Below are 144,179 nucleotides of genomic sequence, written 5' to 3' on the forward strand. Positions count from 1 at the left end.
GCATACCAACTGAGGATGCAGTGAAGTATGTCTGAGGATACTAGACAAATCTGAGTAACAGTGATCGCTTATACAGGGCTCACTGTATTTTAATGGTCTATAGCAGGGGAAGGCAAACTTTTTGGGCCACATCTGGGTATGAAAATTGTATGGCGGGCCATGAATGCTCATGAAATTGGGGGTTGGGGTGCAGGGGGGGTGAGGGCTCTGGGGTGGGGCTGGGCATGAGGGGTTGGAGTGCAGGAGGGTGCTCCAGGTTGGGACCAAGGGGTTCGGAGGGCAGGAGGGGGATCAGGACTTGAGCAGGTGTTTGGGGCACAGGAGGGGGTCTGGGATGCAGGCTCTGGGGGGTGCTTACCTCAAGCAGCTCTCAGAAGCAGTGGCATGTCCCCACTCTGGCTCCTACATGGAGCCACAGTCTCCTACGGCCAGACCCTGACCCTGCTCCCCAGCAGGAGCTTGAGGGCTGGATTTAAAAAGCTGGAGGGCTGGATGTGGCCCCTGGGCTGTAGTTTGCCCACCCTTGGTCTATAGCATGTACTGAACCAACTGATTCTTTGAAGCATTGCATTTGATTCCTGAATCATAATTATAAACTTTAATAAAAAACCTTGCTCCTTTTAAAACAGGTGATAAAACTAGATTTTACAACCTCCTGCAGCAATGAATTCCACTGGCTGAATAAAGCCATATGAAATGGTAGCATAAATCCTCTTACTGGTTTTAAAAACACACCTACCTTTTAGGTCCCAGTTCTATTCCTATTTAAATAAACGGCAAAAATTCCATGGGACTTCAGTGAGGGTCAGGCCAATAGAACATTAAATTAAATATTCTTGTTTCTTTGTTATAGGACTGTGTGTGTGTGTGTGTGTTTGTTTTTAATCCTAAATATCTCAATTAAATTCTCTCTCATCTGGTTCCTTTCAAGACAAAACAATCCAAGGCCAAGATTTTCAGAAGTGAGTGTCTCAAGTTAGCATCCTAAATCCATATTTAGGTGCCTTACTAAGGCTTTAAAATCTTAATTTTAGGGATCTAATATCTTGAACTTTTTGTTTTGGTTTTTTTACACACCTTTTATACATAAGCCCTTCTCTAACTTTAACCAAGTGTTGTTCTGAGGGCGGTTCTGAGCGAGCACACATTTTAGGGAAGGTCTTAAAGGTTAATGATGCATGCATTCCTCAGTCACATTTTGCATGTGTTCCTTACTCTCTGCTTTTGTACACCTACTTACTAGAGGCATGTCTGCAAATTGGAGAAGCAGCCATGGGTGCGTGTTTTCAACTCAGTTACATATACCTTACCTGCATGTGGACTTTTGGGTGCATGTGCTTGTCTGCTATTGTTCAGGTATGTGTGGATCTCCAAATTTTTTTTAAGTAAATTGGCCCCTATTATTTACCTGTATGTTCTTAACTGTCCTTTTGATGAAATTCACAAAGGCAAGTTATACGTGCACATCAAGGCAAAAGATATCTAAGTTTTTCTATTGTCTTTCACTGAACTTAACTCCCTCAAAGTTTTATTTTAGCCCATAGAAAGAGTCAATTTCTTTAATGCAAGCTCCTAAAAATGCAGTTTCCAGTTTGCCAGTATAAATTCTGGTTTGAGTATGCATGCTTGCCTGTATTTAGAATTCTGAACTTCTATGCCCTGGGATTTTTGTATCAAAAATGCTACTAAGTTTAAACAATATGAAGAGAGTTAAAATTTACTCTGATGTGCATGTGTGCTTTTTCTGAGAGACAAAATTCTGCAAAGGAGGCATAATAATAAAGAGCATGTAACCAAGTATATTTGTATTTACTGCAACAAAAAAGCAGCTACTACTGCAAGGATAGAGAGCAACCTGACAAAAGTCATACCTCTCATAATGGAGTTTTTTGTGACTGCTGCAGTCTATACTCTGAGTTCCAAAGACCTTAACTTGCCATCCAAAGCAGAATAAGATTGTGTGTTTAGCAGAAACAGAGCCATCTATTGGCAAACCAAAAGGAACAGCAAAGGTAGTTAACTGTTAATCAGGGATGTCTGCTGCTGTTGTGACAAAAGGTTCCAAATTCAGTAGGTTCCAAATTCAGTAGATTACACACACTTCACACTTGCTCTCCAGTATCAGGGTACAACGCTTTGGTTCCTCTCTCCACAGAGTAAGGCTGTTTCATATATTACCACCTTTCTCAAGGCCTCCACAATAGAAACAAAACTCTGTTTACTTAGTTTTTGCAATTTGGACACTCCCATCATGTTTTTATACTTTATCAGACCAAACCAACATAGATCTTTGACTAAGAATCAATTTGAAACATGTTTCTTGAGTCAAATTACTGTCCTTCAACAGGACCTCTGGTGTGCAACACCAGCTGGCAAGTTCTAGCATTCCTGAATGACGGTTCCTTTGAGATCACATTATTTCCATTCTTCTAGTCCCGCACAACTTGTTATCCTTTATTTGGACATTCACTCAATATGCTATTCTCGTAGCTAGTAATATTTCTTTTCATAGGAAACATCCACATGGATACACACACAGGTGCTATTTGGCTACCTGCAGGAAAAGGGAAGGGATTGGAATGGGAGAAAAAAGAGGAGCTGCAGAAAAAACAGTGAGTGGAACACAAGAAGAATAAGTAGCTGAAGAGACGAGAAAAGGCAAAGACAAACTGAAGACTCGAGATAGTGAGGCTATAGAAAAGATAGGCCCTGAAGCATTACATGATCTATGCAGTGGAATATTTAAACAGTTTTACTATTTACACAGCAAAAATGACCACCATGAAACCTGGAACAGCCCACTGATGTTTTTATCTACATAAATTTCACCTTTCCATTTCAAGCTAGGTAGGTATAAACTTTCAGGGCATCCAAAGCTACCAAGTGTCCCCCCAGGGGTGAATAAAGACCAAGCAGCCATAAGGTTGTGCTTGGGCCTAGTAACCCACCATGTAAAAAACTTACTCCAGAAATGAATATCAGGAGTCCTATCAGTATGCAGAAGCCTCAAACAAAAGAACAACTTCAAGTGAAGATTACTATGGACATCAGTCAAATCCATAAGGAAGCCCATGTTCTGAAAAGTCCCTTGCACAAGGTCAGTAATGAAAAATCAGATTTTGAACATGAGAACAATGTATTAAATGACTTAAGCAGCTCAAGAAAAAATGATAGATACCATCTTGATGTCTTTGGAATCAGTGAGTGTACATGGACAAATTTCAACAAGCTACCCTTTAGAGAAACAAAGCCACCATCTATTCTGGAAATACAGCTGGTACACATGAAGCCAGCACAGCAATCCTAATATAGAATGATGCAAAGCAGGCACTGAGTGGGAGCTCACTTTCAGACTAGATTCTTTGAAGTAATGCAATGATATGCACCAACCAACAAAAAAGAAGATGAGGAAGATATTTTATGATTTGTTACAGGATGTGTTCAGAGGTCCCAAAACATGATTTCATTGTTACTTCCAACCTTTGCATTAAAAATCACTCATAGTAACAATGATGGGTTGGATAAAATTATAGGAAAGTGTGGCATGGGTTTGAATATGTAACGATACGGTGAATGATTAGTAGAGATGTGCAATGTGCACAAATTAGTGACAGGTGGAACAATATTTACTCATAAAAAAGTCCACAAAGCAACATGGAATTCCCCAGATGGTATTTTTTAAGAAAAAACAAAAACAGATCACTTCTCCATTTTAAGCATGTTTCGCAACTCATTGGCAGATGTACATGCATACAGAGGAGAAGGTGTGGCCAATGACCATAACTTGTGTATCACTAAACTGATGATCAAGTTAAAGAGAATAAAGAGGTTAAAAGCCCATGCATCAACAGCACAAAACTGAAAGACCCAAACACAAAAAGTGAACCTGTCCTTGTGTTCAAGCTGAAAACTAACATTTGACTGGAGTCAATTGAAGAAAACCAAGAAATTGATACTCTGTGGAAAAATGGAGGTACTATCTAGAAAGTACAATGCAGTTCTAATAAAAAAAAATCTAAAAGGGAACAATGGATTAGTGATGCTACTTGAGCGGCAGTGGAAAAGAGAAGTGTAAAGCAAACAACTCATGAATGCTAAGACATGAAGAGGCAAGCAAGTGGCAAGAAGAATACAGAGCTCTAGATAGAGAGAAGCAGGAGTGTTAAAAAGAGATAAAGGGCATATATTCATGGAAAAATCTCAAGAGGCTGAAGGTGATAGTCAAACAAGTAACCTTACAACCTTGAGTAAGACAACCAAACAGCTAACAGGAAGAGTTAGCAGTACTGGAGGCCGTATTAGAAAAGCAGCAAAACAAAAGAAAAGATGTGCAGAATATTGGCAGGCTGTCTTAAATAGACCAAGCCCAACCAAATGGCTAGAAATATGTGAGGATGAACAACAAGAGCTTGATATTGATTTAAAGATATTACAATGGAAGAAGTTAGAAAAACCCAGCAGTAAACTCAAAAATGGGAAAGCAGCTGGAAAGGATATTACTGGAGAGATGCTTAAAGCAAGTGATGAAACAGCCCTTAAGACTTCACTTATGTTTTTGGATAGAATATGTAATGAACAAAAGAACCCAGCCCAGTGGAAGAGAGGTTTTATAGTAAAATTGCCAAAGAAGGGTGACCTTGCCGACTGCAATAAGATTTCATAGATTCCTTGACCAGAAGGGATTGTAGCGATCATCTAGTCTGACTTCTGTCTAACATAGGCCAGGAACTTCCCCCCAAAATAATTCTTTTAAATCAAGATTGAATGTTTTTCTAAAATGGTTAGTGATGGAGAATCTGCCACATCTGAAAATTTTCCCAATGATTGATTACCCACTGTCCAAAATTTACCTCATTTCCAGTCTGAATTTGTCTGGCTTCAACTTCCAGTCATCGATTCATGTTATAGCTTTCTCAGCTAGACGAAAGAGCCCAGCATTAAATACCTATTCAACATGTAGGGACTTACAGCCTGTACTCAAGTCACCATGTAACATTATCTTAGTTAAGCTCAATAGATTCAAGAAGCTCGATCCCTATAAGGCACATTTTCTAATCCCTTAATCATTCTCATGGCACTTCTCTGGACCCTCTCCAATTTATCAACATCCTTCTTGAATTATAGACACCAGGACTGCACACACTAGTCCAGCAGCGGTCACACCAGTCCCAAATATAAATAACTTCTCTATTCCTACTCAAAAGTCCCCTGTTTGTGCATCCCAGGACCACATTAGTCCTTTAGGCCACAACATTCCACTGGGAACTCATGTTCAACTGATTATCCACCATGGCCCCGAAATCATTTTCAGGGTCATTGCTTCCCAGCATAGGTTCCCCCATCTTGTAAATATGGCCTATATTCTTTGTTCCTAGATGAATACATTTATATTTACCCATATTGAAATACATAGTTTGCTTTCTCCCAGCTTACTAAGTCATCCAAATTGCTCTGTATCAATGACTTTTCATTATTTACCACTCTAATTTGTGTCATTTGCACACTTAATCAGTGATGAAGTTATGTTTTCATAAATTAATGTCATTAATAAAAATATTAATTAGCATAGGGCCAAGAATAATCCCCAATATCCCCACTAGGAAAAAAAACCAACTCCATAATGATGCCCCATTTACAATTACATTTTGAGACCTATCAGTTAGCCAGGGTTTACTCCATTTAAATGTGCCATAGTAATTTTATATCTTTAGTGTTTTAATCAAAGTGTCATACAGTACCAAGTCAAATACCCTACAAATGTCTTATTGATGTACTAATCATATTTTGTACTTTTGTTATTACAGTTCCCATTAACTTCGGCCCAGAAAGTTAGGTCCAGTAGTTTCATTTGTAGTCCAAACGGGCATTTCACTAGAAGCTATACGGAGCACATATAGGTGGTGTAATTAATGCAGCACACTCCATTCATAGTGCCTGGGCTTGTATTACATCTACTTTTGTAAGTTATGATTTTGATGTTGACTCAAAAGCTTGGCAGTCATAGTCAACAGCTGGTCTGATTAAGGCTCTGTATAGCATTTGGCAATCTCTCTTCCCCCACCCAATTAGTCCAGAAAGACTTTTAAGCAGGTGAATCTTTCCTGTACATTTATTTTTAACATAGTTCATATGATCTTTCCAAAGTAATTTAGTATCAAATATTACCCTTGGGAAATTAGCCTTTTACCTGTATGTAGTTGTTCTCCATATGGATACAGTTTACCTTCCTTTGTAAGTTTCCTTTTTGTAAATATCAATCCTTTGTTTTTAGCAATGGAGAACTTGAAACCCCATGCATTTCCCCAGTCAGAGATCTCTTGTAATGCTTTATTGATTCTCTTTTCTGCCACCCCAATAGTCCTGCACCTAACCCACAGAGTACAATCACACGTGAATAGAATGACAACCAATGCTGGTGCTTATTTGTTTTGGGAGACTGTTTAATATTAAATAAGGCTGGGCTGATAAAAAAGCGTATACCACAAGGAAGTTTTAATATTGTATATAGTAGCATAACTTTCCCAACTCTGACCTGCATGGTCCTTTACTCAAAAATTCCCTAATCCAATCAGACAGTCTTCCCCTTATCCCTAGTGCACCTGCTTTGTACAACAAGCCTTCCCTTGATAGCATGTCTTACACCTTTTCAATATCTAGAAAGCCAGCTGTCATGAAACGCTTGTGCCTCATACTTCTTTGTATTTGTTTCTAATTTAACAATGTGACCAATGGTGCAACTTCCTCTCAGAGAACCACTCTGCACCTTATCTATAATGTCATTATTTTCCAAGGAGGCAACCAATCTTTCATTTACCATTCTCTCCATAATTTTACCCAGACAGGACGTCTATTGGTTTATAGGCTTCCACTTTCGTGAATAATTTGCCTGGTTTTCATATTGGAATTACTACTTCAGTTTCTATTGTACTGGTATTGCTCCTCCTCCCCCGTGTTACATAATTCCAAGAGAATCCTCAAACTACTTTGAGAGATATTTAAATATTGTTACATATATTCTCTTTACCTTGGAAAGTATTTGCGTTGATATCAATAGCATCTTCATGTTTACCCCAACTACATAATAGATCATGACTCTCTTCAACGAATTGTCTTTTAATCTGGTGGAAAACTGCATTTTGATTTTCATCATTCACCCTTCAAAAGCTTCTGCTAAAACTTCTGCTTTCTTGTTATCAGAACTTCTAACCATGTTGCCAGTCCTAATAAGACCTAGAATGTGGCCACTCTTAGTCTGAATTTCATTCGTTTGTTTAATGTGCCTGTATATTTCTGATCTTTGTATCTTTATTTACCCCTGACAGTACTTCCTCCAACTTTGATTTTTAAAAAAATTTGTGCTATTGTCTTTCTTCTTTTATACTTCATTAGATCTTCACTATTCACTGTATTTTTTGCTCTTTTATAGGCTTGGTTCTTTTCTTTAACTGCCACTTTTCACTCCTCATTCCACCATGGAAGTGAGTTTTTAGTTTTGAAGTACTTCAGTAACCTTAGGATACAACTACAGTAGCTGCTGCTATTAATACCTTTATCACATTATCATTGACATTCTCTGTCATCACTCACACAATGAGTATTCACAAATACATTTTCTTGTAAATAACTCCCACTTAGGTTTCTTAACATTCCAGGTGGGCGTAGCAGGCTTCGCTCAGGGGCAGGCAGACCCATAGCCAAACACTCTCCTCAAACCCTGAGGTGGCTCTTTGAGCAGCCCAGGGGCCTGGAAGGCAAGCCACAGTTCATCCCCCCCGTTAGGCTCTCAGGAGGCTGGAGAAGAGGGAATGGATAGTGAGACCTCGGCTCTCACTCTCCACCAGCTCGTGCCCCAGGGCCCAAGGGGAGAAAAGTGAGAGGTAGTTCATTCACTACTGGATACCACTTCAGATCAGACTCCCCTGGGCCACTTCCTATCTTCCCTGTTTCCCCTTCAGTTTGGGACATGGTCCCAGCCCTCTGTTTACATGGTCTCAATAGTTCAGGGCTTCAGCTAAGGGTGTGGGGAGGTTTCCCAACTCACCTCAGAGTTTACCTGTCCCTCTTTAGTCGGAGGGCTTCCAGCCAGGCCTTATTCATAGTCCTAGTCTTTTCCCTGTAGATTGCTCTGCCTCCACAGCTGAAGCCTGTCTGCTTTCTTGCAGCCAGTCTGTCCTGCCAGAGCTTACTTTTAAGTAGGTGCTCCATGGGGAGCATGTCCAGTAGCTGCTAAGGGGTGGTGGTCTTCTTGTCCCAATAGTGTTTCTCTACTTCTTTTACCTTACTGTGGAGTCTGTAAACCCCATCACAGTAAGCAATTTTCCATTGCCTTAAAATAAGTTGCTAGCTCCAAAAGGATTTGACTGAACTGAAGGGCTTAATATATGGAGTGGTCTTAGAATTGACCCATGATGAGATAACCCAAAGCATAGGAGAAGCTAAAGTGTTAGCACATAGCGATTAATCAGCAGTGCTGTTGATTAATCGCTTTCTCTCCTCATTTACTAATTAAAGTTAAGGGAGGGACTCGACCTGAGAATGTAACACTAGGGTTTCAGATATTCAAAACCAAGCCATATATCCTCCTCCCCTAAGGTGTAAAGTGCCAACACTATGGGCACATAACAACTGGCTTTTTTTCTGTTTGATTTTTTTTTTGGCAAATAATTAAAATGTAAGAATTTCCCCCCATGCTGTAGATATTGCAACCATTTAAAAGTCCTGATGGTGGTGCCCTATCCCACAAATTGAACAGGAGACTTTACAAATACTTCCAAATTTATTTCTCAGTTTTTTTGTCCCTTCAAGTGTAACTTTGGATGCCAAACGAACACCATAAAAATGGAACATACTATTGTGGACACCAGCTGGATATTTTTTTAAATATTAAGTAATTTCAACAGGTACCAAGCTGCATTTTTGCAATAGACTAAGTTCTATCTATTGTACAAAACAGTTTAGATTGGCTTTTGCAAGACTGAAAGGGTTTTTTTAAGTGATAAGGAGCCATAACAGGTAAAATCTCCACTGATTTTAATGAGATTTTTCTTGAGCTAAGAGTGCAGAATGGTATGCTGTGAAGTACAAATTTATTTTCTGCTTTAGGGAAAGGAAGAACATTCTTTGTCCAAGACAGTGCTTACTTCACCAGAAAATACTATATGCCTCAAGAACTATTTCAAATGGTCTGTGCAGAATTTTAAGGTATCAGTTTGGAGAAATTATAGCCACAGATTTTTTTAAGCAAATTTTGGACAATTTTTGAGAGCCCCTAAAAACATATCTACAGATAGTATAGATTTTTATTTCATTAAGCAATCTTATGTCAAGAACCCATATATCAAAAATTACGGGCCTTTGAAGTTCCAGATACCAAAAGAAGTAGTTGTGTTTGGCAGATTTCACCTTTCTCGGGGATCAAAGCAGTTTAACAAAAAGCACGATACATCAAGCAGCTTTTACAAGCCACACAAGTGTGTCAATTGTCATATGGTATGATTAGGGAGTTCTGGCTGTACCACTTCTAAATTGTGGATGATTTGATGAAATTGAATAATGAAATTACTGTCATGGAAAGCATATATGTATGTAGATCCACCATGCATTTGCAGGTTTGTGTCACATTTCTGCCAGGCCATTGACAAGGGTGAGTGAACAGTACTTGTCAATCCTCTCTCCATTCAAAGTAAAACACCTGAGGACAATGGGTTCACTCTAGATGGGAGAAGACACTTCCTCCTCTTGTCTGAAGGAGATGGGAGGAGTAATGCGAAGTTACCTAGAGCAGAAGAAAAGAAGCAGGTGACCACAGCAGACTCTATAAAGAGACTCATAGGGAGGAACTGGGGAAGAGTGCCCTTTGCACCAGATTATGGTGAGGGTAGTAGCAGGGTAGGAAAGGGGGTGGAGGACTTTACTTGCCTGGCTGATGGAACACAGAGGGTTCCCACAAGGACTCACAAGTGAAGGGTGAGCTAATGAGGAACTTTATGCTTAGGATGTTTTGTATAGATTTGTGTGATCTGTAATTTCCTGTGCTTTACATAATTAAAACAACAGAGCATTAAGATGTTAGATGGGAAAAGTGCATGGGTGTTGATTGCTTCAGAACTACTGCATGCCTCAGAGAGCTAAACTGTAAACCAGAAGCCTCACACTTCTGGGATAGTGTTCTGGGAGAGGGATGTGTTTGTAGGGAATCCTGAAGGGAGTGCTGAAGGTTCAGCACTGCGCCAAGTGGGGCTATGCAGTTTGACAGCAAGCTCCAACACTCAGAGGGTGGGGATGCCAGAAAAAAGGTCTGTGCCATGAGTGTGTGCCGAGGGTCCCTGAGATTAGGAGCTTGAAATACCCTGGGGTCCAGAGCACAGAGGTTTGTGTTCCCTTCATAACAATCCTAGTGGGTTACCAGGAGGGGATGCTTACTAAGATCTGTGACATGTTAAAAAATGAAATTTCATGTTACATTTATCTAAAATGTTTGCTCGGTGACTTGTAGCACCGATAGCAAGAGTTAGGGTATTCCAAAGAGTTTACAATCTACATTTAGATACAACAAATGGGGAAAGGGCAGATGGGAGTTACAGCAAGACATAAAAGAATGAATCAGCTCAAACAATGGATCATCCTTGCGACTTGAGTCGCAGACCAATGCCTTAACCACAAGCACATCCCTGCCTCTCCCTTTTCTGCTCAGAATTAGTTTTGCTCCTTCACACACTATGTGCAAGGGAACATAGGGACCATATGGGATCACACTGATAATTATGCAAATCAAAAAGTTATGTAAACATTATTCTGTGGGCAAGTATTAGACCAAAAACACTCTCATCCCCCGCCAACAAAGACATTGGATGCTTGTGGCTAATAAATCGGGTGGAAGGTATCTTCTCCACATCCTGGTTGACAGGTTTCAGAGTGTAGCCGTGTTAGTCTGTATCAGCAAAAACGATGAGGAGTCCTTGTGGCACCTTAGAGACTAACAAATTTATTTGGGCATAAGCTTTCGTGGGCTAGAACCTACTTCATCAGATGTATGGAGTGGAAAATACAGGAGCACGTATAAGTACATGAAAAGGTGTGAGGTCAGTCTAACGAGACAATTCAATTGACAGCAGGATACCAAGGGAGGAAAAATAATATTTGAAGTGGTAATGAGAATGGCCCATTTCAGACAGTTGACAAGAAGGTCTGAGTAACAGTAGGGGGAAATTAGTATTGGAGAAATTAGGTTTAGGTTTTGTAATGACCCAACCACTCCCAGTCTTTGTTCAGACCTAATCTGATGGTGTCCAGTTTGCAAATTAATTCCAGTTCTGCAGTTTCACACTGGAGTCTGTTTTTGAAGTTTTTTTCTTGAAGAATTGCCACTTTTAGGTCTGTTATTGAGTGACCAGAGAGATTGAAGTGTTCTCCTACTGGTTTTTGAATGTTATGATTCCTGTCAGATTTGTGTCCATTTATTCTTTCGCATAGAGACTGTCCCATTTGGTCAATGTACATGGCAGAGGGGCATTGCTGGCACATGATGGCATATATCACATTCCTGGTTGCTGTGTTTATGTTAACAGAATAGTCCAACAAAAAACAGAGGGTCTCATGGTGGATCTTCTATCTTAGATTCCAGATTCCATTTCTGTGTCTTTAAGAGTTAGTCCAAAGCAAAGAATTACACTTTCCAGCTCTCTGAGCTACAGTCCTTAGTTGTGGATGCCTGGCTAGTCCCAGGTTACATGGTTACTCAGTGGCAGGTTAATAGGATCCATCTGCCAAACAAACCCTCTTATTTACCAACTAGTAGTGGTCTTTGATAAAGGCCTATAAGAAAGGGTAAGTGGGTTTCTTTCCCCAGGATCCAGCGCAGGGTGGCAGGGGCTGTTGACACAAAAGTGTTCCTCCTCTGAATCCCAAAGGGTCAGTGTACCCATCATAGTACCAAGACACAAAGTACACAAACGCACACAGTTTAGGTAGAAGGAGGAGATGTAATTCATTATTGGTACTTCAAAGTTAAGCAGCAGCTTTGAAGCCAGCAAATAACGTCTCATATGCATTTAAAAAAAAAGCAGCATTATATACCAGATTTAAAAATAGATTTATTTCACAGCAGTTAAACAATATTTAAATAGAATAGATTTGCATGTAATAAAATGTTTAACACTAAAAAATTGTTGTTTACTAAGACATGTACACCTTATTTTAAGTTTTCTACAGATACACATCCTATTATTTTAAAGGTTTATTCAAGGTTGCAAGGCCTCAGCTGGATGTACTTTTTTCTATCAATGTGTTTGCATAGTCTTTTGTTGTGCATTTGTATTCAACAAAAATAATTAAATCCCTTTTTTGGAAAATAATTAGTGCAGAAGCACTTAGGAGTAACCTCAAAATAATGAGCTAGCACACATCTAACAAGTAAAACATTTTAAGAAAACAGATTTCATTTTCAAAATTTCCAGAGTGTATATTATAAGAAATGAATCTTTCTAAAAAAAAATATAACAAGAATATTTTTACATCATCCTTTTGGATATAGTCTGCATTCAAATACTAAGGCACCCAGTTGAACAAATGTTTATTAATTACAAGTTTGTTAGTTTTCCTATAATGAAAACTATTCTTAAATATATTTGTAGGAAAAAAGATTACAAAAAGTTATCACGATTTAAACTTTTAACCTAACTTGTACAAAATAGATTTAGAAAACAGAAGTGCCTGTTTTTTTTTCTATTTCTTCCTACTCAACAAACTACAGTATAAATAAATTTACATCAATCAAATCTCAAATGTTGTTTAGTAGCCGAAAACATTGGCGCATATTATTCCTACCATTTTAAAGTAAACATTGACAGCTCCCTTTAATACACCCATTTACTATTTTGTTGTCCTAAAGTCTGTCTTCTTAGGATGTACCGTTGCCTTTATAGGCAGTAACAATTATTCATGTTTTTTTGATATTCCAGTTCAGCTTTTATGTCATCTTTCTTGTGTTCTACTGATAATATTGCAATTTGCCTAACTCAATGAATTGTAAGACATTTCCTCTATTTACTATTTACTCCTACTATTTACAGTAGTTTTGATTGGGATACATTGTTGAAATATAAAATTTCCTCAGTTTGAATTAATGTTACACAAAATATCCACCAATATTTAAAATCATTTAAAGCTGTTTAAGATCTAAATCAAGTTCAGATAATGCTGCACTTGCAAATGAAGCTCTCGGACAGCTTATCTTTCAGTAGCTGTGTATATTCTTGGTTTCTTTTAAAGTTCCTGGTTTTCTCATAACAGTTTTACATGTGCACAGCAGACACCATTTCAGCATCCTTTTGCAAAGTCGCAGAACTGTCCGGTGGCGGTTTATATAAGCAGAATGCAATGACAGTAAAAAGGATAGTGATGACTTTACAAGCTGCACCTTTATGTGAAGAAAAGTGAAATTGTTTATTGTTGAAGATCAATTTTTAATAAATGTAGTTAATGTTATTTGACAGCGCTTGTGAAAGCCTTACATTCAACTTGATGGCATCTCTGTCTCTTATGCCATAACTTTTGAACATCCCATTTGATCAATTTCAAAATTATCTAGATATCAATGACTACAAAACTATTGATTTGGGGGAAAATCAGACAACCAAAAGGGGGGGACATCTGGAGACCCTGTCATCTGTTGAGCACAGCCCGAGCTTCAAGCACCTCTGCAACTGTCTACAGATCAAAGACCTGGCCCACAGCACCCATTAATTCCTATAACGATACCTGTCTCATCACTGTTCATCCTCCCAATAGAATTTAATATGTTGAGACTTGAATGACTTATCTCCCAAACAAATAATAATGGGCGGTGAGGGGGCATACAGAGCCTCAGACACAGAGGAATGTAAGGGGAAATGCAGGGATGTAATGATCTCCTGATGAGTGCAATGAATTTGACCTACGGAAGCTATAAATATGAACTATGGAGTCACACAAGAGTGCCACAAAGGTATAAAGCAAAGAACTAAAAATATTTACTTCTAAGTTAAGTCTTACTGTAAACTTGGCTCCATACTATGGTACCCATTGATGGCAGAAAGTATGCTAACCCACATAGCTAATCGAAGTACCCCTAAAAACAGCAGGAGTCTTTCCATTGACTTCCAGGAGCTTTGGATCAGGTCCCTCATCTGCCCTCTGGTCCTCGCTTGCTGTGAGAACTTTAATACTCATTGGAATTCTGTTCTCCTCCTCCACTCCAGATTGTTCAAGACAATAAAATCTTCCCTTCTTGCTTTACTACAGTGCCCCAGATTATGTCCATTCATTGGTTTCCTGTCACCTGTTGCACTGTACTGAAACTCATTATCATTTAAGATGTTCTGAATAATCTTCCTGAATACACATCCTTCTCTCAAGTACACTCTTCACAGTTCTTTTGACTTCCTGCTCACCATGTTTTCCAATTCTTAGCTTCATGTCCTCATTCATCAAGTGTCCTCTATTTCCTCCCTCAGTTCCCTCCTTAAAGGTGATGTGCAAAGGGAAAACTATTGCGTCTATGCTCTTTTTCTTTCCTCACTCCTCTTGATGTACAATGTAATCCAGATCGCAATCCAAATCATGAAGCAGAGAGCTTCAAATATTAGAACAATGGGGCACACAAAGTTGGCCAGCTATTCAGGAGAGAAAGTTGTCTAACTTATTTAGAGATCAAAACTAACTTTAACTTGCCCACTCTCCCATGGTACCAGTACTGTCAAGTCAGGCTTTGTTTCTCAGCTTTATGTATAAAACAGGTTTTCTAAAAAGTGAACTTTAGAAGCAATGGCATCTGGTAAATTAGGAAAAAAATAAAATTAATTTATATTAATCTTTGCAGACAATTTTTCTAAGAAAAAAAGTCCATATTTGACACATTGGAGGGGAAAAAAAGCACCTGAACAGGGAAATTATCCCAGAGGAATGAGGTTTGATCTGGAAGAGGACCAGCAACCTCAGTCTGTAGCAAAATAAAAGAAAATTTCTTGAAGATACTGTTTCAATGGCACCTCACACCACTCAGGTTAAAAAATATAGATAGACTGAATAGGGATAAATGTCGAAGAAATTGTGGCGAAAGAGGAGATTTTATGCATCTATGGTGGGCATGTCCATTCATTAGAGAGTCCTGGGATATAATCCGTAATCAAATATTAAATGTTGGATATTTATTACCAAATGATCTGTTAGTACTCCTCCTGCGGCTTTCTAGTGGGAATGGTCACACTAGAAGAAATGAAAAATTATTCTGTCATCTGTTGGTAGCTGGTTGGCTATTAGTACCATCTCATTGGAAAAGAAAAAAGGCCAAACCATAGAGGAATGGTTTTTAAAAATGGGAGGTGGAAGTCACGGAGACACACAGATTAACACACTAATCATATTCCCAGCAAAATAGACAGAGAACCGATAGATACTTAGATATTTGGTTACTTTTTATTCAATACTCAAAATTTATTCACCTGCCAAAAAAAACCACATACCTTTTTTTTTTTTACTTAACATTTGATAGATATGCCTGATCTAAATGTCATAAAGATGGTAATACCTTGTTAAATAGGAAGATCTGATGTTTAAAGAGACATTGTATAGACAAGACTTAGTTGATGTAATGATGGTTTTGTTTCTGTCATTTATAGGGCAAGGATTTGTAAACTTGATAAAACTTCCTAAATAAAATCAATAGCTTAAAAAGAAAATGCTTGAAAGGTATTTGTTAAGGTTTGTGGGGAGGGTTTGGTTTTTTGTTTTTGTTTCTTTAATTTTCAAATATTGGTAGTTAAACTTAAACACCTAAATAGGTAGCCTCATTGCCAAAGGGGATGGTCACCTGCAGCTATCATTGAAGTCAAAAGGTACCCGAGTACCTTTAAAAAAATCAGATGAAAAGCTTTTAATTGAGAGGGGAAATGACTTTTAGTCAGAATCTTCAAAGGTCTATTTTTGTTCTTCTTTGGAACTCTCATTCAACTGCAATGCCAAACTAACACTGGGGAGAAAATATATGTATTTGTTAAAAGTTTAATTATAACTACAGGGTGAGAAAATGCCAATATTTATCTGATGCCTCTAAAAATCTTCCAGCTAAACTAGGGAAGTCAGCAAGAGGAAACCCCCTCCTGCCCCCCAAAAACGGGGGAAGGTGGAGGGCAACCACACAAATCCTACTATATTTCAGGCTCTTGTTCATCCATAAGGAAGCTATAAAGGGCACAAACCACCTAAGAAAAAAATTCTATTTCAGGTTACCTTTAAAAACCTAACTCTTCAAACAATCCCTCCTCATTTATTTCAATTGTCAAGAATCCCCACAAACTTCCTACCAAACCGTGGTCCTGTGTCTTGCCTGGTTTTTGACTGTCGTGTCTTATGTAAATAGTAGTTCCTTCAGAAGATGAAACTTGTCTTATCTATTTGCAAAGTGCTGAGTACTATGTAAACTTATTACATAGTCTTATTAGACTATTTTCTTACTCAGTTGTCACCTGGCAATGAAATTCAAAATAGCTATGCCTTTTGCTATTAAAGATTTTAACACTCATTTGTGTAATGTACATATCAAATATGCAGTCACTTACTTATACCAATCAGCATGTAGGCCATTTTTGAGTTGTCGTAGACCCAGCAGGCTCCTTTAATGTCACATTTATTAACATCCCACAGAGTACAACTACTGTCTATTGCCACACCAAACAAAATTGGTCCAGGAATAGTGCCTAGAAGAGATACAAGTGTACAAAGATAATTGAAAGAGTCTTAACTGAATCAACAGAATTCATAGAGTAAGATGGTGGGTCAAGTTGATGATTGAAGCATCAAGTGTGGTGTAGCTAAATTATAGAACCAGACATTCAAATCTCATCAGCTTGTTTTAGCCCTTTGGTCTTCTGAGACAGAGAGAGGACCATGCAACTTGCTGTACATTCTTGCAAAGAACACCTTAAAAACTAAGGTGCCATCTGCTCCGTGTGACTGCTAAAGATACTACAGTACTTTTTATAAGAACTGGAGTTTGTCCTAATGTCCTTGATCAATATTTACTCTTTCCCATTGCAATATTGTGTGCTCATTTGTTGTCCCCTCCCACCCAAGAGGCGGCTATACGTTAGGGATCCAATATGTACAGATTTTAAGCCCTTTGAGGTATTTCATTCATTATGTAAACTAGTATTTTAATTAAACAATCAATCCTGACAGTGCTCATGTAGAAACATAAGCTATCCCCTTACACATGATAGACGTGGACAGGGGTTTTGGAAACAGATTTTCCTAAGTGACAACAAACAGTACAATATATAACTGAACACTGTATCACACATGTACTCTCAATCACTCCAGTTCCAAACGATCTGGTGTATTGATCTTAAGAAATGCAGCTTAGTAAACAGTTACCTGGTGGGGGGGGAACCCCAATTCCTTGATGCTATTTTTACCAGCCATCTCCAGTCTATCACATCTTTTCACTCTCCTATTCTCTGAGAAGCACAGGTTTTGTGTTTTTGTTTTGTTTTGTTTTGTTTTTGGGGGGGGGGGGGGGGAATTCCTTGGCAACAGTCTATTAGAAGTTATTAAAGATAATAATAACTGTTGGGGGCGGGGAGAAAAGTTAGCTGAGCTTGGCTGGAGCAGTTGTTGTCTGTTAAATTCTTATTTCGTCTTATTCTAGGTAGCATTTCACATTTAGCTAGAGCTGGTAGCAGTAGCAATGTTATTTGGGAGGTGTTTTGGGAGGGGCTGGGCTGGTCAGGACATCTTTTGGGATCAGAATGATGAAGGACCTGGATCCTAGGAGACATTGGGGGTGGCAGCCAGATGATGAAGCTTGCTCGAGTAGCCAATTTTTCTCCCCACAATTTTTTTTTTTTTTAGGACTCAAAAAGGAGTTGTGGATGGAACAGCCTATTCCCTCATTATTTTATCCATCAATTAGAACTAGTTTCCAACACACCAGTTTTGGTTCATTAATTCCCACTCCCACATTGTCTTGTTTACCAGGCATGATTTTAACACAGTCCTTGAATTATATTAGTAGGTCTTTTTGTTTGCACTAATTTAGTTTTTTCATCTCCCTTTTGCAACTTTTCCCATCAACATTAATTTGAAAGGCTGTGACACTTTATGAACTTTCACTTACTTTTTACAGCTGAGTTTATAATTGAAGTAAATTTGTAGGCTCAGTTATTACAACAGGCCCTGAGTACAACATCACATGGAAAGAGGCTATGCCTCCATGTCTCATGCAGGGTAGAGCGCCCCTCATCTTATCTCTCCTACCTCCAGTGTTGATGAGGTAAATGGGTTGGGACATTGGCTTCCTGCCAGGGTCCTCATGCAAGCCTGGAGTATAGGGGAGCAATGCACACATACCCACCCTCAGGTTTGTAGAACTTGCTAGTACTTGGAGAGGTTCTTTGCTATGTAATACTTTGTAAAAGTTGTGTCTTCCACATTTAACCATACTCTGGCATGTCTCACTGTTTCTGCATCCACATTAATTACCCCCAAAAAATAATTTAATAAAGAAAATAGAAAGTCAGCAAAGACTATTTAAAAGGGGTTTGTAAATGAATGACTAAATTATGCAGATTATCTATCTGCCAGACTTCTAAAATGTACATACATGCCCTTTAGAAATAAGGACACAAAACACTGCAGCAGGTTTCATATATTCTTTACCATTTTACTTGTAACTTCTAAGGTGCTGTCATTTTCATCAGTGTTAAATTATGTAACAAAAACATGGCTAAAGGAACTCAATATCATCAAGTTAAGTGTTACAGAGTCACCGAATTTTTGATTGGTGGAGTCTTAAAATCCCTGAAAATTTTCAAAGAATGGAGTTGCATTTTTTTGGGGAGGAGTGGGGTTGCTTTTGTTAACAGGATGCAAGTGTAAATATTATTCTTCTGCAGTTGGGATTCATTTCCTTTGGCATACCCGTTTAGCCTCTTTGCACAACTATTTATAGACAAGACAGCATTAATGCTAAAAATGAGTAAAGTACCACATTTGAATTCCTATGATGAATTCTAAGCTATTTTGAGATTGAGTTTGGCCTGATCTTTCAGACAGAGAGACTGCAACAAATTCATTCATACATATTTTCTTTAAAATTAGTCGATCTGGGTATTTGAAAAGGAAGTCTCCCAATTAGACATTTTATGCTGGGACAGGTATTTAAGCAACAGATAATAAATGTCATACCTACTAATCGTAGAAACACTGACTGCACTCCCAGAGCAAATGAACGCTGTTTATCTGGCACACACCTGCAAACAAAATTGCAGTTTAAGGGCTTTATTAAACATAAATTTAACTTAAACTGATGTTTTTCATCTTGGGGTTTGTTTGTTTTTTTGATAAGTTACACTTGGACTTTTGAAAAAGTCAGTCATTGACATTATCTATTAATACTTTGGTCTGTATCTGGAGTCTAAACAACCTAAAAACTTTAAATAGAATTTACTTGACAGAAGAGACAAAAATCAACTTCCATAATATATCATTATGCATTATATACTATACTAGTTTTCTGCAATAAAGTACAGAGAGCTTTGGCAGGAGAAATCATCATAGTCCTTTTCCCAATGTGTTTACACAAGATAATCAAAGCAAGGGGTTCAGCTCAAGATCACACACATTACTTATGTCCTGGTTAATCATTATGAAGTGGAGATGCCGCAGGGGACTATGCTTAAGTACATAGTATAGGGCAGTGTTTCCCAAACTTGGGATGCCGCTTGTTCAGCGAAAGCCACTGGCTCGCTGGGCCGGTTTGTTTACCTGCCATGTCCACAGGTTCAGCCAACTGTGGCTCCCACTGGCTGCGGTTTGCTGCTCCAGGCCAATGGGGGCTGCGGGAATCGGCAGCCAGTACATCCCTTGGCCCGCACTGCTTCCCGCAGCCCCCATTGACTTGGAGCGGCAAACCGCGGCCAGTGGGAGCCACAATTGGCTGAACCTGCAGATGCGGCAGGTAAACAAACTGGCCCAGCCCGCCAGGGGCTTTCCCTGAACAAGCGGCATCCCAAGTTTGGGAAACACTGGTATAGGGGGTTTTTTAATGCTTAAATGTATAATCAGTAGATATTGCACTTATTTGTAGATTTTTGTCTTGCATCAGCATATTGCATTACATAAGGTAACACAAAAAGCAGCAGCAAGCATAATAAATAAACCATTTTAATTGAACCTTACTGCTAACAGTCCAGCATCCCAGTAAAATCTATATCACTGACGATTGAAAGGGACAGGCTTTGAGCAATCTCAAGTAATTTTTGAGAAGTATGATGCTACAAACACCAAATATTGCTTTCCCCTTATTTTCCCCAATCCAAACACAGCTGCCCTTTCTCTGCCTCCAGACTAAAACAATCAAATTGTCAATGCAACTTCCATGTGGACTCACACTGGAGCACCAAGAACAGATGGTTAATGCAATGAAGCATGATAATACAGTGCAGTGCAGTGTGTTAAACCACTATCTCAGCTTTACAATAGTACTTTTTCTGGTATAAAAAGTTATTCTATAAGTAGGTGTGCTTTTAAAGTAACTTGTGAGCTTTAAATAGTAAAAATGTGAATGCACTGTTTCTAAATTTGGGCATGAGGCTTTAAAAGTTGTATAACAGGGATGCAATTATCATGCTCTGAATGTTATGACTTTTAGTAACATCCATATTGTAGCTCTGCATGGGTGAACAGCTGCTTTAATGAGGTATTAATGAAGTCTCATTTCAATGGGAAGGTAAGCCCCACACATTTATAGGTCTACATATTAATTTGGAATCTAGTGGGTCTCTAGCACAGCGTGTTCAGGATCAAAGACCATCTGAGTTTCAGAGACTGGCAAGACAACCAAGTTGTGGTTAACATGCACGTACCTATCTTAGAATTTTATACTGCCACTCATCATCACAGAATTAGAGCACCTTCCACATAAAAATCAATAGCAACACGAAGTCCTCAGAGGATTTCTAGGAGTCTTTAGCATATCTCCCTTTATGGGATCAGGAGTCTGCTTGGAGTAGGGGAGGCAGACTGCGTGTATGGCAGGGATTTGGGAACAAGAGGGATGTTCAAATTGTGAGTGTCACTTATGGTGGAAGACTTTCTCAAAAGAGGAAGTCTTTGAAACGTGGGCCTAGTTTAGTTCAGAATCATACACTCCATCACCTTGTAGCTGGTGCTCAAGAGGGAAATTGGCCTATAACTAGAAGGGTCATCTGCAGATTTTCCAGGCTTTAGGAGTGTTTCTCTCCACAAGCAGCAAATTTTACCAGTCTCCAGGATGTTGGTGAAATGTTGCATCAGTCAATTCCATGCCACTGAACCCAGCTTACATAGGAACTTGTGGTAGATGTTATCTTTTCCCACTGCTTTTCCCAGTTGCATGGCTGCAACGGCTGGATCAATCTCCTTCTTGTGAATAATCCAGACCATTGGGACAATGAAGCACATGTGAACACCTGCTAGAGTTGATGCCGGACTTGTCTGTGATACTGTTTATCCACTGGCTGTTTTGATGTCCACAAAAGTTTAGCAGCAATGGCATTGACTTTCAACTGTGACCTAGTGGCATGTGTGGGATTTGCAGCCCCCAGATGTCTCAACAGATTCCAGGCATGTTTGTTTGAGCCACAGTTTCCGTCTTGCTACATCCAGTGATACCAGGAGAGATTTTACAATTTCTGGGTCCCTACACTCGTCATATTTTCAGAAGAGACCTTGGATCTCTGCAGTCCAGCAAGGAGTGTACAAAAGTGATTCTCAACCTTTTTGATACCAGGGACAAGCTTGCTGCCTTCCTAAACTATATCAGGGTGATCTCAGGGACCAGCACCAGTCCATGGACCAGTTGCTGAGAAACACCGGTGTACAATGAGTTGTCCATGAGAGTTGTTCTTCTTTGCAGCGGTGATTAGGTGCACAGTAAAATGGTCAAAAGTCTTCAGCATTGTGGGAATGTATCCTCTTTAGAGATGAACATCAGGTCAGGGCAGTATCCTCTGCCCCATCTTGCAGAGTGGAAAGTGACATACCGTTTCGCATCAAAAAGGTGGAGCATATCATTTGCCAATGCCCAGTGTGTCAGTTCTTCGTCTGCAACATTTGCTGCATAGATCCTATGCAGTTGGCAGAGCTGATGTATATATGTTAAGAACAGCAAGCTTGTCAATGTACACAGAGATTCCAGTTGTTTCATTGTACTCTGTAGGAGGTAGGACCAAATATTAATTGATCTCTTGCTTTATGTAGATTGCCAGCCCATATTTTGGGTGGTAATTGCTGGCTATAAGTTTATAGCTCTTGATGTTATAGCAATGGTCTTTTTCTTCATTTGCAACATGGGTCTCCTGGAGGGAGAGGATGTTGGTGTTGCTCGTCTTCAGCACTTTCTCCAGGAAGCCGCACATAGACCGTGAAAGGCCTTCAACATTCAACGGGCAGATCTCTACCCTAGAGCAATCTGCCTAGTACATTGCCCTGAACCAGTAGGTGTATTTTGTTGGTCTTTTGATGGGGAAGTTGACAATCAACGTTTGGTCACCAGTTTGATGACATTAGTCATGGTTTCCTACTTAACAGGGTGGACAGCATGAATATCATCATCTTCCACTCCATCTTATCAATGAAGTATGTTGGCAGCTCTTCAAAGTGGTTGATGCTTGGGTCTGGTATTTGAGTTATGCAATCTGGGTTGATTAGCTGGTTCAATGAGAAATATGTGAGAACTATGAGAAATAGTTCTGCTGGCTACAATTCTGCCATGCTGATTGAAGAGAATGAGGCTCATTTTGCTTCCTTTACTTCAGTGGTGAAGTTCGGTACAGTTTGTGTGCTAGCAGAGGGACTCAGTGTCTTTTGTACTACTAAAAGAAAAGGAGTACTTGTGGCACCTTAGAGACTAACCAATTTATTTGAGCATAAGCTTTCGTGAGCTACAGCTCACTTCAACGGATGATGCATCTGTTGAAGTGAGCTGTAGCTCACGAAAGCTTATGCTCAAATAAATTGGTTAGTCTCTAAGGTGCCACAAGTACTCCTTTTCTTTTTGCGAATACAGACTAACACGGCTGTTACTCTGAAACCTGTCTTTTTGTACTACTGGTACTCTAACTTCACTGGCAGTAGTTCGCCTGTGAAGCATACTATTTTTCTTGGTCAGTTTGGGAAGGAGGAGGAGAGGCCAAAGCATTGATGGTAAAGGACAACAGGTGATTGTACTGTTGTACCAACTCATCAGCACCTTGGCCTTGTATTTGGGTTACTTGTTCTAAGGAGATTTGAAAACTTAGGGAGTTCAGAAGTCTTTGGGGGAAAATCAATTTTGATTGCTCTCTATCCTGATAGGAAAAAAGGAAAGCAGGCAGGCTTTGATCTCTGCCTGGAAGAGGTGGTGATCAGCTCAGGAGAGAGGTATGCTGGTGATATCTCCAATATGCAGTCCTAGCTGGAAGATAGGATTCAACATACATACCATATATGGTTACATATATAGGTCAGAGACTACCTGAAAGAATCTGATGGGTTCTGTATAGGTCATGAGATCAAAGTACTACTATATCATTGAGATTGTCCATGTGAACATTGAGATAATTGAAGACAAGTAATCTGGGGATTCCAATACCATACTGGGCCGCATATCTGAGAGTTCATCCAGGAAGTTGATGAGGTTTTCACCTGGAGGTCTGTAAACCAATATAATTCCTAAATTCCTTTTGTCCTTTCGCATCCTCACAGACCACATGAATGCACTTTTTGTTTCTGGTATGAAATGTCTTCACTATCAGAGGCTGGAGGGGAACAGGATTTACTCCACTTTCTCTTATCTGGTGCATTCTGGATACTGTCTTGGCTTGTAACGTACAGATGGGAAGATTAGCTGTGTTCAGATAGGGTTGGACGTGGCATTGAACCATGTCTCAGTGATGCAGGAAAAGCCAGGTGCTTCATCAAAAATGAGATTATGGATCATGTAAGGATAAACAGACTTTAGCTTTCCTCTCATATTGATGGAGTGTGATCTGCCCTTTAAAAAGGAACCTTGTGCTACCAAGTGCCACCAAGTAGTGCCACCAAGTGGAAAGGAAGCTATTTCTATTTTTATAAGAGAAAAGGTGTTGTGAAAAAGTAGAGAATCTACAGATGACAGTAATCTCTTCATCTAATGTTCAAAGGGCTTAACCTGCTTAAAACTGGTTATACACTACACGGTGATTATTAGAGTCTAGGGAGCAGCAGACAGGGGTGCAAAGCACTCCTTACATATTTTGATTACAGAGCTGATCCTGTATAAAAAGAATAAAAACGACTTAATCTTTATTTTGCAAGTTGTCAGAATAGTTACATTCCTTGCCACTGGGAGCGACAATGTAGGTGACAGGTTTCAGAGTAAGAGCCGTGTTAGTCTGTATTTGCAGAAAGAAAAGGAGTACTTGTGGCACCTTAGAGACTAACCAATTTATTTGAGCACAAGCTTTCGTGAGCTACAGCTCACTTCATTGGATGCATGTAGGTGAGATATCTTTTACTGGATCAACTTCTGTTGGTAGAAGGTACAATCTTTTGAGCTACACATAGCTCTTCTTCAGGTCTGGAGAGGAAAGCATGCCATGCTATGTTTATACTCTGCTGTGGAGCCAGGAATATGTTATTGGAAAGTATGAAAACCAAATACCTGAGGATGGCCACAGTAGTTGGAGTAACAGCCATAAAAGTGAAAACAACAGCAAAAAAGAAAAAGCCCAGGAATAGAGGCAAGAACGTGCATCGTGTTCGGCATTTCCCAGCCAGAGCCTCAAAAGGGACCTCTTCTGCGTCAAGTAATCTTTTTGGCATCCCAATACAGGAACAGTTTTGGTAAATCTACAAATAATGCACACAGCAAACAGTGTTATTTCAAAATATGTAAAATTGTAAATTATCGTAATTGATAGAGATTAAGTTGTGATCAGACATCCACACATTAACACATATTACTTATTTCAAGGACAGTGCATGACCTAGTGAACCCTTAATTTATTTTGTGATATTTTCAGCCACACTATCCTGGTTATTCCACCTACTTTTGAAATAACTATGCTCACTTACATTCCTCCAACTGTAAAGACTAACTCTCTCCTCCACTTATTACTTTGCTTTCCTCCTGGGCTGGCAAGCTACCAAAAGAGGTCTCCTATTACCCGAACAGGAGTTACCCCTGAACTCTGTTTGGGATATTTTGTATTTAGACATTAAACCTTTTTTGCCAGACTAATTATTAGATTAGATTAATTTAAATTTAAATTTCCCCTTTTCTTATTAATTAGGCATTACTTCATTTTGCACTAAATATAAGCTCAAGGAGAGACTAAGTAAACTGAAAACACTTGATTTATACACAAACTCCAGTTTAAAAAAAAAACATGAAAAGTTGAATATTCTGCTGGTGTCCCTCAATTAATCAGTGGATAGTTTCAAGCACTTTATAGAAAAAAGTAAAGCTGAGAATAAACAACCCAAAATGGGAGAGTCCTGTACTCCCATAAATATACCTTCTTGTTACAAGTTATTCAAAATTCTGAAAGTATGAATGCTTTTTTGTCTGGACACCTTTCATGTGCTAGTCCTAATTTCTAAATAACCCTAACAGTTGCCTTAACAAACCCTTATTCCTAAATTACAATTGTCTGGCTATAACCTGGAAGGTTTCCCACATATACACACTTTATCCAGCAAGATTCTCAAAGAGCCACTTGTTCTGTCAGCACTGGCTGATTTAGTATTAATATTTTCAATAAAATTCCTGATCAAACCTCTCCTCTTCTACTAATTAATTATATCAATATAATTCCCAAAGGTACATTAGAGAAGAAGGATGGCCTTTTATGGTTAAGGCACTGCACTGGGACTCAGAATATCTGGGTTCACTTCCCAGCTCTGCCAAAAACTTCCCCCGATTTGTATTTTCTATTTGGACTGTAAGTCAAAAACTGTCTCTTATCTGCTTATATAGTGGCTGCTAGTGCAATGGGGTACTAATCTCAGTTGGCATCTCCAGGCCATATTTTAAAGATAATGATAGTATCTCATATGGCACTTGAAGGATAGCATTATTGCAGTAAAAAGAACAAGGAGTACTTGTGGCACCTTAGAGACTAACAAATTTATTTGAGCATAAGCTTTCGTGGGCTAAAACCCACTTCATCGGATACATGCAGTGGAAAATACAGTAGGAAGAGATATATATCACAGAGAACATGAAAAAATGGGTGTTGCCATACACACTATAACGAGAGTGATCAATTAAGGTGAACTATTATCAGCAGGAGAAAAAAACCTTTCGTAGTGATAAGCAGTGGTTACCTTCTTCTCCAGTGTTGTGCCTGTTCAGCTTTTGTCCTGTTTCAACCTAATCTAAATATCTTGTCCTTGTTCAAGTACAATACTCACTGGATTACTTTCATATTTCTCAGTCTCGACTTCCATATTCTCCACTCATTAGCAACAGAAGGGACTAGAAACTGTAGAATGCTCTTTCTAATTCTTCAGAAGAATGTTGGTAAATTCCAGTGCGGTCAGCTATGAATTATACCTTATTTATATAGCACTATTATTGGGCATAGTGCATGACTTAAATGAAGGAAGGCAAAGCCTCTGAAAAACTTGCAATCTAAATACAGAAAGAGAGTTTGTGTAGGGGAGGGGTGAATAGTGAGGGAAAGGTAGGATACAGAAGCAAAGGTACTGGGCATGTGTGTTTGGCACACACTATTTTAAGACATTTTCCCCCACTTCCTTTTCATACTTTGTGGGGAGAGGAGGGTCGGTGAATGGTGTTTGTTTAAAATATGTTTATGTTACAAATACAAGCTAAACTGAAGGATCTGAGGGAAGCAGGTGAATTAGTGATGCCCTTGGCATAGAAATGGGTGGAGCTATTAGGAGATACAGATATGGCTTCTTGGCTCACAAGCTGCATTTGCTCCAGCATAAGTTACAGCAGCCTACAGATGGAAGAAGTAGTTGACAGAATGTGAAAATTATAATAAAACACACTGTGCTAACTGCATAACTCTAAAACACAGAAAACATGTAATGTAAAAAGAATTGTACACTCTACTTTTGGAACAAAATGGAGAACAGATATAGAAAAGAAAAGAGAATTTGTACTTTATGAAGACGAGATGAGATCCAGCCTTGTCATCACCATGGTCTTCCATTCTCAAGGCCTGTCACTTACTCTGGCCCAAAGAGCAGTTTGAATTAACCTTTCCAGCCAGACATGTCCAACAAGTGCTTCATCTGTCATATAAACTTTAATCGAAACATGACATTCTTTTCCCTCATGACAGTTCTTGTCTACTTGCTTTATACAAGAGTAAAAAATAACTTGAATGTATGCCCTCCAGTAAAAACACTCACACAGCTTTCCAATATTAGCTAGAACGAGTATATGACTACTACAATATCAAATGAAAAGCTGGAAGGCTTTCCTACTACAAAAGTTATCACTATATTAGCCAATCTTTTCACTACCACTAGAGCAGCTTCATCATTGTTAGACCTAGTGTACATATGGTACTGGTGAGTAGGGCTAAATGACTGGCAGTATCACAATAGCATCCTTTGCCTATGCTAGCACACACCATTTGCAGGAAGAGGTACAAGATTTCAACCTTCCTTCCCACCCCTTTGCAAAAAACAAAACAATAAAAACAGATGAAGGAAATGTGTCCCAGCACTGCCTACATAAGAAGAATTAGATATATCCCACACTGCTACTTTGGTGATACTATGACCAACTGTTTTGTTCATGTCTGACGGCACTCCAACTCAGGCATAAACCCCTGAAAAGAGAGTCAAATAACCTTGAACTGGTATCAAAGAGGTAATATGATTAACTTTCATGTGGACTCAATTAACTCACTCACTTTGAAGTCAGCTAACTATCCACATCAACCTTCCTGCTTTGGTAAGCACATTCTAATGTTTAATGAAGCAATGGGAGAATGAAATGTAATTAACAGTAAACTATCAGAGGCTTTTATAATCAAGTGAACAAATGGAGTGATTTTTAGTTGTATTTTATTTTAATAGAGCCTCCAGATTTTTTTCAAAATCTTTCTTAACAAAAAAAAAAGATTAACATTCCTTCAACAAGGAATAGTCATAACCTCACACAGATCCCTGTGTATAATGAGGTTATATGGCTAGGCAAATTCCTCTCTAATTTACCTTTTTACCCAGATTCTACATGGTCTCTCTGGGGTAGGTAAATCCATGAAAGAGGCTGTCATAAATATAAAGGGAAGGGTAAACACCTTTAAAATCCCTCCTGGTCAGAGGAAAAACCCTTTCACCTGTAAAGGGTTAAGAAGCTAGGATAACCTCGCTGGCACCTGACCAAAATGACCAATAAGGAGACAAGATACTTTCAAAGCTGGAGGTGGGGAGAAACAAAGGCTCTGTCTGTGTGATGCTTTTACCGGGAACAGAACAGGAATGGAGTCTTAGAATTTAGTAAGTAATCTAGCTAGCTATGCGTTAGATTCTGTTTTGTTTAAATGGCTGATAAAATAGCTGTGCTGAATGGAATGTACATTCCTGTTTTTGTGTCTTTTTGTAGCTTAAGGTTTTGCCTAGAAGGATTCTCTGTTTTGAATCTGATTACCCTGTAAGGTATTTACCATTCTGATTTTACAGAGGTGATTCTTTTACTTTTTTCTTCTATTAAAATTCTTCTTTTAAGAACCTGATTGCTTTTTCCTTGTTTTTAAGATCCAAGGGTTTGGGTCTGTGTTCACCTATGCAAATTGGTGAGGATTTTTATCAAGCCTTCCCCAGGAAAGGGGGTGTAGGGTTTGGGGAGGATATTGGGGGGAAAGATGTTTCCAAGCGGGCTCTTTCCCGGTTATATATCTGTTAGACGCTTGGTGGTGGCAGCAATAAAGTCCACGGGAAAAAGGAAAATAGTTTGTACCTTGGGGAAGTTTTAACCTAAGCTGGTAAAAATAAGTTTAGGAGGTTTTCATGCAGGTCCCCACATCTGTACCCTAGAGTTCAGAGTGGGGAAGGAACCTTGACAGAGGCCATTTTCTTGCCATCTTCTAGCTTACCTTGACTGGCTGCTATTCTGCCTGCCTTCTCCCACTGTGCACTTTTCAGCATTTTCCACAGCAAGGGAATCTAAGAGTTTACTGTGCTGAGGGGACATGGCAAGGTGATGATACTTCTCAATTCAGGACAGCATGGACAAGAATGACCTGGTTCAGATTTAGGGGCAGAAGGGCCTGAAGCACTGTTTTGGGGAGATCAGGAGGAAGCAACTACCACCCAGAGTTGATAAACCAAACATGACCAGGTTTCCATATGTATTGGTCTTAAAAGTTCCACACAACAGCTTCCTTCCTTCTCTTGCGGTGCAGTTCTTATACTTCTACATGGCTAAGTGTAGCTGCCATCTCCTGCAGGCATCCTTTTGGTACAGAAGGAACTGAAGCACTGTATTCTCCCCATTCCCCAAGCTGCATGAATTTAGTGAAAGAAATTCAGCAAAGCAGGACTTAACTTTCAAAACCAGAACTGCTTTGGAGCTAGAGCAGCATGCCCCAGCACAACTCTCTCCTCTAAAATTCACCTTCTCTGGCTGTAACCATAGCATTAACATTGACTCTGAATTCTTCTCTACTTGCATGTCTATAAACCTGCTCAGAACCACTTCTGCAACACTGCCTATTAAAGGAAACAACTTCAATGCCACCTCTGCTGAAATCCCAAGTCCCTTCCTCTCATCTCATTGGAGTTGGTATGGCAACCCCCATTTTTTCATGTTCTGTGTGTGTGTGTGTGTATGTGTGTGTATATATATATATATACATATATATATACATATATATATATCTCTCTTCCTACTGTATTTTCTACTGCATGCATCTGATGAAATGGGTCTTAGTCCATGAAAGCTTATGCCCAAATAAACTTGTTAGTCTCTAAGGTGCCACAAGTACTCCTTAGTCTGTATCAGCAAAAAAAGAACAACATGGCTACCCCTCTGAAACCTGTCATCTCACCTTGACATTTGATTCATTCTCTAGGGGGTACCAAAATAATCACTCTTAAGACTCCACCACAAGCAAAATGTTTTTGCCCCCACCTTCCCAGACTGCGCTGGCACCCTTGCACAGAAAGCCAGCAGCTTTTGGAATTATTTTGATCCTAACAAATCTGCATGAACTGATGATGCATTTGGGGCCTTATTGTATAAAAATGGATAAGGATCCATTCATCAATTTAACACTGACTGAAGTGCTGCTTTTTTAGCCCACCATTTGAGTCCTATCATCATCTGAGCCCCAAATAAAGGAGTTTAGATAATTTTAGATAGATTAATCCACCCTGTTCAAAGTTCAAAAATTTATTTTATTGGAATATATTACAGGGATGAAGTTTGTTAAAACAGCAGTAATTTATATTAAGGTATATGAGTCAATATCATGTAATCCTGTGCCGGAATTCATCTCTCAGTGATAGGTTTCAGAGTAGCAGCCATGTTATCTGTATTCGCAAAAAGAAAAGGAGGACTTGTGGCACCTTAGAGACTAACAAATTTATTTCTCTCAGTGATGGCATTTAGAGCCTGTTTCAGAGACAAAAAAAATTATCTGACAAAATGTCAGCAAAGAAAATTCAAAATAAATTCTAGATACATAAGTAAATCGCAAAATCCAGGTGTGCATTTAAAGCCACTGGCTGTTTTGGACAATAAAAATTAACAGTAGTAGCATCTTCTGTTTAGTCCACTTATCGTTTTACAGAATGAGTACAATGCTAGAATTGTCACAGAGAACTACATTTGCAACAAAACACTGCAGACATGTAACAACTACGAGACACTAGACCCTTCATTCCACTGACATTAATATTCACTTATAGGTTCAAAGAGGGGTTTTTGTTTGGGTTTTCTTTTCTTTTCTTTTTTTTTAGTTCACAATTATATATTATAAAGCTAATGCTGATTCACTGTTTTGTTGTAATGGAAACAATTCTCTTACATTTTAATAATAATAGCAAAATTTGTATGCCATTTTCAAAGAAACCAAGATACAGGATAAACTGTGCATTTATTTCCTGTTAAAGACATCGCATAAAAAATACCTTTTTCCTTTTTTGAACAGTAAAAGATGTACATCCTGCAAAACAGGGAGAAAAATACTGGACTTCATCTCTGCCACAAACTGGGTAATAAAAGGAGCGTAAGCAGTTGCAGTTAGCATTACATGGTGCAGTCAAGTTCCTTAACTTGCCTGTTCTGTAAGGTAAAGATTAAACAGGCAATGAGTAAACAATAGATTTCATTAACTCGGTTTAAGAATAATTTACAATAGGGAATAGAGAAACATGAGTCAGTAATGGAATGCTCATATGTTCACTAATCTACAGTTCTACACAAACATACATTACTACCATAATAAAGTTCAAACTAATAACAAATGTAAAGATCACACTTCTTTTTGAAAATTTTATAGTTATTGTAATACCTAAAATTGCTGTGCTGAAATATTATGGGGAAAATTCTAGTTTGTATCCTCAGTGCATCTGACAGCACTTTGTCTAGTGATTTTTATTACATACTCTGTATATTCAGTTTCCCTAGGTGTTTTTGTGGATCATTAACACAGCTACAGATAAGAGAAAAAATACATTTTAAAGATAAGTGGAAATGATATTGTAAAATATGAGCCATTTTAACTACTTTTATTGATCAAGTATTGATTTTATTCCTTTAACTCTATCTGACTCATGAGCCATCTCTCAGATATTTGCTGTTTTATTAGTCCCTTAGCCAGATGACAGCTGGCTTGTTCAAACATCAAGAAGGCTACATGTGCTAACTACATAGTGACAAGATAACACCTAAGTCATGTCCCAGAGTAGCTTTGCAGCTCTGGGAATTGGTAACATAGATAACGGAGTTCTTTAACTCCTGTGTACTACAGCTGCATATTCTAGGTTTAGTCCTCTCACTTCCAGAGTGGCAAAGGTACTATAGATCTATAGCTGAAGTAACCATGCACAGCCTTATAACATTAAAATGTTAAGTTATATGAGAAGTAAATTAAAGACTTTCCCACAATGCACAAGGATGGAACAGGATGACAATGATTTTGAATTTCCTGATGGTAACAGCGCATTACACAACTTTTGCATTATAAGTTGTTTCAAAGCTAGTTCTACTGAAACTAGGGAATGCTGCAATATCAGCAGTTTAAAAATCAAGCTATATTGTAAAATGAGTGGTAGTATGTTAGTGTCCAAACTCTCACTTAAACAGCCTCCAATTTCAATTTATTCAGTTTATAAACTTCTATTTTTATTATGTGCTCCTTTAAAGATATAAATTAATATCTTTAAAAGGGCAATTCACTTCTGCCAGTGACAGTTCAGTTAGCTGTAAAATGAAATTATTATGCACAACATTCAAAGTGCATGTGGAATGCTACATCAAAGTTATAAATCTAGAAGCATTCAGTCATTTTACTGAGTGGTAACATGCCTTTATTCTTTATTCATAGATTCATAGACACTAAGGTCAGAAGGGACCATTATGATCATCTAGTCTGACCTTCTGTACAACACAGGCCACAGAATCTCATCCACCCACTCCTGTGAAAAACCTCACCTAAGTCTGATCTATTGAAGTCCTCAAATCGTGGTTTAAAGACTTCAAGGAGCAGAGAATCCTCCAGCAAGTGACCTGTGCCCCATGCTACAGAGGAAGGTGAAAAACCTCCAGGGCCTCTTCCAATCTGCCCTGGAGGAAAATTCCTTCCTGACCCCAAATATGGCAATCAGCTAAACACTGAGCATATGGGCAAGATTCACCAGCCAGATACTACAGAAAATTCTTTCCTGGGTAACTCAGATCTCAGAATCTTCTGCAGACATCTTACATTTTTCAAAAATATACCGAAAACTGAGTTTGCAATGCTTCTATCAAAGAGCAAATCCAGAAACATAGGGAAAAGACTATTGTGTTTACTTGGTGCACATGGACTGTAATGCAACTGAAGCAAGTGGGGGAAGCTTTCACAGCTGCTCCACGACTTTTCCAGGGAAGCTTGACTGGTGGAACCAGCTGATTGACCCTAACAATCCTCATAGGGAATATGACAGGTTTCAGAGTAACAGCCGTGTTAGTCTGTATTCGCAAAAAGAAAAGGAGGATTTGTGGCACCTTAGAGAGTAACCAATTTATTTGAGCATAAGCTTTCGTGAGCTACAGCTCACTTCATCGGATGAAGTGAGCTGTAGCTCACGAAAGCTTATGCTCAAATAAATTGGTTACTCTCTAAAGGTGCCACAAGTCCTCCTTTTCTTTTTTCATAGGGAATATGTAGTTTTTTGCAAAACAGAGACTGGCATTCAGCGTGCCAGCAGAACGACAGTGATTTCACTGCATTCCTGCTCTTCAACCGCTCAAGGAGGTGAAGGGAATGTTGGTGGGAGAGGTTTTGCGCCTTAGATATTATCATAATAGATTCAAGAATGCACAGTGTATTACTTCCATCCATGTTCTCAAGTGAACCATTCTGACATTTCAACTGTACAAAATCACCACTATTGCTAATTAAGTTTTCTTGGTGAGAATCAGAGCACAAAATGATATCAGCACCATGTCAAGGATTGTTTCTGTGTGTCTGAACTCAAAAGTTTTACAATAAATGATTTTCAACATTAATAGGTGTAGAAAGGTTGGTACTATGCTGATACAAAGGAAAAGAGCATAAAGGTATCTTTATCTTCTACAAAGATGTAGTGTTCGTCATGATGGCTGCCTTCAAAATTTCCAAACAAAACAATAAACACCCACCTACTTCCCAACTTCATGGGACTATATTCAATTTCAACTCAAGCATCAGTCAAACCACTCTTGTAAAGAGAGATTCTCAAAGAAATGAGTCATCAGTTCAGTACATAGGAATTTAGCCACACCACATTCAAAGTGGGAGTCAGTCATGTGATTAAATTCCCACAAGCTCATAGAATCTCTACCAGTTACCATGTCTACAGATTTAGCTGTGCATTGTTCTAAAGTTTCCTGAAGAACCTATGGAGAAGTGCTATTTTATTAAATCCCCTTTTCTTTCCCAGTCATTTTGTATGTCAAGCCCTCTGACAGGTAACACGATGGACAAGATAAAAATGAACTGTTGCCAATGGATGCCAGAAATGAGTGCAGTTGAAATGGTGCTGATAAGTTTAGCTGTGAGGGTTGAGACAGACAAGAAGTCTTCGACATCATTGCAACAACTATGTGGGATTCAACCATGGTTGCAGAAATTATGCTGAAGAGAGCATGGATTTTTATAGACCTACTGCTAACCATTATCACCAATGGTTCAGCTGCACCTGTTGGTTCCAACTGTTCACTATCTTAGTGAAAAGATACTGCAGAGTTATGGATACAAAAGATTTTGCAGTACAGTTCTGTTTCACATGTTCACAGTTTTCAACAAAATTCTCTTTTCCTTTTGGGATAGAGTTTTGCATGTATAATCTCTTCCCATAGTTAAGTGTGCACTTTCCAACTCCAGGTTTCTTATGTTCGATGTTCAAAATTTTAAAACTTCTGTACAAATTTTCCTTGAAGTTGGCTTCACTTTAGATCTTAGCAAAACCAGCAAAATGCCTTGTTTGAAGAAAAAGTTTAAAGTTAGCTCACTGGAGCAATTTTCTTTACTTTAAATCTATGTGAATATAAAAAGATTTAATAATGAATATTCAAAAGAACTATTAACTTCAAATCTACTGTAAATTGATGAAGCATTAAGATTATATAATTAGGAATCGAAAGCTCAGAAAATGAGTTAGAATTTTTAAAACAGCCTTGCAGTGGACAGGACACTAGTCTGGGGCTTAGGAGAGCTAGCTTCAATTTCCTGCTCCTTCACAGACTTCCTGTGTGATCTTGGACAAGTCTCTCTCTGCCTCAGTTTCCCATCTGTAAAATGGGGATAGTAGTACTTCCCTACCTAACAGGGTGCTGAGGAGTAAAGATTGTGGGGCACTCACACACTATGGTGATATGTGCAAGGAAGCAGGTTTTGTGAAATTTAAGGTTGTTTAACCTTAAACCCTAAAAGTCACTTCATGACTTTTAAGCCAGTGATTTTCAATGCAGTAAGATGGACTTAGGTGTCCAACTCTTTTGAATTTCAGTAGCAAGTGGGCAACTAACTCCCTTCAGCTCCTTTGAAAATCCTAGCCCATGGCCTTACATGTGTAACTTTAAATTTGCATTATTGTGTTTTTGCATTTAACCATGTATGACATACAAATGTTTTGCTCTTATTCTCACATTTTTCTTTAGTAGTTTGTGGGCAGTCACCATTTCATGGTGTGTGTGTGTGTCTTTTATGTTTTAATTGATTTTTAAAAAGTAAGAATATTTCACTAGACTGCTGTATCCTGAAAGTATCTGATTTATTCAGTTATTAATCTAGTTATTGTTTCTACCTTGAAACAGCCTACATGTCAAACTCCACGTTTTGTGTCATTTTCCTATTATATGTGTGAGAGAAAGAGTTTTGACTTTAATTTATGAATACTAATACAGATAGATTCATAGATGCCAAGGCCAGAAGGGACCATTGCAATCATCAGGTCTGACCTCATGTATACCACAGGCCAAAGAACTGCCCCAAAATAATTCATATAAAATGAACTCCATCTGATAATTCACATAAAGTGAATGAGGCATATCTGTCCTAGGTTAATGTATCTCAATTTCTCGGTTTCCAGCTTATGCTACAATTTCTGATGTTCTTCACTGTCCACTTTTTGCAGTTGCATGACATTGTTACTGGGCAGTCCTCAGCACATAAGAGGCGGCTAAATCTGATATTTAAGATCCCTGCTCTCCTAGACCATTTAGGACACAAATACCTCTTTCATGCACATTGTAGGGAGCGCATGGGTTCACTTGTGTGTACTTGGTTTAGAGCCACTTGGGGCCACAAAAGAGTTCTATTTATGGCAGCAAGAGCAAAAGACTGAAAAGTTAGAACAGCACTTTCTAATCAAAATAAAGGTCCTATTTTTGTCACCATATTGTTCTGACAACATATTAAGCCCTTTTCTAAAATTAAAGAATGAGGACTGGGGGTGGAATATTGAGAAGTCATTTACCCAGTTGCACTGCATATCACTCATGTTTATGCTTATCTTTAAATGGAAGCTAGAATCCCTAGGTACCAGAGCAATTTATTTTCCACAACACCATCTGGCTCTTTGGCAGACCCTCAAACAATTGGAGTTGCCTCTAGCTCTGTCACTGCATGATAGAATAACTGGTTGCTGTTGAGTTGTCTGAGTTTCAGGATAGCTGATATTTTCTTTTTTCATTCTGCTCGATTCACAGCAATGTGTGTCCTTTTATCTGTTTATGAAACAGGAGTAATTTAAATCTCTTCAGAGAGACTCTGTGACAGAAATGAGTGTTTTTACTACCACTTGAGCTTTCTGTGAAAGCCTGCAAATTTAAAAGGTCCCTTTGCTGGTATTGTCTTTAATCAAATAGGATTTTTTTGGCTAATCAGCAGTACAATATGCAGATTGCCACAAACATTTGTATAAGCTGTTTCTTCCTACAGCAGGTCCTCAACTTCTCTCTTAAAACATGTATCAATTCCAAATATTTTAAAAACTAGAAAAAAAAATTGTAAAGAGTATTTATGTTCAAAGAAGCATTTCAAACCAAAAAAATGTTTATCGTAATTAAACTGTAGCATCAAACATTGAATATCTGAATGTTGACAAGTGCAAAATAATGCACACTGGAAAACATAATCCCAACAGTACATACAAAATGATGAGTTATAAATTAGCTGTTACTCAAGAAAGAGATCTTGGAGTCATCATGGATGGTTTCTCTGAAATCATCTGCTCAATGTGCAGTGGCAGTCAAAAAAACTAATGGAATGTTAGGAATCATTAGGAAAGGGATAGATAATAAGATAGTAAATATCATACTGCCACTATACAAATCCACGATACATCCACATCTGCAATACTGTGTGAAGTTCTGGTCATCCCATCCCAAAAAAGATAATTTAGAATTGGGAGAAGGACAGAGATGGCCAACAAAAATGATGAGGGGTATGGAACAGCTTCCAGCTGAGGCGAGATTTAAAATACTGGCACTGTTCAACTTAGAAAAGAGATAACTAAGGTGGGGGAGATATGATAGAGGTCTATAAATTCCTCTATCATATGGATGGTGTGGTGAAAGTGAATAAGGAAGTGTTATTTACTCCTTCACATAAGAACGAGGGGTCACCCAATGAAATTAATAGGCAACAATTTTAAAACAAAGTATTTATTTGCACAATATACACGCAACATGGGGAACTCATTGCTAGGGGATGTTGTGAAGGCCAAAATTATAACTGGGTTCACAAAATAAAATGGATAAGTTCATGGAGGACAGATCCATCAACGGCTATTAGCCAATATGGTCAAGGATATAACCAGTGCTCTGAATGTAGCTAAATCTCAATGCCAGAAGATGGGACAGGACAACAGGAGATGGATCACTCAATAATTGCCCTGTTCTGTTCACTCCATCTGAAGCATTTGGCACCAGCCACTACCAGAAGACAGGATACTGGGCAAGATGGACCATTGGTCTGACGCAGTATGGCCATTCTCATGTTCTCATCTCCTATTTGTGCCTTTGAAAATCTCTCATTAAATAGATAGCATTTTAAAAAACTGCATTTTAAAAAGGGCTTTCTGAATAGAAAATAATACTAAAACTATTCTTTTAAAGCATCATACATTATACGTTTGTAAAGACCAACAGAGTTAGAATATAAAGTTAGAAGGCTATTGAAACACCAAGTAATTTTCAAGTATAACAATGTAAGCTGTAACTTTTGTCTCCCTTATCCTAGGTTAGAATTTATTAAACTTGTTCACATTCATATGTATCAATGACAAGATGGATAAAGTAGATATCACCAACGATGATCATTTTGAGGTGTTTTGCTTTGCACCAAAGTAGTTCGGCACACTAGGACACACCACTTGCTTTCTCTTCACTGCGTGCAGCCACCTGCACATACTAATGTGTGTGTGCGTGTGTGTGTGTGTGTATATATATAGACACACACACACACGCGAGCGCGTGTTCTGGAATGAAACAAAATTTCTTATACATTAAGGGCAAGCTGATTATCCTTATAGAAGGGCCGCATGCAGACTGGATGTCAAATGGAAATGCTGAAGTTGCTCAAGAAGTCAAAATCCATTAGCAGAAAGAGACCAGAATCCTTATAGATACAAGCATAGAATCAGACTAATTGGAAGTTTCAAAGACAGCTAGTGTAGTCCAGTAGATAGAACACTTGAGTTGGACTCTACTTAGACAAGTGACTCCACCTCTGTTCCACCCTCCCCTGACATTCAGAGTCAGTCTGATCTACTCAGTATGAAAGTTTTTTGGGTCAGGAGCTGTCACTTCCTATTGTGTTTGTAGCATAATGGGGCCCCATCCAAGCTGCAGTATCTAAGCACTACTGTGATAATAAGGAACAAAAATTCTTTACCTATTTGTGAACACACTCCCCAACCACAATTAAAAAGTGTACTAAAATACTGCTATCACTATCTACCTGTGTAGATTTACTTACCCACTGGAATTTAAAACAACTCCTATAAGTACACTCTCTGGAACCCGTTGTTCTGAAAGTAAGGTTAAAATATAACTTTATGTATTTTTTAGTGTTTAACACTGTTCTGACTGATCCTTTTTCCTCCATATATTTTTTTCAGAAGAAGCCACATTAAGACTAGAATTCTATCCCATGTAGGTCAGATTTTTGTCTAATTTGGATAGAAAAAAGGTAGCTCTCATTTGATTTGAATACAATTTAGCATTGTAGTACCTGGATTTTTTATTGACCATATTACAGGACAGTATCCATTAGAGGATATGCAAGAATAAAAGAGGGGAAGAATAATTCAAGAGGAGCATCTGACCCAAGAGACCATGTTTCACTGATGCACCCATCCCAAACTAAAGAAAAACAGTTGATAAAATTAGAAGCAAAATGTTAAGCTGCACAGGAAGTATGGACACTTCAGAAAAATGAAAGAATTCCTAAATCAGGGCCAGGAAGGCTGAATCAAGCTCTGTCTCCAGAAAGCAGTTCAGACAACTAAGGGAGCTATACAGAAGGAGTGACACCATCTACACAGCCCCTATGAGCAAGACTCCCTGCCAGGGTTAACAGAGTTGGGCTAGTAGGGCTTGTGCTAGCACTCTAAAAATAGCTGTGAAGACAGCACTTTTAAGTTGGTTCAGGCTGATGCTCAGGCTCTGAAACTAAGGAAGGGGGGATGGACTTTGGAGCCCAAGCTCCAGCCCAAACCACAAGTTCAAAGTGCTGTCTACACACATATTTTTAGAGCACTAACATGAGCCATGTTACCCCAAGTCTGTAAACCCAGGTTGGAAGGCTTGCTCCTGTGGCTGTGTAGATATACCCCAAGTAAGCAAAAACACCCTTGTCTAGATTTCAGCAACTAGGGTTATCCTGCTGCCTGGCCAAAAAGGAAAGACCGATGCAGCTCATGTTCTTTGTCCAGGAAGGCCAGAAACCTGGCCCTTTGCATGACTGGCATATATGATTGACATGATGGTACCTGGTCTCAAATGAAGCCTACCTCACACCACCTAAAGCAAGATCAATTTACCAGTTAAGTTGCTGGGCTCAAAATGCCTTTCAGCTAAGAAGCAGGTATGCATGGAAAGATAAAACTACAGGGCTAAGTTTCTCTCTACTCTGAGAGCTGAAGCCTCCCAGTCTTTTAAGAAAGAATGGTACACAACAGAACTGGAGGCCCACTGGTTGCAGACCATTTGCTGCCAAAGCAGCAAAGCTAGGACTTCAACCTCCGTGCCATCCTTCAATGTGCTTCAATAAAAGAGCAGGGGATAGGACTCTCTTATCAAGAAAGAAACCTGCATAAATTAATCAACCTCTAACAGAAATTGAAGAGGGTTAAGGGAAAACATTCTCCAAAGAAACACAGACATCTAACGTAAGCAACCACACCAGCTGCCCACATCTGCAAGAGACAGAGAAATAATAGTTGAGCATAGTCAGCCTGCCAGACCCTTTTACAGGACATACAACAACACAAGAACTTTCCTGTTTTCATCTGCTGCTAGCAGGACTTAACTATGAAGAGAATTCTCAACTTTCTCGAAGTATGTTTTTCATACATTAAAGAAAATTAAACAAGACAATTTGAAAAGTGTATTTATGCACTGTTAAACAGTTTACTCATTTTGAACATTGTTACCAAGCCCAAGAGTACATTAAAATATATTTACCTGTTATATGTTTCAGAGACACCTGCGAATGGTTCATTCCCACATTTAGAAAACACAAACACCGTGTTTAATATTAGAGCCACTGAGCAAGTGCCTAATATGAACTTGATTATGTTTTTGCAATCCAGTTTGTACTTGGAAACCAAGATGCCACTTATGATTTGACCTAGTGCTGCTCCTGGAATTAATACAAGCCCTAGAGGAAAATGAGACACCATCAATTACACAAAAATGCAAGACATAATCAAAATTTAGGGTGTATCCTGATTTTTTGTCATTTTCAAACTATATTACTGGAATTTCAAAAGGCATGAATGAACTTTTATAACAGTTCTCACAAAAATAAAGTAAATGATTCTCTTTAGATTTAGATGCATGCATCTGTGACCTCACATTATTTAGCTGTTGTTTCAAACTTCTTATTGCCAAAGGCACAACCCAATCTTAGATTGTGTGGTAGACACATTAGATTAATATAGCACTCCTTTTAGGGCACCCTTCAGTCAGCTGGGAACCTTCCTCCACACAGTCTACTGCTACTTTAAGCACAAGATTTTCCATAATGAGTTCCAACGATGTGCAGATATTGGGCTTTTTTGGTCCTCCAAACCCCTTGTCAGACAATCTCCCTACCTCATTTTCTGAGCAATTTCTGGGGTTAAAAATAAACCCGGAAGAAATAAAAGGATGAGACCTTCCAGGAAGGCAAAGAAGCATTAGAAGTAAGTACCTGCAGCAGTCACAGCTAAATTGGGATAAGTGGAATCACAGCAACAACTGAAATAGCAACTCCTGCAGGGAATTCCTTCACTGTCGTCAAAGAAGCAATAGATTGAAAGGTTCCAAGGGCAGTAATTGTGGTGTGGGGTAGCTCACTGATAACCAAGAGGGTCCAACTCCCCTTTGCTCAGCCCATGATGCCAGCCACCATCACATGCTTGTTAAATTTTCAAACAAGCACCTTTGTTCTTTCTCCCATTCTGCCCCTCATGTTTTATAAGAGCTTCGCATCAACATCTGCAAAACTCTCTTATTAACCGCCTTAAAACTCTGCTTTCCCAGAATACCCACAAAATCTTAACAATTAGGCAGTGGACTCAGCACACCAGAAGCCTAATGGTCTTTTTCAACCACACTGCTTTTCAGATTGCTCCATGCAATTGAATATCTGATTTCAATTAATTTATTGCATGGTATTTTAACTTTTATTTTTCTCAACATGTTCATTCATTGTTATTTTCCATCCCTTTCTAATCTGTATACCAAAGTTCTTCTATATTGTTTCAGTCCTCCCACTTTGATATCATCATTTCATTAAGATGCTGTTTACTCCCTTTTCTAGGCCATTAATAAACATACTGGTATTAAAGACCAAATTTAACACAGATCATTGTGGTGGCATAAAATAAGCCCAACACCAATTCCACTTCTCTTTTCTATCACAAAAAAATTCTACATCCCACAACTGCTGGGAGCACAGAAGATGAGAGTCCCATGGAAGGAGAGAGCCAATAACAGGAGTCAGGGACCAGCCAGGCCAGGGGTCAAGGGCAGTTGGATCGGGAACAAAGTGGTAGTCATTGCAAACAAAATTCCCAATTGCCTTTTCTTCCCCTCTACCCTAAAATAACTTTGAAGTTAAGCAGACTTCAAGTGACATTCAGACAATATCTAATTTCCTATGGATTAACACTTTAGCTGAGTCTATCCTAAGAAAGCCATAAACGGTATTCACCAGAGGTAGCAAAGGTGGAAACTGTCATTTCAACAGTTGGCATTTTGTAATAAAAAGACCAATTTTTGCTAAAAATATTTATGTATTAAAGATTACAGAAACTCTACAATTGCAAGTACATACCAATCCCAAATTAATTTCTCTCCTCTACCAGCTAATTAACATAGGCAGTACAATATATATATAGCACAAGATATTTTTATTTAAAGAGTTTAAAAAATTGAAATGCCCTTTACCTCCTAGTGTAGCTGAATAACTGGATGACTGTCCAAACTGATTTTCTATAAATTTTGGCAGAAATGTGGCAAAGCCAGTGGCAACTAAAGCTTCTGTAGAAGCAGCTACTATTAAACACATCAACACAGGATTCTTCAGCAGTATCTAGGAGGGAAAAGCTTATTTAGTATTCTGTACATTACTTCATTATAATATTACTTTTACTGAATTTAATACAAATAGAAACTACAGTGTGTTTTAAAATAACGTTTTAAATGTGTGCTGATACCCAAGACTTTTAAACCAAAGTATTGCAAGCCCTGAAATTCTGAATATGATTTTCTACTCTTCCACAACTGAAATAGATTTATCAGAAATTAGTCTCAAAGGATTATTTTTCTCCAGTGCACATGTATTGTCCATTCTAGTTTTAGATGTTTGAGTGATACATTTTCCATCTATTAGACTGTGCTAAAGCCTCAAAGAAAGAGATCATATTGTCAGGAGAGCTAAATAACAAGAGAAAGCAAAGACAAACACGCACAAAAAGGGAGAGAACAAAATATTTTGCATCCTCTTATTTCTAACTATATTCTCTTGTGGGGGGAGGGAGGAAGTTTGGGGCCAAAAGTTAATGAGGGATAAGAGAGAAGCAAGGAGACAGGCTATGTCTACACTGCACTTTTGTTATTAAAACTTTTGTCGGTCAGGGTGTGAAAAAACAAACACCCCTAACCGACAAAAGTTTTAACAACAAAAAGCATCAGTGTGAACAGCGCTTTGTTGGTGGGAGACATTCTCCCACCAACAAAGCTACCACCGCAATTGCGGGTGGTTTTATTTTGTTGGCAAGAGAACTCTGGCATATAGAGGATGCCATCCAGGAAGAAATTCTCTGGCTGGAAACTGATTGTCCTCCTATTTTGTCTGCCACTGCTATGAACAGCTGGGAGTATTTACAGAAGTGCCTGGGTCTGTTGAGGTAGAACAGTATAGTTCTTCTGACATCCAAGGTATGCAAGTGTTCTTCCTCCCTGCTTATATGAAGCTTCAGATGGAATATGGGCAAATAAATTGGGTGGTTTATATGGTAAGATTAAACCACCTTTAGGACGAACTTTGGATGAAGACGCAGGTAAATCTTTTCCTTAAAAAAGATTGTATATGGAGGCCCCAGCATTAAGGCATGCAGGTCCCCTACTCTTTGGCCAAGGTAATGACCACCAAAAATGCCACCTTCATTGACAGGTGCAGTAGAGAGCAGGTAGCCAACAGTTCAAATGGGGAATTCATAGTCTCGACAACAGAGTGAAGAGTGGAGCATCAGTGTTGACAGGACTATGCTGGGGCTATAAGTATGATTCTGGCCTAGTCCTTTCTCATCTTTAGTAATAACCTGTGAATGAGCAGGATTGATGACAAACTGTACATGAGTCTGCCTGACCACAGCCATTAAAAAGGCAATTGTCACAGAACCCGGGCTGTGACCCCATAGATAGCAGAATTGCTGACAGTTTCTGTTGGGCTTTTTCATAAATATGTCTACTTGGGGAAACCGCCATAACTGGAAGATGTATCTGGCCACATCTGGTTGAACAGACCACACTTGGTGACTCATAAACAATCAGCTCAGGGGGTCTGCTAGGTTGTTTTGTACATCCAGCCGATAAAATGCTTCTAGATCTACTGAGCTGGCAATACAGAGCTCCCAACATTGCCTCTTGACAGAGTGAAGAAGAGTGGGCTACCCCTGCTTGCTGAGTTATAACACTGCTGCCATGTTGTGTGTAAGGACTAATAGACTGCTTCCCCTGATCTGCAATAGAAATACTTGGCACGCCACTCTGGCAGCTTTCAGTTCTCTGACACTAATGTGTAAAGCTAAGTCTTTTGAGGTCAGTACAGAAATCATATTTGTTTTTATTTTTTGAAATCTCTCTGATGGAGGAATGCTCTTGCTGCTACTGAGTCCAGGAGAACTCTGACAAACTCTGTAGATTGAGATGGAATCAGAGTTGACTTTTTAAAATTGATCCTCAAACCCAGGGATGAAACTAAATGAATCATTTTCTTTGCTGTGACTACGCTTGTGTTCATGAATTCCCCTGCACATCTATGTAAGGGTAAATGTAGAATCCTTGGCTGAGTAGATGGGCTGGTACTACTGATAGACACTTTGTGAATATCCTCAGTGCCAAGAAAATTCCAGCACTCTCAATTGGTAATGACTCTCCAGAACCAGAAAATGTACATGCTTTCTGTGGTGGGGGGTATATTGACACATCAAATTAAGCATCCTGTAAGTTGAGGGTAATGAATCAATCCATGGGATCTACAGCAGGAATAACAAGAAACAAAAGTTACCATATGGAATTTGGCACATTGAATGTATTAACTGAGATTCCTGAGATCTACTCAGGCCTAATATTTGGGGCAGAGGTCGAAGCCAGAGGTAAGGTCCGGACTAGGCCAAGGGTAGCACTGGAATCAAGATCTGGGGACAGGCCAAGGTCAGAACAAACATCAGAGTCTGTAGACAAGCCAGAATCAGTACTATAGCTGGAGTCAAGGTGTAAGCCAGGGATCAAAGCTGGATAGTCAGAATCCAGGGACAAACCAAGTCAGTTCTGTAGACATGGTCCAGATACAAGGAGGGTCGAAGCCAAGGTCCAGGTCAAAGCCAGGCTCCAGGGAAGGTCAGAAAGCAGAGGCAAGGCTAAAGAGAGTCAGTAACAGCTCTTCAGCAAGGTCAGAGTAGGGCATGGACTAGACTGGAACAGGGCTCAGGCAAGGCTGGGGCAGGAACAGGATCAAGAGCAGGCTGGGAATCTCGAGAGTCTGATACAGTGCAAGGCAGCAGGAGGATTCCTGGCCAGGTAGTGCTGTTGCATAGATTGATCTGCAGCTCCAGTAGGGTTGGGGATATACCTGAGCCTGGGGGTCATCTGACCCCGTCTCGGCTTAGGGATAGGTTGCTGCCTCATGCCTGAGGGCTAAGTCACTGCAGGCTCTGTTGGAAGGGTAAGTCAGTGAAACTGAATTGTTCCTGCATGCCTGAGTGCCTGAGTGGTTACTCACCTCAGGTCTGTTGGAGGGGCAGCTGAGCGAGCAGCCCTGGTTTGGCTGCAGGTTTGCCTCACAGCAGGGGTAGCCCAAAGATCTTTTGATGGCTGCAACATCCCTTCATTAATAGGTAGTTCAACCCTGCTTTGGGATGTTGGTTTTAGGATATCAAGCAATTTATTCACTTTCTCCTGAATGGTCTCCAAAGGAACTTTTGGTGTTTTTGCAATATGCTTCAATAATTCCTGACAGGGTTTAAATCATCAGCTGAAAATTGCGTATCATGAAATAGTTTAATCAAGCAAGGGAGAAAGACCAAGTGATAAATTGGGAAGACTCTCTTGATGAGCAGATATTTCACGATTGCTTACAATTTGTTGTTCCTTCATTTCTTAAACATGACAAGGAGAATGATAAAACCATGAGAATTTGCCACAGGTGACTTACGTATAGATCCCGTATAGTGTGGGACAACATTTCATGAAAACTGTGATCCATGAAGGCCAATAAGACCATAGTTGCAGACCATTTGGGAAAGGGACATTTGGCCAATATGGAGGAAACCAAAGAGCATTGTGAGAATTAGCATCCTCAGTTCTATTAAGAGGTCCTTCCCCATATGCCTCCTTAGATTATTTTCTTTCCATCAATAGGATTTGGGGGTTTTTTTGCGGAGAACTCCTACCAGTCTGAAGTCAAAGTTTTTGGATGAAAACGTTTCTAACACCAAAGACACAACAGAAAATTGAAGGACCTGCATGGGACTCATATCCTTAATTGTATTTGTATGTTGGTTCAAAGAAATTTGCATTACAAGTATCCTTGCATCTTTTCATGGAGGGAATCCATCTGGCACCAAAATTGAGGAAACCTTCAGGAAAGATGACTCAGGTTCTGGAGTGATGCTGATGTCTGGTGAAGCCACAAAAGAACCTTTTGGAGCTCAAATTCAATTGTAAAAGTTCCCATCGCTGAGGATGCTGTAGTTATGCTTTGAAGATTGTCCTGTGGTTGAAACTGTCAGTGCAGGCTTTGATAAAAGCCATTGGTACCAACAAAGGAGTCACTGATGAAGACCATCCTGAGTGCTCCAGTACTGAGAGGAACAGCTTTTCTAAAGCTGGTTCTAAAAATAAATAAAGTAGATGATCTTCCCTAAAGATCTCCTTGCCGAAGACATAGAGACGGTGTCTGAACTGGCCTTCTGTTATAGTGTGGCACCACCTGCCCAGGTCCTGCTTTTTTCTCTCACTGGCTGCAAGCGTTCCTCAGAAGAGCTCCTCTGCACTCTTGAGTCCTGGTCCCAGAGATAGGGCTCAGAAGCAGGAAAAGGACAGAGTCAGAGCCACAAGCTTTCAGGTGTTACTCACCAACAGAAGGTAATTCAGAAGGTAATTCAACAGAAGGTAACTCACCAGTAAAACGTATTACCTCACCCACCCTGTCTCTCTAATATCCTGGGACCAACAAAGCTACAACAACTCTGCATAAAGTCAGAGCCACTCAGTCCTCAGGCAGCAAGGATCCGTGACTGCTTTGGTGGATTCTTCTGAGTTCCTTTTGTCTTCTTAACTGCTCCTGAATCAGATGTCACATCTCTGGTCATAGGAGTGCTGGCAGAATGAGTTATGAAAAAAGAAGCCTCTGTTATCAGGTCTGTGACCTGAGTCCAACATAGCCCTCATGGACCTTTCTATAAGAAAAAGAATCAGTTCAGGCTGCTTCTTCAAGGACTTTCAAATCGCTCACTTAGCAATGATATATTCCTCACCCAGGCAGTAATGTTATGGCTGTTAGTCAGAAGAAAAATCCCCCTAGAAGAGGGACATGGCTTGAAACCCAGAACTATATGTTCTGATATAAACTGTGCTCTTTTCTCTTTCTATTTTTAATCTACTGCCTACAAGCTAAATAAAATAGTAATCAAAACACTAACTCCTATTTATAAAAAAAAAGAATTACCAACGATCAGTTTAATTACTAAGTAGCAAGGTTCCTACAGACTAACACTATGTTGTTCCAACTCACTGCCTATGGCAGTTCAAAGGAACTGAGTGGCGACTGGGTCACTGTGCCCTTTATGACCTCAAATGGGGGAGAAGTGGGGGGACATGTGACAGAAGCATAAGCATGCGCAATCCCTACTAGATGCTGCTAAAGTCAACATTCCAAACCGCTGTGCTGGGCACAATGGACACAATTAGTGGGAGCCACATGTGCAGTAACGCAAAGAACTCAAGTTCTTTCACTAAACGAATTTATTAAATGAACTTTTTAAGTGAAATGATAGCCCTTCTAAGGCATACCTTTTTTGTTAAAGAAAACACATCACTAAAGGCAACTAGACAACAGCATTTTCTATGGTATTTTTTTAAAAACCCAGCATTTCATCAAATAATGCAATATTGAGAGATGCTCTATGAAATTGTCTTTAAAAATTCATTTTTTAATTATAGAAGAAAAGGTGTCTAACTAGTTCCATTTCTTATTTAACTTCTTGGAACTCATTAACATGTTTCCTCTCCCAGGCTGCATTTCAATCAAGAATGAGATTGTAAAACATAGGTATTAGTATCAGGAAGGAGAAATTACATATCTGTTGTTGTCTAATGATTTATTACATGTCTAATATTGTTGTCTAATCTGCAAGAGAATTACAGATTTGGGATTATGCTTGGCTCAAGGGCAGTGAGAACTCAGATAACATTATATTTTACAAGATTATTTAAATCTCACTCTTACCACACACTATCATTGCTCTAGTCCATCAGTTCCTATTCTGAGCAAAAGGGGGAAAGCATTAAAAAAATTGTAAAGCTGTATCCACACCTCTGCACTGAAAGTGGATGGGAGAGTGTAAATCCATTACACTATTCATCCTCAGAGAACAAGTTATTAATAGTTGTATGTTTCCAAAAACAGACTAGTTGCAGTCTTCACTCTTGAGGACAAAAGATTCAGGTATGAGTCTCTAATGTGGTCAAGAATTAGCCAAAGGTCAGTTAAATGCAAAGATTCCTCATGGTGCAGTAGTAACAGGAGTGAACAGTAAAATGCTCTTTTGGCAACTCCAAAGCATAGTACATCCAAAATATGTATGTTGTATCTAGAGAGAGATCCCATAATTTAAGGTACATAGGTTGCTGTACATCTGTAACAGAAAGGTCAAACCTGGATTCATGCCCAATGTATGATGGAAGAGTAATGCTTTGAAAAAGTATAGTCAGTCTAACTTTAGAAGTCACATCACGTTAAAATTAGTCTCCTGAAGTAACCAGAGATATACAGGGATGGTTCATATAAGCCTGACTACTGACAGAAAAAAAAAAACTATTTCAGCTCTTTTAACCCACTTTAGATAAAAAAGCCTACAAAAGCAGTTTGCTATCTGTATGTGTTGTGAAAGTCTTTCCATGATTTATCACCAGACATCCGAATCTCCCATGAGAAGGAGGAATGTCATAGTTCATTCAAGCTTTGTTGTAGCGAACATCTGAAGTTTGATTTTCTTTTCAACTGTTGACTGCCTCTCCTTCCCGACAAATTATTTTGACTGGAAGAAAGTTTTCAGAGTGAGGTTTTCTAAACATGACTCGAAGATTCCAGTCTTCTCCCAGAGTAAACCAGATACTTTGATTACATGGCTCAGTGACAGACTCGGAAGCTTATTCAAGACTCCATGTTTTGAAGGAGTGGAAGTGCCCTGAACACCACTTGACTGTGGTTAAAATTATACTCTATGTACAAATAGAAGATCACTATGTAACATGTATACTTTTGCCACTATCTAGTATCTATTCCTATAGTCTTGTCCCAAAACAGTACTGGAATTATTTCCCATGCAAGCCTCTGTGTAAAAGGAAGTGAGTTTTCTACATTTCTATGAAGCTGTTAGCTCATTTGTGAGTAGGTCAAAGTATCTCAAAATTATGTAAACTAACATGCAAAGAACAGCTAAAAATCTTGCATTGACTTTATTGTTTACCTTACCAAAAGAGCCACTGGAAAATCTTTAAAATTTTTCCCAATATTCCTGTCTTCAACAAATGCCTCACTTCCATCATGATGAGTTTCAGAAATTTTTTCAGATTGTACTTTTGCTGTACCTACAGAAGAATAAGTTTATTTTACACAATGAAAATAATGCGTAACTTAGTGCTTGTAACAAATTTATCTTTAATTAAAGTGCAGTATTACAACAAATGCTCCATTTCCCAAAAGAGGAGACATCATGCAGGCTTTGCTAAACACTGCAATAATGCAGAGTGAAAAAGCAGATCAATAATGCATTCCTATGGAAAGTAGAGCTCTGCTGAGAGCAAAAACACAGCAAAAATCACAGCAAAAACGTCAACAGCAAGCATGAGAGTTGTTGGTGTTATCAGGCCCAGCAAAAGAAATTTCAGACTCACTGAACCCCGTCCTGGCCATTTTACCCCATCTATATCACCTTTCTGCCCCCATACTTATAACTCGCCTCTTCCTTCTCTCCTTTTTTCTGTCATTCCCCACACAGACAGAATGTTTTTTTAAAAATATTTTGGGAAGAGCCTATCCTCTTTGTAATACTAGCTGTACTAACAGAAAAGGTTTTATAAGGTCTATAAGCCTGTCCTAGGATACTTAGATCCATGCCTCACTGCTCCACCCATAGAGCAAGGCAGGAGGTTGAATCTGAATCAAAGGCTACAATGCAAGACTGACTCAGTAGGAGTTGTTGGGTGCTCAGCACTCAAAGTCAGCTCATTTATTTAAACACCTAACTATGGACTAACTATGGACTTGGGAGCCTAATGTGAGGCACATTTTCTTATAAAAACTTTAGCCATCACTTCTCTTATTTCCCCTGCCCTCAGCCTATTTCAACGAGACCCTCAATCCTCCCCCCAGTCCTATTTCCCATTAAACCTTTCAAAAATCCTCCCACGGTCAATTGTCTTCCTCCTACCCAACAAGCCCTCTAGGATTTCACTGCTTACCTGTTACACAAGGCTTAATTAATACCCTAACTATAAGGCATTATGCCTGTTTTACAAATGGTACACTGAAAGTACAGAACAATTAAATTATTTGCTCAATGTCACTATGACAGGGCAGAGCGGCCCTGCACTGGTATCCCAGGAGTTAACCCTTCCTTCCTAGCAGAGAAAGCCACACCCCTGAGGCTCTGCTGGGCATGCTCCACCTGGAGAACAGGTATAAAAGCCTGCAGAGCTACTCAGTTGGGGCTGACCACCAGAGGGGAAGGAGGCATGCTGCCAGCTCCTGAGGTGGGACTGCCTGTGCTCTAGGATCCAGAGGCCAGCCAAGCTGGGATGCACCTTGGTGCCCAGATGGAGTACGTCACAGGAGGTGAACTGACCAGAGGACCCACCCTGAATTGGAGAACCTGGAGGTTATGGTAGGAAGTGACCCAGGGGAACTTTAGAGGAAAATGGTGTTTGAGCTGCACGGAGGCTTGCTGTGTTTTGGGCAGATCCCCACCAAGATGGTGGCAAGGAGAACTTGCCACTATCAGGGACCTGGGTTGGGACCCTGTGAAGAGGGTGGGCCTGGGTCCCCCTACTACCTCCCCTAAACACACCATTGGAATCATAAGGATTCTGGCCATGCTACACTATCTGAAAGGGGTGATTATATGGATGTTGGCCATTGGGCCACACTTCCCTGACACTTGGGGCAAGTTACATGGACTCCAGCTGCACTATCCCACTTGTGAGGGGGGAGTTGTATGGACCCTGGCCATTGGGCTGCACTGCTCCAATGCTGGGAGAAATTTATATGGACCCTGGCCATTGGGCCTCACTGCCCTGACACTTAGGGCAAGTTACATGGACTCTGGTGGCTAGGCCACACTACCCTGCCTGTGGAGAAGCTGGGGGAGTTATATGTACTCTGGCCATTGGGCCACACTGCTCCAATGCTGGGAGTGAGTTATATGGACTCGAGCTGTTAGGGCACACTACCCTGACCAAGGGGTGATTGCGTGGAGGGGGGCCATGAGGCTGCATCGGGCCACCCACAGAGAGGCAAGCATGTGCATTTGGTCATGGCAAGGTTCTGACACTCCATCCCACCCCTGCCACAAAGGGGCGGTGCAGTGCCAGGTCTGCCGCTGTCACACAGTAAGCCAAGTGAGTGGAACAGAACCTCAGAGTGCCCATTCCCACTCCACTGATGTAGCCACAAGCCCATCTCCCTCCTAATAGTTGGTTGATAATTAACACTTACCTGGTAAGTGCTTTGGAAAACACGAAAAAGGTACTATCAGAAGCCATGTTGCAAAACAGCACAAGAGAAATGCTATCCACCAAGCTCCAAGCCACCGTGGGTCATCTGAATCAATCTCTGTGCTAGAAAAGATATTTGGAAAATGCAGATTTAATAATGACATAAACATCTTACTAGTCACACAGAATATTGCCCCAAATTATTGTGGCTTTAAAAGCTATGCACTCAGTTTCTCCCATGGCATTAGGAGAGAGCCTCCAAATACTAGGTGTTTCCTCATTCTTTTCTAGACCTATTAAATTCAATTTTACTTTTTTTGTATAACAAAGCACTCAGCACATTATAAATATAATCAAGTCAAAATGGAGACCCTTGAACCAGAATGTACTGGACTGACTAACAAGGGAGCAATGAAAAAATCAGGTCTTTGTAAAGTGCAATGTCACCACCACATCACTGATCACTAAATATATGTTAATACTAGTCAAAACAATTATGAATATCTTTAGCATCAGTGGATTTTTACACAAGGCAAATGTGAATTAGATACTAGTCCCATCACATTGAAGTTGCAGAACTGAAGTCACAAAGTCAGAAAATGCAAAAGCAAACAGCAACTATAACTCAGCCAAATCAGGATTGTAGGAATTGCTATATTGGATCAGTTCAATGATCTAGTCCTGTATCCTACTGCATTTCAGTAACAGATTCTTCAAAGAAATCCCCCCTGTAATGGAAAATTATGCAATGACATGCCCGTGGGAGAGGTTTCTTCCTAATCCCAAGAAGTTAGTAGTTTATGTCCTAAATCATTGAGAAATGATAACCCATACAGATTTTTTTACTGTATCTAATGTTACTGTAGAAATCCTGCAACATAACCCCTGAAATGAAAGAAGATCCCATTCTTCCTATTACCACTAAAGGAAGTCTCTGGACAGAAACTGTTCATGTGCTGAGAAGGCAGGTTTGGGCTTATTTTAAGGTTGATAAACAAAAGAAGTAGTAACCACCATCTCCAAAAGCTGGAACTAAACTCATGCTCCTGATTATGAAGGAGTAACTTTTCCTTGCAGAAAAGGTTAGAGTTTAGGTCTCTTTTCTTGGAAGTTCTCAGGGAAGACTAGATTATTGCCTAACAGGTCAGAGGGTTTCTCAAAAAAGTCCACAAAAACAACAACCTTTATGTTCTCTGAAAGAAAGAGCTATTATATGGAGTGGAGCTGAGCTATTTCCCTCCTCATGGCAAAATCCATAACCCTCAACAAAGCCATAGGAAGTACCCAAATATTTTAGTAGATTACCATTAGCAACAAGGGATCAATAAAAATAGCACTCTGTTGGTTGAACAGAAGAAAACAAGAACACTGTCTTGCCTTGTTTGAAGAGGGACATCAATATAGATATTAAGCAGCTGCCCTCCCAATACATAGCCAAGGGCAGGACCCAGCAATGACATTGCATAGCCAATTCCTAAAGGGAAATAAAAAAGAATTTTTCATTTCATGTCTCAGCAGAACATACAGTTCTAAAATGTAAGGTTAAAGAAAAAATTAAGCCTGTTTCAGATAACAGTAAAGGTTCATATACACAATAAAATACAAAAAAGACTCCATGGCATTTGCAGGGGAAGGAAAAATTGCATTTATACTTTCAGTGTAATGATTTATGCAAGATTTTTAGAAACCAAAATATACATTTGTTAATTATATTATTAATATATTTAACATGATCTCTTACAGCTATTAGTCACAAGACAAGGTGGGTGAAGTAATAGTTTTTATTGGATCAACTTCTGGGTATTTGAGTGGCCCATTCCATGATGCAATCTACTTCTCTATAGTGTCCTTGTCTGGTGAAGGTGGTTTTAAGTGTGTTAAGGTGTATATCCCAGACTTTCTCCTCAGAGCATATTCTGTGCTTGGGTGTAGATAAATATTTTTGTGTTTGGGGTGGTTATTAGATCAATGAAGGTAGGTGTGGTGACCTGTGGGATAATTGTATATGATGGTCAGTAGGGTTCACTGTTGAAGCTGATTTTAGTGTCCAGGAAGCTGATGCTAGTGTGGGAGTATTCTAGAGAGTTTGTTGAATGGATGGTGGTGGTTGAAGTTGGTGGAAATCTATGGGAGATTTTAAACCGTCTGTCCAGAGGATAAAAAGATCATTGATATATCTCAGGTACATGACTGGTTTCATGGTGCACTTATCCAGAAACTCTTCTTGAAGTTCGTCCTTGAAGTTGGCATATTGGGGAGCCATCCTGCACCCATGGCTATTCCCATGGTTTGGGTAAAGTGTTTGTTAGTGAATGTAAAACTGTTAGGGGTGAGGATGAAATGTATGAGTTTGGTAATGTGTTTGAGGTAGATATCTGAGGGTTGTCCATTGTCTTGTAAATATTTGAGCCAGGCAGCTATGCCATCATTGTGAGACATGCTGGTGTAAAGGGAAGTGGCATCCATGCTGGTGAGGATAGTGTTCTGAGGGAGGCTGTTAATATTGCAGTTTGGGGAGGAAGACAGTTGTGTCCTGGAGGAAACTGGCCCTTGTGTGATGAGTAGTTTGAGGATGGTTTCTATGAGTCCCAATATTCCTTTAGTAAGAGTGCTGTGGCCAGATAGGATGGGTCTGCCTGGGTTCCCTTGTTTTTGCATGCTGGGAAGCATATAGAAGGTCCCTGGGTTGGGTCGTGGGAGATGAGTTTGTATAGTTTCTCTTCAAGTTGTTTGGGGAAGGAGTTGATATCCTTAAATTCCTGGGTAAATTGTGATGTTGGAGTCATCTTTACTCTTCCATACCACCAACTGTAAAGAACAGAGTCTTTTGGCCTCATTAATGTAGTCGTCATGATTGAGGACTACAATGAGACCCCCCCCACTGTAACTTAGGGCTTGGTTACACTTGCACGTTATACCGCAATAAAGCCGCCCAGAGCGCTCTACCTCACTCCCAGTCCACACTGGCAAGGCACGTAGAGCACTTTGACTCCCTGGCTAGAGCGCTGCTGGTACTCCACCTCTCCGAGGGATAACATTTGCTGTGTATTGGGTGAGACACTGCAGCGTCAGTGTGAATGAGGAGTTACATTATAGCGCTCTGACCTCCGGAAACTTCCCATAATCCCCTTAAATCAAGTGGCCTCTCTTCTCATTGCTGTGAAATCGGCAGGAATGAGGAAGTGCCCTTCCAAAGGTCTGTTTCAGACCAGCGGGCTGCTTATCTGGTCCCAGAAAAAAGTTACTGTTTGCTTTGAGTGAGAGAGTCAGGGGGGAGGAAGGGGTCTGAACTTACAAGACAGCACGCTGACACTCAGCACCCCAAAAATCCACTCTCCCCCCACATACACACAACACACTCCACCCCACCCACTCCCCATTTGAAAAGCAGGCTGCAGCCACTTGAACGCTGGGATAGCTGCCCATAATGCACCGCTCCCAATGCAGCTGCAAGTGCTGCAAATGTGGCCACGCCACTGCGCAGTCGGCTGTCAGTGTGGACAGATTGCAGCGCTGTACAAAGGCTGGTTTAACCCAAAGTGCTCTACGTCTGTAAGCATAGTCATACCCTTACTAACTTTCTCTTTCAGTTCTATGACTGCAGGGGTGTTAATGGGCCATTCTACCTTGAATTGTCCCTTACAATATGTGCTAGCTATCTATGCTAAACAATCTATTATACCTTGCATTTTGCTGTGATGCTCAAAGTACCTTTTCCAGACCTGAAGAAGAGCTCTGTGCCTCGAAAGTTTCTCTCGCCAACAGAAGCTGATCCAGTAAAAGATATTTCTTCATCCACCTTGTCTCTCTAAAATCCTGGGACTGATACAGCTACAACTACACTGCATGCACCTATTATTTAAGGCTTTCTTCTTCCTCAAAAGAGTTTCAAATCTGTAAAAGTAGGTTTGCCTTTACACAATACCAGATTTATATTACCGCATGCATTTTTGCCTACAAAGAGATGTTATATAGAATAGAAAGCTTGCATTCCAACTGTGTGAAAGAATTGCACAGCAAATAGCTAAGTGTTTGAATTATATGGCCACTTCTCTCTGTGTTTCAAAGCACTTGAACCTTGCCATGCTAGGTAGCATGTCTACTATTTTTAGTCTTAAAGATAAATGTGTAAAGTAAAAAATACCAATCTGAGTGCTTAAATTATTAAGAGAACATGTAGCCTGGAAATTCTAAATAAAAGCATTATAGAAGTAAAACAAAAGTACTTTACTTTTTAAAACTACCATGACCAGAAGTCAGGTGTCTGTGTTAGCAGCTCTGTTAGCAGTAATATCCCAAACATTTGAAGCAGAGTAAAGACTACAGCTCCCTGTTTCCTTTCAATCTGATTCAAGAGCAATGGCACTGTATGTTTTCAACACATCTTGCGAAGTCATTGGCGGGGGAGGAGGCAGGGGCAACTAGTCTCACTGAAGACAGCTCTTTTGTCCACCCAGAGAAGCAATACAGATGGTTCTTTCCCTGCAAAGCTAGAGAGGAGAAGAACAGGCTTTCTTGATTTTGCCTTAGGGCATGTCTATACTGTAAAGAGATGCTTTCTTAACTCAGGTTAGCTAACCCATGTTGGTCAACTTGATTAAAATAGCAGTGAAGACATGACAACTCTTCTTTTAACTTGTGTCAGCAGCTTGAGTTCATCCCTATATACTTTAACTTGAGCTGTTATTATGTCTCCAAGTTACTATGTCTTCACTGGTTTCAGAGTAACAGCTGTGTTAGTCTGTATTCGCAAAAAGAAAAGGAGTACTTATGGCACAAGTACTCCTTTTCTTTGTCTTCACTGCTATTTTACCCAAGTTAGCTCACCTGAGTTAACACACTTTTTTCCTCTACTCAGTATAAGTATACCCTTAGTTTTTTTAGGCCTAATAGCCACAATATCAGAGTATCATAGGCACAGGAGTACAGAGACAGACACTAACTTTCAACCAGATATTCATGACTGATTACGCAGAAAGGACTGTTGCTAAAATCTGTAACTTTTTCCATTTTGCTGCATCAGTGATCTGGCCCAGCTGTGCAACTTCCCTGTAGGCTGAAATTTCTGGATTGAATTTGTTAGGGATAGGATTGGGTTTCTTAACTATTCAACACTATCTGAGTATCCCCTTAGATTCCAAGGGTGAAATATTGGCCCTACTGAAGTCAGCTGCAAAACTTCCATTGACTTCAGTTGGGCCAGGATTTCTCCCCAATTTGGTAGGACCCTTAGGTCCAGGAGACTTAGGATAAAATTTTAAGGACCAATGATCATGAATGGGAACTCTCTAAACTCTGAGCATGTGGGGTGGGGAGTTTTATTTGCCTAATAACTGCTGGACTACATCCTAAAATGTCAGCGGAAATCAAGTTACTTTCCTTTTCATACCAGATTGAACTTTGGTTTTGCTGGTTTGGTATGCACTTAAAATGTGCAAATGGAAAGGAAGAATGTAACTTAACTCTTAAAATAAATTTGGTAAATACCTAAAAAATCATGCTTGAGTGCCCTGCATTTTTTGTGCCAAACAAAAGTTTAACTAAAAACAGGTGCCTTAATTCAAAAACAAAATGTAAAACATACTCTAAATCTGTCAAGAATAGCAAAAATATCCTGCAGGCATCCTGTAATAAATTAATGCATCCGTGTGTAGAGTAATAAATTATCAGCTCAAACGTGGAAGGATTAACCTAGTTACTAAGCCATTTGTTACATTTCCCTTCTAGTTTTGTTGTGCTAAAATAGGCTGCTTTTTAAGATGACGCTACTTTTTTTCTTCTACAAGTCCAGATGTTAATCTGAAGTCTTCTAGACCCATGTCACCAACTCTTCACACACTGGCACTTTAGATTTGGTTTTAGAGCTAGCGATGAGATTTAACGAGCAGGTACATCTTGTTTTGATTTCAAAATAAACTACTCTGGAATATTTTTGCAACACTTTCCTGCCCTACAGAGATTTGTTAAATATTCAAGTGTGGGTCACATTCTTCCCCCTTAATCACATGAGCAGCCCAATAGACTTTAACAGGTCTGACAAAAAATAGACAGGATTAGAGTACTCAGAATCGCTCTATTGATTATGTAATCATCAACAATTCTTAACAACTTTCACTTTAAAGTTCAAGGTACAGTACAAGTTTAATTGACTGATTCGTTTTGAGGAAATCAAGTAATTTTCAAAGGCTTGCCTAGAGCCAGTGGAATAAGGGTTACAGATTTAAGTATTCTGGATGGAAGTTTGGAGACAGAACTGAAACCTTAATTAAATCTAATTACAGAGTTAGTTACATGAACTGTCCTGTAGCAGATTAAGAGAACCTTGGGCAATTTTTCAACACAATATACTGCTTTTTAACCTGAGGGGAAAAAATGATTGCTGAATGCACAGGTAAAATATGGTGAATGAAGGAATTCTTTGGGCAAGTGTGGAGGAAGGCTTGAGCCAGTGTGAAGTAGAGAGAAAATGTGAGTTGCCTTGTCATAAAGTACAGTCTGGAGCAGAGGTAGTCTCTTGATTACACTAAGCTGCTGAGGGGACACCAACACCCACAGAATCACCCCTCTGTTGGCACCACAACCCTAATCCCAGCATGATGCAGAGGGAAAATGTGTCTGGAGAGTGAGCCTACCCTGCATTCACCCTGAAGCAGCAGCTCCTGTTCCACAGGGCTGGTCCCAGATCCCTGCTCTGGGCATTGCAACCCTGTATATGGGGTAATAGCGCCATTCAGGTTTGGTCCAACCCACCCCTCCAGCATGATGAAATGGTGGCTGGGCCAAATTGAGCAAGTGGCATTACGGCCTTGTGTACAGGTCGTAGCACCACACAGGTTCCACCTGGCCATTCCTCATTCATAACAGGGGGAAGTGGGCTAATCCTGAGTGGTGCTACAATTCAGTGCACCAGGTCGCAACACCCAGAGCAGGGAGCTGGGCCCAGCCCTGGGGGACAGGAGCCACTGCAGCATGAGTGCAGAGCAGTCTCGCTCTCCAGTCTCCTTCCCTACCCAAGGCTTCAATTCCATACTGGGCTGAGAAAAGTGTATGCTTGCTACCTTGGTTTCCCATAGGTGCAGCTGAAATCACAAACCCATGCTAAAGCTGCCCTTGATCTGGAGAGAGACTAAAACCAGTAGCTGCATAAGAAATGCTATACAGAACACTAGACATGAGAGAGTTAAAAGGGAGGATGGTGAATACTGAAAGTCTGCATAAACAATCTTTGTTCTATGCCTGAAGTAAAGGCCTGCTCTGCCGTAATCCCCATATAGAACCTTCACCTGAATAAACAATTGTAGAATGTTATGTTCAGGTGAAGCAATCCTTCCCACACTGACCAAATACTCACAGGGGAACATAATTCAGCAGCCACTTCTTACTGTATTGTTTAATGGCTGTATTAACAGTTTTAGCTCCTGACTTTTATTTGAGAGCAGATGCCAACTTAGATAGTTTAAACTTAAGCAGTTTAATACAATGTTAAAACCTCAGTTTCTCATCTCATCAAGTTGGTTACATATGAAAATAAAAGGAGTACTTGTGGCACCTTAGACTAACCAATTTATTTGAGCATAAGCTTTTGCGAGCTACAGCTCACTTCATCAGATGCATACTATGGAAAATACAGAAGATGTTTTTATACACACAAGCCATGAAGAAAAGGGTGTTTATCACTACAAAAGGTTTTCTCTCCCCCCCACCCTACTCTCCTGCTGTTAATAGCCCAGCAGAAGCAGCTGTCCTATCTCAGGGCCTCTCCTTCTGCCCCTCCACCCCACGAACATGATATAGTTCTGTGGTGACCTAGAATCCTCTTTTCAACATCTCCAACTCAAGGAATATTTCCAACACACCTCTGAACAACATACTAATCCACAGACCTCCCTACCAACGCTACAAAAAGGATTCTGGGCGGACTCCTCCTGAAGGTCAAAACAACAGACTGGACTTCTACATAGAGTGCTTCCGCCGACGTGCACGGGCTGAAACTGTGGAAAAAGCAGCATCACTTGCCCCACAACCTCAGCCATGCAGAACACAATGCCATCCACAGCCTCAGAAACAACTGACATCATAATCAAAAGGGCTGACAAAGGAGGTGCTGTTGTTCATATTCCAACCTATTCATGATGACAAGAGGCTGCTCTGCAGCTCTCCAACACCACTTTCTACAAGCCATTACCCTCTGATCCCACTGAGAGTTACCAAAAGAAACTACAGCATTTGCTCAAGAAACTCCCTGAAAAAGCACAAGAACAAATCCGCACAGACACCCCTGGAACCCCAACCTGGGATATTCTATCTGCTACCCAAGATCCATAAACCTGGGAATCCTGGGCACCCCATCATCTCAGGCATTGGCACCCTGACAGCAGGATTGTCTGGCTATGTAGACTCCCTCCTCAGGCCCTACGCTACCAGCACTCCCAGCTATCTTCAAGATACCACTGACTTCCTGAGGAAACTACAATCCATCGGTGATCTTCCTGATGACTATGAATGTAGAAGCCCTCTACACCAATATTCCACACAAAGATGGACTACAAGCCATCAAGAACACTATCCCCAATAATGTCACGGCTAACCTGGTGGCTGAACTTTGACTTTGTCCTTACTCATAACTATTTTACATTTGGGGACAATGTATACCTTCAAATCAGCAGCACTGCTATAGGTACCCGCATGGCCCCACAGTATGCCAACATTTCTATGGCTGACTTAGAACAATGTTTCCTCAGCTCTCGTCCCCTAACGCCCCTACTGTACTTACGCTAATTTGATGACATCTTCATCTGGACCCATGGAAAAGAAGCCCTTGAGGAATTCCACCATGATTTCAACAATTTCCATCCCACCATCAACCTCAGCCTGGTCCAGTCCACACAAGAGATCCACTTCCTGGACACTACAGTGCTAATAAGCGATGGTCACATAAACACCACCCTATACCGGAAACCTACTGACCGCTATTCCTACCTACATGCCTCCAGCTTTCACCCTGACCACACCACACGATCCATCGTCTACAGCCAAGCTCTGCGATACAACTGCATTTGCTCCAACCCCTCAGACAGACAAACACCTACAAGATCTCTATCCAGCATTCTTACAACTACAATACCCACCTGCGGAAGTGAAGACACAGATTGATAGAGCCAGAAGAGTTCCCAGAAGTCACCTACTACAGGACAGGCCCAACAAAGAAAATAACAGAACGCCACTAGCCATCACCTTCAGCCCCCAACTAAAACCCCTCCAATGCATTATCAGGGATCTACAACCTATCCTGAAGGATGACCCAACACTCTCTCAAATCTTGGGAGACAGGCCAGTCCTTGCCTACAGACAGCCCCCTAACCTGAAGCAAATACTCACCAGCAACCACACACCACACAACAGAACCACTAACCCAGGAACCTATCCTTGCAACAAAGCCCATTGCCAACTATGTCCACATCTATTCAGGGGACACCATCACAGGGCCTAATATCAGCCACACTATCAGAGGCTCGTTCACCTGCACATCATCCACCAATGTGATATATGCCATGTGCCAGCAATGCCCCTCTGCCATGTACATTGGGCAAACTGGACAGTCTCTACATAAAAGAATAAATGGATGCAAATCAGATGTCAAGAATTATAACATTCATAAACCAGTCAGAACACTTCATTCTCTCTGGTCACTCGATTTCTGATCTCAAAGTGACTGTCCTTCAACAAAAAAACTTCAAAAACAGACTCCAAGAGACTGCTGAATTGGAATTAATTTGCAAATTGGATACAGTTAACTTAGGCTTGAATAGAGACTGGGAATGGTTGAGTTATTATAAAATAACGTATTTCCCCTTGTTTATTCCTTCCCCCTTCCCACCCCCCACTGTTCCTCAAATGTTCTTGTTAAACCCTGGATTTCTGCTGGAAATGGCCCACCTTGATTATCATACACATAGTAAGGAGAGTGATCACTTTAGATAAGCTATTACCAGCAGGAGAGTAGGGTGGGGGGAGAGAACCTTTCGTAGTGATAAACACCCATTTTTTCATGGCTTGTGTGTATAAAAACATCTTCTGTATTTTCCACAGTATGCATCCGATGAAGTGAGCTGTAGCTCACGAAAGCTTATGCTCACATAAATTGGTTAGTCTCTAAGGTGCCACAAGTACTCCCTTTTTCTTTTTGCGAATACAGACTAACACAGCTGTTACTCTGAAATATGAAAATAAGAGGTTGGGTGAAGTGTTCAAGATACTGTGGGGTTCGTCCTGACCCACCCTATTAAACACATAAAATAGCTATTCAGCAAATTTCCATCCTGCTGAAACAATAAGCATAGCCTTGTCTGTTTCCAAAACATCTACATGCCAACCATTACAGCAACCACTGCAGAAACGACTGCTATATAAAGTCATCAGCAAGCAAATCTGTTACTTCAGCTCCTTAATGAGAAGTGTTGTGTTTACAACATTTATGATCACTTTCTACTAGCAGATTTTTTAAATTACAATATTTATAAAGACAGGTTTCAGAGTAGCAGCCGTGTTAGTCTGTATTCGCAAAAAGAAAATGAGTACTTGTGGCACTTCAGACTAACAAATTTATGTATTAGTCTCTAAGGTGCCAAATACTCATTTTCTTTATAAATATCAAAGTATTCATTCAATCTTTTGCTACCAATTTAAATTTTAAAACAATATTACCTATGTAGAGAGAAGATTTGTGTTTTGGGACACTATCATCAATGAAGGCGGTGCCCAAGGTGTACAGGGGAGTTCCTCCAACTCCCAGTAGCAGCTGTGCCAGGATGAAGACATAGAGGTAGTTGGAGAGTGAAGACTCTTTGGTATTGCAACTGAAGTTAGCAATGTTAGTTCCTGATAATTGACAGGTATCTAAAAAACACATAGAGACCATTAATAAAGTACAGTTGACTGACTCATCATATAGCTTGTGTTTATAAAGGTGAGGAAGCACCATGTATATAATACATTCTGTAGTTAATAGCACAGGATTACTCTGCTCCTAGTCTTCTAATTCCAGCTCTTTTAGAGTTTTCCTGTGAGACATCAGACATATCACTGAGCATCTCTGTGCCACAATATTCCCATATGAAAAATGAGGATATTCCCCTACCAGACAAGGGAAAGTGGGAAAATGGCTCATAAAAGTGGGCGGCTTTTTAATTTTTGATTGCCCAAATACCCTGAATTAAAACTCTTGTTTAGAGGATGAGTTCTGCATGCAACAAGATATCAAACAGAATTCTCTGATACCATTGTAACTTGCAATGCTCAAAGTTAAAGAACAAAATATAGAGAAATGTGTAATTTAAAACCGAGGTTATTGTTTAATCAGTGCTCCAACTGATATGGAGCAATACTGATAGGCACTAAAATGCCCTCCACTGCTTAACTAAGTCTTAGAAGATTGAGGAAAGGGGATAGAAGAAAAATCTTTTTAAAAGATTCAACCACCTTCCTCTCCTGAAAAGAGGGGAGAAAAAAATTAGGTTTGTAAGAAAGTGTTCCTATTTAATCGGTTACACCCTAGCAATCTCCCCATGACAACAAATGTCATTGATTTAATTCCTAGAATGAGGAAACTACATTACTGGAATTTCTCTTTTTTACACACACACAGCAGAAGAAGGAATTGTGTTAATGCACAACTTTTTTCAGATACAAAAGTTAGTTAGCTTTTCCTTGCTTACATGCATTCTCCCCTTTTCATCCCCTCTGGGGTATTACTGCTTTTCCACAGACATCAAACAGCCTTAATCTTATTTGACAGAATAGAACAAGAGTATGTGCAGCGTTCTTTGCAAATGTCTGTATATACACGTGCAATCCTGAAGAGGAAAAATCCCACTCATTTGACAGAATGGCTGTACTGGGTAATTCTTAGCTATTGTAAAAAAATGTTTTAGAACTCTTACAGTAAAGAGTGATATAAGTAGGTTATGTTTATCCACAGAATACAGAACAAACATTCAGAATCATCCCTCCAGGAGCATGACTAAATACCAGTTTCTACGGTGCTGTTTTATAAATTAAGCCAAAGGGTGCTTTTTGACCCTACCAGTGCTAGCAAAGGAGCAATGTAGCTGGCACAGTATTTCATTAACAAGCAAGCCATAAATTCAGCATCAGAAGAGAATAGAAATTATCTAGTGATCATTCAGAACCAAACATGAATTCTTGAAGACTTGGCAGAAAAAGCTACTATGATGAAGGCTGTCATCCTTTTCCATTATAAACACCTTTCTTTAAAGAAAAAAAAAGTTTAAGGTGCCATATAAATTCACTTCAGATTGAAACTTCATACACTAGTCTGGTCAATGAGCAGTATTTTCCTACTACACTTTCCATTAAGTCAGGTGAGGCAATTTTTCAGTTTTTAGAGAATTTGTTACTAACAAACCTACACACACATTGTACCCAATGCTCCTTTCAATTTACACTGTAGGAGAGGGGCAGCTCCTCTTGGGGCATAGCAGGTTTCCGAGCAGAAACCCATGCAGAAATTAACATTAATAAAAATGGCATGGGTATTACCATCCCTCTCTCCTTAGGGTAGAAGGTAGAGCGTGCAGCCATGGTGGAAGGATGTAGAGTACTCAATGGCAGTAAAGCTCTTAAGGAAGCTGCTGTAGGGGGAAGCTGCTGTAGAAAGTAAGGCAACCTCAGGGGCAGCTGGGAATAATTGGTTCTTCCCTCTTTGAAAGGACACATCCTTGCGGTTGGAGGGAAGAACTCAGCACCAATTCCTCTACACTCACTGGGGGACCGACACATGGCGATCAATGCATTAGCAATTGATTTAGCGGGTCTAGTGAAGACCCGCTAAATTGACCGCAGGTCACTCTCCCATCAACTCCTGTACTCCACCTGAATGAGAAGCACCAGGGGAGTCAACAGGAGAGCATCTCCCGTCAACGTAGCATAGTGTGGACTCTGCAGTAAATAGATCTAAATACATCAACTTCAGCTACATTATTCACGAAGCTGAAGTTGTGTAATTTTAGATTGATCTCCCCCCATAGTGTAGACCAGGCCTCAGTGAGCCTCCGTATTTTAAGTTATTGTAGTATTTTTGAACAGGAGCAGAGCATTAGAAACCTTTTTAGCCCTTTTAATTAACCCAAAATAACCCAGGTTTTTAGCAATAGATCTTGTGTTCTTTACCATGAAAAAAGATCTTTTGGCCATTCTAAAAGATATTAGAAACAGCACATGAATACAATTCAATACTTTTCAAAGCCTTTTTTATGAAAGTGTATGTAGTTTTTCTAAAGTCCAACTGACTTCAGGCTAACTTTGTACATATTCATTTTGTCTAATGTGTCAAACTTTATTCTATAGTACATGAAGCGTTTTTATGGTGGGATACATTGTAAAGATTTTACTTTTACAGTATGCATTAACAGCTCGTAAGTACTGCAATATCTCCTCATATGTGATGACCCAGAAAACATTTGTAGTTGTACATTAATGCTAGATAAACACAGCAAATAGGTAAAGTTTATCCGAGTTCTAGCGAATTGAAAGATAATCTCACTGTTCCCTTTAAGGTGTGTGTGTGGGCACACAGATCCTAAACCCTGCACACATGTTGAAATACCACGTGCACAAAAATTTGCACAGAAGAAATTTTGGGGGCACACAGCCTGTCAAAAATTAGAGGGAACACTGATCTCAGTAGTATGCAAATTGAATTATTTTTTATATATGAACAGCAGATCGTGTCTGGCATTATTCAAGACCAATAATCAAGAGTCCTTGACTAAGAGCAAGCTAATAATCTAAGACAGACTTAAGAGACACAAGATATCCTCTGAGATCCAAAAAAACTACCTAAGATACTTACATTAAAAAAAAATCCTCCTTTCCCCACCTCCACCATCCATGTGTGAATGTCATGGAGAAGTAGGTTTTTATGGAAGACTAATGAAAAAAATGGGGCCTGAGACAAACTAGATCATTCCACACACAGAGGCAAGATAGGAGAAAACCAAATAGACAGGAGTGGGCAAAGGACACAAAGGGATGTTGGAAACCGGCATCATTGTATATAGTTAACATCAAAAAAGTAAATTAAACACAAAAGAGGGTACTAAAATCATTAAATTTAGATTTTTTTGAAGGCACATTAAAGTGCACAATACATATAGCTGTGCACAAGAGATAAATGAGACACTAGATCATATGCAGTTTGCCATTACGTGTACATAAATTTTGGCCAAAAAAGTTAAACAGAGCTTTTATTACACCATGAACTAGCGTTAGGAAACAAGTTCTCCCCTTTCAAAGATTCACATGCCTAAAGTTCCTAGCACCAGAATAGTTCTATGTGAACAGGGCAAAGGAATGTACACCAGTCTGTTCTTTGCCTTGTTTACTTTTGGGAGAACTGTCTATGTAGTCAGTTCAGCCAAAACCCAGCCAAACAGGGATATCTAAATGTAATTTTCTGTCTTAAGTACATTGTTCTGTTTATCCATTACAGATGCTGTTTTGTAGTCAATTCTTTAAAGAACATCATCATAAGCTGTAAGAACAATTTCCATTTGAATACCCAGGATTCCAATAGCTTAAGCAATATATACATTTCACTACTTGGTAATGCACAATCTTTGCCTTTAAATATATCCAATTAACTATTGCAATCAAAATATTTAATCTATCAATAAAACCTACACTGATATTTATTAAAACATTTACAAAAGGGGAGCCAAGGTCCTGGGGTTTTTTAGGAAAATATTTTGATTACTCTGCTTATATAAAAAACTGCATTTTTATTTGCAACCATCTGCCATACAATGACACACTCTTTATTTATGGGATTCTGCTAAAAAAAAAATTTAGTTTTGTGCCTAGCAGGTCCTGAAAATTCACCCAAATGAACATCAAGATGTTCACTGTAGTTGTTTGGTTTTAAATAAATTTACCCTCAAGTCACTTTTTTTAATGGAACTATTTTTACAGAATTTGCAGCTTTTTAATATCTTAAGGCACATTAATCATTTATTTCACACAATTAGGCTTTCATAATATTTAGCCATTTGACACTAAATCTAATTACATTTTCACTAACATTTGATTTTGTTTTCTTCCTTTTTGTAAAAAAACATGATTGTCAACATTGAGAGACCTAGAGAATGAAGCCCTCCCTTTCACACACAGCTTTGAGTAGGCAAAGCTAGTGCAAGCTCCTCCACAATGCTCAACAAATAGGATTCATCCCTTTTCTAGAAAGGCAATCATGAAGCTAAGAGGGAGTTCATTCTCCTGCTTCTATGAATTTGTGGCTTTTCTAATGACACTACTGAGAAGTAGAGAGGAGGCAGAAAGCAAGGGAAGGGGTTTAAATCCATGTGGTAGTAGTTTTGTTTATAATTTTAAAATCTTACCAAACTGATTTCACATAGGCCACTGAACAATCCAAAAATGAATTTTCATCCAGATCAGATTGGGAGGGACCATCAGGGGAGTTTACCTTCCTCTGAAGCATGGGACATGACATAAATGGGCCACTTGCTGGTTTCGACTAGAGTAAATGGTGGATGCTCTGTAAATTTTGTCCCAAGTAAATCTGTTCCCTTATAATATGAAAGAGCTATACAATATTTAAGGCTATGGATAGATGTTCAACCAAGTACTATTCTAGGATTTGCATCCTTTTCACTATACTTTTTTTCTAGTGCTTAGGAGTAAAGCTCACATCTTTAAACCCATGGCCTTCAGCTTCAAATGATTCCTTAGCAGGAAGCTGATGAAGCACAGTAGGACACAAAGTCCATCAGCTGAGAGGATGAGTAGAGATCAGGAGATATTCAAACAGTGTGGGTGGCTTGAAGGTACTTAATGTAAACAAAATCAATAAGTATTTTGCCACTATATGACAAGGATGTAAGTTTCTTTTTCCATCTCCACCCTTGATAAGTAAAAATGCTGCAGACATATGGTCTGTCATTGATTGTGAACTCAGTAGGAACATATCTCCTTCGCAGTCAGTTGGCTCTTCTGAACTTGCATGCTCCCAGGATGCTTTATCTTGACTAAAAACAGGAGTACTTTTGGCACCTTAGAGGCTAACCAATTTATTTGAGCATAAGCTTTCATGGGCTACAGCCCACTTCATCGGATGCATAGAATGGAACATATAGTAAGAAGATAGATATACATACAGAGAACATGAAAAGGTAGAAGTAGCCATACCAACTGTAGGAGGCTAATTAAGTTGAGCTATTATCAGCAGGAGAAAACTTTTGTAGTGATCAAGATGGCCCATCTAGACAGTTGACAAGAAGGTGTGAGGATACTTAACATGGGGAAATAGATTCAATATGTGTAATAGCCCAACCACTCCCAGTCTCTATTCAAACCAAGTTAATGGTATCTAGTTAGCATATTAATTCAAGCTCAGCAGTTTCTCATTGGTCTAGGCTGAGGCATCCCACCATCAACCTCAGCCTAGACCAATCCACACAAGCGGTCCATTTCCTGGACACTACTGTGCTAATAAGCGATGGTCACATAAACACCACCCTACACCAGAAACCTACTGACTGCTATACTTATCTAGATTCATAGATATTTAGGTCAAAAGGGACCATTTTGATCATCTAGTCTGACCTCCTGCACAACGCAGGCCACAGAATTTCACCCACCACTCCTGCAAAAAACCTCACACCTATATCTGTGCTATTGAAGTCCTCAAATCATGGTTTAAAGACTTCAAGGAGCAGAGAATCCTCCAGCAAGTGACCCATGCCCCATGCTACAGAAGAAGGCAAAAAACCTCCAAGGCCTCTTCCAATCTGCCCTGGAGGAAAATTCCTTCTCAACCCCAAATATGGCAATCGGCTAAACCCTGAGTATATGGGCAAGATTCATCAGCCAGATACTACAGAAAATTCTTTCCTGGGTAACTCGGATCCCACCCCATCTAATATCCCATCACAGGCCATTGGGCCTATTTGCCATAAATATTTAATTACCAAAACCATGTTATCCCATCATACCATCTCCTCCATAAACTTATCGGGTTTCATCTTAAAGCCAGACAGATCTTTTGCCCCCACTGCTTCCCTTGGAAGGCTATTCCAAAACTTCACTCCTCTGATGGTTAGAAACCTTTGTCTAATTTCTAGTCTAAATTTCCTGGTGGCCAGTTTATATCCATTTGTTCTTGTGTCCACATTGGTACTGAGCTTAAATAATTCCTCTCCCTCTGGTATTTATCCCTCTGATATATTTAGAGAGCAACCATATCTCCCCTCAACCTTCTTTTAGTTAAGCTAAACAAGCCAAGCTCCTTGAGTCTCCTTTCATAAGACAAGTTTTCCATTCCTCGGATCATCCTAGTAGCCCTTCTCCGTACCTGTTCCAGTTTGAATTCATCCTTCTTAAACATGAGAGACCAGAACTGCACACGGTATTCCAGGTGAGATCTCACCAGTGCCTTGTATAACAGTACTAAAACCTCCTTATCCCTACTGGAAATACCTCTCCTGATGCATCCCAAGACCGCATTAGCTTTTTTCACGGCCATATCACATTAGCGGCTCATAGTCATCCTATGATCAACCAATACTCCAAGGTCCTTTTCCTCCTCTGTTACATCTAATTGATATGTCCCTAGCTTATAACTAAAATTCTTATTAGTCCCTGAATGCATGACCTTACACTTCTCAATTAAATTTCATCCTATTACTATTACTCCAGTTTACAAGGTCATCCAGATCCTCCTGTAGGATATCCCTGTCCTTCTCTAAATTGGCAATACCTCCCAGCTTTGTATCATCCACAAACTTTATTAGCACACTCCCACTTTTTGTGCCGAGGTCAGTAATAAAAGATTGGTCCCAAAACCGATCCTTGAGGAACTCCACTGGTAACCTCCCTCCAGCCTGACAGTTCACCTTTCAGTAGGACCCGCTGTAGTCTCCCCTTTAACCAATTCCTTATCCACCTTTCAATTTTCCTATTGATCCCATCTTATCCAATTTAACTAATTCCCCATGTGGCACGGTATCAAATGCCTTACTAAAATCTAGGTAAACTAGATCCACTGCGTTTCCTTTGTCTAAAAAATCTGTTTCCATCTCAAAGAAGGAGATCAGGTTGGTTTGGCACGATCTACCTTTTGTAAAACCGTGTTGTATTTTGTCCCATTGACCTCAATGTCCTTAACTACCTTCTCCTTCAAAATTTTTTCCAAGACCTTGCATACTACAGATGTCAAACTAACATGCCTATAATTACCTGGATCACTTTTTTCCCTTTCTTAAAAATAGGAACTATGTTAGCAATTCTCCAATCAGACAGTACAACCCCTGAGTTTACAAATTCATTTAAAAATTCTTGCTAATGGACTTGCAATTTCATGTGCCAATTCCTTTAATATTCTTGGATGAAGATTATCTGGGCCCCCTGATTTAGTCCCATTAAGCTGTCTGAGTTTTGCTTCAACCTCAAATATGGTAATGTCTACCTCCATATCCCCTTCCCATTTGTCATGCTACCATTATCCCTAAGATCCTCTTATGAAAGTCTAAATCCTCTTATTATCAGTCTTACTTTGCCTCAGTCTTTAATATTTGTTTAGATATTGGGCCATGCCTAGATTATCCTTGACCTCCACTCCATCCTCAGTGTTTAGCAGTCCCACTTCTTTCTATATGCCTCCATCCAGGACACCACATAATCCATTGTCTACAGCCAACCTCTAAAGACTGGTTCTCAAAGCTTGTTCAAGGAAAGCCCCTAGCACACAGGACTGGTTTGTTTACCTGTCGTGTCCACAGGTTCGGCTGACTGCGGCTCCCACTGACCACGGTTGCCGCTCCAGGCCACCGGGGGCTGCGGGAATGGAGGCCAGCATGTCACTTGGCCCACGCCACTTCCCACAGCCCCCATTGGCCTGGAGCAGTGAACCGCAGCCAGTGGGAGCTGCAATCGGCCAAACCTGGGGATGCAGCAGGTAAACAAACCGGTCGGGTGCACCAGGGGCTTTCCCTGAACAAGCAGCAGACCGGCTTTGAGAAGCACTGCTCTAAGATACAACTGACAATCCCTCAGACAAACACCTACAAGATCTCCATCAAGCATTCTTACAACTACAGTACCCACCTGCTGAAGTGAAGAAACAGATTGACAGAGCCAGAAGAGTACCCAGAAGTCACCGACTACAAGACAGGCCCAAAGAAATAACAGAACACCACTAGCTGTCACCTTCAGCCCCCAACGAAAACCTCTCCAGCGCAACATCAGATCTACAACCTATCCTGAAAAATGATCCCTCGCTCTTACAGATCTTGGAAGACAGACCAGTCCTCGCTTATAGACAGTCCCCCAACCTGAAGCAAATACTCTCCAGCAACCACACACCACACAACAAAAACACTAACCCAGGAACCTATCCTTGTAACAAAGCCCAATGCCAACTCTGTCCACATACTTATTCAAGTGACACCATCATAGCACCTAATCACATTAGCCATGCCATCAGGGGCTTGTTCACCTGCACATCTACCAATGTGATATGTGCCAGCAATGCCCCTCTGCCATGTATATTGGCCAAACCGGACAGTCTCTATACAAGAATAAATGGACACAAATCTGACATCAGGAATCATAACATTCAAAAAAAAAAGTCTGAGAACACTTCAACCTCTCTGGCCACTCAGTAACAGACTTAAAGGTGGCAATTTCGCAACAGAAAAGCTTCAAAAACCGAATCCAACAAGAAACTGCTGAGCTTGAATTAATATACAAACTAGATACCATTAACTTGGTTTGACTAGAGACTGGGAGTGGCTGGGTCATTACACATATTGAATCTATTTCCCCATGTTAAGTATCCTCACACCTTCTTGACAACTGTCTAAATGGGCCATCTTGATTATGACTACAAAAGTTTTTTTTTTTCTCCTGCTGATAACAGCTCAACTTAATTAATTAGCCTCTTACAGTTGGTATGGCTACTTCCATCTTTTCATGTTCTCTGTGTGTTATATATAGTCTTACTATATATTCCATTCTATGCATCTGAAGAAGTGGGCTGTAGCCCACGAAAGCTTATGCTCAAATAAATTTGCTAGTCTAAGGTGCCACAAGTACTCCTGTTCTTTTTGCAGATATAGACTAATATGGCTGCTACTCTGAAATTTATCTTGTCTCAGTGCTCCAGTTTTTGTATCTTCAGAACCACAGGAGTAGACTATCTTGTAATTATATTATTTATATATATTTAACATTATCAGCATTTCTAATAGTCATTTTTCAGGAATTTGTGACTCAACCATCAAAGTTTCACTCAGATCACTGGCAAGGTCTGTACTAAAAATCTGCAAGAGGGTATGTGTGCTGGAAGTGCTTGTATATTTATGCAGTCAGGAATGCCACATGGCACTCCTTATCAGTAAATCATTGAGTTAACACACACACCTTGAATAGTTAATGAGTACAGATTATAGATTGTATTCTGAAGAGAGATTTTAAAATTGAGACTAAACCAAGATAATTACTTATTTTAAGTAATCAGCCAACCTTTTTGAAAATCGTACAGCTAGTTTTACTTGCCAGTTTTCACTGCCTTTTCTCCATAACATCTTTTCCGCCCTCATAATTCAAAAGCAGCACCATCACCACTGCACTAAATCTATATCTTGAAGAGGCAGACTCTTGAGATTACAGTGCTACCCCATGCAATAGTTCAATATATGCTTTCTTTGTTTAAACCCATGATATCCCCTTGGAAGGTCATCTGGAATTCTAAATTACTTACAGAAGCAAAATGAAATGTCTGATAACAGAGCTACCATAGCATTTCATTACAAAACAAAACAAAAATGGAAAAAAACAAAACTACAGAGCACCTGCCACAATCTGGTCCAAGTAATTTTTTATATAAAACACTGATTAGAAAGAAGAGTTGAAATCATTCCTCCTCAGTCCCATCTTTTATTTTATTTGATAGATTGGTTAGGTTTTTCTGTTTTTACATATCTGTGAATTTATTTTGAAAGGTATTTATAATAGAGCACAGAAATGTGAAGTCTCACAGCCATAGAAAAGATACACCACTCCAAAGTATCCCAGCTGTAAACTGGGATAGCCAACATAGTATCTGAGGTAAGAAAAGGTGAGGGGCAAGAGAATAATTCATTCTCTATTCCCCTTCAGTTCTTGGTGTCCTTGTTGAGTCTTCTAAAAAGGTAATCAACTGACAGTTTTGGAAGTAGGTTTTTTTTTTTGGATTAAGATATTTGTCCACTAGAAAGAGATCTGAGACATTTGACTTAAGCCACATACTTTATTAATAGTAATTAAATACTATTTTAAATTGACAATCCTGAAGATGGGTAATTTAGTTCATTTGAAGTTATACTCTTTGATTCAACATGCACATATTTAATAAAGAAAAGCTATCCTAGAATTTCCTAGTTTCAATTATAGGAATTCTAAAGTACTTATATTGCCCCCATCACAGTGTCTGAATGTCTCAATTTTTTTAAGTTTAGCTATCATCACAACACTCCTGTGAAGTACGGAAGCATTGTCCATTTTACAGATGGAGAATTAATGCACAGAGAGGCTAAGTGACTTGTCCATGGTTACAGAGGAAATCTGTGGCAGAGCTGGAACCTGACCCCTCATCTCCCATGGTCCTAGCTAGTACCCTCACCACTGAACTCCTCTATCACACTAAGTGCACACGTAATTAATTGGGAAGACTAGAGATTGGGAAAATTGCATCAGTGATTATTTTTAAACTAACTGACCAGAACAGACCATTAAATCTAAAATGCCAATATTTTAAATTTCTCAAATGACAAGGGAGACGTCTGACTAAGTTTTAGAAGGATATTTAATCCTCTGTTTAAATTTGTATGTAGTTTACATTGCAATGTTTTCATTAATCAGGGAATGACATGATGCAAACCACGGGAATCTATTTAACTGTAAAATGAAACTGCTTACAATAAGATGACAGGCCACTAGAGGGAGCTCAGAGTAGCAGCCATGTTAGTCTGTATCCACAAAAAGAAAAGGAGTACTTAATTTGTTAGTCTCTAAGGTGCCACAAGTACTCCTTTGTGTGTGTGTGTTTTTTTTTTTTTTTTAGAGGGAGCTCCTAACTTAGTCTATCAATACTTGTAACATTGTTTCAGGTACTTCAGCTCTACCACCCCATCCCACCGCCCCTCCTCTTTTTTTTTTATGCTTCAGACCCAGGTAACTTAAACCAGCAATTCCAATGAATAAGTGACTACCCTAGATCATTTTAAAGCTTATGTGTTTGAAAACTTCTAGACAAGGTCACAGATTCTGGATTTTATCTAGAAATTCCTTTCTTGTGCCTTTTGTACAAGCTGAAATTTATAGTTACGAAATTGTTTTAATCCATTTCCATATACAATATGTAGGTATGAAGGATAGAATATCCAATGGATCACACAGACAAGGAGCACTCAAACTTCTGATTGTCTAATATAAAATCTGAGGTAGTCTGCAAACTTAGCAACAGGAATTTTAGAGTGGGTGTTGGATGCTGGTTTTAGCTACTTTTCTAAATGGATTGTTTCCTGATTTGATTAAGAAAATCACCACTATATCCCATAGCCATAAAAATAACTATATTACTATGACATGCTGCCACTTGCAATATTACAAAAGTTTCACATACTTTACTGTATACATGTATTTTTAGATATGTACTCATTCACAAGTTAGCAGATGATGCCATAACGTAAGTGCCTGACTGAAAACTGTTGGAATGAGATTTTAGGAGTTGGTCCTTGTTAGCAAGTCTCTATGGGAATTTATGAGAATAAGAAATGCATCCAAACAAAATTCTCGTTCCAAATACTTTAGAGGTGGGCAATAAACGTTCAAGTTTATCTGGGCAATTACATGGGACTATTTTTACATTCAAGTTATGTTCCCACACGAGAACTTACGACATTTCTGAATTGACACCTGATTCGACTTACGACAATTGGTTTTGACTTTACAATGCTCAGTCCCACAATGGAGTGGACTGCAGTTCCGAGTTACGACGTTTTGATTCACAATACAAATTTCAGGAACCAACTGTGTCGTAAGTCCGAAGACTGCCTTTAAAGCAAATTATGTTTGAGGCCATGGCCATTATTACTCGCTACTTAAAATGAACACACTGCACTACCATCAAGATCAGAATTTGAACTGATCATCAATCTTTTGATTCCACTGGCCTCAAGGAGTTGGGAGAATCCCAGAAGTGATGTTATCAGCCCACCTGAGAGCATGTTTTGTTGCTACCATGGTATCCCTAATTTAGAGTAGGTAAAAACCATTTCCAATTCATGAAAGGGAGTTGGTTCCTAATTTTGGCTGGAAGATAGCAATAAAACACAAGCTTATAGCAAGAGAAAGGAATGCTTGTAATGGAAGTCTGGTAATGTGATCCTGCATCAGATTGGGGAGTAAAGAGTTTAAATGAATCCCATTTACCTGCCCTCTAAAATTCCAGAAGAACTTCAGGTGATGTAATTTTCTTAGTGTTAGAGGTAGGGAGGAAAGAGGCCTAGTTGACCGTAGGGGTACTTTATATTAGGAGTTTGTCAGCATTTGAATATTTACATAAAATGGTGAATTATATGTCAAATTCAGAAGTTGGGAAGCACCAAGAGACTGGTGTGATATGTTCATAGTGGCAGATTTCAGATTGGGGCAAAATAGCCTTGGAGGGGGAAAAACACGCATCCAAAATATGAAATCCCCACAGTTATTTAGCATGACTTGGAAAGAACAGAAAACTTATTTGATTTTTTTGTTTCAGACATCTGCCTCCTCCTGTGCTGCAGCAGGTAGACTAGGCTATTTGTCTAGACAAATGGTCAGAAGAATTTGTGGTTCAGGTTTCATAATCTAATAATTTTTTAAGTTGACATCTTTTGCAGAACATGGGAGAAAGTGTGTGTGTTGGGGGATGTCACATTTTTGGAATCTTCAGGCATCAGCCATGGGGATTTGCTCAGAGAATGAATAATACACTAGTGGGAGGGAAGGGGGAGAGATTTCCCAGAATATTCCTTGTTGGCCTAACTTTGCTCCCACTAAAGCCAATAGGCATTTTCCCATTGATTTTAATACTAACAAATTAGGTCAATGGTAAATGCTTCTGGCAATCTCACCCTGTATATACCACACAATAATTTGCATTTCTACTGCATCTTCCACTTCACCAACATGAATTAACCTTTATAGTACACCTATGAGATACTGTGGTTAATAGCTCTGTTTTGCAAGGCAAAAGAACCATGGATGGAGAAACAAAGGGCTTTCTCTTCCAAGGTATTCTGATGACCAGCTGCTCCATTCTCTTCATTTGGATTTGCCAGTACTCATCATTTTGTGGGGGTAAGGGAAAACAGAGACCCAAATGATGTGCACAAGATCAGTGAAAGACTGGGACCAAGCTGGAAATAGAGTCCAAATCTTCCAACTCTTGTGCTTTAAACATTAGATGACCACGTTTCCTGTTACTAAGCCCAAAATAACATCTTCCCAAGGTGTTACAGCAGGGATCGGCAACCTTTGGCACACACAGCCTATCAGGGAAATCTGCTGGCAGGCCAGGATGGTTTGTTTACCTACAGCGTCCACAACTTAGGCCAACTGCAGCTCCCACTGGCTGCGGTTCGCCATTCCAGGCCAATGGGGGCTTCAGGAAGCAGTGTGGGTTGAGGGATGTGCTGGCCGCCACTTCCCACGGCCCCCATTGGGCTCCAGGCCAGTGGGAGCTATGATCGGCTGAACCTGCGGACGCTGCAGGTAAACAAACCATCCCGGCCCACCAGCGGATTTCCCTGAGGGGCCACGTCCCAAAGGTTGCTAATCCCTGTGTTATAGGATTCCAGTCACTAAAAATACCATTTGTAAGGTTCATATTTGAACAGCCTGTGAGACCACTGTGAACATGTACTCTTCCTTCTTCCCTCCCCATGTCCTTTGCTTTTTCCAGAACTGTTAAGAATAAGAAGCTTCGCTTTTAATAAGAACTGACAGTTGGAGAAAGGAATGAGAGTTAAGACCCTATTTGGATCTCACACTCTGAATTCTATTTTCAAATGCATTGAAATTTTATATGTAGAGTCTCGTTTACACAAGTAGCTTTTTAGCTACTAGATATGCCCCATATTACACTACATTTTAGTAACCTCAGCTTTACAAGATTTTATATAAGAATACTATTTTCTCATAAGAACATGAGAATACTGGGTCAGACCAATGGTCCATCTAGCCCAGTGTCCTGTCTTCTGACAGTGGCCACTGTCAGATGCTTCAGAGGGAGTGAACAAAACAGGGCAATTACTTAGTGATCCATCCCCTGTTTAGTCTTAGTTTCCAGCAGTCAGAGGCTTAGGTCCATCAGTGGCTATTAGCCAAGATGCAACCCCATGCTCGATGTTCCTATCTTCCATGAACTTATCTAATTCTTTTTTTTAACCCAGTTATAGTTTTGGCCTTCACAACATCCCCTGGCAACAAGTTGCACAGGTTGACTGTGTTATATGAAGAAATACTACTTCTTGTTTGTTTTAAACCTGCTGCCTATTAATTTCATTGGGTGACCCTTAGTTCTTGTGTTATGTGAAGCGGTAAATAACACTTCCCTATTCCATTTCTCCACACCATTCATAATTTTATAGACCTCTATCATAACCCCATTTAGTCATCTCTTTTCCAAGCTGAACAGTCCCAGTCTTTTTAATCTCTCCTCAGATGGAAGCTGTTCCATACCCTTATCATTTTTGTTGCCCTTCTCTGTACCTTTACCAGTTCCGATATATATTTTTGAGATGAGGCGACCAGAACTGCAAGCAGTATTCAAGGAGTGGGCACAAAATGGATTTATATAGTGGCATTATGATATTTACTGTCTTATTATCTATCCCTTTCCTAATGGTTCCTAAATTCTGTTAGCTTTTTTGACTGACACTGAACATTAAGCAGATGCTTTAAGAGAACTATCCATGACTCCAAGATCAGTTTGAGTAACTGGAGCTATTTTAGACCCCATCATTCTGTATATACAGTTGGAACTATGTTTTCCAATGTGCATTACTTTGCATTTATCAACATTGAATTTCATTTGCCATTTTGTTACCCAGTTTTGTGAGATCCTTTTGTAACATTTCAGTCTGCTTTACACTTAACTATCTTGAGTAGAATTATAGAATCATATGACTTAAAGGGACTTTGGGAGTAATTTTGTATTGTCTGAAAACTTTGCCACTTGTTTATCCTTTTTCACAGATGGTTTATGAACATCTCTGATCCCAGTACAGATCCTCAAGGGTTCCCACTACTTACCTCTCCCCTGAGAAAACTAACCATTTATTCCTACCCTTTGCTTCCTATCTTTTAACCAGGTTTCAGAGTAGCAGCCGTGTTAGTCTGTATTTGCAAAAAGAAAAGGAGTACTTGTGGCACCTTAAAGACTAACAAATTTATTTAAGCCTAAGCTTTAGTGACCTACACCTCACTTCATCAGATGCATGCAGTGAAAAATACAGTGGGGAGATTTATATACACAGAATATGAAACAATGGGTGTTACCATACACACTGTAACAAGAGTGATGGTAACACCAATGGTTTCATGTTCTCTGTGTATATAAATCTTAAAGAAACTGCCAAACCACCTGATCAACATCCTCTACAGCAAAAAGGGAAAAATTAAGAATGAGCTCTCAAAACTGGATACTCTCATAAAAAAAACCAGCCTTCCACACAAACTTCCTCGTGGCTGGACTTTACAAAAACTAGACAAGCCATTTACAACACACACTTTGCTTCTCTACAAAAGAAAAAGGACACTAAACTATCTAAACTACTACATGCCACAAGGGGTCACAACAGTGGTTCCCTTAACCCACCCAGCAATATTGTTAATCTATCCAATTATACTCTTAGGACAGATTCTTCTGCTGGGCTATCTCAGGGCTTCTCCTTCTGCCTCTCACCCCCACGAATATGATACAGTTCTGTGGTGACCTAGAATCCTATTTTCGACGTCTCCGACTCAAGGAATCTTTCCAACACACCTCTGAACAACATACTAACCCACAGAGACCTTCCTACCAACACTACAAAAAGAAGGATTCTGGGTGGACTCCTCCTGAAGGTCGAAACAACAGACTGGACTTCTACACAGAGTGCTTCCGCTGACATGCATGGGCTGAAATTGTGGAAAAGCAGCATCACTTGCCCCATAACCTCAGCCGTGCAGAACATAATGCCATCCACAGCCTCAGAAACAACTCTGAAATCCTAATCAAAAAGGCTGACAAAGGAGGTGCTGTCATCTTCATGAATAGGTCGGAATATGAACAAGAGGCTGCTAGGCAGCTCTCCAACAACACTTTCTACAAGCCATTACCCTCTGATCCCACTGAGGGTTACCAAAAGAAACTACAGCATTTGCTCAAGAAACTCCTTGAAAAAGCACAAGAACAAATCCGCACAGACAATACCCCTGCTCAGGGTTCTAGGGGTGTCTGTCTGCTTCCCAAGATCCATAAACCTGGGAATCCTGGGCGCCCCATCATCTCAGGCATTTGCACCCTGACAGCAGGATTGTCTGGCTATGTAGACTCCCTCCTCAGGCCCTACACTACCAGCACTCCCAGCTATCTTCAAGACACCACTGACTTCCTGAGGAAACTACAATCCATCGGTAATCTTCCTGAAAACACCATCCTGGCCACTATGGATGTAGAAGCCCTCTACACCAACATTCCACACAAAGATGGACTACAAGCCATCAGGAACACTATCCCCGATAAGGTCATGGCAAACCTGGTGGCTGAACTTTGACTTTGTCCTCACCCATAACTATTTCACATTTGGGGACAATGTATACCTTCAAATCAGCAGCACTGCCATGGGTACCTGCATGGCCCCACAGTATGCCAACATTTTTATGGCTGACTTAGAACAACGTTTCCTCAGCTCTTGTTCCTTAATACCCCTACTCTACTTGCACTGCATTGATGACTTCATCATCTGGACCCATGGAAAAGAAGCCCTTGAGGAATTCCACCATGATTTCAACAAAGAAAATAACAATGCCACTAGCTATCACCTTCAGCCCCCAACTAAAACCTCTCCAACGCATCACCAAGAATCTACAACCTATCCTGAAGGACAACCCATCACTCTCACAGATCTTGGGAGACAGGCCAGTCCTTGCTTACTGACAGCCCCCCCCCCACCTGAAGCAAATACTCACCAGCTACTACACACCACACAACAAAACCACCAACCCAGGAACCTATCCAACTATCAGAGGCTCATTCACCTGCACATCTACCAGTGTGATATATGCCATCATGTACCAGCAATGCCCCCCTGCCATGTACATTGGCCAAACTGGATAGTCTCTACATAAAAGAAAATAAATGGTCACAGATCGGACGTCAAGAATTATAACATTCAAAAACCAGTTGGATAACACTTCAATCTCTTTGGTCACTATTTCCTCCCCCTCCCCCACTGTTCCTCACATGTTCTTGTGAACTGCTAGAAATGGCCCACCTTGATTATCACTACAAAAGAGCTTTTTTTTTTCCCCCGCTCTCCTGCTGGTAATAGCTCACCTTACCTGATCACTCTTGTTAAAGTGTGTATGGTAACACCCATTGTTCTCTGTGTACATACATCTCCCCACTGTATTTTCCACTGAATGCATCCGATGAAGTGAGCTGTAGGTCACGAAAGCTTATGCTCAAATATATTTGTTAGTCTCTAAGGTGCCACAAGTACTCCTTCTCTTTTTATCTTTTAACCAGTTACTGATCAACTGACAGTCAATTTAGCAGTCTAGTAAAGATCCACCAAATCAACTGCAGATCGCTCTCCAGTCACACCCTGTACTCTACCCCTGCCGAGAAGAGTAAGGTAAGTCGATGGGAGATTTTCTCCCATCAACCCCCTGTGGTGTAGACCCTGCAGTGACCTAAGGTACATTGACTCCAGCTACATTATTCACATAGCTGGAGTTGTGTAGCATAGGTCGACTTAGCCTAAGAATTGCCTCTCCCCTAGTGGGTTCTAGGACTAGCTGCTCCAAGAAGCAGTCATTAATGGTGTCTAGAAGTTTTACCACAGGACAGGATGCAGAGATGATTTGTACCACTCAATATGGGGATAGTTGAAGGGTTAAGTAGTGACTCCTCTTTGATCTGGAGAACTCCCTCTCAAAACTCCCCTTACAATTTTTCTAGTATCATTCAAAATTTCTGTTCTTTATTTTGGGATAGGGAGCATAGTATGGGTTTGCTTCATGAGGCAGCATTGGTTAGTATATCAAACACAAGATTTTGCAAATACTTACATGCAAGCAACTGAAAAAAAAATACATTCTACACTTAATTGAACATGTAAGTTTAGTTCAGTGTAAATACATCAGCATGACTAGTATTTTGAAAGCACTAGGGTAGGAAATTCTAGTTTCTAGTTGTTAGCGTATATTGCGGTCTGGATTGGACTAAGAATATGAGTAAGAATGGATATTGCCTGTTTAAGGATGAGAGATGTGTCAGACATACCATCTTTTTGATGTGGGTGTTTAGATACAGAGATTGTTTCTGCTTGGTTTCAAAGCTAACAAATGTTAAAGTATATCATATCAGTAGGTTATATGCTTAGTTTTTGTCTGATCATCTTTAATCCTCCCTTAGTTTTTGCACTGCCATCTCCATTGTTTAGTCTTCACTTTTCCTTTCTTTTCCTATGCCTGTTTCTCAGGAAAGTTAGTCACAGAAACCAGTAGCTCTGGAAGAAACATATAGAGATTTCACTCAGGTCACTTAAGGGTTTCTAAAAGGTCTCCTTTTTTAAAAAAATGGTCTTTTTTTTTTAAAGGGATCCATCTTCACAGTTAGTATATTCTCCCATTTTCTTATAGACTAGAGTCAGGAGATCTACTTTGAAATTTTGAAGCTAATCACTGGGTATGTACACCCACACTTTTATCTGCAGAACATGTATGTTTGTGAATTCTAAGCAAAACTTTTGATAATTTGGACTTTGTATTTACTTCTCAGAATTAGAAAACCCACAAAAGGATTACTATTTTTAGCTAACATCTAATTAAAATTTTGCATAAGGCTGCATACTCTAACTTTAATGCTTGCCTGACTACATATCCTCATTAACCTTAGTGTGAAAGGTTTTCTTGGAGATGGAGTAACCTCCAAACACACATACATCACTTCAAAACTAATTATATTTCTTCACTCTCTGAAAGCCCAACAGAACTAGGAAAGTACCAGGGAAAGTTGTTCATTAACAGTTCAATTTGGCATGTTCACACACCTCTTTTGTATGAGGCTTCACATGACTGCATCCTTCACAGCTAGGGCCACACAAAATCTCTGCCTCTGTCAGATCTGCCCAATTCAATAAATCAAAAATAGATTTACAAAACACCTGCATGCACTGCGGGAGCTGGAATAGTTAAAGGTCCCAGAGAATGAGCACCTCTTCTATCTCCCCACAACAGGTAAAGAATTTGGGCATGACGTTCTGGGATGGGGAAAAGAGTTATTTGACAACTATTGCAGCATAACAAGGAAACTGACCTTAAGAAGGAAGAGGGTGGGGATAGAGGTTAGAAGGGTCAATCGTTCTCCTCTCAGAATCTGGTGTAGCAGCTTCCTCTCCTGAACCCCATAACAGGCTCATTTTTAAAAATATCCCTTTTACTGGCTTATTAGAATATTTTTCTCTCATTATGTAGCTGTTTTACAATAAACTGGAGTTAAAGTTCAAAAGCAGGATTCACTGACTTCAAATAATTGACCAAATTACCTCACCCCCACCATCACTAAGAATAGTAAAAGCTGGCATGTAGTGAAAACCATTCAAATACATTCCCACAGCAACCAATGTTCACAAAAGCTTTCAAGCAGAGCTCATGGAACACAAAGTTTACTAATCATAAGCTTCCCCATGGCAGCTAAAGGCCATCCCCCAGAGAGAACAGGTACCTTTAACTGCAAGTACTAACTCATGTAGTACAGAGAACATATTTTACTGTAGTGTAATAAGAGCCCCTTGGGTTAAAATAACTTACCACAAAGGGTGTGGGAACTGATTCAGTAAAAAACTGAGGTCCTAACCTCATCCTCCAAATCCAGGGATAGTGCAAATACAATTCACTACCCAAAAACTTCATTAAGATAGAGTTAAAGTTGACAATCGGTGCTTTGTATCCTTTCAGAATCTCAAATATACCTCTATTTAGTTTTCTGAAAACCAAAAAATTGAGCTAAGGTAATGTCACTCTACATCCCCAGAAAACCTTAACTCTGCCTTCTCTGGGTGAAGCTCAGAGCCCATGAGACATCTGTACCCTCAAAGAATTGGAGGGAAGTGTGAAAATTGTACAAGAGTCCCTACACACATCCACTAGTCTTAGGCCTTGTCTTTACTAGGATAAAAGGTAGAATTGACATCAGCCATAGCAAACAGGATTTAGCTATGCACAACCTACACACAACCACTTTATCTACACCAGACTGGCCAAAGAGTTGCTAGATCCTAACACCTATTCACATCCATGTCCTAAGCATTTCCTCTGGGGTGTCACCTTCTGTTAGCCCCAACTTAGCCTTGTGTGGCACTGCGATGCAATAGAACTCACCAGGGCAGTGTTTCAGCCCAGCTGATAGAGGGTACATAGCACTGTGTGGATGCTGGTGCAGAGAAGTTCTGAAGGGCACTGAGATTATGCAAGTGTTTGAAGAGGATGAAACTTGTGTTGTCCCATCTTCCTGACATACCTAGTGGAATGTCTGGTTGCTATTTCCAGAGGCCTTCTAGCAGGCCTAAAACTCCACAGGCATTTTGAAAAGCCTTTCATACTTCCAGATTTTGGAGCCAAGAAGGCCCCTGTGATCATCTATTTGGAGCTCCTGCAAGCCATAGGCCAGCGAGATCTCTAATTCATCTATTGAAAGCTTCATCCCTCATCAGATGACATTGCAAGCACTAGCATCTTGCTGCAACTAACCCCATGATCATTGTAGCTTCTCCTGATACAGTGAGGGTCAAAAGGCATGTATGAAGCAGAAACATGGTGTTGCATTTTGCTAATTACATCCCAGAAGATGGTAGATTTTGTTATTGATAAACCAAGTTTGATTTTGCACCAGTGCTTACTGTTAATTGCAGGTGGGGAGGCACACCATTTAAGGGTAAATGCATTTGACATTTTGGAAGGGTACAAAGCACAGTCAGCAAATTTTAACTATTAATGGAGTTTGGTATAGTGAATGTCCCCCTTTTTTTTTGTTTTGATTTTTTTAGGATATGGTGGTAGTGATACTGGAGCATGATTAAGGGAATATTCCTGTGAAGACCCCACTGCCACTCCATTATGACCTTTGCCCTCCTCCTGACCCCTTGATAACCCCAGTAGGGCTGCAGCAGCCATGGGGAAGAGGTAAAGTGATAACAGAAGTACTCCTCACAGTCAGCTTAAGGCACCAAGGGGTAGGACAGGGGAACCCTAGACTCCCTACTCCATTTTAGGAAAGGGCTCTGCAGAGGAGGATCACAGAGGTGTTCATTGCCTCATTCATCAGTGAGTGTTCTCACCCAAATCTACTGCAATCCTGTTGTGGCACCCCAATTTTCAGGACAAAGTCCCAATACAGATGGATTTTAGATCACTTTTAAAGTTAAAAGCAGTTCCTTGGTGGTACACATCTGAGATCCTGTGACTCTACCAATGGCCCTGATATGGCATAGAAATTTGAGACAATTCGAGTATTCAGATGCATTGTGGAGCCCTTTGAAATACTGTTCCTTAAACAAAAAGCTCTGCCCTTGGGGAAAACTTCCAGATGGAGCTCCTTTGCATTCTGCTTCAAGGCAGAGGCTAAAGGCAGAGAGTAATGTGCACAACAGACCTCAAAAGTCTACCAAGGGTGTGATATGAACTCACGATCAGTATGGATACAGCACATTTCCCTGAGCTACTCAGACACTCTCTTACTTCCCACAGAGCATTAGCAGATCACTGTCTGTAGCACATCAGTCAGGCTCTAGACCTTAACATTTTAGTTATTGCTCCAGTGCTAGATAGAGTTCAAACTCAATCAAGTGTTATCAGTTTGGGCAAAGCAGTGTAATAATTTGGCCCTCATGTTATGGGAGGATGTTAAATCAGAAAATTTTACTCAGGTCTTTCTACAGGTGTGTTATATCTCAGGAGCCCCTTTGCTAAATGACTAAATTTGCACCACTGAACTTACCCCAGCCTCCCATGTGAAAAAGCAATTTTCAAGATCATAATGTATTTGAACTGATTTTAGAGCACCAAGAAAAACTGGATGCTAAAACAAACTTATTTCAACCCTAACTATAGTGATACTACCAACCCCCTGTGTAAGGAGCACTTTGTCTCCTAATTTCTGAACCATCTCTGAAGGGATATTTTAACTGCAGTCCCAGAAGGAGTAATATGGTTTGTAATATGAAGCTGTTGGTTTTGTTCAGACACTATTCTCACAAGCATAAATACTGAGTGATTTACCCAGAAAACTAAATCAAGGAGAAACATGTTGTCTAAATTGAGTAAGTATACAAGCATGATAAAGCCATTTGCAACGTAGGCCCTCCTGCAGAACCATTGGACTGGATTTCCCAACAATAAGCCCCACATTTCATTGTGCAACTTACTTTCATCCCTGGACTCCCAGTTTCCCCAAACTCATATGCTATGTCACCTCAGGAGGGAATTCAATAGTGTGTTCAAAACTAGTGGGGTTGTGAAAGGAAAGTAATTGGTTAAGGAACACTTTTCATGTGCCCCACTCAGGGCTGTAATAATGAAAGCAAGATCTTAACCTCAATAGGCCCCTCACAGCCAACACAATGTATTTTGATGCTGCACTACTCAGAGTGAGACAAATTTTCACAGGTGAGATACCATGACTCTCTGTAGGGTTTGTAGATGATTGAGGCCTGAAGGTTGCTTTGCCAGACAGAGGGGAAGAATAGTGGTGTTAAGGCATTAGACTGGGCATAGATTATCTGGGCTCTGGCACAGACTTCTTGTGTAGCCTGGGACAAGTTTTCTTTTCTGGCCCAGATCTACACAGGGACTTAGGCTTTGCAATGCTGAGCACCTACAAAATCACAGGAATACCACTGTGATCCACAAAGCCTGAGTTAAGCACCTGGGCTCCCTATAGAATGAATCGGGAGAAATAGGTGCCTAGGAAAGTGATTCACAAAAGTCAACATGGTAGGTGGGGGCTAACCAATGAAAATACTAATGACAGGGGTGTGTCTTCAGCCTACCCCTCTCACAGAGATAGGAGCCTATGTCCGCCTGCAAGAACGCACCTACCTCTGCTTAGCAATGAGAACTCATCTTCTGGAGTCAGGTGGCTTATGTACAAAGGTGTTTCTTACAGGAATGAGGGCTTGCCTACGCTTAAAACACTAAAGCGGCACAGCTGCACCTCTGTAGCACTTCAGTGTAGACACTAAATATGCTGATAGGAGGGATTTTCCCATCAGTGTTGATAATCCACCTCCCCAAGAGGCAACAATGAGGCTGACAGAAGAATTCTTTCATCGACCTAGCACCGTCTGCACTGGGGATTAGGTCAGCGTGGCTACATCTCACAGGGGTATTGATTTTTCACACCCTTGAAAGATATAGCTATGCTGAAGTAAATTCCCAGTGCAGACTAGGCCTGAAATTAGGCTCCTGCCTTGCTCCACACAAAACAGCTAGAGGAAAACTAGCTGGTATAGCTGCCACCTTACAATACTTAGCCTGCTGGTTAGCATGCATTCTTGGGATGTGGAAAACATTAGATTCAATTCCCCTAGCTGCAAGGGGAAGAATTTGAACAATGACCTCCCATTTCTCAGGAGCATGCTCTAACCACTGAGTTATGATATAGTCTGATTCAGAGCTCCTGAAATCATCCAATGAGTATTAAATATTCATAGTTAGAGAGAAAGACTGACTCTATAGCCCAGTGGTTTAGAGACTTAGGGTCCAGTCCCCCCTGCTCCAATCCACTCTTCTGCTAGTTATCCACAGAGGAACAGCTTCAATAGGAGAGACTGAGGGAGCATCATATTGGACTATCTCATAGCCCAGTGAACACTACCTCCTCCTCCAGACTGATTTTGAATATGATCTGCTCCAGTAGGCAACCTCTGAGCATGCCTATCTAATTGGCCTTACCTGAGACTTAGGCAGACTAACGCCTATCTTCCCCTGGTTCATGAAAACATCATTTCCAGCCTAAGCCCCTGGATATCTAGAGGCAGTAGTGCACATGCCCAGAGGCAAAAACTTAGGCACAGCAGCTACTTTTATCCTGAAAATGTAAGTGTTCAGTGAATCTAGGTGCTTATGTAACCCTCACACCCCCTGGGTGTGGTGTTCTGTCCCATCGATTGTGGGTGGGAGGAGAAAGAGATGCTTATACATTGAGCTCCAGAGGTCCCAGGTTGGATGATGACCAGGGTCTGTTGGTGTTACACTTACAGGATTCAGCAAGAGTTTAGTAGATAGCAGTGGAGCCAAAACTGTAACTTAGGCACTTAATTCTGGGTTTGAGGTGCCTAAATACCTTTGCGGATCTGGGTGTCTCTCTTCCCCTCCTCCACTAGCAAATTGAGAAAGTGATGCAAAATCACTGGGAGGTAAAGTCTGCTTAATTTTATCATCATGGTATGTATTGGCAACAAAGGATAATATCCTGGGGTACATTAACAGGAGTGTTGTATTTGCAGAATAGAAGGTAACTGTTCTACTCTATTCGGCCCTGGGAGCCCTACATTTCTATGATTCTATGTCAGCATCTAAGTGTTTGTGCTTGTAGTCCGCACAAGTCCATTAAAACCCAAAGTGCAGTTATAACCACTCTGAAACTGTAAGGGTAAATAGGACTAGAGCACAATAAGCAATATTCTTTGTATAGATATGCATACATGAAGAATACTTAAAGTTAATGCAAATTAATTAATCCATTTTCTTTTTATTTTTTGTATCACACTGATGTGCTCTGGGTAGTATGTGAATTACACATGCAAAAAAAAAGCTACATTAAGAAATCATTACAGTTGCAAAGTCAAACACTCAAACGTTAGGAAATGCGAGACCAGTTTTAGTTTGGCTCCCTTTTGCATATGTATTATGCTAGTCTTTAATTACACGATCACCACGGGAGTACCCGCTTCATTCAGTGCACAGGCTCACCCTGCTCTAGGGATAAATCAGACTCGTCTAATAACAGTGACTATTGGCTGAATGACCACTACCACATTTGTTGCAGAAGTTGGAAGGTCTACAGTCAATAGGCAGGAGAGTATAGGGAAAAAAAATAGTCTCATGAGTAGGGCAGATAAATGCACCTCTGGAGAACAGAAGAGATCATCCATTCCCCATTTTCAAGTTAAGTGACTATTATGATACCCTACAGTTTCATTTGAAGACATGCTGAGCTGCACCTGAAGTCAATGGAAGCTGTGATTTGAACATATAAAGTGCTATATAATGCTAGCCATTTCAAATTGGGCACTGTGAGAATTAGTTCATATTTCTGCTTTTAAGCTCAAGCCTCACTTCCCTATCTGTAAAATAGAGGTAATACCCCCTCATCTCAAAAGGATGTTACAAAACTTAGTTTGTACTACAGGGAGGAGCCTAAAAAACCCCATGAAGAAGTTAATATTGTAGTCAGAGCAGGGTTTGAATAGTGTGCTGTAAATTAGGCATGGGACCAAATAGTGAACCAGGAGAAAACAAGGAGTGAACACCATTCACTCCATATACTGAAAAGTGTGTTTTTGTTTTGTTTTGTTTTTTTGGGGGGGGGGCACGCACAGGGGAAGGAGAAGAACCACCCCAGTGTTATCATTGTGTATACCTTATGAAACAGCCTTTAAGCACAAGGTGACTGAATTAGGTTGCCCAAGCAAGCATATATTAGCATTTTCCAACTTTGTGTTTTACTTTTCAGCCTTAATATTCTTTAGATGTATTTTGTGTGTGTGGGTGATTTCCTATTTGTTTTTAAAAAAGGAGCAAACAAATTCCATCATGGTGGTATACTGACACTCACATGGTTCATTGGTAGTGTAGGAACCTTTTGTATCTACTACACAAACCTCTGCCACTTGAGGTAATAAAGCAAGTTAACACAGTAGTAGCTTTGCTGTAGGCCAGAAGGGGGATGAAACACTTTGTCACCATTCCTTGGTCAGAAAATAGCTGTGAAATCATGTGGCACTCAGGAATCTTGGGGTCCATTCCAGGCTATGGCTGACAGCATGTTCTAGTGGGCAACACTAACCATTCCCCATTTCAGAGGGGCCCTTTCTACCACATCTCATCACAGCTGTCACTGGGCTCTCTCTGCTTCTCCACCCACCCCCAGCTCCTCCTTACAGTACAATTCCCCTCACCTTCCCAAACCAGTTTCCTGGAAGTGAATGCCTGGCTGCGAGGATGACATTGCCAGGAAGGGCTTCAGCTTCCTTGACTATGGGATGCTGTTCCAGGAAGAAGGACTGCTAAACAGAGATCCACCTAGCGAGGAAGAGGAAGAGCATATTTGGCTAAGGACTAGCTAACCTAGTGAGGAGGGCTTTAAGCTAGGTTCGACGGGGGCAGGTGACCAAAGTCCACAGGTAAGTCAAAAACATTGAGAGCTGGGAAAAGGGTCAGAGGAGGAGCATAGGCTGTTATAGCAGAAATAAGGAAGAGACAAGACAGAAGGGGGGGGGGGGGAAAGCGTGTGAAGAAAATCAAATTAGTATCTTAGATGTCTGTATACTAATGCAAGAAGTATGGGGAATAAGCAGGAAGAACTCAAAAAGCCAGTAAATAAATACAACTATGACATAGTTGACATCAGAGACTTGGTTGGATAATATACATAACTGGAATATTTGGACAGAAGGATAGAGCTTGCTCAGGATGGACAGGCAGGGGGAAAAAAAGGGACTGAGGTTGAGATAGGATAAAAGGGGTAAAAAAGAGTGATGTCATCATAGGGGTCTACTACAGATCACTTAACCAGGAAGAAGAGGTGGATGAGGCTTTTTTTAAACTACTAACAAAACCATCCAAAGCACAGGTCTTGGTGGTGATGGGGGAACTTCAACTACGCAGACATCTGTTGCGAAAACAACAGCAGGGCACAGATTATCCAACAAGTTCTTGGAATGTATTTGAGACAATTTATTTCAGAAGGTGGAAAAAGCTATTGGGGTGGGAAGCTGTTCTCGATTGGATTTTGACAAATAGGGAGGAACCAACTGAGAATTTGAAAGTGATCATGAAATGGTAGAGTTCATGATTCTAAGGAATGGTAGGAAGTCCAACTGTCATCAGGACAGCAAAAAGTACATCCTTGGAGCAATGTCAAAGCCTTTGAACAGCAAGAGGATCTTAGTGTGTTAGGTGTGCCTCCACTATGCACACATAATACCCAGAAAGCTCCCCTTATGCAAGTTATTCCTGTATTATACAAAGTTTTCTTCCTTAGAGTGATGTCCTTTCTTTCAAGTAATATTTCTTCTTGTCACAAACCAATAGCCTGGAGCATTCTCAAAGTCTTGTATGCATTTCCATTATCCCCTTTTCTGCATTAAACACTTTAGAACACCGAGGCAAGGCTTAACAGGTTTATTCTTCTGTGCATCCCATCTGACTCCCAACTTCAAGAGCAAGTTTTTTCAGGCAAATATGGACTAACAAAAACTTGAAAATTTGTCACAGTAACTACAAAAACAGTATCACATTTGAATGAGTCATTTTTGTTAGTCTTCTGCATTGGACCATCTGTGTTAAGCTGGTTTGGCAGTGTACAAAGTAGAAAATTTAACTTGCCTGTAAAACTTGGATCCAGGTGTTGCTGTATGAAGTTTTACACTGACAGGTGATGGAAGCAAGTATCTGCCCCCATTTTAGTCCATTTTACAATGCAACCTTAACTACTGTGTGTTTTCAGGTGCCCCCATTGTAAGGTCATTATAGATGTATACATGGTTGTGACAGTGACATTCAAGTATTATGGAAGAGGTGGAAACTACCTCAGTGTGTCCTCTGTTCCTCCCAGCCCCCGTACCCTATTTGTTCTATTCCAAGTTGGACACTTGAGTAAATCTAACAAATTGCTGAAAAAAAATTGCTGCTGTGTATCTATAGCAGCAAAACAAATTGTACTCCTACTTTTCAGCAAGTCAGATCTGACTGAGTGATTTCTGAAGCACTTCTAAAAATTCAGTTTTTCAGATGCTTTATCTTCCCACCCTGCCCTCCTTGTTCCCACCCCTATATTTCTAAAAGCAGCATGATCTAGTGAGCTCAGGGGGCAATTAATATTCTAGTCCAAACTTTGCCACTGCCTTGCTCTTTGGCCTTGGCAATCTACTTAATTTATCTCAGATTCTTAGCAAAGATATTTAAGGATTAGTCAGTGTGTCTACCATGCTCTGAAAAATGTGAAGTGATCAATATTGTAACACAAGCCATTCCATTGTGAGATGCTCCTACTGAAACATTACTAATCCTCCTGGAATCAAACTGCTTTTAGCTAATAATTTTGGTTTTAGAGAACTCATTTAATATGCACACTTTAAGGCAACAGACTATTTATCCATACTTGATGTGATGTTGCACTCCATATTTTTTATAAAAGTATGTTTGAGTGTGGATATGATGTAACTGGAATACACTTTATGCAAAAGGTCTCTTGTAAGGTATCATTACAAAGCTTATCTACTGAGGTCATCTTATTTGTACGAATGTATCATTCTTGTATCTGAAACTAGGAATATGAAATATAACTGAGGTCCTACTGTAATTATGCAAAGTGTGGATCATTAATGGTGGTTTGGAATCTGGATGGCTCCCATTAACTAGGACAATTGGTTGTAAATGGCTCTGTTAATTATAAGACTTCCTGTATAGGTGTGTGCACCAGAGAGTGGGTAATGAAGTTTCACAGGACATGTGATCATGTCACCTGAACTGGACTCCATCTTTCACCTGGTGCTTTTCCATTTAAAATGAGGGATGGGAACCCAGAGAGAGATAAAGAGATTTGTGCCTTAGACCAAAGCTATTAAAGGGGGTGGAACTGAACAAACGTGGCTGTAGTCATGAGAAATCCCCTAGTTACCATCTGAGCTGGAACTAACAAGAACTGTACCAGGGAAAAGGAGTCTAGTCCGTGAAAAAGAAGCTTATTGGAAGATCTGAGGGAGAGATTTACCTGTATTCAGTTTCTTAATATAGTAGGCTTAGATGTTCGTGTTTTTGCTTTAGTTCACTTGTTGACTTACTTTCGGTCGAGTACTGGGAACTACTAAAATCCTACTTTTTATTCTTAATAAGATCACTTGTTTATTATTGAACCCAGAGTAAGTAAACAGCTGTGCATCTCTATCAGGGTTATAGAGGGCAAACAATTTATGAGTTTACCCTGTATAAGCTTTATACAGGGTATAACATTTATTTGGGGTTTAGATCCTATTGGGAGCTGGGTGCTGGAGACAGGAGCACTTGCTAAGTGGTTTTCAGTTAAGTCTGCAGCTTTGTTGGGGGGCGGTGGTTCAGACCCTGGGTTGGTGTTGCAGCAGGCTTGTGTGTCTGGCTCAACAAGGCAGGGTTCTAGAGGCCCAAACTGGCAGAGAAAATGAGCTCAGAGGTAGTCTCAACACACCAGCTGACAGTCCCAAGGGGGTCTCTATGACTGAATCTATCGCACTTGAACTATGTATGGTTTATGAAATACTGTAATAAAAGCTAAGATGCCCTGAAAGATCCAACAGTTTGACAGACAGTTGTATTCATGCCCATATAAATGTACACTGTGATGTGTAGTTTGTAAGTATTCAAAAGTATAGTGGTTAGAAGGGGTATATGCAGGAATTTAAATATGGCCCCTCCCCAGGGAAGGAGGTCACTGCCCCACTACCCTCCCCAGCAGGAGGCTACCCTTCCCTGCCTCTGTGACCCCAGCGCCAGAGAAGTTCTATACCCCCCATGATTATTAGGGAGCATGCCCCTACTTGCCCCCACCCCCACACAGGTTAGCCTTGTGCTTCATACTGAAGAGCACCAAGTTAAATGCTGCCACAGAGCTGAATACGCACTTTGGGAGTTCTCAGCCCTGTGTACTCCAAGAAGGAAGAAGTTCTGTTTCCTCTTTGTACAAACCACATTTCTAATCAACATTTTAGAGGAACTTAATTACTTAACACCCTTTAAAAGTTTCATTAAGAATGTTCACTCAACCTGCTAATCATTTAAATAAAAAATATAAATAAAATAGTACTATACAGTGACTTCATAAAAGTATGGTTCTACTTTGGAAAGAAACTAAGTCTAGCCCCTTTTCTCAAATATGGATGTTCTTATTGAATCATAAATACACCATATCTGGAAATGTGGTCACTGAACATGAAAGTAACTCACTTTCTTTACGCTATTCTGTAGGAAGTTTCTTTTTTCAAAAAAAGTGATTTTGGCAGTATTCTTAAGCAAAACCCAGATGTAAAGATGGTCACTTTTGAGCAAAATGTCAACTATGAACATCAAGACCTTCACATCTTTCAGAGGAAAGTTTCACAGCTCTGGGCCAGAAAGCACTTTTAATAGCCATTCCATTTTTTCCAGTGGAACATAGCTATTACAAGAGATCATATGAACTCAAATCCGACCAGCTTGGACAAAATAGAGGTTTACTGCTTTTACGCCTGTGATCTCTGTAGTGCTAACAAAACAATGAGGGAAGGTGCTAGATTCTATTCCTTGTGTTTTAAAGATCTGTTTACCAAGTGGAGAGGCAGTATCTAAGAGAGGTTTAGCAAGAGAACTGGATTCCACTCCCTGCTCTGATGTTTAGCAAGTCATTTCTCCCATATCTTCTGTCTTTTCTAATTAGATGGTAAACACTTTGGAGCAGGAACTCTTAGTACGCATTTGTATTGTATTATAATATCTTGTATGGTAGTGCCCCCCTAGCCCCATCTCAGTTGGAGTCCTCCAGGACCTACTGTAATAAATTTTAGTTGTAGTTTTGCAACCCCAATTAAGGCAATGGAATTACACACCCATCTCTAGGAGTATAATTTGGCTCATAGACCAATGAAGACGAGAAAGCCTAGCCCAACTCTGACACCATATAGTTTCCAAAACCAGAAATTAGAATGAACATTGTATACCTATTTCTTAGTACAGATGTCAAAGGCTAGTAAGGAACTGGAGTCATATGTTCATCCCTTTTGAGTAGGGCAGGATTGCTCTTCCATTAACCCAGTGTTTCTCCTTACCAGTTTTTGGTGATATCTTGCTGAGACATGATCACAGCATTTTCTGGCAAGTTCATGTCTAACTGATTTTACTCAATGCTTTAACATCTCTCCTACTTCCCTTTTCTATTTTAGTTTTAGATGGTATCCAAACACTTTTATATATTACCTAAATTATTTACACATCACTATCACATTTAGTCTCTTGGCTTTAAGTGTTGGATTTCTTGAGTAAATGTGTATACAATCCTTTGCTTTTAAATCACACTTCTTTGGAATCCCTCCAATTTATCAATGTGGGTTTGTTTGAATCAATGTTTACTAAAAACATGAATGGAACAAAGAAGAGGCTTAAGTAGAATCCTAAACAAGATGTAAGGACTGTGACAGTGAGTCAACTCAAACCAGGTCTTGTATATGTTGCTTCAACCCAAGTTCTATTCTAACCTCAGATGCTCAAGGTGCATTGAGAAAAGATATTTTCCTGAGCAAACAAGCTATGCGCACTGGCTTGCATGTGAAATTAGAATCACTCTTAATATCAGCCCAATTCCTTAATCAAGGGGTGGATGATTGTACTGGCTTAAAGAAATCTTTTCCCCCCTCCCTTTATAAGAATAATATTTTATATATGCACACTTCAAAACCTGGTGATCCTATAACATATCTGCTGTCTATATACAATGAATATTTAGCAGTAGTATGGATATACAAGTTGATTTCAGTACTCTATAGTAAAAATTCCAAATATTAACAAATATTTAACAACTGAGTTATTAGAAACCGAAACATTGAATTTTTTTCCTTGAAACAAAGAGGCCATCAAGACATCAACCATTCTGGTGCACACAAGTCAAAGCATGCATAGGAGAAAAAAGTTTTAGAAAGATGGAAAACAAGATTTTTCAAGAAAAAAAAATAAATACCACATTCCTACTACTTTTCTCCCTTCCAAAACATCAATAGGAGACTGTACAAGTCAGCAGTAAGTATGCACAGACTAATGATGAACAACTATTTCTGGGGCTGATCTACCCACAGAGGTAGTTGATGTGTGGCTTCAGGGTCCTCACATACTAGGTTCTCTACCTTTGAGTATGGCACACCGAAAACAGAGGCAGGTTACTAGAAATGTAGCATGGAAAAAAAATCAGAGGAGAGGTACTATGCTTATATTTTTGGCAACAAGATCTTCTAAACACAAGTTTAAAAATAGCTCTACAATTTCATGCTAATGTGCAATAGCCTCCAGTCTGACCCATGAATCATGATGAATGTCACCATCAGTAAAAGTTTTTCAACAACTTTGCATAGCCACACTTTAATGTTAATCTCACTGTTATGTTTACCTTAGTACTTCACTTTCCTGAGTCAAATCATTTAAAGTGAAGCCATGCCAGCACATGTCCCTACAAAAATCTCACTCAAAGCCAATAGGTGAGGGGGGCACTGTGGAGGAAGCATGGTCAGCCCTGAAGGCAAGAAGCATCATTTGTTCCTATACAGAACATTTTTGCCTGATGTGTTTAAACTGTCTTTCCAGAGTACTGGGCAAATGATGGGGGACTTCAGCCCTTTGTTACTAACTGGGAGGGGTGGAGGGTAGAGAGTTTTTAAAGGCACATGCACCAGGAAACAGAAATACAGAATTTGCAAAACGTTTGCTTAGCCTGAATTAAGGAATTCATAGCCTGTGCACAGCATCTGCAGCCATTTCACCTTGCAATATAGGATATGCTAGACAACAGCACAGAGTTGTAAATGGTAACTATTTAGTATAGACTTTTTTTAAGTGAAAAAACTAGGCCTACAGCATATTTTAGAGGAATCAACAGTATAGTCCAGCAAGCCCACTAGACTCCACTACAAAGTAATAAGAATTGAAGGAAGCGGGAATTCAGCCATGAAGGTTTTCTTGCCACTTCACAGTGCTAGGTATTCCGACACTGAAAGTGTCATGTGCATCTCCAGCAAGCACTGAGAAAGCATCAAGTGTAGAATCTTGATTTAATGAGGTGACAGAAGTGTATCATACATACACAGAATAGGAACTTCAACACTCATGGACACTTTGAAAGAAGTTTCCCAGCATTACCTGCTAGAAGCAAAGAGCAGGGTTGAAGGGATAAAGTCACACAGAGAAGGTCAATACCACCTCCAGAGCAGTAGTGTCAAAGCCAGAGCCAATTACAAATCCACGCATGCATGCACATACACAAAATAGTTTGCCTTTTCCCTCCTCAATATTGTAAGGACAACCCATGCCAGGTCAATGTCCAATACTTCGTTAGAAGCCCAATTTTCCTAAATTTTGGTTCTATTAACATAGCACCTGGCCATGGTCCAGGACCCTGTTGTGCTATGTGCTGTAAAGACACAGAACAGAGACAGTCCTGCCCCAGAGAGACTGCAATGTAAGTACTCCCAAACAGGCTAAATAAGCATTGCATATCTGGCACATAAATATCTTGCAATGCCAGCTACAAAAGCGCCATGCGAACGCCTCTTCTCCTTTCTGGTGACATTGTAAATAAGTGGGCAACATTATCTCCCATAAATGTAAACAAACTTGTTTCTCTTTGCAATTGGCTGAACAAGAAGTAGGACTGAGCTGACTTATAGGCTCAAGTTTTGCATTGTTTTGCTTTTGAGTGCAGTTATGTAACAAACCCACATACACCACCTACATATTGTGAAAATACAACTTACAAAAAGAGATCGTACTATAATACGTGTCTGAGGTGACCTGAAAAATATTTGCAGTGTAAGAGTGATAGTATTGGTAATCAAAAATATCAAGTGAGCAGTGTACACTTTGTATTGTGTTGTAACTGAAATCCCTACATTTTCAAATGTAGAACATCCAAATATATTTGATAAATTTCAATTTGTATTCTATTGTTTAACAGTGCAATTAATTGTGATTAACTCAAAAAAAGCCCAATCACTGTTAAAGTAATCACTTGAGTTATCTGTGATCAACAGCCCTTCTAAAAACAGAAAATTGAGACAAGGTAGCAGTTAGTGAAATTTAACATCAAGATGGGACCTTAATGGAGAAGGCACCACCAGCAATTTAATAGTGCCTAGTACTTTGCAGCACATAAAGGCAGCACTGATCCACACCAGTAGGGAGCCCAAGAGTCTGCCCAAAGCCCTTAATAAGCCACACACACACACACTGAGATGGGTACAACTGGAAGCACACCCAAAACCCCAGTAAGCAATACTATGTGGATACAAAACAAAAAAGGGAACATATCCCATATCTTCCTCTGCCCTTGATACACTTTCATATACAAATACATAGGGATCTATTTAAACACAACTCTGTGCATATTCAGTTACCCTATTCATTTTGTTAGAAAAATACCAAAAATACTAAAGTATGAGCTTACCTTCAAGTTTAGATCCATATTGGTATATTCCACCGGCAAAGTGTGGAAAGGCAAACACAAGTGATCCCAATCCTATCATAAATGATGAAAAGGCAAGCCATCTTGGTTTGTGCCCTCTTTCTCCAAAAAAAGATACAAACAGCGACAATACACAAAAAGCAATGTCATAGCTTGCAGAGATGACACCAGTGAGGGAACTGCTCAGCTCAAAACGCTTTTCAATTGTGGAAATACTAACATTTACTAGGCCATTCACCACAATACCTATAAAAAAAAAACCACAACAATTAGACAAACCAAGTAAGTATTATTTTCTGGAAAAACTACAATGCAATCTTACCACTGGATCATGTGCAAGTTCAAACTCAGCCTTGCCATTCAATCACTCAGTTCTTTTGAGAGAGAGAGAGAGTTTAGTGATCATGACAGCAAAGAATTTAATCCAGAGATTAGGACTGGGCAATTTTTTTTTTCTTTCCCAGATAAACAGTTTACACAAAAGGTTTTGATTGACCTGAAACTATTAGTGAAGGAGATTTTGCCACCCTCCATCTAGCTTTTAGCTTAGTGGTTAGTGCCACTCATCCAGGATGTGGGAGATCCAGATTCAGATTCAAGCCACCTTTGTGCCCTCTTGATCTGAAGCTGTAGAGACTCTCAGGACTCCTTAAAGTCTTGTCTCTACTTGCAGCAGCATATAGTTATGTGTAGCTACAGTTTCAATGAAAGGCAGGCTGCATCCCCACTGTATCATGTAGCTACACAGGGCAGTGAAGGGCTCCAGTAGGACAGTAATACTGCTAAAAATAGCAGTGTAGACAGAGGAGGTACTGCTCAGGCATGTAGAGAGCCATATAGGGTATATTTCTTAAGGCTACATCTATACTGTACGCCTCTTGTGACAAGATATATTGTTTGAAAAAGCAGGCTGAATCCACAGTTATGTGTAGCTACACAAGTCAGTGAAAGGCTCTGGCAGGAGAGACGCAGCAGGGAACAGCTGGGCAGGAGGGAGCTCCTAAAGCCTTTCCCTATGGCAGGGAAAAACTCCTGCAGCAAAATACTACATTGCTAAAAACAGGTGGAGAGATACTGCTTTGGTGATTATATACCCATGGTATTTACTCAGTATGTACCCACAAGGTTCAGGAGTGCTTGTACTCTACTTGCCTAAACAGTGCTTCACCATCTACATGTTATTTATACCTGTACTAGCTAGGTGTGCAGTGTCTGCGCTTCACACATAGCTGTAAACATAGACACAACTTATGTTATAGCAGCCTCTCAAGGATGCCCTATAGGCAGGAACACTATACAGACTATCTGCAGCATGCCCTTCCTGCTGCTAGCCCCACACCCAGCATATCTGTTACTGCAAAGCTTTGACGGGTCCTCAGTCTGTCTTAGAGCTTGCCTCCATAGTTCCTGCAGTGGGGGGTGGGGGGGGAGTCCTTAAAGCCCAGGGAGAGCACCTTAATTCCCACAACTAGCATAAAAGGACTGGAGAAGGGCTCACCCTGTGAACTGTAATATCAAACCTACAACATATGAATTAAGTGTAGGAGTACTGGCGGGGGGGGGGGGGGGGGGGGGGAGGAAGCAGGGAGAAGAAGCATTCCAGTATTCAATGCCACTATGACAGACTTGCATGACAGGTTGTTTTTTTTCCACTTAGGGGAAAACACACACGCACACACGTAGAGGCCTTAATGACCTAAAGGAATGAGCAAATATCAAGCTGGTTTTCTGCTTGTCATTTTTTTGGCATATGTATAGCACTTCAAACATCTACTTAGGTCCCTGAGCACTCATATGAAGTAGGTAAGCCTTTTTATATTTTAAAGATGGGAAACTGGCTCACAAGAGTTAAATAAATATCTCTATACCACAAAAGCAAAGTAGGTCAGTAATGGATTACGGGGAAAAAAAAAAGTTAAATATTCTTATTGTAATTGGTCATTGATTTAGTTACCCATGTTCAATTCACAGACTAAAATGACAAGCAAATTCATTACAATTCAATTTGTAGTTGAACTTCCTTTATAAGATAATAATTTAATACTAAATGCAATTTCTGGCTAGATAATTGTCAGTGGCTTATTACAAAAGGAGAAACAGTTGCTTTAGCAGAGATGGAAGCCTGCTGATCCAGACACTATACTGTGGGCAACTCCCAAGTCTTACCTCAAAGAATTCTTAGCAGTCAAGTAAATATTAGCTAAAGAACAGTGTTTCAGCTATTTGCATTTCTACAGTATGTGAAGGCTAGTCCATAGTGTGGTCCACAGTAGGTACTGCACCAAAGAACTAGGATGTTAGTTAGCAAGTCATTAATCTTTGACTTGCTTTCCTAAAGCTAGGTCACTACTATTTTAACTTTTTACTAGGACTGTCAATCAGTTAACTCATGCGATTAACTCAAAAAAGCAATCATGATAAAAAATTAATCTCAATTAATTGCACTGTTAAATAGCATACCAATTGAAATTTGTTACATTTTTGTATGTTTTCTACATTTTCAAATATATCAATTTCAATTACAACACAGAATACAGTGTATAGTGCTCACTTTATTTTGTATTAAAAATATTTGCACTGTAAAAATAGTATTTTTCAATTCACCTCATACAAGTTGTTATAAATATAAAGGGAAGGGTAAACCCCTTTAAAATCCCTCCTGGCCAGAGGAAAAATCCTCTCACCTGTAAAGGGTTAAGAAGCTAAAAGGTAACCTCGCTGGCACCTGACCAAAATGACCAATGAGGAGACAAGATACTTTCAAAAGCGGGGAGGAGGGAGAGAAACAAAGGGTCTGTGTCTGTATGCTGCTTTTGCCGGGGATAGAACAGGAATGGAGTCTTAGAACTTTTAGTAAGTAATCTAGCTAGGTATGTGTTAGATTAGGATTTCTTTAAATGGCTGAGAAAAGAACTGTGCTGAATAGAATGACTATTCCTGTCTGTGTACCTTTTTTGTAACTTAAGGTTTTGCCTAGAGGGATTCTCTATGTTTTGAATAATTACCCTGTAAGGTATCTACCATCCTGATTTTACAGAGGTGATTCCTTTACTTCTATTAAAAGTCTTCTTGTAAGAAAACTGAATGCTTTTTCATTGTTCTCAGATCCAAGGGTTTGGGTCTGTGGTCACCTATGCAAATTGGTGAGGATTTTTGCCAAACCTTCCCCAGGAAGTGGGGTGCAAGGGTTGGGAGGATTTTGAGGGGAAAGACGTGTCCAAACTACGTTTCCCAGTAAACCCAGATAAAGTTTGGTGGTGGCAGTGGAAATCCAGGGTCAAAGGATAAAATTAATTTGTACCTTGGGGAAGTTTTAACCTAAGCTGGTAAAAGTAAGCTTAGGAGGTTTTCATGCAGGTCCCCACATCTGTATCCTAGAGTTCAGAGTGGGGGAGGAACCTTGACACAAGTACTGTAGTACAATTGGTCATGAGTGTGCAACTTACAAATGTAGTTTTGTTACATAACTGCACTCAAAAAAATGCAAAAAACTTGAGCCTACAAGTCCACTCAGTCCAACTTCTTGTTCAGACAATCGCTCAAAAACAAGTTTGTCTACAATTGCAGAAGATCATGCTGCCTGCTTCTTGTTTACAATGTCACCTGAAAGTGAGAACAGGAATTTGCATGGCACTGTTGTAGCTGGCGTTGCAAGATATTTGCATGCAAGATGCACTAAAGATTCATATATCCCTTGATGCTTCAACCACCATTCCAGAGGACATGTGTCCGTGCTGATGATGGGTTCCGTTCAATAACTATCCAAAGCACTGAAGACTGACAAGTTCATTTTCATCTGAGTCAGATGCCACGAGCAGAAAGTTGGTGTGTGGGTTCTGTAGTTTCAGCATCAGGGGGTTGCTCTTTTAAGACTTCTGAAAGCATGCTGCATACCTCATCCCTGTCAGATTTTGGAAGGCACTTCAGATTCTTAAATCTTGGTTTGAGTGCTGTAGCTGTCTTTAGAAATTTCATGTTAGTGTACATTTTCATTGTCAAATCTGCAGTGAAAGCGTTCTTAAAAAGAGGATGTGCTGGGTCATCATCTGAGACTACTAGAACATAGAATATATGGCAGAATGTGGGTAAAACAGTAGGAAACAGAATTCTCCCCCAAGGAGTTCAGTCACAAATTTAATTAACACATTTTTTAATGAACATCATCAGCATGGAAGCATGTCTTCTGGAATGGTGGTTGAAGCAGGAAGGGGCATATGAATGTTTAGCATATCTGGCACATAAATGCCTTGCAATGCCAGCTACAAGAGTGCCTGTTCTCACTTTCTGGTGACATAAATAAGAAGCAGGCAGCATTATCTTCCATAAATGTAAACAAACTTGTTTCTCTTAGCGATTAACTGAACAAGAAGTAGGACTGAGTGGACTTGTAGACTCTAAAGTTTTAGACTGTTTTATTTTTGAATGCAGGGTTTTTTGTACATAATTCTACATTTGTAAGTTCAACTTTCATGATAAAGAGATTGCTCTACAGTATTGTATTTGGTGAACTGAAAAATAGCTCTTGTTTTTTAGTGCAAATATTTGTAATCAAAAATATGAAGTGAGCATTGTACACTTTGTATTCTGTGTTGTAACTGAAATCAATATTTGAATTATAGAAAACATCCAAAAATGTTTAAACAAATTAACTGCGCAATTTTTTTTTTTAAATCATGCAACAGCCATTTTACCTATTCATATAGCATAGTGGCCAAAGATTCCACCACCCCCCCCTCCGCTCCCCACTGCTAAGGGTTTTAGATGTGCATTGGTGTCATGTCACTGTCTGCTTGAACCTTTACAATTGGTATGTGGCTTTGACAATTTTTATGACCAACCATAGTTTAATAAAAATATTATCTTGAAATTTAATCACTCATCCAAGTACCTCAAAACAATTTACAAACAATGCAGTACAATATTTTCATTAAGTTATGTCTGGTCACAAAGCTTGTCAAAGCCACATGCGGATTGGCTGTATCTATTTTATCCTTCTCAGCTTACTCCTGGTGTCAATAATAGTCCTACCCAAAGTGTGAAAATAGCCCTTCCTCCATTTGTCCAGGGAAAGAAGTGACTCAGAAGTGGCAGCCATTTATTTGGCAACAATAATGAAGACATTGTTGTCACATTCTGTCACTCAATTTGAAAAGCTATTACTAGTCCCTCCCACAGTTGTGAACTGCAGCATCTCTTGTTGTTATAATTTATGGTGACTCAGACATGCATCCTAGGATGCAATTACGCACTTTTATATTGATCAAAGGCCACATAAATTAACTATACTATAGAAATATAGGCCTCATTTGAACTTGGAAGACAGCGGGTAAAGTCTTTTTCCAGACAGCTCCACTTGAAATGTAGGAGAATCTATCAATTGCAATATCATCTTTTTAAGGCCAGCTATTTGACTACAAAATTTTCATAAGTTGGAGTCCTAAGTGTGCCCAACGTTGCCTTCAGTTAAAACAGTGATACATATGCACACCAGTCCTTTACAATTTGCTATTTATTTTTGGTTTTATTCTGCATGTAAAAATGTTATATGCTTAGATGAGATGAAAGTTGAGGATTACTGTATCTAGAAGAAGGTTTAGAGCAGCAATGCTCATCACTAATTAGTCACAAGTTCCATAAAAGATATAAAACTATGTTGGATAATTAGGCAGGTACTTTAGTATTGGGGGAGCGGAAGAGGAAGGGTGACATTTCTACAATGTATTACCTTCTCTGATATTTCTGAAATTTGAAAAACTAATACACTTAACTGTAACTACATTAAAGTAATTGTTCCCATAGGAGAATGGGGCAAGGTAGTTACAGTAGTTTGGACTGCATTAACTCAGCATCTACATATTCCTAATGTATGAGGGAGTATTTGTAAAATGCAAGATTATATTTCCTGGCTCTGATACTTTTTAGAACCATAGTATTCTTGGAAGAGTGTGTGTGTTCAGGCAGGAATGGCCCACACTTTACAACCTAAATTTCAAGATATACCCTTTATCTAGATTAGTCTTCTCTTCCTTCCCTTTCTACCCTCACCCAATTTCAAAAAGGACATCATGAGCTTCCTGCTTTTGATATGTCATTAACAGCTGAAGGTAGGAGACCTATTCTAATTAAGACATTTAGCATCCCACTACTGTAAAAAAAGGGAACCATTCAAAATGCTGGCTGTCTCATTGAGATACTGTATTTGATTATGCATATTTATTTATTTGATTTACTATGACAGTCACTGTAGTACCTAAGCATTTCACAGATATTAATGGCTGTATCCTCACAATACCCATGTAAAGATAGGAGAAATGTTATCCCTATTTTACATGTGGGGGCCCAAGCCACTTAATTTTGTCTGCACAAGGGAAGTTTTCTAAAGAGAGTTTCCATTTGTATTAGCTACATTGGGATTCCTTGTGTAAACAAGGTTTCATATTGCAGAAATTCAGTCATTTACTTGTGCAGTCAAATCAAATGGACACAAGATTAATGAACTACTGAAAACACAGAAACCTTATCTACATCAGTATTCCCAACCTGCAATATTGGCAAATTTAGGAGGTTCTCCTAATGTAACCATAGCTTGCAAGATAAAGGCCCAATCATGCAGTCAGATCGGTGTAGGCAAGCTTCAAAACAGAGGTCCACGTGGGTGGAAGTGTGCAGAGCTGATACCAGGATCCAGACCTTAATGAATTACCAAAGGTGGTCTGTTGCAAAGCCAGAAAACTTCCGAGTCCTAGTCCAGTGCCTTCGTTACAGGATTACCTCAGGCCCTAATGAGCAACACACTTAAATATGTGCTTAATTTTAAGTATGTACTTAAATTATTTGATGGATGGTGACCTCAGTTCACAGATACAAGTTTAATATGTAATTAGAAATTGTTGAAGTGTTCCTCCCTGATATTCTGTATTTACATTTTTATTTTCTGATGTTCAGCAAAATGTATCCATTGCCAATTTTTTATTTGAAAGACCCATTATCAACTTAAGTTTGGCCTGATTTAGGAAGTTTTGAGCCTTTGTGAACAGAAAATTTTTCTACTCTTTACAATTCAAATGGAAGACATTTTATGCATACCTTTGCAGTGTTTCAAAATAAATAAAAACAAACCATAATAGCACTATGAAACTGACTAGAAACACGTGCCACTGAATTCATAGTCCAAGATGAGAAATGCAAGTAAACAAATACCATAGTGATATATTTAGAAAGATTTTTTAAAATCTAGTGTAAAGTATATGTACTAAAACCACCTTACCCATTACTGTATTTGTGAACCTTGACTAGTCTTCTTTCAAATCCAAAGTTTATTTTGAGCAGTGGGGGCTAGATTCATAGCGGGCATTAAGGCAACTTTCAGGTGCCATGCTGCCAAGTGACATTCACAATCACCAAGTTCAGCACCTAGGCTCCCTATACAATGCATAGAGTTGGACACCTAAAAAGGGAATTCACTGAAGCCAGCACACTGAGGGGGGTGCTCCTGAAGCTAGCAAGTAGGAAGTGTTGAGAAGACGAAGTTAAGTGCCCAAGTCCAGGAGAAGAGACACCTCCCTCTGCTCAGGATTCAGCCAGAAACCCTCTCTTAGAGTTAGAACCACTGTGCTTAAATGCCTTTTTACCCAGTAGCTAAAGCACTCACTGAAGATGTGGGAGTATTTTGGAGTGTTTCTCTTGACTGCTCTTGTTGAAGCTGTTCCACTTTGTATAAAATAATTGTTAGTTCATTGGACCAGAAAGACTCTATATAGCCCAGTATTTAGGGCACTCACCTGGGATATGAAAGACCTGAGTTCAAGTCCCTATTCCACATTATGAAGAGCATAGATTTTAACCCAGGCCTTTCATATATCCCATGACAGTGGTTTTCAACCTTCCCCCCCACCCCCATTTGCGGACCCCTAAAAAATTCTGAGTGGAAGTGCAGACCCCTTTGGAAATCTTAGGCATTGTCTGTGGTCCCCAAGGGGTCTGCAGACCACAGGTGGAAAACTACTGCCCTATGAATGCTCTCATCCAGTGGCTCTCAACCTTTCCAGACAACTGTATCCCTTTCAGGAAGTTGATTTGTCTTGCATAACCAAGTTTCACCGCACTTAAAAACTACTTGCTTACAAAATCAGACGTAAAAATACCAAGCGTTACCGCACACTATTACTGAAAAATTGCTTACTTTCTCACGGGGCATGAGTCCCATGGTTGAGAAACACTGCTTTGGTATATAGAGCAGTATAAACTTATCATTGACAATGATAAGCTATGTGTATGATAATCAAGTACATTGTAAGGAGAGTGATCACTTTAGATAAGCTATTACCAGCAGGAGAGTGGGGTGGGGGGGGGAGGTATTTTTTCATGCTTTGTGTGTATAAAAAATCTTCTACACTTTCCACAGTATGCATCCGATGAAGTGAGCTGTAGCTCACGAAAGCTTATGCTCAAATAAATTGGTTAGTCTCTAAGGTGCCACAAGTACTCCTTTTCTTTTTTAGATGAGGAACTGTATCTCCTGGAGGACCTCTGTGTACCAGTTGAAAACCACTGCTCAAACCACTGAAATATTGGGCAAGAGGCTGGGGCCCCCTCCTGCTTTCTTTTTGGTGGATGGGGGAGGGTGCAATCTGGTAAGCATGCCAATGAAGTCAAGGGGGCTTTCTTCAGGCAGCCAGCTGGCATGGCTCTTTACAGGATCAAGGCTAAATTATCATTAATGCCACAGATGTGTTTTAAGAAAAATGTAATACTAACTGAAAGTATCTGTCCCAGCCCAAAGATCAAACGTTATGCAGAAGTAAGGGTGGCATGGTATGGTATTGCCAACCTTACTTATGCACTGCTGCTGGCGGCAAAGAATTGCAGAAGCGTGGCCAGTGCCCACAAGATGTATAGCATGCACAGCCCAATTTCCTGGCTATCCCGCCCCCGCCCCAATTGGGAAAAGGCTGATACCACCCCTGAAGGTGATCCTTGATCTCCAGAACTGTACTGTGAATATTACAAATGTTGCAAGTTTTTCAGCTATTGTTTTGTTTTATGATTTAGGCCTAGAACTCAGTGATTAATGTTACACTTGACTCAAGCATCAGGAAAAAGTGTTTCACTAGAATCAATGACACCTAGAAAAAAGAAAAAAATCTGTTAAGTTATCCTGACTATGGCCCCAACCCTGCAGAAGTTTACACATATGCTTAACTTCAATACATAAAGGTAAGTATGTGCTTAACAGTTTCCAGGATCAGGGCCTGTATGTAGTCATAACTGCAAACCCACTGATGCACCAGGCTCTCAGGTTTGACTGCTGGAGGTTTTCAGTACTAAGCCATTGTTAAAACAACAAATACAAGTGGCTAAAAATATACTTTAAGTTTGTAGATAGGTTAATTTAGCTGATGAAAAAAACAGTGGTGGACTTGCTTGGAACACCAGTAGTAGCATTACCTACAGCCTAACCAACTCATGTTTATTATTTTGTTAACATTTGATTTGTTTGTAAAGTAAGAGTTGTACCTCTTATTTGGCATATTTAAAAAAAAAAAAAAGAAGAAGCATTTCTCCTATATTATAAGTAGTAGTGAAGTGGTACAGGAAAGGGTATGAAACCTATTGATCAGGGAGGCACTCAGGGATTCAGACAAGTTTAAGAGCAAGTAAAAAAAAAAGGGGGGAGGGGGAGGGGTAGTGGGAAAGCACCTGAGAGTCTGGCGTTATCTAGGTCACTTTGGGTAGGAGCCTGAATATGCATAACATGGAGCCTGATGAAATCACAGGATTGCCACATTTTACGCTAACACCAACCCTGCTGGAGCTCACACCCCCGGTTCCTCTCTCATCCCAAGAGAGAAAGTCCCTTCCACAGCCTCCCTAGCCCATGATCCCATCCCACCCTTCTCCTCCACCTGCCCCACAAGGGGCACGGTACGGCTGCCCTTTCCCCAGGGATCGCCCCCGACCCCCTCAGGCGAGGGTTACCTTGGAAGACGGCCAGCAGGCTGTAGGCGCTCAGGTAGCCCTCGGGGTTGTTGCACAGCTGCAGAGCCCTAGGAGTGAAGCTGCCCCACCCGCAGGGCCCCTCCTCACACACCGACGGGGGGCGGCCGGGGGCCGGGCGGGAGCGGCTGGCGCTCGCCCTGGGGTGGAGACGGAGGTCGGGGCTGGAGGGCTCGAAACCCGGATTCGCGATGCCTTCCCGCGCCATGGCGCTGCCAGCCGCGCTCGGCCCCTACCCCCGCTCCAGCCAGAGACAGCCTCACCCGGGACCGGCCCTTCTAAATACCCGGGACAGGGGGCTGCTGCCTCCCGTTGGGCCGCCCCCGCGCAGCCCCGCCCTGCCTGCGGCTGGGGAGCCGGCTCTGGCGGTTTCGAAGAGCGGAGGCGGCGACTGCTGCTGCCCGGCACCTGCCGCCTTCCCCAACACAGCCCTGGCTAAGGGGAGGCTGCGGCGCCTCTGCCTCCGGGGGCTGCCCCTGCCCCAGGGCGGGCCGTTCGCCGGCAGCCCTCTCGCCTTCCAAAGAAAACGTGTTAAAGCTGCCTTTTCTCGGTCTGCCTTCTGCCCCCCCGCTGCACGGGGGCTTTTCGCCCTACCGAGGCATCATCACCCAAGGAACCTGCAAAATGACACCGCACCACCACTGGAAGCTTTTTGCAATTTCCATGGTTATGCCTCAATACCCTGTTCTCCTTTACGTTACCGGAGTCATGATGGTTTACGATAATTAAGCATGTTAGGGTGCATAAAGTCAAGAAAAAACAGCCGGTGGAGATGGGACTAGCCTGAGCTCCCAGCTAGGATGACTGATTTAGGCTCCACAACCACTGAATCTCCAGGGGGTGTGGATGTGAGTGACTGGCTTTGTTGCAAAGAGCAATGAAATCAGACTTTAAGTGGATAGATAGAAACCTCATTGTATTTTAAAAAATCAAGTACCTGAAAGAATCCCCTTCTGCAAGTCTCTGGCTAGACCCGAAACTTTCAAAACATCAAATGCCACTGATGGAAAAAGCTAGAGGGTAGTTATTCCAGGTGCTGTCCTTCCTCACACCCAGAAAGTTAGATGGAATGAAACCCATCCTGAATCACTAATCTAATTTTTGACAAAAAACATTTTCCAAATGTTGTCTCTGAGAACAGTTTTTCCTGTGTTGACTCACAGACACTGGTTCTGTTGGGGATCTGATAGATGCTGGCATCTCATAAGCCTATAAATATATTCCTGACACAGAACAAGGAAGAGGTATTAAAACTTTTGTGGAGGCATGTTCAAGTGTGGGTGTTCATCAAGTGTTTGGTAGTACTAGTTTGTTTACAAAGAACAGGAGTTAATCATCTTACCCCTCTGAACAAGAACATTTTGGAAGGAATCCAGGGATTATTTAATATCACCAGCAGGTGCTCATCACAGGGCAGTACAAATCTGTTTTATGGGATCCTCCATCCCCTTTCATGAGTCCAAAACAGTTTAGACTCACAGTAAAGAAAAAAAATTGAGCCAGCAGGTGATAGAAAAGGCCTTGGTTAAGTCTCAGGACATATGTCTGACTCCACAACCAGGATTTCTTTCCCTTAAGCAAGCAGCCTGGCGTTTCACGTAGTCCTAGCAACTCAAGGGAGCACGTAGCAAGAGGACAGACAATTTAAAATAGAGAAGGTTTGTGAAAATTCAAAGCAGTGAAAGAACAGAATTCTTTTTGCTTTAAAAGACAACCTAACTATTCTAGAGCAGTGGATTGTGAAACAGAAGGAAAATACTTTTTTAGAGCAAAGACTGTTTTTAGAAGTCAGATGGAACGTTGGAGTCAAACTGTTCCATAGCAGTTGAGAGTGACAGTTGGTGGATGATGTCACCATACCATTACCAGACCAAGGCAGAGTATGATACTATGAAAGTAAATCTCTTTACCTTCCTCACACAGACTCAGCTAAACATCCCTCTGCATTTGTGCCTGTTTGTTAAATATCACTTAGGGCCTGATTCTGCTGCCCTTAGTCACTGAATAGTCCCTCTGATTTCAATTGGACTGACTGAAACCTAAGTGACTACTTGAGAGCTGGTTGACTATCAGATAGTATGGGGTGTAGTTAAGGAAGACAAGACAATTGCAGAGAAGCTACACCACTACTTTGTATTGGCCTTTAGCAAGTAGGATTTTGGGGAAGACACCTACCCTTTTTAGATAAGATGAGATCCTGACAGACTGAACAAATACACTTCTCTATACCACTCCCTCGTCCCTCTAGAGCCAAATGGAATACTGATCTCAATCTCACCCTAACCTGAAGCTGACTAAGCATTTTGTACAATTTATTGTTAACACCATCTTCATCCTCTCTCCATTCCTGAAAAAATATTACTGGATTCCTGCAAGACACTTTTCAGGCAGGCTTTCAATTTCTGCTGGGTTTCAGATGTCAACATTCCTCTACGTATTTATCTCCTATACTTTGGCACTATGATAAAATCACTCCTCTGTGGATAGAGATGTTCTATGTAATATTTATCTCTACTGCAGTACATTTCTCTACATCATTTTCAGTTTCTGGATTGAGATATGCATACGCCCATTCCAAATTATCTTTCAAAGCCAGTTTTAACAGTGCTACATCTTTTAAAAAGAATCCTCCTTTGTTACTGCTCTTCTCACAGTGAATGGAAATATTGGATCACTATAATGTTTACAATAGAAAAAGCTACATCAGCTAGAAACGATACCCTGAATTTATTCTATTTTACCTGGAATCTCATACCAAATATTACACAGCTACTGTTGTTTCTTCCAGATTTAGCTCCTTACCTTTCAAAGGGAACTGGATGTCTACACTCACATGTGTGTAGAGTCCCATTGGTTTCAATGGAACTCCTCATGGGAGAAGAGATTGGCCTGCCTGGATTGCTTTGCAGTACTGGTAACTTAGTGATATTACCTCACCCACCTTGTCTCTCTTATCCGGGGACCAACAGGGCGACAACAGCATTGCATACAACTTAGTAACATGTCAGTCATGCCTTCTCTTGATTCCCATATTCTTCCACTTATCCTGTCACAATTATTCTCTTCCTTTTCTATTTCCCTTCTTTTCCTCCACTTAGTTCTTCATGTCGGTTTTTTTGTTTTGTTTTTGTTTGTTTTGTTTTATTACTTATATTTTGGATTGTTTAACATTTTTGGTAAATCTTTTAATTTATTTATGTATTTTCAAATTTTTCATGGAGGAAACACAACAAATCTTGTAAAACTGACTTACTGTTGTGTTTTGAGTAATAAGTTTCTTGTGGATAGTTTTCCAGGAATTGTACGCAGGAATGAATTGTTGCTTGTTTTCTCAAACGTTTTTCCTGGGTTTTAGAATATAAAAAATGTTAATTTACATTTTTAAAAACCCATGAAGCTAATTTAGCTGAAAATTTAGGTGAGTTTATTGTGTTCACATTTATTTTATATTTTATACTTAATGGGTAGAATGTTGTCAGAATGGTTTGTGTACTTTTCATATAAATGGATGCTGTCTGTAGTTACTATAGAATGCTACACCTGTGTATCTAAGACTATAAAAAAATCTATTATTTGAGAAATAGTATGTGATTGTGTATTTAAAAACTGTCAGTCAAACTGCACTAAGGCAAAGACTGGAGGACAGGTATCTTCTGCCTCACCTTTTTAGGCCCTGCTGGGGCCCAGATGGATCTTGTGGCAACAGAGGATCAACAGGTATGACAGTCCCAGACATGCCTCCTCCCTTCTCCATCCTTCCAACCTCAGAATAATCCCTGCACCAGGTACACAGAGCTGGCTGCATGTCTAGTGTAGAGGCCTCGTGTACCCGTGCTGTTCACCAGTGAGGTGAGGGCCTTACACTGCCCACAACCTAATTGTGCTAGCTATGCTGATCCAAAGCAGCAGTGCTGAATCTGGCTCTGTATGCATAGTGGGATGGAAGTTACGTTTTTTCAACAGTTAACCATAGTGATGTAATTATTTTTAGTTTATCCTTCTACTTCAAGATAGTAGTGTTGAATACTCTCTTCTTTCTCTTTATGTGCTCTTCCCGTCCGTGTAGGAAATATAGGTTTCTCTTTAAAATAGCATACTTCCTGCTACCACAACATTCACTTGTTTGTTTTTTATGTGTGAAATTTAGTACTTACAAAATGAAAAATGAAGTCTTGCATTTATTCACAGAACAGGTACAGCATGAGTAGCAGGTGTACAAGCTTCCTCACAAGTGTGCCTCAACTCTGACCTTGAGCACAGCCCCGCTTTGTGGGTGAGTATCCATCTCCATGCCATTCAGCTTTTAGCTTCTCAGCCAAGTCTGCCAGTATTTCCATTTATGTAAAGTTTGGTGTCTTTTCTGTGATCTATATACCAGTTCATTGCTAACTAGACAGAACCAAATTCATTTAACATAGTCCTTGATTTTTCACTTATAGAAAAAGTTCAACAGCATATTTGTCTTTGAGATTGTGAATCTATTAAACAAGTCTGTAGAGAAGAGCTAATTACCTTCACTTGTTGTTGAAGGTGATAGTTACTATATTGTAGATCGGGGTAGGCAACCTATGGCACGCGTGCCAAAGGCAGCACACAAGCTGATTTTCAGTGGCACTTGCACTGCCTGGGTCCTGACCACTGGTCCGGGGGGCTCTGCATTTTAATTTAATTTTAAATGAAGCTTCTTAAACATTTTAAAAAACTTATTTACCTTACATACAACAATAGTTTAGTTATATACTATAGACTTATAGAAAGAGACCTTCTAAAAACATTAAAATGTATTACTGGCACGTGAAACCTTAAATTAGAGTGAATAAGTGAAGACTTGGCACACCACTTCTGAAAGGTTGCCGACCCCTGTTGTAGATACACACTCACTGTCTTCACTCGAGGTAGACAGTATTTATTATTTTGTTTATTTCTTTCTGTTCATAGTCTGACCAAACAGTAACTGATGGGTGAGGGCAATAGTAATTTGTTTCACCTGCAGATACATGACATCTAGTGGTTGACTATGAAACAGCTGTAGAATTCTACACTATGGAGCACTCTAATCCTCATTAGACAGAAGCATAGACCTAAGAATGTGGCTATTTTATAACTGCTACCTTCAGAATTACAGGACCTATGAATAGGTTTCTCTTAATTTACAGACCTGGGCCCTGCAAAGCAGAGCATTGGCTTGGTGAGTTTGGAAAAAAAATAATTTCAAAGTAGAAACAATCCATTCAATTAAAGCCACGTCTATACTATAAATGCTGTAGCAGCACAGCTACAGCTCTGTACTTTCTACAGCAACAGAAGGGATTTTTCCATTGCTGTAGATAATCCACCTCTCCAAGCGGTGGTAGTGAGATCCACGGAAGCATGCTTCCATCAACCTAGCTGTGTCTACACCAGCGGTTAGGTCAGCTTAACTATGTCATTCAGGATCGTGAATTTTTCACACTGCTGAATGACATAGCTAGGTTGATGTAAATGTTAAGTGTAGACCAAATCTAAGAATGCAAAGATTATATGGTGATTTCTGTACCAATCCTGCAAGTTACCTGACTTCTTATTTCCTTGCAACCCCTTAGCATGCTCAAGGATATTCTGGATAGTTACATATACTCACATTTATAGCCGTCATATGTTGAATGTTTAGTTGTACATGGAAATTTATTCAGATAAAATTGAAAAAAATGAATTTATTGCTGTGTTTGTGCTGGGTTTCTTTGAGAAGATATATCGTTTGACCAGTTCTAACTGCAACTTCATTCCCATATTAGATGTTTTTCACTCAATATGTTCAGGCTTTTAGAGTTAATTTGTTGCCCTATAACTAACTAATAAGATGAAATTCACAGTGGTTCTTATTTTTCATCATGGGGAGGGATAGCTCAGTGGTTTGAGCATTGGCCTGCTAAACCCAGGGTTGCGAGTTCAATCCTTGAGGGGGTCATTTAGGGATCTGGGGTAAAAATTGGGAATTGGTCCTGCTTTGAGCAGGGGGTTGGACTAGATGACCTCCTGAGGTCTCTTCCAACCCTGATATTCTATGATTCTATGAATCATTGTGGAAGTAAGTGGGGGTTTTGAGGGATTTTCCAGCTTTCCTAATATATGCAAATCTAGTATTTGTCTAAGTGATGTAGGTCTGACGTTCACTAACTGTTACTCTCCCTGTCCAAAAAAATCATTTGTTTCCACTAAAGTTCCTTGAATAACTTTTGCTTTTGCTGAGTCATGGTGCTGCATGTATATGAAACAAAATGAGTTAGAAACTGTTTGTATGGGAGAATTTTGGCTTCCAGAAGCCTGTCAAAGACAGAGAAAACCACATGCACTACAGCTATCAACATTGCTTAAACTGGTGTAGCTGAACCTGTGTTAGCAACAATGGGAATTTTTTGGAAGAATCCTTAGTGTTTAAGCAATTGTTTATAAGGTAGGTAAAGAAACAGATTGTTTTTAACCTGAGAGTCTACCTTTAATAAGAAACTATGAAGAAAATTATCCTAGCAGGAGACCTAGAATGTATGACTTTATATCACTCTTACTTAATACATAGTATCACAAAATAAAGCGCTTGAGATATGAGAAAGTTGCATGGGCATTTCTTATTTTTTGAATGATTGACTTTGCAACATTAATAATGTTTTTTTAACAGGGGGGTGATTATGTAGTTTCATTTATGCTTTGTATTTGTGTTGTTTAGATTCTTGTTTTGCACTGGGAGGGAAGGACTTCCGCTTTGGTTAGGAGGCCAAAGCACTGGGATTATCCTGTTAACCTAAGGAAGATGCCTCCAATGTGGAAACAAAGGCCCTAATGCACAAGAAATGAGTCAAAGCTGATGGCCTTCTATAGAGGAGACTGCATCCATATTTTTCACACAGTGAAGTTAAGATATTACAGATCTGAATAATTATCAATATTACAAAAAAATTTCTATGTGGCAAAACTTCATGTCATTATAAGAGATGCTAGATACATGTGTCCAAACTCTGCTAATGACTTCTACAGGCTTACTATTTGGCTCTGTCAGATGGGGACAGATTTTGGCTCTGTCACCTGGCCCTTAAAGAACATTGGGGCTCAACTGCACTTGTGCTACACTTAGCTCACCACGGCCATGTGGAGAAAATAAGCAAAGTCAAATGATAGGTCATGTGACTTAATCAGGCTTTCTGCAGGGAATAAGAGCAGCATATGTGTAAGGTGTTGTCACAGGGTAGCTCAGAAAAGCAGTGGTGTGTAGTGAACCTGAGGTCCAGAAGATAGCAATAAGACTATGTAGGAACTGTACCTGTTGTGCTTGACTCCTGAGTATGTGACCCTGGCCTGCACTGCATGAAATGCAAGGTGACTGGGACTGAGAGTTTGCACTTGAGGGGACCCTGGCTATGGTCTCTACTACTCAGAGAATTGGGTGGGACTTGTGGAAAATGATGTTATTATGTTTTGCACTGAGAGAGGTGAGAGTAGCCCTGGGAGGCACCTCTATAGGAGGAATAAAATATATATTTTTTTCTCCTGGAAATGTGAGGGGAGACTATGTGACAGAATAATTGGTCCTTGTGGATACACGGAACCCAGCTCTCCTGGATCAGAGCAGGTGAATCCAATCCAGCCAATTAAAGATCTGCTAATGGGCAGTTGAGGGAGGGGCTGACATAGACTGTGCCATGGGGAGTGAAAACTACAGAGGAGTGGTGTTGAACTCCTGTGGTGGGTCTCTGGAGTAAGGGACCAGGGGCTCAGGGAAGCAGCCCTGGGGCTATTGCTTCAAGAAGGGAGCAGAGCTGACTGAGACTAGGAGCTGTAGTGCTAGAGACTCTGGGAGGGGTGGCCCAGAAACCTGAGGCTAAAGAATGAGTTAAGACTGTTTTGCTGTTTGTATGCTTACCTCAGTCAAGGAAACAAACCTCCTTGTAAAGACTGGGCATGGCAGCACATGCTTTGTAGCTGGGGAGAAGCCTCACATGGTGCTAGGTGTTGCACAGACTCAACTCTCTCTGTGTGAAGGAACACAGCTACGCACCAAACAAGGAGGAGCCAAAGACTGATCAGAGTCTAGGGGAAGACTTTTGTCCTAGCCCTCTGAACAAGGGTGTATTTAAGCCTAAATGAATAGGTTTTCCATAGTATTAGGTCCCTAGACTGGAGAAATGACAAATCAATTCCAGCCAGAGTATATTTTCCCATGGAAAATTAGTAGCCCTTCTGAGGGAAAGTTTGAAAAGGAACTAAACAGAATGGAAAGCATTCTAAATAAGTGGAAGAATCTTTGAAAGGGATCCAAGATATACAACAGCTCATAAAATGGGCAAACTGGCTTGTCACTAATGGGATGCAAGAAATGTGAAGGTCAGTTTAAATCCCACAGGTAAATCTTCTGCTTTGCAAAGAGAACATAACTGGCTGAGGAAATTACTAGCAAATGTTCCAGGGTTATTTTATGCTTCCTTGCTGAGAGCTCATGAATTTGGCAGCTGACATTAAGTGACAATTTCAAAAATGTTTATACAGTTCAACTTCAACTGCCCTTTGGAATAATGTGGCAACACAAGTTTTCCATAGAACATTCATCCAACTTTTTGAAGGCATCAGAGAAATTTAAATCAAATTCTGCTGCATATAGATGATGTGTCTGGGAAGCAAATCCACTTCTGGTAAGAGTCATGAATCTGAAAGTGTACAGTTATATTTACCTAAGATTTAAGCATACAGTGCTCCCAGAGCGGGGTTGAAATGAGACAATCCAAATATACAAAAACAAGAGGGTGAAGGGGGCTACCTAGGTTCTTGAGTACAATTACAAACCATAATCCTCACTGTAAATAAGGCAGAACTAAGTACCATTGAAGGAACTTATTTAAAAAGACAGGGAATTAACTTAGAACATAGGGTGAAATCCTGGCGCTACTGATATTAATGGCAGTTCTGCCACTGACATTACTTAGCCAGGATCTCCACTCTTAATCCAATCATCTTTGAGCACAATGACTCTGAGCTCAGATAGTTCCATACTTTTCATAGAACTATCCAGGTTAGGCCTCAGTGGTCTGGCTCAAAAGGAATATCACCAATAGTATATACCTGAAAAGCAATAACAGACAGAGATATATAGATGACTATACAGAGTAGATTAGGGAAACAGATTACAATAGAGCCAGTTGGAAATATTTTGAAGCTTTTTCATCCAAAAAAATCCAGCATGTCAAAACCAAAACTTTTTGGAAATCTATTTGTTTTAATGGTTCAGGATGGAATTTCTTGTCAAACTCAAGGAGAGAGGGGCCCATACCAAAGTAGTTAAGGCCTAGGATGTGGGAGATGCAGCTTCAAGTCCCTCTTCCTGATTTAGAACAGGGATTGGAACCTGGGTCTCCCACCTTCAAGGTGAGAGGCTATTCTGAAATATGTTGCTTTCTCTTATTTTCATGAAAAATTTTGAAAGGTTCTAGTTTTGTTCTGATGTGGATTGCAAAAAAATTGCAGTTTTGATATTTGTTTTCAATCTGGAATTCTTGCTTTCCTCCCAGACCTAATTACAACATTAGTCAAGACACTTCTAGTCCACATCAAGAATGTACAAATTCTTGCATTTAAAAAGTATTCCATATATGTGGAGTATAAACCTGTTAAAAATATATATATAGTTTTGAAACATTGTCACCACTTTCCCATAAGATATAAATAAAGAAATAAATGCTGACAAACTTACCAAATGCAAATAAGAACTGAAGCATCCATAATGAACTGCAAGTATAGACAGATTCTTTTTAAAGGAGTTGAAATCATAATGTTGAGTTCTGAGATTAGAAAACCCTACTTATTTTGGATTGGAGACAAGGGAGTCTCGAGCAAGCTTTGTATTATAAACTAGTCAAGAGGACTGGAAAATAAGGACAGCTCTGAAAGATGAGAAGGAAGTGATGTATTAATGAACAGTCTATGGGAGTAGGTGGGTGAGGTTCTGTGGCCTGCAGTGTGCAGGTGCTCAAACTAGATGATCATGATGACCCCTCTGGCCTTAAAGCCTATGAGACTTAAAAATCACCATTTAAAATGTCTAAACAAAGAATAAGGTAAATGCCAAAGTTGTGGAATGGATAACGTATTAATTTTTCAGAAATTAAAGTGTTTCGTGGTTCAAAAATAATAGCTAATGGCCTTGAATTTGGCTCAGTTTCACAAAAAAATCACAGTTTTGATACTTTGTTCTGTTCCAATGTGGAACAAAACCCAAACCTTCAAAAAAAATTTCATGAAAAAGCAGAGACGCACAACCTTTCAGCCCAGAATAGCCAATAGCTCAGTGATTAGGTCACTCACATGGGATATGGGGAATTTAGACTTCAATATTAAATCCATGGAATTGTTATACAATTACTTAGTAAGACATTGGTCATCAAATTCTGAGAGGTGCTAAGCACCCACATTGATGCCAATGTAAATTGCAGATGCTCAGAATCTCCTGGGATTGATCCTTTAATTTGAAAGCAAAGCAGATAGTGATGAAGCAATATTGTCAGGTGACTTTGTCTAATCTGTCTAAAGCTTCAACTACAAATGACATTTTTAAAAGGTAATAAAATGTTGGCACTATTCCTTGATGCCCATCAAGGACAGAATTTAAATCCTATATCCAACCAATACAAATATCTGCAGCAAAAAGTGCATTTTCATTTGCAAAGTTCTGTAAGCCAACTGTCATAATCTAACATAGCGCCAGCAGTATTATGAATGACAAGAGTTTAAAAAAATCATGTGATTGGGTCAAATCAGAAAGTTTTTGATCTCTCCTCTGCTTTTTGAATTTCCCCTGTGTGTGGGGAGTTCCAAAATTAGAACACAGATCAAAACCCGTACCTTCCAACCTCTTGTGACACAAAATATACATAAAGTGCTCCCTAATGGCGCAGAGGTCTCTCACCTTCTCCCAAAATGCCAATATCTTCCTGTCTCACTCACCACATCAGTTATCTATGAACCATGCTAGTAGCCCCATGTTAACTCTGCACCCCAGCCCCACATCAATTAATCTTGTGCAGTTCAGCTCCATATCAACACTGAACATTAAGCCAAGCATCAGTTCCGCACACCTCTGCTCCTCTTGCAGCTGTTGAGGTCCTTCATCCTTCTCCCAGGCCTGGTGAGGTAGGACTCCAGGAATTCTTCACCATGCACTCTTTCACACTTAGCAGGAGGGAGCAATTCTAGTGGGGGTCCTCTTCTCCTCCTTCCTTGACCTGGTGTTACATAGATAGAGGGGAGGAGCTGACCCATTTTTCAATGGAGGAATGCTCTAAGCTGATGGGCTCTTTTTGCTTCCCCCTCTCTGTGAAAATGACATGGGATACTCCCTCTCCCTTACCCAAAAACCTTCTTCCTTTCTTGAGGGGAGAGAGAGAACTCTGCCCACTACCTGCTACAAATGTGAGTGGCTGTTCTTCCCCAAGTGACAGGAAAATGGGGAAGGCAGCCAATCACAGTAGATTTCTCTGGAGCAGGTCTGAACTTTGTGAAGGCCTAGGATTCTCCATGATGGTAGGAGGGGCCAAAATCCTATTACTGGAGAGTGTTCACAACACTGCACCAGCAGCAGCAAATGAATTTTTGGGAACCATTTTGGAGTGAAACTGACCAAATACACAGGTTTCAGAGTAGCAGCCGTGTTAGTCTGTATCCGCAAAAAGAAAAGGAGTACTTGTGGCACCTTAGAGCCTAACAAATTTATTTGAGCATAAGCTTTCATGAGCTCACGAAAGCTTATGCTCAAATAAATTTGTTAGTCTCTAAGATGCCACAAGTACTCCTTTTCTTTTTGACCAAATAGAGCTATCTTTGATTCTCAAGCTGTTGTAGCCTCAGCACTGGGGTTAGAGTAATTCTTAGTCCAGCTAGCTGTGGTCCTTAAAGAAGTACATCAGCTGATAATTACCAAGGGGAGCTCCATTCCATTTCCGTATTCCCTTTAACTTCCCTGATGCATCTTCTATGCTGATGGAAGGGAGAAAGTATGTGTGTGGATGGGTGGGGTGGGAGTGGTTTGTGTAGGAGCTAGCTCTACCACCTTTAAGCCACTTGAGAAGTCCCCTCTGCTGGGGATTTCATCTCCTATGGCACTGCAGTGTAAAGGGATGGAAATAGGGATGAGACTATGACCAAGAAAATATATTCCTGAGAATCTGTTCAAGTTCTAAAATGCTTAATCTCCCACTGCTCAAGCAAGTAGTCCCACTCAATTAGTAAATGTCACTCAGTATAAGGGTTGCAGAAAAGAAAATAATTCTCAAAATAGTTTAATTTTGAACAAAATAATAGTTTAAAATCTTTTGCATGTTGAGTTTGAAGCCATTTAAAACTTAAATATTTACTTATTCATATTTAACTCCTTCCCACAAGAGGAAAAACAAAAGAATAGGCCTATTTCAGATCCCAACTAAATCTATGGCACAACTCCCATTCACTTCAATGGGAGTTGGACTGGCCCAGTATTTTTGTGTTACTGTTTAGCTTCAATCTGTTTAAACATTTGGTGTCTTGCAATTTTTTCAAGAACATCACAAAGCCATTTCATTAACAAAATGCAAGCATATATCACAAGACAATCTATTTCCGTGCAATACATCACATTTCTGATATATCAAAAATTATATGAGAATCTGAAAAGAGGGCTGTTCTGCTGTTTTGTCCATGAAAATATTTCAAAAAATAACAAAATTAAAATTTAGATAAATGTTGGCACTAAGAGCACAAATGTCAGGATATTTAAAATAACAGGAAATCTCTAATGAGCAATTTTGTCTTATTAGAAATGTGCTTTTTAAAAACTGGGCCTCTATGGTCTTTTTCTAGCTGTCTTTCTTAGTAACACAGCACCTGTTGTGAATATTGCTGTGCACTGGAGATGGGAGAGCCACAATAGAAATATAGTTGGCAAGAATAAAGGAGAAAGTGAAACTGACTGGTTTACTACTGTATTTTGACAGAGTGCAGGGGCACTATGTTGCCCCCATTACACAAGGGCTAACTGCAGCTTCCTTTGTTCTTCTTAATATACAAGGGATCAGGGGAAGGGCTGTAAGAAAGGTTTGGTGGGAAAAGGAAAATGCTGTGGGAAGGCAGGGCTTCCTACTCAAACTCCGAGTGTTGGGGTGAGCCTCTAATTTAAAAAGTCTGTTTTATTCCTTTTGATTCTATATAACCTTGGTTTATGTTTATAAAGATTCTATCAACACAGACTGGACAGTGTGTTGCTGTGTTTTGTTTCTGCACCTGCTTACAAGACTCCATTTGATTATCTACTTGAAGGCAGATGGACTAAATCAAATGAGGTTACAAAAAATCATTAATAAACTGTTTTTCAAAACAATATACTTATTGTCTCAACTGATGTATTCTTTCTTACTTATTGAAATAAGTGACAAGAAGTTTTTCTTTAAAAAAGTTAGCAATTAAATTCAGGCAAAATAGATAACCAGAAGATCTATTTGGATTAAACTATGTTCCTCTTATTTTTAGGTGGCCCAGGAAAAGCAGGTGAGAAAGAATGCAGTGCTTTCACATCTTACTCTGCATTCTTTTTTTCTTTTTTTTTTTTTATACAGGCAAACTCAAATTGAAATCAAGGACTGCAGAATTAGGCCATATAAGGTGCAATCATAGAATCATAGAATATCAGGGTTGGAAGGGACCTCAGGAGGTCATCTAGTCCAACCCCCTGCTCAAAGCAGAACCAATCCCCAACTAAATCGTCCCAGCCAAGGCTTTGTCAAACCTGACCTTAAAAACCTCTAAGGAAGGAGATTCCACCACCTCCGTAGGTAACCCATTCCAGTGCTTCACCACCCTCCTAGTGAAATAGTTTTTTCCTAATATCCAACCTAAACCTCCCCCACTGCAACTTGAGACCATTACTCATTGTTCTATCATATGGTTCCACTGAGAACAGTCTAGATCCATCCTCTTTGGAACCCTCTTTCAGGTAGTTGAAAGCAGCGATCAAATCCCCCCTCATTCTTTTCTTCTGCAGACTAAATAATCCCAGTTCCCTCAGCCTCTCCTCATAAGTCATGTGCTCCAGCCCCCTAATCATTTTTGTTGCCCGCCTCTGGACTCTTTCCAATTTTTCCACATCCTTCTTGTAGTGTGGGGCCCAAAACTGGACACAGTAATCCAGATAAGGCCTCACCAATGCTGAATAGAGGGGAATGATCATGTCCCTCGATCTGCTGGCAATGTTTCTACTTATACAGTCCAAAATGCTGTTAGCCTTCTTAGCAACAAGGGCACACTCTTGACTTATATCCAGTTCGTCGTCCACTTTAACCCCTAGGTCCTCTTCTGCAGAACTGCTGCCTAGCCATTCAGTCCCTAGTTTGTAGCAGTGCATGGGATTCTTCCTTCCTAAATGCTGGACTCTGCATTTGTCCTTGTTAAACAGTGGCCAGCACCAGGTGCCCCAGAGGGAATGAACAGAACAGGGAATCATCAAGTGATCCAGCTTCTGGCAAACAGAGGCTAGGGACACCATCCCTGTCCATCATAGATAATAGCCATTGATGGACCTATCCTCCATGAACTTATCTAGTTCTTTTTTGAACCCTGGTATTGTCTTGGCCTTCTCAACATCCTCTGGCAAGGCGTTCCACAGGTTGACTGTGCGTTGTGTGAAAAAATACTTCCTTTTGTTTGTTTTAAACCTACTGCCTATTAATTTCATTTGGTGACCCGTAGTTCTTGTGTTATGAAAATGAGTAAATAACGCTTCCTTATTTACCTTCTCCACACCAGTAATGATTTTATAGACCTCTATCATATCCGCCCTTAGTCATCTTTTTTTCTAAGCTGAAAAGTCCCAGTCTTATTAATCTCTCCTCATATGACAGCTGTTCCATATCCTTAATCATTTTGTTGCCCTATTCTGAACCTTTTCCAATATATCTTTTTTGAGATGGGGCAACCACATCTGCACACAGTGGACGTACCATGGATATATATAGAAGCAATATGATATTTTCTGTCTTCTTATCTATCCCTTAATGATTTCCAACATTCTGTTTGCTTTTTTGGCTGCCGCTGCACAATGAGTGGATGTTTTCAGAGAACTATCCACAATGACTGCAAGATCTTTCCTGAGTGGTAACAGCTAATTTAGACCCCATTATTTTATATGTATAGTTGGGATTATGTTTTCCAATGTGCATTACTATGCATTTATCAACATTAAATTTCATCTTCTATTTTGTTGCCCAGTCACCCAGTTTTGAGAGATCCTTTTGTAGCTCTTTGCAGTCTGCCTGGGGCTTAACTATACTGAGTAGTTTTGTATCATCTGCAGATTTTGCCTCCTCACTGTTTACCCCTTTTTCCAGATCATTTTGGAGCAGCCACACCCCAGATCATCAGCAGTGCTATGATGGTCTTGTCTCCAGAGCCCAGATTGGCAGGGAGATAAGCAAACAAGAGAAACTGCTTTGTACACCACCACAGATCTCTGTTTGGCTGAGAGATGTCAGAAAATCCAGCGCCCAACTTCCTATTACAAGCTCTCCTCGGAAGAAGGGATGGCACGGGCAGTAAGAGAGGATGTGTTGCAGTAGTGACATAGCAGGCCAAGAGTGCGCACTTGGGTTTGGGGCACAGGCCCAGAAAAAAGCGTAGGCATGTGGACCCATTCAGCCCACACCACACTGTACATGAAGATCAGTCAGAGCCCAAAGGAAGTTGCCATGGTCCTGTACCAGATATGGACTGGCTTCGGAGTTTGCTTATATACACCAGATGTGTTCATTGTAAGATCATTTAATGCTCTGCCAGGTATAGCTGAGGTAAGCCCCCTGGCGAGCCGCAGGACAAAGGTTCCCGATCCCTGGTTTAGCATGTCATTAATGAAGGAGGCCCATGTTTGGTGAGTAATGCTGAGGAGGCACTGCTTGTTGGCTGGTCAAAGTAACTGTTGCTGATAAAGCTGCGTGTTTGTTACTGATAATGGCGTTGGGATGATTTCTGGGTGAATTCCTTCCTCCCCAAAGGCAGTAGGAGTGATCTCCACCTCAAGGTAAGGGTTGGAGTTTGGAAACCTCTATGGACAATTTCTGCTTAACCACTTTGTCAATGCAGCACACGTAGTTCAGTAGTATAAATAGTGAATTTATGAATATTGTTCTATTTGTAAATTGTAGCTCTGCTTCTCAGTCATCAGAAGTAAAATATTAAGTCCTTAGTAACAGAAGATGGATTTTTTTAACTTATTTCCCACTGCTGGCAATATTATATAAGAGGCTGTGCTGCATATCTCCAGAAAAATCAATTCATATAGGAAGCTCTTTTGGAAAGGGAAGTGTCAGATTAAACTTCTTCAAGGAGATGATTATCAGGAAAGAAACACTTCTGCTCCTTTCCTGACACTGTCTTTTTCTGGTAGATTTCCTGCTTAGGGGCACCATGTCCCAATTACAGTTTCAGAAGACATTGTGCCTTGGGCAATAACAATGTTTCCCAGATTTTTCTGGAGTATAGGCAGCGTAATGTCCTCGGTTTGGTATTGGACACAGGCAGAATATACAGAGACATAACCAAGGAGGTTTCAATAGCCCTCTACTGGAGCTATTTTAGAATACATGGCATGCACCACACCGAGATGCAGCCAACTGTACTTCCTGGTATAGGCCTCTATCATGTCTCTTGAAAGCATAGTCCATAGGCTCCCTGGAATGACTGCTGCATTCCCACTTTCTAAGTAGGCAGTATCTTGCTCCCTTGTGTGCTTAGCAAGCTGCACTGGTAGATAAGGAAAAGGAGGAGCAATGGCCTCACTCTTTATCCATCATTCCATGCCCTTGTAGCAGAAGCTGTGGACTAGGGGACACAAGGATGGCCATTTTGTCAAGGTTCAGGTGCAGGTGTGCTGTGAGGGGAGGTTCATTGCATCCTTTTCTTCACTATTATACCATTCATTTCTCAATCCCCTGGTAGGTCCAGACAGAATCTTGGTCTTAGTCAGTTTTCAGATATGATGGTGGCAACTTCTCTCTTAAGAGCTGCATTGGGAAATGACTACAATTTTCTGTGAAGCAGAGCAACAGCAGCCACCTAAAGACAAATTTCTTCAAAGTTTTACACAATGCCATAACTTTTACTTACTAAAAGAGCATAGATAAACAACCAGACACATGAACTTCGATGTTTAGAAACTCTTCAGAAACTCTGAAATGTGCTATTTTTATTTTCATAGTAATGTAATTCTAATACTGTTTATAAGTTTCAGTGTTAAAAAATTTTGTTATAGAAAATATCATGGGTTTTTTAAATAAAAATGGCATTTTTACTGGTACTGTAAAATATAAATTCGGTTTCCCTAACATGAAATCTTCAACAACTATCTCTCATATTATATTTTTTGAAGATAGAATATTTATTCTAGATTTTTTTGAAGTTTTTTAAACCAAACAGCAAACTGTGAAGCATTTACTACTTTTTCTCCCATTATTCTGGATTTGGCTCACATTAAATCCTCTAGAGCCCAAGCAAGTCACTTGCTCCTCCTCCTCCTAAATTCCACAGCTGCTCTTAGAGATATCTTCTGGTTTATGTTGGCTTTAAACTACAGGTAATGCTGTATATCTCTGCTCCAATTTACCCAATGCTACTTCACAGGAACCTACTTGGATAGCAGCCAGAAGCAGAGCTAGTAAATATCAAAAATTCAATACCACTGTTTGGACTACTGTTTTAACACTAAGTTATTAATGATTGGTAACCACTTAAAATAATTATTTTAAGATTTAAAGGTAATGAACCAGATACTCTGCTGACATAAACCAGCATAGTTCAATCAAGGCATAATATTTACATCAGCTGCTTATCTGTCCCATGGTGTTCTAAAAACATAGATAAATAAGTCCAACTCCTCAATTCACAAGGCTGGAAATTTTTTTTTAAGTGCGTTTATTGTGACATCTGTTTTCTTAATGATACACAAACTACGTAATACATCAACTGAGTTCTTAAAGGGTGTGCTTAAAACCTACAAGAAACTGCTTATTATATGATGTTACTGTGAATATATTAAACTGGCCTATAAACTTTATTTGACCCTTAATTTAATTTAACAAGAAAAATAAAGTGCAGCAGTTTAATGTAATCATTTCCATGTGGTCTACCACATACTTTCTTTTCTTTTATTTATTTATTTTAAGTAAACTTATTGCTGACAAAAGAATCCAGTGACAACTCTAAAGAACGGGATTCTGTATCCATAGAAAAAATACAATAGAGGTAGAATCAGTGAAAGCTAGCCGCCAATATGCCTCAACCCTGACTTCAAAAGAACACTTCTGTAGGTGAGAAGGCAAATTAGTTGCCATGACTGCTCAGTCCTTAGCCTCTCCTTTGAGATGATTAACTAGTGCCAGCTGTGACCATTGATGTACATGGTTGTACTGAGACATCAGCTCCTTCACATAGGCTGTTAACCTGAGGTAGAGCTGAACCACTGGCACAGAGATGGAACTCTCTGTTTCCCGTTACCTGTCCTTTATCATTTGTAATATCATACAAGTTCAGAAGAACAAATAACTCGACTCTTTGTGCAAATAACTAGGGAAACCTTACTTTCTATCCTGACATTTGGTAAAGTTGGTGGTTTCCACTCATAAACTCTTACAGTGGAAACTGGGTGGGGAAAGATGAAAATAGAATGTAAAATCAACAGCAGTGTAGGCACTGAAAAAACATTCACACATTTCACAATCTGAACTCTTCCATCTAGCTGCTACTTCCTTTTAAAGAGTCTTTTATTAAAATAAAAAGTGAAAAATATTAATGTTCTGCTAATTAATGATTCATCAAGGAAGTTTTCTTGACATCACAAACTGCTCGTTTTTGGTTGCGAGGAGGATTATCTCTGAAGCAATTCAATCCACTGTAAAATAAAGTTATTCCCAAGTAAAAACAAGCATTACAGGCCCAAACAGGTTGCACCTTAAACAACATTTTATCTTCAGAATTTAAAAACAATATTCCGTTCCTGCATTTCAACCAAAATCAAACTTCTTGTCTTCCTTCCTAAACCCTCTCTTCTCCCTCCATTTCTGGTTACTAATAACTCCACCATCCACCCAGTCATTCAGGTCTGTGACCAGAGGGTCATCTTTGTTTCTTCCTTCCTCTTTGACAAACATAGCTGGGGTGTTTCCAAATCCATTCAGTCCTTCTTCTTCTTCCAAGATGAGTCTGAATTCCTCTAACCCTACAACTCAAACTTTCAGTCAGGCCTTTATTCCCATTACAATTATTGTAACCTCCTCCTGGCCCCACTGACCTCCAGTACTTACCAAATGCTCTCACCGGGATCACTTTACTTACCTATCAGTCTCACCACATCACCCTTCTTTTAATCTCTCCACTGGTTCCCTCTTCTCTATCCCATCACGTTCCAGCTCTTTATTTTGCTTTCATCTTTGCCCCCCCCCCACATGTATTTGTCCTTGTCTCTTATCAAGTCACTCCGCAGCCATCTGTCAATGACCCCAGTCTCACTGAGCCATATTTTAATCAACATACACATTTTATTAAGTATACATGGTGCTTTTCTTCGATAAAAATATAAAGTTCCATGTATCCTCAATATATTTTGTACATTTCAACATAAAAGGAGAAACATACACTTGTAGCTAATTTGTTTGTATTTTTTAAACTTTGTTCACTTTTAAAAGATTGCTGATATTTTCTTTGTATGGCCCAGCAGGTCTCAAACCCTAGCCTTCAGAGCTGCTACCCAGCATCAGTTGTAACCAGCTTGTGCACTCCTACCCATGACCTGCTGTGGACACAGACCATTGGGAAATCCCTCCTCAAGAGGTCTGACAGAAAGCAGCCTCCTGGCTCATGATTGGCACCCTACCCTATAAAAACCCAAGGGGCATTCCAGAAATTCTCAAGGCAACAGTGTGAATCTCCTATAACTACCATGACCATTCCTGCTCTTGACTTCCTGGCTTTGACCTTGGCTTAATCTGGACTTCACCTCCTGATCCAGACTCTGACCCTTGGTATCAGCCTTGACCTGGAACCTAACTAGAAACTCCTCTGCTACTCCCAGCCTCAGGTTTGACCCTGCTCTGACCTTTGGTTCTGATGGCCCTTATCAAGATCCTGCTAGCGTTCCTACAAAACATCATTTAAATCAAGCTAAATTTGGAAATGTTAACTATGTGATCAGTAAAGAAATGAATATTTTGGCCAATACAATAGTTTTACACAATGTTAGAATTAAAAATCAGTAATACGTAATCTGTTACATCCATGCTCTGTTAGTACATTTCTGCTGTCCTACTCGTAGTATTGGTTTGTGTTTAACTTATGCAACTAGAGAACAGTTTGTGATGGGAAAAGAAGAGTGCCCCACAGATATCATTGCAGTATAATTTCCCCTTTGCAAAGTTCATATCCTGAAATGCCAATATTGGTGGGCTTTGTAAGAAGTGACCCTGTTTATGCTTCAAGACATGGAATGGCAAAGATATTTTTGCTGTTGATGAAACCAGCAAAGAAAGTTGTCATATTTGATGATTCATGGAAAAAATGAAACTTTTTTTTTTCAGTTTTACTGTCCAGTTTTTGATAAATGAGCCAGTGTTAGAGGTACAAATGAATCATTAGGTACAAAAATATCGTTTTGCTTTGAAAAAATATAGAGAATGCCCTGTTCTAGAAGATTTGTTAGACATCAACCAGAGAAGAGAACACTTAAATAAGAAATAGCAATGCTGGAATAGTGGTGATCACTGTTGTAGAGCTGGACTTCCAAAGTAACGGTTTTATTGGTGCTTAAGAAGATTATGTGCTAAAAGATAATAGCCAATGGCTCTGCAACCACATCAGCCAACTCCCTCAGCACCCTTGGATGCATTAGATCTGGACCCGTGGGCTTGTGCACCCAATCCCTAAGTCCCTTTGAATCATTCCCCTGTAATATCCAGCCCCTGACACTGGCTGCTCAAAGAAAACCCAGAACATCTGTCCCTAAAGGAGGAATACACACCAGTTTACTAGTTTTACCTTAAATCATTTCTCCTGTAAAATCACACAGCACTGGTGAGCACTTAGAATAAAAGAAAAACAGGTTTATTTAAGAAAGAATAGAGAGTTCTCTAGAAAGAAGAGAGAATGATGAAAACAAGTGGTTACAATACAAAACAAAATCATAAAATGCAAACCTGGGTCTTATCTTTCCAATCTAATAAAGTGGGTTTTCTCCAGAAAGTTGAGCCTGTTGCAGACCTGGCTGGCTTCATGTGAACCAAGATCCAATTTTTCTTGAGAACCTCCCTGCTTCCCAAGATGTCTCAGTGAAAGGGTTCAGAGTGCCTTTTCCAAGTCTCTGTTATACTGAAACAATCTTTTGTCTTTATTCATAGGTAGGGCAAACCTCTGTTTGTTGTAATATTCCTTTTTTACCTCCAAGTGGCTTCCGTTGTTTGCAGTTGTCTCTGACGTTTTTCCACTGAAAGCCTTGACATGGAGTAAGGCTAGATGGTTGAACCTGGTGTTGGTTAACCATCCTGTATGACTGGGCCATCAGCAAGACATATTAGCCCCTCGTGAATGACTTTACTCCAAGTCCATAAAGCATATGTTCAATATAAATACAATATTCCTTAAATATTACCCATACATACATCTCACAATGATTATGAGTCTTAATAAGTTATGAGCTTTCTGTAGACACCTTACATGTCACCATGTATGGATAAATATTCTTCAAGATGTGTTTGGTATAGTGAGTTTGTCAGGTCTGAGGTGAGAGGTTTTTTTTACAGAGAACGGGGGAGCCTTTGCCAGGGATCTTCAGCGTCACAGTCACCCCTCTTGTTTAATGTACACAGGAATCTGTTAGAGTTAATGAGATCTGGTGGCATTGTCTTTATTAGGCTGATGAAATTCTCTTCTATCTGATCAGTGTCTCTCTGGGATTAGGGCTTGGATGATGGTTAGCTGGTGGAGGTCCAATCGAAACAAGATGGAGATAAATATGATAGGCTGAGGCAACCACCAGTAGAAAAGTCAGAGAATTCATCACCCTCTTTGTGGTTCATGTCAAGTATTAAGCTGCATCTGTATATGCAGATAGCAGCCATGGACGGGGCTGCTTTTTCCCATGTGCACTTGGTGAAAAGGGTGTGTTTTCTTTTCAAATGAATCTTGTTGCAGTTATCAGTGCCTCCATTGCCTGGAGAATTAGCTATATGTGTGCACATTACATGGAACTTTCAGAAACTTGAGTTACATGCAGAATGTGGCTGCCATTTTACTAATTGGGATTTCTCACTGACAACATATTTCATCAGGTTTCCATGGTCTGCATTAGTTGGGTTTCGAGTTTCAGGTGAAATTTAAGGTATGGCTACTGATCTATGAAGTCCTACTGTAAAACTTTAAATAAACTGTCTCTTTCACTATATAGAACTACTGCAGTTGCAGTCACTGGAAGTGCCCATCGTCATTGTCCCTGGATTGAGAGAGGATTAGCAGCAGGCCCTCTTCTGTGAAGGGCCTCATCAGGGCTTGGAAAAGGCTGGTACATGCTCATAGTCTATACCATACTCTGAGGCTGCTCTGAAGCTGTGAAGAAAACCAAAAAATGTGAACCAAGGGTGTAACTAATGCAGGGATGTCTATGTGAATTTGAAAAGAGCTCAGTGGTGATAATTTAAATGTCAGTATTAACTATTTTTCTTCTCAAGTGAGAAAGGAGAGGGTCACAGATCAGCACAATTTACTGTGAGTGATGTCCCATGCAGTTGCCTCAAGTGGATGGTATTTGGGAGATGTCACCACTCTTTTTCCCCTCCTATCAAGAAAGAGTTGAGCCCAGAAAAGCCCACGAGTATGCTCAAGAAAGACCCACTGTAAAGGAATCAAGCTCAGGGAACCCAAGGGATCTCAGAGCTGTACAATCATATTTTGAACATCTACACAATCTACTGTGGAAAGGTATCTTGTTTTGGTAACTGACATGAGCAAAGTTAATTTTATGGGCAGAGCTTGAAAGAGTATCACCACCTGATCCTTTTCTGAATTAAACCAGGGCCTCAGTTCTGAAACTGACTATTCCACCTCCCCCTGGTCCATCAGACCTCCAATTTGTTCACCTTCTCAGCATGCAGTGAGGCATTTATTTGCATGGTCATTAGGAGAGGGATTCTCAAAGAGAGATGATGGTTGGATAAGAAATGTTGCTGTTTTGTAAAGGGGTTTGGAGGGAAAGATTTCATTAAATGGGGTGTGACTTTCTACTTTAATCCTTTGATTTTAAATTTTGAGGTATGGATTGGCAGTGTCTAATTTAAGTGGGTTTTTTTAAAAGATGATTTTAGAAAAAAGAAAATATTTTTATGTGAATAGCAATTTTTTGCCTGAGATAATTCATGAAATTACACAGCTTTTCCAAGCAGTGGAATTACGCAAGCTGGGGAGGTCACAGGTCTACTTCTATGAAAGATAGAGACATAGAAAAAGTTGGAAAGAATGAAAGTCCCTCAGTGTCTGCCCCTGCAACAAAATGAAATTGTTTGTGTTGGACTCCTCTGTGTGATTCTAGCAGATGTTCTCTGCTTTTTGAGCTAGAAGAAGGTGGATCCCACTCCAAACTGCTTGCACAAGAATCCTTTCAGACTCTGGAGTTCTGTGAACCCAGTGCATGAGAAAAAAATCTTTGTAATTAAACATTAATTCAATTTTAATCTTAAAATACTGTTAAAACTTAAGTGCTTGATCTTGTTCCCATTTAATTCAGTGGGATCTTGTTCCCATTTAATTCAATTTTGCTAGAGCTGTTCAAAAATAATTATTTTCCCCACAACAATTTTCAAGTTTTTGGCCAAAATATATCAATGAAAAAATTAAAATTTCCAGCAAAAGCAGGCACTTTTCTTGAAAAAATGTGTTTAGTCAAAAACTCCTTTTTCTATCAAAAAACAACTTCAACGGAAATTTTTTGACCAGTCCTGATTTTTGCCATTGTCTTTAATGGGAGAAGGATCAGATCCCATTAAATTCCCCCTCTTTTTTTCTTGAATGCTAGTAATGTGGAGTCTGTGTGGCTTTTGTTTAAATAATCTTTAAATATTGCAAATGAACTGTGTATTGATTTGGTCATGTGTTTCATTAATCTTTCATGATATGGCTGCAGTACCAGTGAATTTATAATGTTGACAAAAGCACTGTCACATATACTTCATAGCAACCATATTCCTTATTAGCTAGCAAGAATGTTTGTCACAGCGGCTGGTGGCTTCAAACTGCTTGATCTTTGAAACAAGAATCCTATGGGGGGAATAGTGAGACATGAGAGGGATAAGAGATGCATCTTATGTGCTGGGTACACATTTGAATATAGACAATGACTGTAAGAAAGCAAAGTTAGAATGATGGAAAAGAATGTAGTTGTAAAATTTCTGGAAATCTTTTTTGCTGAAATGCCATTATAGATCATCATTCCCATGAGAATGAAGTGATTGACTTTATATAGTCTTATTGTCAGTGGTAATGGAATAAATGTCAGCCTCTCTGCTGAAAGGTATCTTTTGTCTCACAGGATTCACAAGAATGCTGTTGCTGTGGCATCCTTCCTAAATTGTCAGTGAATTGCTGCATTACTTTGCTGCTGAGTTTTTGAAACTATAACACACTTAGGGGTGAGAAACGGAGGATGTCCCAGGTCAGGGCCACTGCACCTATAAGCTCCCTTTCTGGCCCAACAAGGGAATGCACTTTTAGGGTTCTCACACCCCAGCCATCGCCTCTTTTGGGTGGTGGCCCACATCTCTCTCCCTTCTGACCAGGGTTTTTCAAGGCTGCACAGTTCCCTGCCTACACGGAGTTCCCCAGCAAGGCAATTTGCAAAAGGAGACCTGCTTTGCTTTCTCCCCAGAGGCTAGAAACAGCTTAATTGCCGACAGTTAGCAGTTACCACACAGCCCATTCTAAGCAAGCACATTTATTCTTAAGGTGAAAGCATTACAGAGAAAACAATTTAAAAACAATAAAAGAATTTGAACGCATACTAATAGGCTTACCAAAAATCACCCCCAACACCAACAAAGGCTCCGGCATGTGATCAGTCCCTCAAATCCCACCAAGGGGACCAGATTAACCTTTTGTGGGTCCAGCGCCAAACATATTTGTGGGCTCCGATGGGGAAATGAACATGGTCCTTGGATCCCACCTCCAACCCTGCCCGCTGTGGTGGGGTGATCACGTCTTCCAGTTGCAGGGCCATGGCAGGAGTTGACAGGTGCTCTGACCCAGGGCTGTAGCTGGGACACAGTGCTTCTCTGGCTCCGGGGCCATGGCGGGGAGACGAAGCTCCTACAGCTCCAGGGCCATGGTGGGCTCTCTGCTGCGTGCCACAGAGCCAAAGAAGATATCTGCCCCCCATCCTGGCCATGGAGCCAGAGACATTAGGGTCCCCTTCCCAGTGCAGGCCTGGCACGATAGCACCATTGGTGCCCTAATAAATCCAGTACTGCCAACCAAGGGGCTTTTCTGTGGTTACAAGTTCGTTATAGCTGTTAGCTCAGAACAAGCACGCCCATGAATCATTCAGTCTTTCCTTTATATAGTTTGGGCCTTTGAACTTCTCCACATGTAATAGGTGATCAGCAGACAGAGGTCCCCCTCCTCAGGGTGAAGTTTCAAAAGGCTGAGTTCTTGCATAACCAGAGGTGGTATGTTTGAGATTTCTTGGGAACCCCCTTTGAATTTTGTCCCAGAAGTTCATTCTTGTCTCGCACTTTGTGTAAAATAGTCCTTGGAAGCTTGTTACACTCCTCAGGGCTTACATTGGCCATGTCTCCTCCTAGACAAGCTAAATAAAATCCTGCAATAATATATAACTTTTTCATTGTTAATACAGTGGACTCCACAGCTCTTTAAACTTAATGCAATAAGATCTCCTTGCCATATCTCTCACAGAAGGGACATTCACTAAATATCAAAAAAGAAAAAAAAAGACTTTTATCCCCCATGGATACTCCACTATGTTCTAATGGAACAGTGATAACTGCTACTATTATCAAAGCAACGCTGCTGGTGTTCGGATGTACAAAATGTTACCTCTCTTCTATGGGGCTCAAACGCTGACTCTGCTAACAAGGGGCTCACACAAGCCCTTTCCATCTGTGGTTTCTAGAGAAATTTATAGCTGCCTACCCATCTGAAATGCAGAAGAGGTGTTGAAGTAATACCACTTTCTGCCTTCCCTCAGTGTAAATCCCCCCTTCACCCCCCTTCTCCTTGGTGGAGAGAGATCAAGTGAATGCAGAGAAGTGTAAGTTCACCTCCATATGCCAGAATGAATTAATCCAACCCCAAGGATCAATAGTGTAGTGTTTGTAATCATCATGTGTTAACCATGACATGTTTATATGTTCTGTATGTAATTGTTTCTGGTTTATGTTACTCTACTGATTGTCTTTTTCCTAAAATAAAGGTGGGAAGATGGGTAGAGGAAATATCTTTATGACAGAGTGAGCTTTCAAACCATTGATCATTTTTGGGGGCATTAAATGTTTAGAAATCATTTCAGTGGGGTGTTATGCTCTTGTAACAGTTTCTTCAATATTTGCCCAGACAATACTTGGATTTTTCTCTTTTGAAAGACATGAATGGGAGCACTGTTTTAAAAAAAAAAAATCCCAGCACTTTCATATAGGCAAATCTACTTGGAAAAATTTATATATCTTCTTGGACTTTTTCATTTTATTCTGCAATAGGTGAGACCAACAGGGATGCAATTTTTACAGTTTTGTTCTACACAATGAATCACTGAAATTTACACACTGAAATTTCACAAGGTATCTATATATATATATATCTATTTAGATAGATAGATAAAGATATGTTGTGAAAATTCAGTGAGCGCTTCAGCAATGGTTTTATCTGATCAGCAACAATTCTTTATAATCATACCCATTTCATTGACTCTTTGAAAGTTCTCATTGTCTCATATGCATCTACATTTTGATAGCTGCAAGAGAGACGTAGATTCCCAGCAAATTCCAGTGTAATAAATCATACAGCTAGGAGAGGTGGTGGGTGTATGCTGGGAGTCTGTTTCTCTGAAGTGAATAGTAAAGGTTACAATGTTTATATGCAGAAATGGAACACCATTCTTTCAGATCCTGATTAAATATTTCAGAGCCAGATAAAAGTTAGCTACAAAGCATTTTAGACTTTTCCCAGATAGCACTTAAATTATTTTTCTAATCCAGACCACAAAGAAATCTATATGCAAATAATCTTCCATTTAGATCAATGTCTACATTAAAACTGCCTGTTCTACTTGAATATCTAGCTAAACTATTCAAATAAATAAACTCTATAAGATCTAGCAGAAGAGTTTTTATGCACATAGGTCCCAATCCAACTCCTACTGACTTCCGTAAGACCTAATAAGACTGCAACTTTTGGGGTGTGTCATGTTTGTTTACAGGCTTCTGGTATAACTCTATTTATTTCTCTCTCAAAAAAAATATTTTAACACACTGAGCAATCTTTGACATCACAGTCACAAGACTACTGAGTGAAGTGAATATCTGGAAAAGGAAACAGAGTGCACTAAAATAACCTCCAGCAGTGAAGTGTAGCTGTTCCTGAACCACAGAACAATTATATAAAGACAGACAATAAGGATAGTCATATAAATAACAGGCACAAAAAAGGAACAAAGCAATGCAATTTCCAAACACATTACTTTAACTAAAACAATATCATACAAATTTAGCTCAAGTTAGGGTTTCCAATGAGGAAGTAGAAAAAGAAGAAGCAGAGCTTAAGAATGGTTTCAGTAACTAAGAAGACTCTATGTGTCACAGGTAGAACTGTTGTGGAAGATTTCAACAAAACATTTTTGGTCAGAAAAATACCAGTTTGTCAAAATGGAAATTTTTTCAGATTCAATGAAAACATTTTTTCACGCTCATGATGGAACTTCTGGAGGAAGGGCAGGGCCAGCTCCAGCGTTTCTGTTGCCCCAAGCGGCAAAAAAAAAAACAAAAAAAACCACCCTTGCCGAAACACAGAGGCAGAGTGATGGGGCGACCGCCGAATTCCCGCCTCCGCCGAGGGTGGATTGCCGCCCTAGAGCCCGACCTCTTGCCGCCCCTTTGCATTTGCCGCCCCAGGCACCTGCTCGGTTCGCTGGTGCCTGGAGCTGGCCCTGAGGGAGGGAGCAGGGAAAGAGAGACACACACACACACACACCTGCCCCCCTCCCCAAAATAGGTAATAGCCTGCTGGTTAGGACAGTTTGCTTAACTCTGAGCAGGAACTTGAAGCTGGGCCCCAGCATCCCAGATGAAACCCAAGAGCCTGGTGGTTAGGGAAGTTTGGGGGTGGGGGTGCTCTCAATGTCTCCTGTTGGAGCTGTTCCATTTCACATAAATAATTAAATGTTTAGTGGGCCAAAAAGAGACTGATTCTATAGCCCAGGGGTTAGGGCTTTGCCTGGGATGTATGAGATGCAGGCACAAAAAGGCCAGAACAGTGGTGAATCTCTCACTGAGACTAAAATACTCCATCTCTAGCATGTCCAAAGCTCTCCTTACAAGGCCCAGCATTATATTATTTATACCAGTGGCTCTCAACCTTTCCAGGCTACTGTACCCTTTCAGGAGTCTGATTTCTCTTGCTTATCCTCCAAGTTTCACCTCACTTAAAAACTTCTTGCTTATAAAATCAGACATAAAAATACAAAAGTGTCACTGCACACTGTTGCTGAAAAATTGCTTACTTTTTTATTTTTTACCATATAATTACAAATCAATTGGAATATAAGTATTGTACTTACATTTCAGTGTATGGTATATAGAACAGTATAAACAAGTCGTCTGTATGAAATTTTAGTTTGTACTGACTTCACTAGTACTTTTATGTAGCCTGTTGTAAAACAAGCAGATATATAGATGAGTTGATGTACCCCCTGGAAGACCTTTGCATACCCCCAGGGATACACGTACATCTGTTTGAGAACTACTGATTTATATAGTGTTGCAGGTGTATTTTATGGGCAAAAATGAAACATCAATGTCCCTTCCTTGAGGCACTTACAGTTTAAAACTAGATCAAAACCTGACAACAGATATGGAGAGTGTAAGTCTGCAGTAAACTAAGGGAGACATAATTCTTGGAGATGTAGTTATCTACAATGGGCAGGATGCAGAAGCTGAGTGCATTGTGGATTTCAAGTTAGTTACTTTGTTTTGTATATTTAGAACGTAGTAAGGAATAGGCTATATTACTACAGAATTGGGAGGCCTGCCAGCAGTGGATAATTTTGAATCTACCTCTCAAGTAATTATGTGGCTGCCATTATCATAGTGTCAGAGCAGCTAACAATTTTTAATGCCTCTGTCCTCACAATACCCCTATGAGGTAAGGAAATGCTATTATTCCCATTTTACAGTGTGTGTGTGTATATATATATGTACAGCACCTAGCACAATGAGTCCCTGATATCAATTGGGGGATGTTAGGTACTACTGTAATAAAAATAATGAATAAAAAAGACAGTAAATAACTCAGAGGTGGACCCCCTCAGAATCAGCCTTTAAGACTCTTGTCATCTGAAACTTTTTGCGAATACAGACTAACACGGCTGCTACTCTGAAACCTGTCATTTGGCATAAGCAAAGTTGACGGGCCAGAGCCAGATATGTTCATTAATGAATCATCCTGATCAGAGTCATATTGAATGCAACCTCCTCCCATCCCCTCACACTCCAATTCTGTACATAGACCACATCAGATAAAGAATAGGGTAGTTCACAGTTCCAGAACGGAGGTATTCTATCTTCCTTGAAATTTCACAGCCTCTATAGTGGTGGTGTCTGTCTCCTAAGAACATAGGAATAGCCATACCAGATCAGACCAGTCTCTGAAAGTATCCAGTACCAGATGCTTCAGAGGAAGGTATAAAGCCCCCACAATGGACAATTTTGAAAGACCATGCCTATAGGGGAAATGTTATCTTAACCCCAGGCAGCTAGGGGTTGGTTATGGTTTTCCTGCTCAGGAAAAGCCTGTTTCCAGTATAAGATAAGGTCACAATATTTCACCTCAAACCATGGGCTTAGCCCAGGCAAGATTAAAATTTGTGATTTCTTGGAAAAATAAACTCTCTTCTTTCATGTAGCCATTAGTTATTATATTCTTTGTTGCACACATCAGATACTGGTCTCTTCCAGTATGGCAGTTCCTATGTTCCCTTACTATAATTATTTCCATACTCCTCCATGGCTTTATCTTGTTTGGCAATGTGTTTTTCTGAGAATTTGTAGCACTCCCCCTATGCTGACTAGTGAGGCAACAACTATATATAAAATAAAAGTAGGTAATGTTTAAAAAAACACAACACTTCAAGTCCACCTGTGACTTTACCAGTATGTCCTGGACTTCAGGGCAAGAACTTGCTTTGTTTTATGTCTTCACGTGTCCTACCTGTATATAGTAAATTCAGGTTCATATTTCTGTGCCTTATTAAATTTCACAATCCCATGAAAAGAGAAATCATAGAAGTTAGTGATGGAAAAGACTTACTAGATCATACCGTCCAATTGATTACTTTTGTTCTCTTGATGGTACATGTCTTTCCCTCTCCATCCTGACTTTATCATCAGGAGTATTCATGTGTTATTGGAAACACGAATCTGCTAGACTTTCTGGGTTTTGATTTTTTTTCTGCAAGTTCCATTGTTCTTGCTACACAATCATTTTACATTTTCAAGTTTTAAAAAAAGAAGGTGAGCTAGAATTTTACATGCAACTTGTAGATATATTTTCAGTACATTATTATTACACCGGGAGTCACTGATGAACATATCGTAGATGGTATGGGATATATAGGACATGCAGCCCAAACTTCAATAAAACATATATTGCTACTGTTTTCATTAGGACAAATCTATCCTGTCCTCCTATTGCAAGAGGACCCTCTGTTCACATGAAGTGCTGTGGTTCTGATTCACAAAGGGGGTGGGAGGTGTTAAAAGAAGCACAATGCTTCTGTGGATGAGAGGTCCTTGTACAAGGGCATGCAAAGCTGGGGAGCAGTGCTGGACAGGAAATCTGCCACCGTGCAGATCTTTTTATCCTTCTTCCTCCATAGTGCCTAGGTACTAGAGCAATGGTAGCTACTCCAGCCATTAGGCATTCCCCACAGAATTTCGTCATGCCCTGCCAAGATACTGAGGCTGAGTTCTGAGCAGATGATTTGAGGTTTAAATGCTAAACACAGAAAAAGGCAAAAGTCAGACACCAGTTTCTGCAGCATAGGAAATCGATTTTAAAATTACTGAACACAGGACGATGTATGTTTCCTGTTGCACAGTCGTATGTTCACAGGCGCAGAAACCTGATTGGAAAATTGCTTATTGACATTTTCAGGCATATAATCAACTGTTTAGACCACATTTACAACGTGCGAATCAGTGACCAAAAAGATCTGAAATATTATTTTAATTAGCTGTTGCGGATTGAATGTACTTTCAGGCCACAATTTCATGCCATGGCATTTGTCTTTCTTTACAGAAAATGGTAATGAACAGGAACAATGGTTCTCACATTCACAGAATGGTGGATGGAATTACAGGGTGGGGAAGGGTTGTGCCCCCCATATCTACACACAAAGGAGACCCAGCACATGCCGATATCCCCTCTTCTTCACCTTATTGTCAGGCGTAGAGTACAGCTGCCTCTGCAGCATCACCCCCCATCTAATCTTGGACCTCACAGAAACTTCTCCTCTGGTCTAGGGATCTGCAGGGAGGAGTGGGTGGGAACAGTGAGCCAGAAGAGGAGTAAGGGATCAGGACGTATCAGTTGGAAGAGACAGAGGAAGAGAAACACCCGGGTGTTTTTGTTGATCACAGGATGACTATGAGATGCCAATGTGATGCGGCCGTGAAAAAGACTACTGCTGTCCTAGCATTCATCAGGCGAGGTATTTCCAGTAGAGACAGGGAAGTGTTAGTAGTATTATATAAGGCACTGGTGCAACCTCATCTGGAATACTGTGTGCAATTCTGATCTCCCATGTTTAAGAAAGATGGATTCAAACTGGAACAGGTGCAGAGAAGGGCTACTAAATGATCTGAGAAATGGAAAATGTGCCTTATGAGAAGAGACTGTTTAGTCTAACCAAAAGAAGACCTGAGGGGAGGTATGATAACTCTCAAAAAATACATCAGAGGGATAAATACCAGAGAGGGAGAAGAGTTATTTAAGTTAAGCACCAATGTGGACACAAGAACAAACAGATATAATCTGGCCATCAACAAGTTTAGGCTTGAAAGGTGAAGGTTTCTAACCACCAGAGGAATGAAGTTCTGGAACAGCCTTACAAGAGAAGCAGTGGGAGCAAAAAACCTAACTGGCTTGATAGACTAAGCTTGATAATTGTATGGAGGAGATGATATGATAACACTGCTTACAATGGCTTGAAGCCGATCTGTGACTGCTAGCATTCACAGATCTCCAATGGCCAGTGATAGGACACTAGATAGGGAGAGCTCCGAGTTACTACAGAGAATTCTTTCCTGGGTGACTGGCTGGTGGGTCTTGCCCACATGATCAGAGTCTAACTAATCACCATATTTGGGGTCAGGAATGAATTTTCCCCCTGGTCATTTTTCACCTTTCTCTGCAGCATGGGGCCCAGGTCACTTGCAGGTTTAAATTAGTGTAAATGGTGGATTTTCTGTAACTTGGAGTCTTTAAATCATGATTTGAGGACTTAAGTAACTCCGCCAGAGGTTAGGGGTCTATTACAGGAGCGGGTAGGTGAGGTTCTGTGGCCTGCAATGTGCAGGAGGTCAGACTAGATTAGCATGATGGTCCCTTCTGGCCTTAAAGTCTATGAGGAAGATGCATATTATCCCCATCTCTCCATCCAGCAGAGCTTACAAAGCTTCCTTTTAAAGGTAATATTGCTTAGGGCAGTATTACCTTTCTGACAAACTAACCACATCTGTGGTAGGGATACCTCTCTAAAGGGAGATCCCTGGGGCAGTTGTAGCAACAGGAGAACCTGGCAGTGCAACTGCACCGAAGCTGAACAGTCAGGGCAAGAGGTTTTGGGAGCACAGATTCAGCAGGGAGGGACAAACCTGAATGCAGTCAGGTCTGACTTCCTGCTGCTCCCCAGGAGGATCCCTTGGGTTGGGGAATGGTTCCTGCAGCCTGTTCTGTGGATGGGCAAATCCTTTCCCTGCAGACACATTCATTGGGATAAAATTCCGCAAGGTTCCCTGAGTTATTCTGCACTTGACGCTCTCTTGTGGGTTTTATTGTGAGGATGAGAGAGCCCATCCCAGAATTAGGGCCTTGGTAACATTTCTGTATTCTTCAGTATCTAAGCTTCCTTTTAAAGGAAAGGTGCATTTGATGTGATACTGTATATATGATGGTATAATGACATCAAAATCACTAAAATATATGAAAAATAACCACCTTAAATACAGTGAAAAATATGAGGAAGCTACCAATTTGATAGTCTGATGACGTAGTTGGAGAACTGTGAAAACTAACTCAGCTTTTGAATACCTGAGAAAGAGAGGAAAATTTCAAAAGCTAATGTAAGGTAAATTTTATGATTCTTTAGAAATGTATCCTGGTTCATCTAATGGTTACAGTCAGGGAGATGACACAGGTAAAACTGAGACAAGCAGACTAACACACAAAAAGATAGTTTCAGAATATCACCCTTTCCCCCCCAGGTCATCGGGGTATGTGCCTGGAGCACTTGAACTTCAATCTGATATCAAGATTGTTTACAATATTTGACATTGAAAAATTACTCCCAGTGTCAACCTTTCTACTATCCTAATGATTAAACAGTATATTTCCATAATGTTATGTTTGCTTCTAATTTATACATGTTGGATTCAATATGTTGTTCAGTCTGGCTTCAGTAAATTGAATGAACTGCTATACATGTGTCCAATTTTCATTTGATTAACTATTGCAGATTGTTGATTTAGTCACTTGTGCATGTTTTTTTCCCTCTTACTATCTGAGTATTTTTACAGAATCTTACTAGACTCTGAACTATAGAAACATTATTGTCCCATTCTAAATAACCACCACATTTATTTAGCATATCATCTGTTTAGGATGTGACTAGAGGGTTCTGATTAACTTTTGTATTTTCTTTACTCACCACAAGATGGCATCATTTAGTTTTAATAATTTGGAAATGCTCATCTAGCAAAACATCAACCTCAAAACTATTCCTTTAGTCCACAGATTTGTGAAATTAATTCAAACATGTTTATTTAAAAATAAAAAAGCATACAAGCTTTCAAAGCGAATCATTGGTAAAGCAGGGACTTTGAAAACAGTAAGTTTCATTAAAGCAATGACTCTAAATACTGGATAAGTAAACTGGTTCTAAAAACATAAGAACTTGCAACAACCTTGAACTCAAACCTCTTTTAGTTAAGTAAGGTCACATGTGATATTTAATGTGGAAAAAAGGAAACCTCAGCACTAGAAGATGTTATTATATGACTGTGATGGCGTGTACTCCCCACACTAGCGTTGAGAGAGTTGAATTAGGCCAGGTGGGCCCAATCAGCCAATTAAGCTGCAAATGGGGGAGATTTAAGCTGAGTGGAAGGCACTGGTTAGGAGGAAGCTCACCTGTGAGGGAATAGATGTGATTTGTATAAAGCCAGAAGACTGGCCACAGTGAACAGGGAGGAAGATATTGGTCTTTCTTCCCTCCTGATGTAAGGGAGAAGGAAATAGAGGAAAGAATTTCTTAAGACAGAATTTCAGCAAGTCTGGCAGGGATTACTTTGGGCCACAGACATGGATACATTTGGAGCACCTCTCCCCTAAGGATGTCTCAGAGTCAGAGATTTGGGGAGAACAGTAAGTCTCTGAGACTTATAAACCTTCTGAGATAGTAGCAAATATATAAGAAAATAGGAGGCCTGTTCTGAGTCAGAAGGAAAGAAAGAGAGAGAGAGAAAGGTAGTGTTAGAGGTCAGGGAAAGGGAAGGAAGTGGTCACATAAAAAGAAAGAGGGAGGAAGACAGGATGCAGAAAAGGAGCTGATGGGGAAACAAGGAAGGTTTCAGTTAGTGCAAATAACCATCCAAACATCCAGGACTTAGCTAAACTGTTGGGACCTACCCTGTAAAAAGGTGGTTGTGTTGACCTAAAACACCCCTGTTTAGAGGTACTGATTCTGTTGTGAAAAGGGGTTTTGTGATTCAGTTGCCCTGATACGCTATTTTTATGGAGAGAGATCCTATGGCATGGGTTGAACAGTCCTCAAGGAGGAGCCAAATGTGGAAAGAAAGCTTGTGCAAAGTATCTTATTGTTGAGTTCTTTGTTAATAAAGCCAAGCCCCAGAAAGGGGATGAGTTTAGATACCACAGTGCATGTGCACTGTTCTTAGAGCAGACTGTGAAAGGAGCCTGCTCCTCCTGCCCCCTCCATTATTACTGCTAATGCTATAATAATAAACTGTCTAGTGTGTATGTGCGCCATTGCCTGCTACTAGTCTGCACAGCTGTGTTCAATAGAATATAGGGGTATCATTCTTCTGACAGCTATACTGGTGCAAACTAGGAGTAGCCCCACTTGAAGTCAGTGGGTATATCTACATTTAGTGTAAACCCAAGGTCCGTCTTAGATTTGAGCCCAAGCCTCACTACTGTTCACACACAAATCTGTGTGACTTGGCTTAGCAAGCACACAGGTCACAGCTCCTAGGACCCATTTGTGGGGGTGGTTCTAAGCCAGTGTCCCACTGACACTTGGGTCCATGTCCTGTTGTTTTGCAATGTGGATGCAGCTCAGGCCATAGACCTGAGTCAGAAGGATGGATGAGTTAGTATAGTTGTGCAAAAACAAAGTCTAGGTTTACAAGGCACTGTGAATGCTCAAGGACGGGCTTGGAAACAGAGTCCATAAGCATGGGTCCCGCAGACCTGGGTTTACAATGTAGGGTAGATATACCCAATGGGATTTTAGTGGTGTAAAACTGGTGTACGAGAAAAATCGGGTTACATTACTGTTAACAGATAACATTTAAACACAATGTTTTCTAAAGACTTTTCAGAGAAATCTAGGATTTATCAAAGAACATCCCCTGGAGCAGTTTCCATAGTTCATAGGTGGTATTTTCAGAAAGATTTTTAGTGATTCCAGGAGTGAGAAATTTTGTTTAACCTCAAATTAAAACCTGTGAGGAATATCCTTTATTCTTTTAGCTACAGGCTAGCTCCTTTTTTCAGGAAGTGCACTTCAGCAATCTGGCTCCTCCTCTTTTATACTACATTGCAGTAGAAGGGGGGAAATTTCAGATAAATATGTTTATTCGCTGAAAAATGCAATCTAGGATTGACCTGAAACTATATATGAATTGACCCACTGAATAGTTTTAGCAAAAAAAAAATTGAGGAGGCTCGATTCACAAGGTGACTTAGACACTATTCATGATGGTGGTACTACGACTGTTGTCCTTGTACCTTATAGCCCCATAATTAGAGTCCTTACCTAGATGTGGGAGACCAAGCATTCAAGTCCCAACTCTGCTTTATGTCAGAGCAAGGACTTGAACTTGTGTCTCCCATGTCCTAGGGGAGTGCCCTAAACACTGGAGTTTAAGGTAATATAGGGTACATCTTTCTCAATCTTCCCTACTGAAACTGTTCAAGTTTGTATAAGTAATGACAGGTTTCAGA

General features: G+C 40.1%; 1 protein-coding gene and 1 long non-coding RNA gene across 4 annotated transcripts; one reads left to right on the forward strand and one right to left on the reverse strand.

Moving 5' to 3' along the window:
- Positions 1–12,072: 12,072 nt before the first annotated feature.
- Positions 12,073–108,091, reverse strand: SLCO4C1 (solute carrier organic anion transporter family member 4C1). 3 transcript variants are annotated; one of them, XM_037903306.2, is made up of 13 exons: positions 107,403–108,091; positions 97,407–97,670; positions 62,351–62,542; positions 53,024–53,120; positions 51,648–51,769; positions 49,407–49,522; positions 42,374–42,518; positions 40,403–40,598; positions 31,156–31,309; positions 24,698–24,885; positions 19,222–19,286; positions 16,596–16,733; positions 12,073–13,417 (listed from the first exon to the last, which is right to left on the reverse strand). In XM_037903306.2, the coding sequence occupies exons 1-13, from the start codon at positions 107,626–107,628 to the stop codon at positions 13,293–13,295; spliced, it is 2,028 nt and encodes a 675-aa protein (XP_037759234.1). In that variant the 5' UTR covers positions 107,629–108,091; the 3' UTR covers positions 12,073–13,292. The 3 variants fall into 3 exon arrangements, with proteins under 3 accessions (XP_037759234.1, XP_027681589.2, XP_037759235.1); XM_027825788.3 differs by lacking the exon at positions 62,351–62,542 and having other exon boundaries at positions 107,403–108,072; XM_037903307.2 differs by lacking the exon at positions 97,407–97,670 and having other exon boundaries at positions 107,403–108,071.
- LOC119566750 lies at positions 28,466–32,632 on the forward strand. Its single transcript, XR_005226027.2, has 4 exons — positions 28,466–28,521; positions 29,714–29,806; positions 31,176–31,239; positions 32,574–32,632. It is a non-coding gene; the product is annotated as an uncharacterized LOC119566750 (long non-coding RNA).
- Positions 108,092–144,179: the final 36,088 nt, after the last annotated feature.

Source organism: Chelonia mydas, chromosome 5 (assembly GCF_015237465.2).
Source record: "Chelonia mydas isolate rCheMyd1 chromosome 5, rCheMyd1.pri.v2, whole genome shotgun sequence".
NCBI classification, from domain to species: domain Eukaryota; kingdom Metazoa; phylum Chordata; order Testudines; family Cheloniidae; genus Chelonia; species Chelonia mydas.

What these genes read in the sequence shown, in the direction of transcription:
- SLCO4C1 (XM_037903306.2), bottom strand. Translation starts at nt 107,628, where the DNA reads ATGGCGCGGGAAGGCATCGCGAATCCGGGTTTCGAGCCCTCCAGCCCC. An exon ending in CTGTTCAAAAAAGGAAAAAG is followed by an intron (nt 24,886 to 31,155) that starts GTATTTTTTATG and finishes CATTATTTGTAG; the next exon opens with ATTTACCAAAACTGTTCCTG. An exon ending in CTACATGCTGATTGGTATAA is followed by an intron (nt 13,418 to 16,595) that starts GTAAGTGACTGC and finishes CTTCACATAAAG; the next exon opens with GTGCAGCTTGTAAAGTCATC.